We start from the raw sequence: 143,258 nt of genomic DNA, 5'->3' as shown, positions 1-143,258 counted from the left end.
TCACTTAATCCATAGCCCTTGTTTCGAGTTGCAAATATTAGCAACAGAACCAGTATCAAATACCCAGGCACCACTGCGAGTATTAGTAAGGTACACATCAATAACATGTATATCAAATATACCTTTCATTTTGCCATCCTTCTTATCCGCCAAATACTTGTGGCAGTTCCGCTTCCAGTGACCAGTCCCTTTGCAGTAGAAGCACTCAGTCTCAGGCTTAGGTCCAGACTTGGGTTTCTTCACTTGAGCAGTAACTTGCTTGCTGTTCTTCTTGAAGTTCCCCTTCTTCCCTTTGCCCTTCTTCTTGAAATTGGTAGTCTTGTTGACCATCAACACTTCATGCTCCTTCCTGATTTCTACCTCCGCAGCCTTTAGCATTGCAAAGAGCTTGGGGATTGTCTTATCCATCCCTTGCATATTATAGTTCATCATGAAGCTCTTGTAGCTTGGTGGTAGTGATCGAAGAACTCTGTCAATGACACTATCATCAGGAAGATTAGCTCCCAGCTGAGTCAAGTGGTTGTGGTACCCAGACATTCTGAGTATATGTTCACTGACAGAACTATTCTCCTCCATTTTGCAGTTGTGTAGAACTTATTGGAGACTTCATATCTCTCAATCCGGACATTTGCTTGAAATGTTAACTTCAATTCCTGGAACATCTCATATGCTCCATGACGTTCAAAACGTCGTTGATGTCCCAGTTCTAAGCCGTAAAGCATGGCGCACTGAACTATCAAGTAGTCATCAGCTTTGCTCGGCCAGACGTTCTTAACGTTGTCAGCAGCATCAGCAGCAGGTTTATCACCCAGCGGTGCTTCCAGGACATAATTCTTCTGTGCAGCAATGAGGATAATGCTCAAGTTACAGACCCAATCCTTGTAATTGCTACCATCATCTTTCAACTTAGCTTTCTCTAGGAACGCATTAAAATTCAACGGAACAACAGCACGGGCCATATATCTACAACAACATAGACATGCAAAATACTATCAGGTACTAAGTTCATGATAAATTAAAGTTCAATTAATCATATAACTTAAGAACTCCCACTTAGATAAACATCCCTCTAATCATCTAAGTGATCACGTGATCCATATCAACTAAACCACGTCCGATCATCACGTGAGATGGAGTAGTATTCAATGGTGAACATCACTATGTTGATCATATCTACTGTATGATTCACACTCGACCTTTCAGTCTCAGTGTTCCGAAGCCATATCTGCATATGCTAGGCTCGTCAAGTTTAACCCAAGTATTCTGCTCATGCAAAACTGGCTTGCACCCATTGTATGTGAACGTAGAGCTTATCACACCCGATCATCACGTGGTGTCTCGGCACAACGAACTGTAGCAACGGTGCATACTCAGGGAGAACACTTATACCTTGAAATTTAGTGAGAGGTCATCTTATAGTGCTACGCCGTACTAAGCAAAATAAGATGTATAAAGGATAAACATCACATGCAATCAACATAAGTGATATGATAAGGCCATCATCATCATGTGCCTTTGATCTCCATCTCCAAAGCACCGTCATGATCACCATCGTCACCGGCTTGACACCTTGATCTCCATCGTAGCATCGTTGTCGCGTCGCCAACTATTGCTTCTACGACTATCACTACCGCTTAGTGATAAAGTAAAGCAATTACATGGCGATTGCATTTCATACAATAAAGCGACAACCATATGGCTCCTGCTAGTTGTCGATAACTGTGTTACAAAACATGATCATCTCATACAACAATTTATATAATCACATCTTGACCATATCACGTCACAACATGCCCTACAAAAACAAGTCAGACGTCCTCTACTTTGTTGTTGCAAGTTTTACGTGGCTGCTACATGCTTAGCAAGAACCGTTCTTACCTACGCATCAAAAACCACAACGTGGTATAGTGATTGCTTTTTGATCTTCAGAAAGAACCATGTTCATTGAATCTGATTCAACTAAAGTTGGAGAAACAGACACCCACTAGCCACCTATGTGCGAAGCACGTCCATAGAACCAGTCTTGCGTAAGTGTACGCATAATGTCGGTCTGAGCCGCTTCATCCAACAATACCACTGAATCAAGAATCAACTAGTGACGGCAAGCAATATGTATAATACCCATGCCCACAACTCCTTTGTGTTCTACTCGTGCATATAACATCTACGCATAGACCTGGCTCTGATGCCACTGTTGGGGAACGCAGTATTTCAAAAAAATTCCTACGATCACGCAAGATCTATCTAGGAGATGCATATCAATGAGAAGGGAAGAGTATGTCTACGTACCCTCGTAGACCGAAACCGCAAGCGTTATGAAACGCGTTTGATGCAGTCGAACGTCTTCGCGATCCAACCGATCAAGTACCGAACGCACGGCACCTCCGCGATCTGCACACGTTCAGCTCGATGACGTCCCTCGTACTCTTGATCCAGTTGAGGCCGAGGGAGAGTTTCCTCAGCACGATGGCGTGATGACGGTGATGATGAAGTTACCGACGCAGGGCTTCGCCTAACCACTACAACGATATGACCGAGGTGGAATTCTATGGAGGGGGCCACCGCACACAGCTAAACAATCAACTTGTGTGTCTATGGGGTGCCCCCTCCCCCGTATATAAAAGGGGGAGCAGGAGAGGGTCGTACCTCATGGGGCGCGCCCAAGGGGGGGAGTCCTACTCCCAGTAGGAGTAGGTTTCCCCCCTTCCTAGTTGGAGTAGGAGAAGAAGGAAGAGGGAGAGGGAGAGAAGGAAAGGGGGGCCGGCCCCCCACCCCAATTAGGATTGGGCTTGGGGGGCGCGCCCCCACCTTGGCCGCCTCCTCCTCTCTCCCACTAAGGCCCAATAAGGCCCATTGACTCCCCCGGGGGTTCCGGTAGCCTCCCGGTACTCCGAAAAATGCCCGAACTCATCCGGAACCATTCTGGTGTCCAAACATAGCCTTCCAATATATCGATCTTTATATCTCGACCATTTTGAGACTCCTCGTCATGTCCGTGATCACATTCGGGACTCCAAACTACCTTCGATACATCAAAACACATAAACTCGTAATACCGATCGTCCTCGAACGTTAAGCGTGCGGACCCTACGGGTTCGAGAACTATGTAGACATGACCGAGACTCACTTCCGGTCAATAACCAATAGTGGAACCTGGATGCTCATATTGGTTCCTACGTATTCTACGAATATCTTTATCGGTCAAACCGCATAACAACATATGTTGTTCCCTTTGTCATCGGTATGTTACTTGCCCGATATTCGATCGTGGTATCTCAATACCTAGTTCAATCTCGTTACGAGAAAGTTTCTTTACTTGCTGCATAATGCATCATCCCGCAACTAACTTATTAGTCACATTGCTTGCAAGGCTTATAGTGATGTGCATTATCGAGAGGGCCCAGAGATATCTCTGTGATACACGGAGTGACAAATCATAATCTCGATCTATGCCAACTCAACAAACACCATCGGCGACACCTTTAGAGCATCTTGATAGTCACCCAGTTACGTTGTAACATTTGATAGCACACTAAGTGTTCCTACGGTATTCGGGAGTTGCATAATCTCATAGTCATAGGAACATGTATAAGTTATGGAGAAAGCAATAGCAATAAACTAAACGATCATAGTGCTAAGCTAACGGATGGGTCAAGTCAATCACATCATTCTCTAATGATGTGATACCGTTCATCAAATGACAACTCTTGTCCATGACTAGGAAACTTAACCATCTTTGATTAACGAGCTAGTCAAGTAGAGGCATACTAGTGACACTCATTTTGTCTATGTATTAACACATGTACTAAGTTTCCGGTTAATACAATTCTAGCATGAATAATAAACATTTATCATGATATAGGAAATATAAATAACAACTTTATTATTGCCTCTAGGGCATATTTCCTTCAATCTCCCACTTGCACTAGAGTCAATAATCTAGATTACATAGTAATGATTCTAACACCCATGGAGTCTTGGTGCTGATCATGTTCTGCTCGTGAGAGAGGCTTAGTCAACATGTCTGCAACATTCAGATTTGTAAGTATCTTGCAAATCTCTATGTGTCCCTCCTTGACTTGTTCGCGGATGGAATTGAAGCGTCTCTTGATGTGCTTGGTTCTCTTAGGAAATCTGGATTCCTTTGCCAAGGCAATTGCACCAATGTTGTCACAAAAGATTTTCATTGGACCCGATGCACTAGGTATGACACCTACATCGGATATGAACTCCTTCATCCAGACTCCTTCATTTGTTGCTTCCGAAGCAGCTTGTACTCCGCTTCGCACGTAGATCCCGCCACGATGCTTTGCTTAGAACTACACCAACTGACAGCTCCACCATTCAATAAAAATACGTATCTGGTTTGTGACTTAGAGTCATCCGGATCAGTGTCAAAGCTTGCATTGATGTCTACTACACAACCTTCTTCTTGTAGACGTTGTTGGGCCTCCAAGTGCAGAGGTCTGTAGGACAGTAGCAAATTTCCCTCAAGTGGATGACCTAAGGTTTATCAATCCGTGGGAGGCATAGGATGAAGATGGTCTCTCTCAAGCAACCCTGCAACCAAATAACAAAGAGTCTCTTGTGTCCCCAATACACCCAATACAATGGTAAATTGTATAGGTGCACTAGTTCGGCGAAGAGATGGTGATACAAGTGGTATATGGATAGTAGATAAAGGTTTTTGTAATCTGAAATTATAAAAACAGCAAGGTAACTAATGATAAAAGTGGGCACAAACGGCGTTGCAATGTGTGGAAACAAGGCCTAGGGTTCATACTTTCACTATTGCAAGTCCTCTCAACAATAATAACATAATTGGATCACATAACTATCCCTCAACATGCAACAAAGAGTCACTCCAAAGTCACTAATAGCGGAGAACAAACAAAGAGATTATGGTAGGGTACGAAACCACCTCAAAGTTATTCTTTCCAATCAATCCTTTGGGCTATTCCTATAAGTGTCACAAACAGCCCTAGAGTTCGTACTAGAATAACACCTTAAGACACAAATCAACCAAAACCCTAATGTCACCTAGATACTCCAATGTCACCTCAAGTATCCGTGGGTATGATTATACGATATGCATCACACAATCTCAGATTCATCTATTCAACCAACACATAGAACCTCAAAGAGTGCCCCAAAGTTTCTACCAGAGAATCACGACGAAAACGTGTGCCAACCCCTATGCATAGGTTCATGGGCAGAACCCGCAAGTTAATCACCAAAACATACATCAAGTGAATCACGTGATATCCCATTGTCACCACAGATATGCACGGCAAGACATACATCAAGTGTTCTCAAATCCTTAAAGACTCAATCCGATAAGAGATAACTTCAAAGGGGAAACTCAATCCATTACAAGAGAGTAGAGGGGGAGAAGAAACATAGGATCCAACTATAATAGCAAAGCTCGCGATACATCAAGATCGTGCCAAATCAAGAACACGAGAGAGAGAGAGAGAGAGAGAGAGATCAAACACATAGCTACTGGTACATACCCTCAGCCCCGAGGGAGAACTACTCCCTCCTCGTCATGGAGAGCACCGAGATGATGAAGATGGCCACCGAAGAGGGATTCCCCGCTCCGGCAGGGTGCCGGAATGGGTCTAGATTGGTTTTCGGTAGCTACGGAGGCTTCTGGCGGCGGAACTCCCGATCTATTGTGTTCTCGGATGTTTTTAGGGTATATGGAGATATATATAGGCGGAAGAAGTACGTCAGGGGAGCCACGAGGGGGCCACGAGGGTGGAGGGTGCGCCCTAGGGGTGTGGGCGTGCCCCTACCTTGTGGCTCCCTCGTTTCTTTCCTGACGTGCACTCCAAGTCTATCAGGTTGCTTCTGTTCCAAAAATAAGTTCCGTGAAGTTTCAGGTCAATTGGACTCCGTTTGATTTTCCTTTTCTGCGATACTCTAAAACAAGGAAAAAACAGAAACTGGCGCTAGGCTCTATGTTAATTGGTTAGTCCCAAAAATCATATAAAATAGCATATAAATGCATATAAAAAATCCAAGGTTGATAATACAATAGCATGGAACAATCGAAAATTATAGATATCTTGGAGACGTATCAGCATCCCCAAGCTTAATTCCTGCTCGTCCTCGAGTAGGTAAATGATAAAAACAGAATTTTATATGTGGAATGCTACCTAACATATTTATCCATGTAATTCTCTTTATTATGGCAAGAATATTCAGATCCATAAGATTCAAGACAAAAGTTTAATATTGACATAAAAATAATAATACTTCAAGCATACTAACCAAGCAATCATGTCTTCTCAAAATAACATGGCCAAAGAAAGCTATCCCTACAAAATCATATAGTCTGGCTATACTCCATCTTCAACACACAAAGTATTTAAATCATGCACAACCCCGATGACAAGCCAAGCAATTGTTTCATACTTTTGATGTTCTCAAACTTCTTCAATCTTCACGCAATACATGAGCGTGAGCCATGGATATAGCACTATAGGTGGAATAGAAGGGTGGTTGTGGAGAAGACAAAAAGGAGAAGATAGTCTCACATCAACTAGGCGTATCAACGGGCTATGGAGATGCCCATTAATAGATATCAATGTGAGTGAGTAGGGATTACCATGCAACGGATGCACTAGAGCTATAAATGTATGAAAGCTCAACAAAAGAAACTAGTGGGTGTGCATCCAACTCGCTTGCTCATGAAGACCTAGGGCATTTTGAGGAAGCCCATCATTGGAATATACAAGCCAAGTTCTATAATGAAAGATTCCCACTAGTATATGAAAGTGACAACATAGGAGACTCTCTATCATGAAGATCATGGTGCTACTTTGAAGCACAAGTGTGGTAAAAGGATAGTAGCATTGCCCCTTCTCTCTTTTTCTCTCATTTATTTTTTTATTATATTTTTTATTTGGGCCTTTTCTCTTTTTTATGGCCTCTTTTCTCTCTTTTTTTGGGCTTCTTTGGCCTCTTTTATTTTTTTATTTTCGTCCGGAGTCTCATCCCGACTTGGGGGGAAATCATAGTCTCCATCATCCTTTCCTCACTGGGACAATGCTCTAATAATGATGATCATCACACTTTTATTTACTTACAACTCAAGAATTACAACTCGATACTTAGAACAAGATATGACTATATGAATGCCTCCGGCGGTGTACCGGGATGTGCAATGATGCATGAGTGACATGTATGAAAGAATTATGAACGGTGGCTTTGCCACAAATACAATGTCAACTGCATGATCATGCAAAGCAATATGACAATGATGGAGAGTGTCATAATAAACGGAATGGTGGAAGGTTGCATGGCAATATATCTCGGAATGGCTATGGAAATGCCATGATAGGTAGGTATGGTGGCTGTTTTGAGGAAGGTATATGGTGGGTTTACGGTACCGGCGAAATTTGTGCGGTACTAGAGAGGCTAGCAATGGTGGAAGGGTGAGAGTGCGTATAATCCATGGACTCAACATTAGTCATAAAGAAATCACATACTTATTGCAAAAATCTATTAGTTATCGAAACAAAGTACTACGCGCATGCTCCTAGGGGGATAGATTGGTAGGAAAGACCATCGCTCGTCCCCGGCCGCCACTCATAAGGAAGACAATCAATAAATAAATCATGCTCCGACTTCATCACATAACGGTTCACCATACGTGCATGCTACGGGAATCACAAACTTCAACACAAGTATTTCTCAAATTCACATCTACTCAACTAGCATGATTCTAATATCACCATCTTCATATCTCAAAACAATCATCAAGTATCAAACTTCTCATAGTATTCAATGCACTTTATATGAAAGTTTTTATCATATCCCTCTTGGATGCCCATCATATTAGGACTAAATTCATAACTAAAGAAAATTACCATGCTGTTCTAAATACTCTCAAAATGATATAAGTGACGCATGAGAGTTCATCTATTTCCATAAAATAAAACCACCGCCGTGCTCTAAAAAGATATAAGTGAAGCACTAGAGCAACAACAAACTACTCCAAAAGATATAAGTGAAGATTAATGAGTAGTCAAATAATTATGCAACTATATGAAGACTCTCTAACATTTAAGAATTTCAGATCTTGGTATTTTATTCAAGAAGCAAGAAAAACTACATAAAATAAAATGACGCTCCAAGCAAAACACATATCATGTGGTAAATAAAAATATAGCTTCAAGTAAAGTTACCGATGAACGAAGACGAAAGAGGGGATGCCTTCCGGGGCATCCCCAAGCTTAGCCTCTTGGTTGTCCTTGAATATTACCTTGGGGTGCCTTGGGCATCCCCAAGCTTAGGCTATTGCCACTCCTTATTCCATAGTCCATCGAATCTTTACCCAAAACTTGAAAACTTCACAACACAAAACTTAACAGAAAAACTCGTAAGCTCCATTAGTATAAGAAAGCAAATCGCCATCATAAGGTACTGTAATGAAATCATTATAAATTCATATTGGTGTAATATCTACTGTATTCCAAATTATCTATGGTTCATAACCTCCGATACTATTCATAGATTCATCAAAATAAGCAAACAACACGATGAAAACAGAATCTGTCAAAAACAGAACAGTCTGTAGTAATCTGAATCAAACGTATACTTCTGGAACTCATAAAATTCTCAAATAAATTGCTTGACCTGAGTAATTTATCTATTAATCATCTTCAAAAATAATTAACTAAATAGAACTCTCCAATAAAAATGTCAGCAATTCTCGTGAGGGCTAAAGTTTCTGTTTTTTACAGCATGATCGCAAAGACTTCACTCAAGTCTTCCCAAAGGTTCTACTTGGCACAAACACTAATTAAAACATAAAACCTCAATAATAACAGAGGATAGATAAATTATTTATTACTAAACAGGAACAAAAATCAAGGAACAAAAATAAAATTGGGTTGCCTCCCAACAAGCGCTATCGTTTAACGTCCCTAGCTAGGCATGATGATTTCAACGATGCTCACATAAAAGATAAGTGTTGTAACATAAAGAGAGCATCATAAAGAATATGACTAGCACATTTAAGTCTAACCCACTTCCTATGCATAGGGATTTTGTGAGCAAACAACTTATGGGAACAAGAATCAACTTGCATAGGAAGGTAAAACAAGCATAACTTCAAAACTTTAAGCGCATAGAGAGGAAACTTGATATTATTGCAATTCCTACAAGCATATATTCCTCCCTCATAATAATTTTCAGTAGTATCATGAATGAATTCAACAATATAACCAGCACCTAAAGCATTCTTTTGATTATCTACAAGCATAGAAAATTTACTACTCTCCACATAAGCAAATTTCTTCTCATGAATAATAGTGGGAGCAAACTCAACAAAATAACTATCATGTGATTGAAAATTAAGATCAAGATGACAAGTTTCATGGTTATCATTATTCTTCAAAGCATACGTGTCATCACAATAATCATCATAGATAGGAGGCATGCTTTCATCATAGTAAATTTGCTCATCAAAGCTTGGGGAACAAAAAATATCATCTTCATCAAACATAGCTTCCCCAAGCTTGTGGCTTTGCATATCATTAGAATAATAGATATTCAAGGAATTCATACTAACAACATTGCAATCATGCTCATCATTCAAATATTTAGTGCCAAACATTCTAATGCATTCTTCTTCTAGCACTTGAGCACAATTATCGGAATCCTTATTTTCATGATAGATATTAAAAAGATGAAGCATATGAGGTACCCTTAATTCCATTTTTTGGTAGTTTTATTTTATAAACTAAACTAGTGCTAAAACAAGAAACAAAAAGATTCGACTGCAAGATCTAAAGATATACCATCAAGCGCTAACCTCCCCGGCAACGGCGCCAGAAAAGAGCTTGATGTCTACTACACAACCTTCTTCTTGTAGACGTTGTTGGGCCTCCAAGTGCAGAGGTTTGTAGGACAGTAGCAAACTTCCCTCAAGTGGATGACCTAAGGTTTATCAATCCGTGGGAGGCATAGGATGAATATGGTCTCTCTCAAGCAACTCTGCAACCAAATAACAAAGAGTCTCTTGTGTCCCCAACACACCCAATACAATGGTAAATTGTATAGGTGCACTAGTTCGACGAAGAGATGTTGATACAAGTGGTATATGGATAGTAGATAAAGGTTTTTGTAATCTGAAATTATAAAAACAGCAAGGTAACTAATGATAGAAGTGGGCACAAACGGTATTGTAATGTGTGGAAACAAGACCTAGGGTTCATACTTTCACTAGTGAAAGTCCTATCAACAATAATAACATAATTGGATCACATAACTATCCCTCAACATGCAACAAAGAGTCACTCCAAAGTCACTAATAGCGGAGAACGAACAAAGAGATTATGGTAGGGTACGAAACCACCTCAAAGTTATTCTTTCCAATCAATCCGTTGGGCTATTCCTATAAGTGCCACAAACAGCCCTAGAGTTCGTACTAGAATAACACCTTAAGACACAAATCAACCAAAACCCTAATGTCACCTAGATACTCCAATGTCACCTCAAGTATCCGTGGGTATGATTATATGATATGCATCACACAATCTCATATTCATCTATTCAACCAACACATAGAACCTCAAAGAGTGCCCCAAAGTTTCTACCAGAGAATCACGACGAAAACGTGTGCCAACCCCTATGCATAGATTCATGGGTGGAACCCGCAAGTTGATCACCAAAACATACATCAAGTGAATCACGTGATATCCCATTGTCACCACAGATATGCACGGGAAGACATACATCAAGTGTTCTCAAATCTTTAAAGACTCAATCCGATAAGATAACTTCAAAGGGGAAACTCAATCCATTACAAGAGAGTAGAGGGGGAGAAGAAACATAAGATCCAACTATAATAGCAAAGCTCGCGATACATCAAGATCGTGCCAAATCAAGAACACGAGAGAGAGAGAGAGAGATCAAACACATAGCTACTGGTACATACCCTCAGCCCCGAGGGAGAACTACTCCCTCCTCGTCATGGAGAGCACCGGGATGATGAAGATGGCCACCGGAGAGGGATTCCCCCCCTCCGTTAGGGGGCCGGAACGGGTCTAGATTGGTTTTCGGTAGCTACGGAGGCTTCTGGCAGCGGAACTCCCGATCTATTGTGTTCCCGGATGTTTTTAGGGTATATGGAGATATATAGGCGGAAGAAGTACATCAAGGGAGCCACGAGGGGCCCACGAGGGTGGAGGGCGCGCCCTCTACCTCGTGGCTCCCTCGTTTATTTCCTGACATGCACCCCAAGTCTATCAGGTTGCTTCCATTCCAAAAATAAGTTCCATGAAGTTTCATGTCAATTGGACTCCATTTGATTTTCCTTTTCTGCGATACTCTAAAACAAGGAAAAAACAGAAACTGGCACTGGGCTCTAGGTTAATAGGTTTGTCCCAAAAATCATATAAAATAGCATATAAAACATCCAAGGTTGATAATATAATAGCATGGAACAATCAAAAATTATAGATACGTTGGACACGTATCATGCATTGACGTAACCGTTTATGACAAGCTCTTTGTCACCTCCATAAATGAGAAACATATCCTTAGTCCTTTTCAGGTATTTCAGGATATTCTTGACCGTTGTCCAGTGATCCACTCCTGGATTACTTTGGTACCTCCCTGCTAAACTAATAGCAAGGCACACATCAGGTCTGGTACACGGCATTTCATACATGGTAGAACCTATGGCTGAAGCATAGGGAATGACCTTCATTTTCTCTCTATCTTCTCCAGTGGTCGGGCATTGAGTCTGACTCAACTTTACACCTTGTAACACAGGCAAGAACCCTTTCTTTGCTTGATCCATTTTGAACTTCTTCAAAACTTTATCAAGGTATGTGCTTTGTGAAAGTCCAATTAAGCGTCTTGATGTATCTCTATAGATCTTGATGCTTAATATATAAGCAGCTTCACCGAGGTCTTTCATTGAAAAATTCTTATTCAAGTATCCTTTTATGCTATTCAGAAATTTAGTATCATTTCCGATCAACAATATGTCATCCACATATAATATCAGAAATGATACAGAGCTCCCACTCACTTTCTTGTAAATACAGGCTTCTCCAAAAGTCTGTATAAAACCATATGCCTTGATCACACTATAAAAGCGTATATTCCAACTCCGAGAGGCTTGCACCAGTCCATAAAATGGATCACTGGAGCTTGCACACTTTGTTAGCACCTTTTGGATCGACAAAACCTTCTGGTTGCATCATATACAACTCTTCTTTAATATATCCATTAAGGAATGCAGTTTTGACGTCCATTTGCCAAATTTCATAATCATTAAATGCGGCAATTGCTAACATGATTCTGACGGACTTAAGCATCGTTACGGGTGAGGTCTCATCGTAGTCAACTCCTTGAACTTGTCGAAAACCTTTCGTAACAAGTCGAGCTTTGTAGACGGTAATTTACCGTCAGCGTCAGTCTTCTTCTTGAAGATCCATTTATTCTCTATGGCTTGCCAATCATCGGAAAGGCAACCAAAGTCCACACTTTGTTCTCATACATGGATCCCATCTCAGATTTCATGGCCTCAAGCCATTTTGCGGAATCTGGGCTCATCATCGCGTCCTCATAGTCCGTAGGTTCGTCATGGTCAAGTAACATGACCTCCAGAATAGGATTACCGTACCACTCTGGTGCAGATCTTACTCTGGTTGACCTACGAGGTTCGGTAGTAACTTTATCAGAAGTTTCATGATCATCATCATTAGCTTCCTCACTAATTGGTGTAGGAATCACTGGAACTGATTTCTGTGATGAACTACTTTCCAATAGGGGAGTAGGTACAATTACCTCATCAAGTTCTACTTTCCTCCCACTCACTTCTTTCAAGAGAAACTCCTTCTCTAGAAAGGATCCATTCTTAACAACGGATATCTTGCCTTCGGATCTGTGATAGAAGGTGTAACCAACAGTCTCCTTTGGGTATCCTATGAAGACACATTTCTCCGATTTGGGTTCGAGCTTATCAGGTTGAACCTTTTTCACATAAGCATCATAGCCCCAAACTTTAAGAAACTACAACTTGGGTTTCTTACCAAACCACAGTTCATAAGGTGTCATCTCAATGGATTTCGATGGTGCCCTATTTAACATGAATGCAGCTGTCTCTAAAGCATAACTCCAAAACGATAGTGGTAAATCAGTAAGAGACATCATAGATCGCACCATATCTAATAAGGTGTGATTACGACGTTCGGACACACCATTACGTTGTGGTGTTCCAGGTGGCATGAGTTGCGAAACTATTCCGCATTGTTTCAAATGAAGAACAAACTCGTAACTCAAATATTCACCTCCATGATCAGATCATAGAAACTTAATTTTCTTGTTATGATGATTTTCCACTTCACTATGAAATTCTTTGAACTTTTCAAATGTTTCAGACTTATGTTTCATCAAGTAGATATACCCATATCTGCTCAAATCATCTGTGAAGGTCAGAAAATAACGATACCCGCCACGAGCATCAACACTCATCGGTCTGCATACATCAGTATGTATTATTTCTAATAAGTCTGTTGCTCGTTCCATTGTTCTGGAGAACGGAGTCTTAGTCATCTTGCCCATGAGGCATGGTTCGCAAGCATCAAGTGATTCATAATCAAGTGATTCCAAAAGCCCATCAGCATGGAGTTTCTTCATGCGCTTTACACCAATATGACCTAAACGGCAGTGCCACAAATAAGTTGCACTATCATTATTAAACTTATATATTTTGGCTTCAATACTATGAATATGTGTATCACTACTATCAAGATTTAGTAAAAATAGACCACTCATCAAGGGTGCATGGCCATAAAATATATTACTCATATAAATTGAACAACCATTATTCTCTGATTTAATGAATAAACGTCTCGCATCAAACAAGATCCAGATATAATGTTCATGCTTAATGTTGGCACCAAATAACAATTATTCAGGTCTAAAACTAATCCCGAAGGTAGATGTAGAGGTAGCGTGCCAACGGCGATCACATCGACTTTGGAACCATTTCCCACGTGCATCGTCACCTCGTCCTTAGTCAATCTTCACTTAATCCATAGCCCTTGTTTTGAGTTGCAAATATTAGCAACAGAACCAGTATCAAATACCCAGGCGCTACTGCAAGTATTAGTAAGGTACACATCAATAACATGTATATCAAATATACCTTTCACTTTGCCATCCTTCTTATCCGCCAAATACTTGGGGCAGTTCCGCTTCCAGTGACCAATCCCTTTGCATTAGAAGCACTCAGTCTCAGGCTTAGGTCCAGACTTGGGTTTCTTCACTTGAGCAGTAACTTGCTCGCTGTTCTTCTTGAAGTTCCCCTTCTTCCCTTTGCCCTTCTTCTTGAAACTAGTGGTCTTGTTGACCATCAACACTTCATGCTCCTTCTTGATTTCTACCTCCATAGCCTTTAGCATTGCGAAGAGCTCGGGGATTGTCTTATCCATCCCTTGCATATTATAGTTCATTACGAAGCTCTTGTAGCTTGGTGGCAGTGATCGAAGAACTCTGTCAATGACACTATAATCAGGAAGATTATCTCCCAGCTGAGTCAAGTGGTTGTGGTACCCAGACATTCTGAGTATATGCTCACTGATAGAACTATTCTCCTCCATTTTGCAGCTGTGTAGAACTTATTGGAGACTTCATATCTCTCAATCCGGACATTTGCTTGAAATGTTAACTTCAATTCCTGGAACATCTCATATGCTCCATGACGTTCAAAACGTCGTTGATGTCCCAGTTCTAAGTCGTAAAGCATGGCACACTGAACTATCAAGTAGTCATCAGCTTTGCTCGGCCAGACGTTCTTAACGTTGTCAGCAGCATCTGCAATAGGTTTGTCACCCAGCGGTGCTTCCAGGACGTAATTCTTCTGTGCAGCAATGAGGATAATGCTCAAGTTACGGACCCAACCCGTGTAATTGCTACCATCATCTTTCAACTTAGCTTTCTCTAGGAACGCATTAAAATTCAACGGAACAACAGCACGGGCCATATATCTACAACAACATAGACATGCAAAATACTATCATGTACTAAGTTCATGATAAATTAAAGTTCAATTAATCATATTACTTAAGAACTCCCACTTAGATAAACATCCCTCTAATCATCTAAGTGATCACGTGATCCATATCAACTAAACCATGTCCGATCATCACGTGAAATGGAGTAGTTTTCAATGGTGAACAATACTATGTTGATCATATCTACTATATGATTCACGCTCGACCTTTCAGTCTCAGTGTTCCGAAGCCATATCTGCATATGCTAGACTCGTCAAGTTTAACCCAAGTATTCTGCTTGTGCAAAACTGGCTTGCACCCGTTGTATGTGAACGTAGAGCTTATCACACCCGATCATCACGTGGTGTCTCGGCACAACGAACTGTAGCAACGGTGCATACTCAGGAAGAACACTTATACCTTGAAATTTAGTGAGAGATCATCTTATAGTGCTACCGCCGTACTAAGCAAAATAAGATGTATAAAGGATAAACATCACATGCAATCAATATAAGTGATATGATAAGGCCATCATCATCTTGTGCCTTTGACCTCCATCTCCAAATCACCGTCATGATCACCATCGTCACCGGCTTGACACCTTGATCTCCATCGTAGCATCGTTGTCACCTCACCAATTATTGCTTCTACGACTGTCGCTACCGCTTAGTGATAAAGTAAAGCAATTACATGGCGATTGAATTTCATACAATAAAGCGACAACCATATGGCTCCTGCCAGTTGCCGATAACTATGTTACAAAACATGATCTTCTCATACAACAATTTATATAATCACGTCTTGACCATATCACATCACAACATGCCCTGCAAAAACAAGTTAGACGTCCTCTACTTTGTTGTTGCAAGTTTTACGTGGCTGCTACAGGCTTAGCAAGAACCGTTCTTACCCACGCATCAAAAACCACAACGTGGTAGTGATTGCTTTTTGATCTTCAGAAAGAACCCTGTTCATTGAATCTGATTCAACTAAAGTTGGAGAAACAGACACCCACTAGCCACCTGTTTCGGTAGAACTAGTCTTGCGTAAGTGTACGCATAATGTCGGTCTGAGCCGCTTCATCCAACAATACTGTTGAATCAAGAATCAACTAGTGACTACAAGCAATATGTATAATACCCACGCCCACAACTCCTTTGTGTTCTACTGGTGCATATAACATCTACGCATAGACCTGGCCCTGATGCCACTGTTGGGGAACGCAATATTTCAAAAAAATTCCTACGATCACGCAAGATCTATCTAGGAGATGCATATAAACGAGAAGGGAAGAGTATGTCTACGTACCCTCGTAGACCGAAACCGGAAGCATTATGAAACGCGTTTGATGTAGTCGAACGTCTTCGCGATCCAACCGATCAAGTACCGAACGCACGGCACCTCCGCGATCTACACACGTTCAGCTCGGTGACGTCCCTCGTACTCTTGATCCAGTTGAGGCCGAGGGAGAGTTTCCTCAGCATGACGGCGTGATGACGGTGATGATGAAGTTACCGACGCAGGGCTTCACCTAACCACTACAACGATATGACCGAGGTGGAATTCTGTGGAGGGGGGCACCGCACACGGCTAAACAATCAACTTGTGTGTCTATGGGGTGCCCCCTTCCCCCGTACATAAAATGGGGGAGGAGGAGAGGGTCGTCCCTCATGGGGCGCGCCTAAGGGGGGGAGTCCTACTCCCAGTAGGAGTAGGTTTCCCCCCTTCCTAGTTGGAGTAGGAGAAGAAGGAAGAGGGAGAGGGAGAGAAGGAAAGGGGGCGGCCCCCCACCCCAATTAGGATTGGGCTTGGGGGGCGCACCCCCACCTTGGCCGCCTCCTCCTCTCTCCCACTAAGGCCCAATAAGGCCCATTGACTCCCCGAGGGGTTCCGGTAGCCTTCCGGTACTCCGAAAAATGCCCGAACTCATCCGGAACCATTCTGGTGTCCAAACATAGCCTTCCAATATATCGATCTTTATATCTCGACCATTTCGAGACTCCTCGTCATGTCCGTCATCACATCCGGGACTCCGAACTACCTTCGGTACATCAAAACACATAAAATCATAATACCGATCGTCATCGAACGTTAAGCGTGCGGACCCTACGTGTTCGAGAACTATGTAGACATGACCGAGACTCACTTCCAGTCAATAACCAATAGTGGAACCTGGATGCTCATATTGGTTCCTACGTATTCTACAAATATCTTTATCGGTCAAACTGCATAACAACATACATTGGTCCCTTTGTCATCGGTATGTTACTTGCCCGAGATTCGATCGTCGGTATCTCAATACCTAGTTCAATCTCATTACTGGCAAGTTTCTTTACTTGTTCCATAATGCATCATCCCGCAACTAACTTATTAGTCACATTGCTTGCAAGGCTTATAGTGATGTGCATTATCGAGAGGGCCTAGAGATATCTCTCTGATACACGGAGTGACAAATCATAATCTCAATCTATGCCAACTCAACAAACACTATCGGAGACACCTGTAGAGCATCTTTATAGTCACCCAGTTACGTTGTAACATTTGATAGCATACTAAGTGTTCCTACGATATTCAGGAGTTGCATAATCTCATAGTCATAGGAACATGTATAAGTTATGGAGAAAGCAATAGCAATAAACTAAACGATCATAGTGCTAAGCTAACGGATGGGTCAAGTCAATCACATCATTCTCTAGTGATGTAATCCCGTTCATCAAATGAAAACTCTTGTCCATGGCTAGGAAACTTAATCATCTTTGATTAACGAGCTAGTCAAGTAGAGGCATACTAGTGACACTCATTTTGTCTATGTATTCACACATGTACTAAGTTTACGGGTTAATACAATTCTAGCATGAATAATAAACATTTATCATGATATAAGGAAATATAAATAACAAATTTATTATTGCCCCTAGGGCATATTTCCTTCAGATGAACGATCCCGTGAACCGCCCACGAACCATCCCTCAAATGGAAGACCTAAAGCATGGCCTCTCTACTTGGTTGCATGCATACAGTCTTCATGATCTGGCAGCACTTCTCCGTCCAGAGCTAATCATCATTGTAGAATTAGAGGGGGGAGATTAGAACCACACTGGGTTTCTAATTATGAGGATTAGAGGATCTAGGTCAAGCTCTAATTGATCAACTAGGACCAACTAGAACTAGAGAACTAGAGGAGGCTCCAAAACTTGTGTGTCCAAAAGGTGAAAAAAGCCTCTAGTATATATAGTTTGAAAGGGGAGGAAGGGCGCCACACAATGGGAAGGAATCCCCTCACCTTGTGCCATCCCTAGGGGAGAAGGGGCGCCACACAAGGTTGGGTCGATAGGTTTTTTGACTGAGTGAGTGACGGTGTCCTGGACTAGGGGGTACTCACCACGTCGTCTCCCGATCTATTAGATTGGGCCGAGGACCCCCGTGGCCGTATACTCATGGGCCAGTTCGGACGGCTGCCGCATACAAGGAAGATTCCACAAGACTTGGCGATCAAGACAAGGACTTCTCCCCACCGGCGTATTCGGCTAGGACTCTTGTTATCCTAGGCCTCCGGTGCATTATATAAACCGAGGCCAGGCTAGTCGATAGAACATACAACATACACATCAACAATCATACCATGGGCTAGCTTCTAGGGTTTAGCCTCCTTGATCTCGTGGTAGATCTACTCTTGTACTACCCATATCATCAATATTAATCAAGCAGGACGTAGGGTTTTACCTCCATCAAGAGGGCCCGAACCTGGATAAAACATCGTGTTCCTTGCCTCCTGTTACCATCCGGCCTAGACGCACAGTTCGGGACCCTCTACCTGAGATCCACCGGTTTTGACACCGACATTGGTGCTTTCATTGAGAGTTCCGTTGTGTGATCGACAAAAGGATCGATGGCTCGCCTGCAGATCAACTGCGACTTCGGCATCTTCGTCACCAGCTCGACTGGTCACCTTGGTTCGACCAAGAATTGCACCCCGTGTTCGGATCACCATGTCCGGATGAGGGCCTTCATCAAACATCAACTCCGATCTCTATCAAGATCACGGAGGAATCATCTATGGAGCTCGGGGGCTCAACGTCAACATTGCCCTCAAGCGACCATGCTGTTTTTCTGGACAGCGAACTCGTATCTACCACCACCACCTCCTCGAGTATCGCTTTGACGATCGCTTCGGTGGAATTGTGCGGAATTGAGTCTACAACAACCCTGGAAAATTTCATCGAGTTCCGATGGAGGAATCTCTGGAATTCCACGATATACCGGAGCCCTGTCAAATTTGGACGAGAATTTGGATGAGTTTAGGGCGTGGTGTCCAGCTTCTAGCTCGGACGTCCTTTGGAAGATCCAACCGTTGATCGGCTGCGGAATTCCTATATCTACCACCTCTCAAAATTTCGGCTCGATCCGACCGTCCAAACTCCGGGAACCTTCCAATTAGTGCATCACTTTTCGGATATGTTTTCTGCGCGAAAACGAATCTGACCCGAGTTCATCTTTTTTATGAACAGGATTTCGGACATCCCTTTTGAAGGAAGTTTTGTATGGGGTATTGTGTTTTGTTCCCGAACACATCCCACTAACTGTAAGATCTTTTGAACATGATCTTCAACATCATGCTGGTGTCAAACCAGTCCGGCAATATTACTCCACGGCTGCCGACCTGCGCTAGACACGGCGTCACTTTGTTGAGCCGAGCTCAACTTCTTCGGATCATCATCTCGGCAAGCCGAACAAGAGCTCGGCATCGCGAAGGATAAATCATCACCAACATCGCCGCCCCACGGATTACACGGAGTGGGCATACCGGCATCGCCGCACGGTCGCTTCATCAAGCCGGCATCGACCACGTCACGACCTGCATCGACAGGGCCGCACTATTGCTTCTTCAAGCTGGTGTCCATCACGCCGACCTACTTCGACTCATCGGCTGACATCGAGACTTCGACATCTCGACTGGACCGGGGGCTTCGCCATCTCTTCATCAACCTACTCCAGACACTTCGGCGTCACTAGCCGACCAGCTCCGTCACGTTAGCTGGGCCGAGGGCTTTGCCTCGGCGAGTCAACCTTTACCAGCATTGCCATGTCGTCGTTTTATCGCCCATCAGGCAATGGGTGTGCGGAGCGGGTCCCAATTTTAGGAATCACCTTCCTTCGGATTGCTACAACAAATAAACCAGGTGCTATTAAATCCCAATATTTTTTGCTTGTTTGGGTTCATTTTTCTCAAGGAATTATTACTCTGGTTTGTCCATCATATGTACACAGGTCTATCAAATGGTGGCCGCATTAACGACAGTCGCATGGTGGTTCGGTCAGTTTCCGTACATAGTCCGGCGAACACCGCATCCGGAGCTCGGACCGACCCGTGAATTCAGGCTTTGCCACGCCTTTACCGCGTCACGCCGACGCCCTGCATCGACATTGACTTCGGCGCCAGGCCATATTTCTTTTATTACTCACTTTGCATAAATTATTTATTATGCAACAATTTTTTTTAATTATCATTATTACTATTATCTCCGGTTTGCACTATTTTTTGTGCACAGGAAGATGATCCGGGGACTTCGGCGTCACTCTGCCGGTCTGCATTGATCGTGCTATGTCACCACTTCGGCGTGTCAAGCTCTCCGCTCCGCCACCTCGGGACCAGCTTGAGGGATGGAACCTTGCCCCGCATCAAGCTCGGACCACGTCATCAATACCGAACACATTAACCAGCTAAGTCGCTTTCATGCTCAAAGCTTTAATTTCTAACTTGCGTTCGGTTCGACCAAGCATTATACTTCTTTGGAAAAAAGTTGCTTGTAAAAAATTTCCTTGTCCAAACTTTGTTTGTGACACACAAATTCAAGGACCCAATTCACTTGGGGGCTTCATTTATGAAGCTTTTCCTCTTGCATATGATTATACTTGTACAGCTTCGTTCCTTGTTCGTGTATTATGCCACAATATACACCATATTGACTTAAGCGATTTGCAAGCTGGGTTGCCTCGCTCTTGTGTTTACCCCTACGTTCCCAATTGTTCGGCTAGGGAGTAAAGGGAGCACCTCTGCGATTGTCACAATCGGGTCAACCGAGCCGGACCTCAGACTGGGTGAAGCCGAAAGCTAGCGCTCTTATAGTTTTCAATGATGGTCGGCACACAATGGAACTCATGAGTATAAAAAATCTATTGCACAAGTCTCATAATAACAATGAGCACCGAAGAAAGGTATCGGTGGGGGTACTATTTTCTTCGAAGATGCTTCTTACACTTCACGGTAATATAACATAAGTTCCCTGAGCGCGCTTTGTCTATTACAGCCTTATGGCCTGATTGCCTGGTTATTGGAAACACCGTCGATATTCTCGACCGATGGAGTACATAACACTTTTCGGTCCTTGACCGAAGAGGGAGAAGCTGACGGTCGGTTAAGACGCGTTTAAAGTTCGGTTGAACATAGATATGATATAAGTACTTCGGTACATGCAATCATTCTTCTACCCAAGTCACTTGGGGGCTCTTAAGTTTTTTTGGGCCGTTTTATAATAAGTGTTCTTCTTCTTAGTCGTTGCAAAGTTCTATTATTATTATTTATCACTCCTTTTTTTCGACGCGAGTGTGCGGTCACTAGCCGGGGAGCCTAATTTCTTTCTCAAAGCCACTAGAGTTTAGTTTGCTAAACTGGCCTAATGAGAAGTACTCCGCCCTCGGATAGGAGGTTAAAGCCGTAGGCTGACCCGCTCGAAGTCTTGAGATAGGATGTGTCATGTTAAAGGACGACAGAAGCACTTATTTTTTCTAAGACCAATTTTTGGATTGGCACCGAACACTTGATCTTGTTCGGACGTCATGTTTTTACTGACGTTTCTTGGTTTTCCAAGCTTTTTGGCACTTTTAAACTATTTGTGCTTTTCCATCATTAGTCTCACAGTGCAACGCCGGACACCTTTAGGGATTCGACAAAAACATTCTCAGATATTGCTATATATGCATCGGTTTCGAATTGTGTCTTCGGTCAATAGTTGGGTTGACCGGCTCCTGCACTTGCTTCCTACGTTCCGTTTTGTTCGGCTAGGCGTGCAAAGGGAGAACCACTGCGATTGTGCTTCCAGCTCACATGGTTAAGCACCTTAGTGGAGAAAGCCGAAAACTGACTGTCACAATAAGCGTAAACTGGTCAGCGATCCGATGACTATGACGGGCCATTCATAACATTGGCCGAAGTGTTTACGGCTTGACCTCGACTGTCGCCGAACACTACCGGGGGCTATTAACTGGCCTCCCAAACTAAATCCTCGATATTTTGCTCTTACATTCGAGCTGAGGTTTCATGATCATGCTTAGCATGACAACCCAAAGAAAGGAACCGATAGCGGGACTATTTTCTTTGGAATACATTTTTTCTGTTAAACAGTAATATAACATATCTCTCTGCGTACCTTTGTTTATAAAACCGTGTGGCCAGATTGCCTTGTTTGTCGTAAATCTTTGCCCTCATAAAGGCTTTATAAAGTAGGACAAACACTCCTCGGCTACTGGCCAAGGAGGTGGAAGCCGATGGTCGGTCAACAAAGTTTTGTACAATGCGGATCCGAGCATTAATGACGTAAAGTACTTGGATACATAGAGTCATTACACATAATTTGTGATTTTACTATGGATATTGATCCTTAATTCGGCCACCTGTGCCCGCATTAAGGCTCGGGGGCTACTGGGCTTCGGGCTTATTATTTACAAATATTAAAGGGGCACATCGATCCCCTGATCTGGTGTTGCCACCCGACCAGTGTCTCGGGGGCTACTGCATTGCTTGTCCAATGCAGAAAATTTTATGTGCAATATAGTTTCCGAGGAGATTTTGATCCTCAGGTTGGTCGGCCGCACCCAACCTGAGTCTTGAGGACTGAGCACGCCGCTTTTGTGTCCCGAAGTATTCTGCCGAGCTAGGACTTGATCCTCAGGCCGATTTTGCAAATCAACCTGAGTCTCAGCGGCTACTGGGATCAGCGGTCTTATGTCATCCTTCATGTGCATCTTGGGTTTTAGACCGATACACACCTTGAGGGCTACTGGCTATATATCTCGGCAGAGAATAAATTGCACCAATAAAAAATATTGACAAAAAATCGGCCCATAGTCGGGGTGGTGCACCACCTCGGAAGCAGTCCGGCATAAAGCTCGGGCGCTAGTGGCTGGCTCCATAGAGGGCATTTCCGGCATTAAGCTCAGCTAAACTCCTTCAACTTTTTTGAACCAAGGTGATATGACACCTCAGATATAGTCCGGCATTGGAGCCTGGACACAGTCCGGCGTTGGAGCTCGGATACATTCCGGCGCTAGAGCTGGGAAGCGGTCCGGCGTTGGTGCTCGGCTGCAAAAGATACCTCGAATGCAGTCCGGCGTTGGAGCTCGGACGCAAGAGGACCCTGCCTCCCGGGAACAGCTTCAAACCCGAGGTGTGGCATAAAAATAAACAAGGCATTGATAAAGGCCGGAAACTTAAAGGGGCTCCTCGGATACCCGACATGTAAACTCGTCGAATGCATTTCGGCGATCCTCAAGATCGAAGATAAAGAAGATTTGTTGAACCAGTTTTCAAGACCGGCAACCGAAGATGAAGAATAGTTCGGAAGAATCGAGGAGCGTCCCTAACTTGAAGACCGGTTCAGGGGGCTACTGACGGTGTCCTGGACTAGGGGGTACTCACTACGTCGTCTCCCGATCTATTAGATTGGGCCGAGGACCCCCGTGGCCGTATACTCATGGGCCAGTTCGGACGGCTGCCGCATACAAGGAAGATTCCACAAGACTTGGCGATCAAGACAAGGACTTCTCCCCACCGGCGTATTCGGCTAGGACTCTTGTTATCCTAGGCCTCCGGTGCATTATATAAACCGAGGCCAGGCTAGTCGATAGAACATACAACATACACATCAACAATCATACCATAGGCTAGCTTCTAGGGTTTAGCCTCCTTGATCTCGTGGTAGATCTACTCTCGTACTACCCATATCATCAATATTAATAAAGCAGGACGTAGGGTTTTACCTCCATCAAGAGGGTCCGAACCTGGGTAAAACATCGTGTTCCTTACCTCATGTTACCATCTGGCCTAGACGCACAGTTCGGGACCCCCTACCCGAGATCCGCCGGTTTTGACACCAACAGGGAGGTAAAAGGAGATGGCCCAGTGCTAGTGTGGGCCTAACAGGCCACGCCATAACTAAGTTCAGCCCAAAAAAGCATAGATACACAAATAGCATGGCAGCAATTTCCAACACCACCACTAATGACATAAACCTGGTGTACTAAATATGCCAATGCCACCACTATTTGAAAAAAGTAATGGTGGCACGATACGTCTACAATGTATCTATAATTTATGAAGTATTCATGCCATGTTTACAACAATTTTATATGGTTTTAGTATAACTTGATTATAACTAACCCGGACTGACGTTGTCTTCAGCAGAACTATCGTGGTGTCGTTTTTATGCATAAATAGAAGTTCTCGGAATGGGCTAAAAATTTATGGTGATTTTTTATGGACCAAAAGAGACCCCCAAAGCACCGGAGCTGGACCAGGAGGTGACTAAGGAGGTCACAAGCCTGGGGGGGCGCCCCCACCCCCCTAGGGCATGCCTCCCGAGCTTGTGGGCCCCTCATGCACCCCTTGACATGAGACTGACGCCAAAAATTCCTATAAATACCCAAACCTCCAGAAAGAACCCTAGATGAGAAGTTCCGCCGCCGCAAGCCTCTGTTTCACACGTGTTTATCTATCCACTGCTTCTTTTGGATTGTCCTCACTTGATGATCGTTAAATGGCCTTCGGGCTCCGCTTGATGTTATGGTTCTTCGACATTGTGCATCGAGGAGGACGTCGCAAATTTGTAGCAATTGTTTGGTGAGTCAAAATTTGGCATCATTTCTACATTCTGTCCTACACCTTAGTTGTAGGATTTGTCGGATTTTACCGCGTCTACGCAGCTTTTTTGTCTATTTTCGTCAAGATTTCACCTGTGGATGTAATTTGAGGTATAAGGAGGACATACCAAGATTATGGTGTAAAAATCATGTTAAATGTCATGAATAAGGCGACCATAAAATGCAAAATAAATTAGTCATCACAAGGGATCCAGAGTGAAGGATGGGCGTTCAATACAACCACATGTGCTTGTTACGTCGACCATACTAGCCGCTGCCGCAATCCCTTGGTTCAGTATTTCTAACATGTGCGATTGGATCGAGGATCAGATGCACATAATCACCAAAAACCTCTCTAGAACAAAGAACCCTGGCCTATGGACGGGATCTGGAGGGAAAATCGACAAGGAGGAAATCGTCAACACCTTGTACAAGGAGATGCCGACATCGACCATTGATAACCCACAAGTATAGGGGATCGCAACAGTTTTGGAGGATAGAGTATTCAATCAAAATTTATTGATTCGACACAAGGGGAGCCAAAGAATATCTGCAAGTATTAGCAATTGAGTTGTCAATTCAACTACACATGGAGAACTAAATATCTACAGCAGAGTGATTAGTAGCACAGTAGTATGATAGTTTGATAGCAGTGGCAAAGTAGCAATAGTAACGATAACAGTAACAGCAACAGTAGTAACTTAGCAAAGACCAATATGCGAGAATCGTAGGCATTGAATTAGTGATAGATAATTATGTTGGATGACATTCATCGTGTAACAGTCACAACCTAGAGCGACACAGAACTAGCTCCAATTCATCAATGTAATGTAGGCATGTATGTTGTATATAGTCATACGCGCTTATAATAAAAACTTGCATGACATCTTTTGTCCTACCCTCCCGTGGAAGCGGGGTCCATAAGGAAACTAAGGGATATTAAGGCCTCCTTTTAATAGAGAACCAAAACAAACCATTAGCACATAGTAAATACATGAACTCCTCAAACTACGGTAATCACCGGAAAGAATCCCAATTTCTGTCCCTTTGGGGTATGCGGATCATAACACGTAATAGGTGCGTATAACTTGCAAGATAGGATCAAGAACTCAAATATATTCATGAAAACATAAAGGGTTCAGATCTGAAATCATGGCACGCGGGCCCTAGTGACAAGCATTAAGCATAGCAAAGTCATTGCAACATCAATCTCAGAACATAGTAGATACTAGGGATCAATCCCTACAAATTGACTCAACTACATGATAAATCTCATCCAATCCCATCACCGTCCAGCGAGCCTATGGAGAAATTACTCACTCCCGGTGGTGTGCATCATGGAATTGGCGATGAAGAAGGGTTGGTGATGATGATGGCGGCGAATCCCCCTCTCCAGAGCCCCAAACGGACTCAGATCTGCCCTCACGATGAAGAACAGGAGGTGGCAGAGGCTCCATATCGTAAAATGCGACGAAACTTCTTCTCTTATTTTTTTTCTCGGGAAATCTGAATGTATAGCGTTGGAATTAGGGTCAGCGGAGCCACGTGGCACCCGCAAGCTACATGGGCGCGCCAAAGGGGTGGCCGCGCCCATGTGGCTTGTGGGCCACTGGTGGGTCCCCTCCTATGGATCTTTGCTCCAGTATTTTTTATTTGCTTCATAAAAAATCTTCAAAAAGTTTCGTCCAATTCTGAGAACTTTTATTTCTGCACAAAAACAACACCATGGTAGTTCTTCTGAAAACAACGTTAGTCTGGGTTAGTTTCATTCAAATCATGCAAATTAGAGTCCAAAGCAAGAGTAAAAGTGTTTGGAAAAGTAGATACGACGGAGATGTATCAACCATCTTCCTCATCATCTTCACGGCCGCCCCATCTCCATCCCATTGTAATACCGAACCACAGAGGATTCCATGTGTGTTACGACAAGCTAAACGAAGAACCCTTAGTGCCGCGTGTCCATGGGAAAACCCTTAATCACCGTAGTGAGAAGCGGAATGGAGAAACTACGGTGGTGGCGTGCGTGGCACGAAGACTACACAAGTAGCTTGTATGTTGTACCCGGTTTCGCCCAATTACAAACATGAAGAGTGGCTTAATTATCCAACCTAGAACTATGCAATCCATATGTTACGTTAAACACATATACTAGCGGGGAATCTGGACTCCTTGAGAACGCCTTAATCATATTGTCGGTTTCATTGCTTTTATTTACTCTGTGTTGTTCTTTTACTTCTTTTTGCGTAGTTACTTTTGATCAAACTTCACTCAAAACATTAAGAAATTTCCGCCTCCATTTTCCTTTTCATCTACAACTAACTTGCAGGCACAATTCCGTTAATCTGCAATTAAACCCCGTGTGATCGATACTTTTACTTCGGAAAGGCTACAACTAAACCTTGTTCACCTACAAACCATCATTGTCTCACTTATAAGATACAATGTTATTCTCCAACATATAAAATATGATCTTCAAAGAGGATTATAACAAGATGTATCCCCCCCCCGGGCCCCCATCCTCCCCAACCTAAGCCCTAAAAACACAAACCCTACTTATGCAAGTTGCTACCAAAATTGAGTATAGATTTCTAGCCCGACTCCAAGGTGGAACACATTGTACCCTTGCTAGGGGTAGTTGCATCGTCATAAATGTAGGGCATGTGCAAGCAAGGCCTTCTTGATTCGATAAAGATCTCCCATTTCGTTTAAAACACATAATGCTTGTTTTGAGGCGAACGGCAAAAATTCAATGTATCCTAGGTACACCTAGCTACTGTCATAAATGCAGCGGTTCTGCTACATTGGTCGTAACTTAAGACATCCTTGGTTCAATGATGATTTCACGTTGTCGAAAGAATATAACATATTTTATATGTCTACTTCCTTCCAATTGTTCACACCTAACTGTTGTTAAAAAACGTTTAGGCTACCTTGACACTATGGGTTCTTCAGCAAGGTGGGTCAAAGAGAATATTGCAAATTGGAACAGTGTCGCTTCTAAGAATCGACAACATCATCCAAATTTATATCTAGATGTATCTTCGAATGGGATTCTATCAAGATGTGTGACCCACAAAAACTCAAAGGCTCGTTTCCATTGATAAGCCCATTTTAATTAATTTTGTGATTATTTATTTATATAATTTGGAACAAAGAGAGTAATTAATTGCATGCTAGCATTTCGATTGTCTTTGGGGGCTAGGTATGACTTTTTGGTTGTGTGTAGAGTCCGATTCGATTTGGGTAAAGTTCTACCTTATGAGGGACTCGGTTTAGAAAGACCCTTCAAGGTAATTTAAGTTTGTAATCCAAGGCGAATCGTAAGGAGTCAGTTTATCCTTTCTGGACCCGAACCCTTTTTGTGTGTAGAAATTGAACTATTTCATATGATTTTACTATCCTATGAAAAAAATCGAATCTGCAAACTTTTTGTTAGGGACTCGGCCTAGAAGGACGAGCTTGTCATTCAAGGTGAACCTTAAGAAACCACTGTATCATTGGTAGTGCTAGTTGTATCGCCATGTTGTGCTATGTGGTAGGTAAGTCCTACTTGATTTTGATAAAGGTCTCACACTTCATCGAAAAGATATAATGTGAATTAGTAAATAAGAGGAACATTATTTTCATCCTTTGTGTAAATGCATGCTTCTTCTTTTTTATTCCCCTTTCATGGTTGTTACACAGATTTCGGTCTATGCTTGCAGCTATGGGTTGTTCAGCAACGTGGGACAAAGAGAGCTTTGCAAATTACAACAATTTCACTTCTAAGAAAATTTGTTGTCCTCCAATATTATATCCACGTCTATCTTTCAAAGAGCATTGTATCATTATGCACGTCCCAAAAAATAATTTAGTTACATGTTTCCGTTGCAAAAGGTGATTCTGATTATTATTTTTTGTTATTTATTTTAGCATTATATAACAAAGAGAGTAGGTAATTAGCTATTTTTGCTAGGTGCAATGTTTTTATCACTGTGTCTGTAATGCGTAAATTTCATACGAAATGGTTCAACTTTTCTAAAAAGTTCGAAGGGTTTGGAATAGTTCAAACTAAAACCACGACACTTATTTTAGAACAGATGGAGTGCATGTCTGCAAGGAGCGGGAGGATCCGAAAAAGGTGTTTTAAGCTTGTAATCCAAGTCTAACCGAAAGAAACCACCATATCCTTGAAAGAGATATCACCATGAATGTAGGGACGGTGCAATGCTACTCGATTCAGTGAAGATTCTTCTCTTCTCCAATGTATAAACACAATAAGGATCTCACATTAATGGCAATTATTAAAATAATTGCAGGACCTCTGCATCTCCATGCCATCGTTTTCTCTTGCTACCACATTGTTGCGTCATGTGTCCCTTGATTGTTCAACGGCATTTCGCTGCGCCCGACGGCGTGAGTTGTTTAACGACCTAGACCAAAGGGAGCAGCAAAAGTTGTCAACAGCTAATCTCGTATAAGATACAATCATAACCTTACAAAAGTAGTACATCTTACATGTAGCTTCCACCAGGACGATGAGATTAAGATATGTCCGTATGATAATTTTGACAACTTGTTTCCACCGCGTAAATTTAACGAGTTTTTGCAGGAATTTCATAGGATACAAATATGTTTCGGATAATCCAGCAGGTTCTTGGGCGTTCCAAATGGGGTAGTATCTTAATTCTGAAGGAATGGTGCACTACCGTGGTGGTTGCACAACCGCTCCTGTCCTTGCTTTTTCCTGATAAGAAATTTTCTAATAATTTTCTCAAGTTTGTATTATTATTACACTACTGTATCTATTTATTTATGGCCGCCATCTGCCCACACCACCATACCAACTGTATTCAGTGTCACTTCCTTTCTAGGGTGACATGTAGGCACTAGCCACTCTTGCCAGAAAGGGAAAAGTGGGATATGTTGGTTGAAAGGCAAGACACCAAGATTCAGAAGTGCACAGGCATCTCATATAATTGGACCATATCCTTTCAGTTGTGCATGTATATACTCCCTCCGTCCCGTAATATAAGAGCGTTTTTTACACTATACAAGTGTCAAAAACACTCTTATATTATGGGACAGAGGGAGTACATGTTATTATTTCAGAAACCTTTTGCACATCTCTGATTCAGTTCCAGGTCATGGTTATAGATTATTATCATTTGCAGCAACATTTCATTAAGAAAACACTCCAATTCCTGCAGAAATGAGGGGAAATTCCAGCACGTCGACGCGGCCCTCTGATTATATAGGATACCAAGCATCCCCTCCCTGCACTTAGAAGCAAAGCAATATGATACATATATGTATGTGGTCTAGAAACTGCACTGATTACTTGCCTGAACAGAAATGGTTCATCAGCTAACTTCCCATCCAGCTGTGAGTGGGAGCAGTTAGGAACAACCATCATATATATCCCTGTGAGTGCAGTGTGTGTACCATACATAAAACTAGTTGGGACAGCTAATAAAATCCAGGATCCAACTGGATAGATTAGATTGGACATTGGAGCGCTTGTTTCCTTCCCTCTCCTGTCCTGCCACATCAGCAGGGGAGGCCACCACCACTCATGTATGCCCAATCAGTTTGTGGAAACAAGCATAACATACGGTTCATCCAAGCTTAACTGAGATCTCAATTGACCTAAGTTGTGCCACAGATTGAACTGGGATTTCATGGAACATTAGCGAATACGGTACAGTTTGAAGCCGGGATAAATTTCTCACCCCTGTCAAAATTTATTTCACGGCTCTTGTTGACCTTTTTCTGGTCCAACAAAAGGCGCATAGAACAGTTGGCAATACCTTGCCTGGTAGACTAAACCAAACGTTAAGCACTCTCCGAAGTTCTGACTACAGGGTTGTCCGGTTACTTGAATTTGTGGATTCTTTTTGCTGAATCCAGTGTGTTTGACAGAAGCATCGCAATTGTCATTGGCCCGACACCGCCGGGAACTGGTGTGATGGCTCCAGCAACCTTGGAGGCCTCCTCAAAGCAGACATCTCCAACTAGCCGGTAACCTCGAGGACTTGCTGGATCCTGATGCATTCCAAATCAGCAGTGAGTATACCACGCAGGAAAAGTAATACACATGCTGCAAGGGGCACGCCGGCAGCAAAAGAGAAAATATACACTGGAAGACATCAGCCAAGTAGAACCTTCCAGGTACTAGTAGAGTTCTAAATTAACTGATCACTGTGCTGCCCAAACTTAAAATAATAAGTCTACAAATTCACCACAATGTTCCAAGCATGGGGCTTCATAGAGTTTGATCCCGGGGAGGAACCCAAAGACAAACACATACTCCCCAAAAAAAAACCATGCAGAACTCCCCATATTCTGGGATTGTCAAAATTTTGCATTCTGAACCAAAACATTATACAAACATTACCAAGCTTTTCCATTGAGAAACAGGCGTATGTTAAAAGTAAACAGATCACCTTAGCACTAAAAAGAAAAGAACGGGAAAAGATGGAAAGGTTCTAGCTAAAAGAGAGTAGGTGCCTTACATCAACCGGATTGATGCCAACATCAATAATAGCAGCTCCAGGCTTTATCCAACTCCCTCTGACCAGGTTAGCAACTCCAACAGCCGCGATTATAATGTCTGCTTGTCTTGTTATTTCCTCGGGGTTCTTGGTTTTTGAATGTACAATACTCACAGTTGCATTTGCTTTCTAATAATCATTTGCAAACATATTAAATACTGAAATAAAGTTGATCAAACTATGTTAAATGAAAAACTAGTTCATACTTGTAAGAGTAAAGCAGCAGGTGTCCCCACAATATTGCTCCTTCCAATTACAACAGCTCTCTTCCCTTTTATTTCAACTCCAGATCTGTGTAGCAGCTCCATGCATCCTTTAGGGGTGCATGGAACAAAAAATGGATCCCGACCTTGCATCGCAAGCCGTCCAATGTTCACTGGATGAAAGCCATCAACGTCCTTCTCAATACTAACAGCATTCAATATGTTCTCGTCGTTCATATGCTGCAAATTAATTAGAACACATAGGTGAAAAAAGAAGCTCAAGAATCAGTATAGATAGTCATTTTTAATAGAACGCTGACAAGAAACACAAAACCACAATTGGCATATGACCATTAGCCAAAATAAAATAAAATGTGTTCATCTGTATTATCCATGAGTTCTAAGGAATGTAACCAGATGGCTTCTGTAACAATTATACAGCATCTATGCAGTTACTTGAATCAATAAATGGGAATGTTTGGTGTAGGGTTGAGGGAATCTGCCATTATCAATGCCTGATACATATTTCAGTGGCACGCTACATAATATCTAGGTCAGTAATCACTAGACAACAAAAAACTAAATAAGATCAAATATGACAGTCCCTTCAGGCAATGGGTTCAACAATTATATGACAGTCTCTATTGAGAACTCACGCGAGGTAAGGGCAGCTGAACCAAGATGCCATGCACCGACGGATCATCGTTGAAGGTTGCTATGTGCTTGATGACCTCGTACTCGGAAGCGTCCTCTGGCAGATTGACCTCATACGACTTGATACCGACCGCATCACAGGCCTTCTTCTTGTTCCGCACGTAGGTCTGGGAATCCTTCCTCGAGCCGACTAGGATGACCGCCAGCCCAGGCACCACCCCGATCGCGTCCTTCATCCGGGCGATCTCAACGCCGACCTCCTCTCTTATTTGCTTCGCCACCAACTTCCCGTCGATGATCTTTGCAGACGCATCGGCCAAAACTGTTGCTGCACAAGCAAACCCATTCATCGACACAATTATAACACCGGAACAACATGATGCAGCACAGGATTACAGCTATGCGGATGTAACAACTAACAAGCCTCTCCAGGTAATTCATCCGTTGCTACACTATAACACTAGGATTAACTCGACAAAAAAAAAGGGGACTATCTAAGGTTGTGCTTTTGCTCAGGGAGCTCACTGCAGGGGACAGCAGTACACAATAGAATACTTAAAACTACTATACTAGTGAGGCGAGGAGAAGACGAAATGGGTGCGCACACCTGGGTCGGCGGAAGAGGCGGCGGCGGCGAGCGCGGCCATGCGGCGCGCGCGGGGGAGGAGCGGGAGCGGGGTGGCGGCGGCGAGGAGAGGCCTCCTCGGCAACGGGGCCGGGCCGGGGGAGGGGCGGAAGCGGGGCGTCGGCGGGTGGAGGGCGCGGCGGAGGGGGAGGAGGCGGGAGGTCGCGCAGGAGGAGCAGTCGGAGAGTATGGAGGACGCCATCGCCGCTGGGACTCTAGGACCCCGGAGCTGCGGCGGAGGCGGCGGCGGGAGTGGGGGCGAGGTTTTCGCGGATGCGGCGGTGGCGGCGCAAAAGGAGCGGTCGGGCGAGAAAGTCGTGGGCACGGGTCTTTGGAGCAGCGACCTAAACCCCAACTTGGCCCAGGTTTTGCAAGTGAAACTTTTGGGGTAATTAATTGTAGTTATTTTTGCGAATGGTAATTAATTGTAGATTATTTTTTGGCGAATGTATTTTAATAAGAACTAAAAGTGTATGTTTAAAATGCTAAAATTTATATATTATTCTTGGGTATGAAATAAAATTTGGACTGATGGAAATTCACAAACCGCACGAAAGAGTAGGGCAGCGTGTGATAGTACTTGTCTACTTTTTGAAAGAATGCAAAAAGCATTAATTCCCGGAATCTTGTTCCTTTGTAGAATCTAAATGACCTTTTAGGGTTCCTTCCAAATGTGAGTCCTATCGGGGTTTTTTCATATGAATTTAGTTTTTTTTCTAAAAGAATACATACGCAAACACTCGTATAAATGCACACCCTGCTCCTATCGGTCTAGGACTTGAACCTGGTGGGCAGGTTCCACCAACAAGAAACCTAACCGGCCGAGACGCGCTCGGTTCGCGATTGAATCTAGCTCTGGTTTATATGAATCCTCCCAACCATGCTCCCCACGTTGCCAAAAACAGTTCATCGCAAAAAGGAAAAATGCTGCCTAAAACAAACGGCGTTTTTCGTGCAATAACAGTAATTCTCTTGTTATGGCTAAAGCTACAATAATAGGATCTTGATTGGCCAAGCGAAAGTAGTATCAATAAATTAGTTATAAAAAAATATAATTTTATTTTCAAATGCTTACAGTAACGTATTCATACATGAAGCAAAAATAAAAGTTGCATCTTGAAGATTACATTCATGTCTAAATGTTATTATGGTACTCCCTTCATTTTAAAATAAGTGTGTGGCCTTAGTTCAAATGAACTAATAAATTTGTAACGGAGGGAGTATTTCAGTTCGGAAGATGAACAGTTTTTAGGTATATCGAGAACTCAAGAGGCTTTTTATTTTATTTTTCAAAGATGAAAGAATTATTTTTCTTTTGGTAGACAATAAAATAGAATCATTGGTTTGAGTAGGGTGTTTTGGTGCTCAGGCTCATCTACACCCTTTTAGAAAACAAATCATAAAAATTTCAAAAATATCAAAAAAATCCAAAACAAAATTTGTGTGGTAGACAATTTGATGCGTGAGGCCCGCTCCAAATTTCAAGTCACTTGGACATCTGAGCAGCTCTCAGCAAAAATGATAAATCAGGCCAAAACAGTACATGAACAATAAACATTTTTACATACCCCTAATTTATCTTTTTTGCTGAGAGCTTGTCACATGTCCAAATGATTTGAAAATTTGAGCGAACCTCACGCATCAAATTTTCTATCGCACAATTTTTTTTTGATTTTTTGAATTATTTTAGTATTTGTTTTGATTTTCTTCGTCAACGGGGGTGCAGATGAGCTAGGTGCAGAGATGGATTTTCCCATTGGTTTTAGGAATAAAAACACATGGCGTAGAAAACATCTCTGTAGTACATCATCAAATATTGGCAGTTGAAGCATCAAAGTGTACTATGATACAGAAAAAACACTTTATTAAGCGCCAAACTATTCGTACATCTTACTAGACGTGTCCTATGTGTTCCCAGCAACGGAAGAAATAGGCAACACAACCTACAAAAAGTACAGCAAGATGGAGCACATATCCTCAAAATTCATTACACGCGTAAATAAAGAAAAGAGTAAAAAACCATCGCTCACTCACATTATATTTGTTTTGGATTCCCTACAAAATTTACGAAGCTGCGGGAACCGCAGATTCAACCGGGGACTCTTGCTGCTTCTGCAGTGACTCCCAGTCCACCTCTTTCAGGATCTTGAACCTTTCGTCGAGACTCACGAAACCAGACTGAGGGGCCACCGCACCAGAGGTGCTTGCTTTGTGCACGAGGATTACGGTACTGTCCATGGCAGGTCCGTGAAGCTTCCCGGTCAACAGCACCCGGAGTGGCATAAATAGCGACTTTCCCTGCTCACAGGTTAATACAGCAATACAATGCGTATTAGTTGTTTCTTTCAGTTGTATATGGCCAGGAAAAGCATTAGTATTCACGGAGCTGAATGAGGAACTTGATATCAGCCAGGATTGTCAAGGTTTGTATTGAACTAATTATTTGTTAGCTGTGTTTTCAACATCTCTAGTTATCATGGTTCAGTGAGAGATAGATTACTTCCAGAAGTTATAGCTGGAAAACACGGTAATAAATCTTGCATGTATGTCTTGAGGCAGTTCAAAATTAAAATTAATTAGATGCTCTAACGGTTTGGCCAAACAGTTGAAACAGCCCAGGAACAACCCTTGATTCCGTTGGCAACAAAATCAAAACACAATCGCCCTCATCAATACTGACCTTCCTTTTGTGAGTCTTGCCAAAAGATTTCACCCACTTCTTCCAACCATCATGCCCTTCAGCTAGTGCTTGACCAAGTTCACCACTATCATAAGCAGAAATGAGACCAGATGCAACCTCAGAAAGTTTGTCTTCCACCACAGATTTAGCTTCATCACTGGAGATTAAAAACACACAAATATAAAAACAGTAATTGATAGGAACAAGCCTACCACACTCAGTCAAAGCAATTTACAAGATTACACATTTGGCAACAATTTCGGAGGTAGTTCAGGAAAAGGGTAAATAAATAATTAATGAGACATTAAAGTGTTTTGCAGACCTGCTTAAAGTGTCATGAAGGGGATACGACAATAATTTGCAAAGGGCAGCATCCGCATCGGTTATCAAATCAATGCCCTCCTTCAAAAGCTCAGCAGCTTCCTGCGCAAAATAGTGCATATTATTATTAAAGCTTCCCAGGATAGCAACTAGTCCTAAACCTCCTGATGTTGCAACATTTGAAAGAAAAATGATTTGTTGATGATTAAGAAGCGTTTTGTACATCGCTTTCTTTTGGTGGTTGTGAGAAAGAAACAGAAACTCTTAGCACCAAATACTGTGTCAAATAAGTCCACGTATCCCTTTAGCATGTACTAGTTCCAAAGTAAAGAACCCCTAGTGTGTACAGAAAATTGAATTCCAGTCTTACTTTAGCAAAATCACTTTCAGACTCCAGAAGAATGCCTGTGCTCCTCCATCGATCTTCGAAGTCCTTGATGAGTAAATCAGAAGGAAGTGACCGTAGATGCTGTCCATTCATCCATCTATAAACAAACCAGATTATTGTGAAAATAGATCAGAAAAGCATGTATGCAACTTCCCATGTTCAAGTGAGTGAGAAAGGTCCTGGCAATATGAAAATTGTTAGAATTTTGATGTACTTCAATTTTGTTGCGTCAAAGACTGCTCCACTTTTATTGACGCGATTGATAGTGAACTTCTCAACTGCAAGTGATGGAACGCCAAAGTGAGAATTGATGAAACAAGAGGTCCTTATGTTTTTCAAAACCGCCCAGTGAAGTAAGAGTTCACAAACTAACCTAAATCATCAATGGTGAAGAACTCATTTTCAGTACCATCACCCCAGCCCAAGAGTGCTAAATAATTGACCATTGCCTGAGGCAGATAGCCCATCTCTTTATACTGTTCAGAGAAAGAAAAACAAATGAGTGTTTCACTTTCACGCCTTTCATTCAAAAGTAAAATATGTCCAGAGAAGATGTGAAATTATCAGTAATTAAGTCGGAACAAATACAGACAATTAGAGAGAAGCATATCAAGAATACAGTTTGACAGTCACATATTTTGATGCAGGTAAACACCATGTATTTCCAACAATCAGCTAGTTACCTGCCCCACAGAAGTAGCCCCATGACGTTTAGACAGTTTACTTTTATCAGGAGCCAGAATGAGTGAGACATGAGCAAATAAAGGCATTGCAAATCCAAGAGCCTGCAGAGGGTCATAACATTGCATTTGATGAGACAGACATTTTGAAGGTCAGAACTATAATCACACATTCCGAAGGTCAAGACTATATTATAATCACGACACAATAAAAGCAGGTGCAGGAAATTACTTTATAAATGAGAGCTTGCCGTAATGTGTTTGGTAGGTGCTCCTCAGCTCTGAAAAAAAACAAGAAAATGCATGAATTCTGCGCCAGACGATCAGAAGTAAGGACCAAGAGTAATAAATTTCCGTTACCTGATAACATGAGAAATGCGCATGGTAGCATCATCAACAGTGACACAAAAGTTATACACTGGCTGGCCGTTGCTTCTCATGATCACGAAATCACCAAGTGTGTTTAGATTCCAACTGACCTTTATAAAACTATCCGATGGTCAGTATATGTATATCACTGTGCTACTCGCACAATTCAGAAATTTTGGATCACTAACGTAGAAAGCATAAGAGCAGTTCACGTTGTGGACCTACAGTAATGTGAAAACATAGGCTCAAACACTTTATGTCATTACCTCACCACGAATAAGGTCGTTGATTTTCAGTGAACCATCCTTTGGCACTCGGAAGCGGTAAGTATAAGGTGTGCCTTTCTCTAACTCTTGTTGCACTTCTGCATCTGAAGCAGTAGCCCACTTCCCCATGTATACAGGAGGAATCTTCATCCGATTAGCAGTTTCCTTCATTTTCTCGAGTTCCTGAAGCATCAATCACACTTGTTAGATGAGCTACTATTTGATTAGTGAATATTACAGCCAGGCCAGGCCCCATGAGTTTACTCGAAATAACGCCCTCAAATTGTTCACCAGGTTTTAAATGACTCATACGTAGCTGTCATGGTAGGATATGTCACATTTAATTTTTCATGAGAAGCACAAAATCCCAAGTATATTTTACTCAAAGCAACCAAAATAATTCATTTGGAGAACTTTACTCAACTCCCATATTGATAAGAGCCAACAATATGTTACATATATGTGGAACTTGGAACCACAAAACTCATGTTTCACTAAGCAGGCAAACATGCAGGTCAGGAGAGGGGGAGAAAGATACCTCATTAGAGCAAAAGCATCGATAAACAGCACCAGACTCCATTAGCTTCTGGGCATGCTCTTTGTACAGAGCATTGCGCTCCGACTGGCGGTAAGGGCCGAAATCGCCACCAATGTCCGGGCCTAAACACACACAGATGAGCACAGCAATTTGCAGGTAACAGATTCTACTCTAGTGATTAACTACCACAATACAGCTTAATAAGCAACTACACCATTGCACATTTCTTATACAAAAACAGCCATCGCAAAGACAATCCAGAGTAGGAATTCGTTCTTGAACTCTAGTCATCAGATATCTCTCGGTCAGCTCAGAAGAACCCTGACAGGCTGACATGTGGGTGACGGCAAATACCTTCGTCCCAGTCGAGGCCGAGCCAGGACAGGTCGCTGAGGACGGCCTCCTCGGACTTCTTGGTGGAGCGCTCGAGGTCGGTGTCCTCGACGCGGAGGACGAACTTGCCGCCCCTGGAGCGCGCGAAGAGGTAGTTGAAGAGCGCGGTGCGGGCGCCCCCGACGTGGAGGTTGCCGGTGGGCGACGGCGCGAAGCGGACGCGGACCGGGCCGCCGCCGCTGTCCGCGGAGGCGCGCGCGGCGAGCGCGCGGCGGCCGAGGCGCGGGGTCACGGACGGGAGGAGCCCGATGCGGAGCCGCGACGACGACCCCATGAAGTTGCTCGCCGCCATCTCGTCGCCTTTCTTCGCCGGGCGGTGGATTGGATTGCGACGAGGAGAGGAAGATTTGACGAGGATAGATTGGGTTTGGGGGCCCAAGCCCTAGCCACCGTGCTGCTATAGCCCATGAAGCCCTGATCACCACCTGAGGCGAGGCCTGGTTGGTGTCTGCTGACGTGTGGGACCTACTCCCTCCATTCCACAATGTAATGCGTCCACGCTTTTGAAAATTTATTTTTTACCATAAATTTAACCAACATAGGCGACTGCGGCGGAAGCATGACAGATACCTTTGAATTCGTCAAAAGAAGTTTTTAAAAGTATATTTTTTTAATAAAATGATTTATGTATTATTGGTCTAATTTATAATCAAAGTTAAATCTCGAAAAATATGGGCGCACTACATTATGGAATAAGGGAGTGGTAGTTCTTCTAAAAAAAACTTACTATGGTTTAGGCTGGGTTTGGGGGCCCAAGCCCTAGCCACCGTATTTGCTATAGCCCACGAAGACATGAAGCACCGCTCAAAAAAAGAAACGAAGACCTAAAGCGAGGCATGGTTGGTGTCCGGTTGACGTGTGGGCCCTACTTAGGGCATCTCCTTTATCCAAAAACAAAAACTTAGGACATCTCCAACGCACTAGTCACCAAATGAAATATTTTAACGTGTCCGCGAACAGGGATAGGGAAGCTTGCAATCCAACGTCACCAAAATTTTGTTGTTTGTTCGGTTTCATGAATCACTTCCTCCTGTGTATCGGAGCTCGAACACATGTGCACAACCTGATGGCGGATAGAGAGGTAGGGCAATCGATTCGGGTGCCAAGTGCAGCGCTCGCACATTCCTCCACTTCCTGGGCACGCACACGACGGCTGCCTTGACCATGTTCTCCACCACCTCGTGCCATCGTCGTGTGCCCTACCTACACCACACCAGACGTGTCGACCACCACACAGTCTTATAGCTGATGGGGATCTTGAGACGATTGTCGATCGGGACGATGCCGTGTCGTGCAACAACGGAGAGGGAGCGTGGTGGTTGAGCTACATTCCACATGGAGCTAGGTGTGGACGCATCCAGGACGCCAATGAGGTACAAGATGGTGAGCTTCCTCGCGATGCTACGAGGCTCTTTAGGGTTGTCGCACGCGGTGATAGAGCCAACAACAACGAGTGGAACATTCAATGTTAGTCGCGACTCCTCATCATCTCTTGCGCGATACATTATACAACCCGATGCAAGACTTTGACGATATCCTTGTGATCAACTCCTTGATCACTATACCTATTTATCCTCGCTACCGATTTGCACTCTTTTCTCTTTTTCGTATCCCCGTGACTCCTTAGTCACAATCCTGGCCAGGCAATGTTGGACGCCTTAATACCGAATGGACCCGTAGTGTATCCAATCTTGACACCTAGCGTCACTGCCTACTTTTTTGTGTACCCAAGAGTCGTTTTTATAACCACCCAGTTGTGGAGTAACATTTGATAACCTGAAAGTAACCATCTGATATCTGGGTTTACGATATTCTCGTGGTCTAAGAACATAAGTAAACGTTAACAAATTATATGAACATCATTATTACCCTAAAAATGTCCTCTTCTTATTGTCAGCGTCATTATCAACAATACACGAGCTAGTCCAGCGGTCTGACTAGGGATCCGTTTTGGTGTTTATCATTCTACACATGCAATTATGTTTTCATCCAAATCTCTCGTTCAAAAACCAATGCAATTTTAGCATAGAAATATAAACTTAATTATGAATATAAAAATAGAATAATATCAATTTTATTATTGTCTGTAGGGCATATTTACAGTAGGCACACAAACACAATAAAGACTCATCATATTCTCCTTAAGATATCACCACCAAGGCGATTCTCAACAACTAGTGGTAGACCTTAAGGCAGTCTCCAAACCTTCGCCAAAACACTAGGAAACTCACAAATCAATTTTCTCAACGGGGACTTCTACCACATAGGAGTCTCCAATCTCCAAGAGTACCAAGATCCACCAAAGAAACAATGGGAATCATCTTTTCCTTTAGTGGAAACATAGATTGGGCACTTCTCTTTAACTCCACAAAAGATCAACAAGTTTGACTGGAAGCGGAGGGAGTTCTCCAAGAAATTAGAGCTAGAACAATGGAGAGTGAGAATGGAGGCGTCGCCTCCTTCGTGGGGAAGAAGGAGCCTATTAATAGACCCCCTCCCCCTAAATCCAACAATTACAACGCGTTTTTTGCATGGCCCGAAAGTTTCAAGAAACCCTAGAAGTTCCAGGCCAAGTTCTGAACAAGTCTTGGGCTTGCAAGTGGTTTGCAACAGGGTTGCACACCTTGTGGATGCTCCGGAAGTTGTCTGGACCTAACTAAATGTACCGAGCCACGAAATTTTTGGGCCATGTTTTTGGGAATGCTATGTGATTTATAGAAGGTTTGCGAAAGATCACAAACTCTTTGAACTCCTCGGAAAGTGGCCAAACCATGCCCTAGAATAGCCCGGCTCCGGAAGTCCAGGCTAAGTAGAACAATGGAACTTCAGACTAGGGCATTCTCTCTCAGATGATTCCCACAATATCTCTGAGGTGTACGCCATCTTAATAGTGCAGTTTCCCTACTGACTGAAATGAAACATAAAATTCATCGACAAAAGCATATTTTCCCTTTTCAAAATGGGGTGGGGGAACCAACCATCCATGCTTCTCTTTATGATGCGACGACATTATTTACACACTTCAAGCATGAGGTTTGACCACAAATTATGTTGCCCTTAAACCAAAAACAATTAAGGGCATAAATTCCCTTTGAGCTGTCCAGATGGTCCAGCTAGCGTCCGTCTACGTTTTATGGTTCTTGAGTATGTTTTCCATTCTAGCGGACAGTCGGGTCATGTGATAACTTGTCACTTTTACCTATTCTATGTAGGATTTGTCTATGCTTTGACATTAGACTTTTAGTAGGATTAGCATCTGGTGATGATTTTGACTTGAGCAAATCTTTCGCAAACCCTATTGATCTAGTTTTAACAGTGTGGGATTTTTATAACTCTAAGAACGAAAGGAACAATCTATGCTTGTTTCCGTTGTCACACATGTCTTGAGTCATTAGCTGGGGGGAGGGGGTGTCCATGTTCCATACCTGAAGTATCCATGGGAATAACATTTGTAGATCATCTTAGAAATATATCAGTCCTCTATAAGTATATTATCATCGATATCAAAAAATAATTAAGGGCATGATTGAACTTCAGTGCCACCCCTCGCCCTTCTCCCAAGGGCGGGGGGGGGGGGGGGGGTGTCCATGTTCCATACATGAAGTATCCATGGGAATAACATTTGTAGATCATCCTAGAAATATATTAGTACTCTATAAGTACATTGTCATCGATATAAAAAAATAACTAAGGGCATGACTGAACTTCAGTGCCGCCCCTCGCCCTTCTCCCACGGCGACGCTCCCGTTCCTCCCACGTTGCTGGTTTCCCAATGTTAGTTTGCTCCATCATGCCGAGCGCAACATTCTCAACTTCTTGTCAATGCCATACATGAATCATGCCATGGAGCATTCGCCGATGAGCTCAAAGTGAATGACAACGGAGGAGGTCGGGAGTGGAGGCTTGGGAGAATGGAGAACCACCGAAACCTGGCATGGAGAGCGTCAATGGATCAAGGTGGGTGCCCTGGAAAACATGTGGTTGCATAGGAGGTTGCTCTACACGGTGGTGGAGGAGGTTAGGAGAGGCTGCTCTAAACAGTGGTGGAGGAGGTCAAGAAGAGGAGTACGTCGACAGTGGAGCACGTCGAGAGGCGGTCCAGACAAAGAAGGATGACCAGGGAGGAGCTCAAGAATGGCGTCAAGGCCTGGAAACGACAATGAAGCTTGGGAATGACAACGCAGGAGTTCAGACTGGAGCGGCAAACCTACAAGGAGCGATGGGAGGAAGACAAAGGTGGATGCATGTGTCATCGCCGTCGCGTGAGAGGACGGAGATGGTGTAACCACCTACGGTGAAGTTTTCTCAAGCGTTTCAAAAATGGTGGTAAGTGGCCCTTTTTTCACCCGTAGAACAAAATGAGTCATGTATGATCTTTTTGGTGCTTCCTACTGTAGGGGCCGGTATGAGATTCCTGCAGGAGATGATATAGTTTGCCTTGACATCAATAAATTACAGGTGTTGTTGGATATGCTCCAAGTCAGTTGGGAAGGAGATCATACATGCAGGATCAGCTTGTGGAGAAGGAGATCACATATTCTAACGAGGCGTTTGGTTTGGCGCAGGTAATGTATTTGTTGCATCATATTAAGAAGCGTTTCCTTCGAATACTTCTTACGTAGTATGCGAATTGTTTGGTTTGTCCGTCGAAGTCTTGATTTCTAACCCCGACCGATTCGAGCAGTTTCGATTTTGTGAAACGGAATATTGAAAAGCGCGTTTATGAAAACCATCGCGGCTGAAACAAACGCTTGCTATGGTTTTAGAAACGGCTGGAATCGAAAGCTGCCCTCTTCTCTACAAACCAAACACGTTGTAAATACATTATGGGACGGAGGGAGTACTTCACATATGATACATGGTTGAACGGCACTGGCACGATGGCTAATAGTCATTTTTTTTGCGGGGTGGCTAATCCAGCCGTTAGCTGTTGTTTCAGACTTGCCCATGAATGATGCGATACACATATCGTGCATGTAGCAATACTTAATGTTTTTCTCCCTATAATTTGGGATTTCATTAAAAAAAGGTAAATGGGCCATGGACTCATGGGTCGACCGGTCTCTGACCCTGACGAGTGGCGAGCGGGGTGATCCCCTCCTTTATGCGAGACGACCCTTTTGACCGTCAACAAGTTTCATTTCAAAGGCGAAAACGTAGTCCATCCTCCCCTGTTTTTCCGCTACCACCGGCGGCGGCTCCTCGTCAGGAGCGGACTGCCGGCGGCGAGGTGAGGTGAGCCGACGACCTCCAAATGCATCCATCGGCCCTATCCCATCCCATCCCACTCTTTCTACTCCTTGCGCCTTTTGATGATTTCCTTTGCCTCGCACCTCGCAGCACAGTAAGCCAGCCACCTGTTCGACGGAATGCCTCCCGGTGAGAAGGTCGACAATGCGCCGCCGGCGAGCGGCTCCGACATCATAGGAACCCTCCCTGACCATATTCTCCACCATCTGCTCTCCTTCCTCCCAGTGCAGGCAGCCGTGCAGACGTGCGTGCTCGCCCGGCGCTGGCGCCACCTCTGGCGGTCCACCACGGGCCTACGAATCGTCGGCCTTGATGGTGCGAGTCTGTCGAAGACCTCCGGGTGTTTGTGGACCATGTGCTGATCCTGCGTGAGCGCACCGACCTAGACACTGTTGAGATGATATTCGATGAATGCTCGGACGATGACGAGGTCTATGTGAAACTATGGACCCGTTTTGCTGTCATGTCCAAAGTCCATGCGCTCACCCTTCATATCCAAGCCCCTCCATATCTGTGGTTCGACGTCCTGCCTCTTGTGTCTCGGCATCTGAGAACATTAGATCTGGAAGGTCTATGCGTACAACTGAGCTTTCTTGATTTTGCTGGCTGCCCAGCACTGGAGGATCTGAAGATGAACCTTCGTGACATTTCTGTTGAGAAGATATTGTCTCGTTCCCTGAAGCATTTGAGCATTACTAAGTGCTGCTTCGATTGCCAGCTCCATGTTTCTACTCCAGGCCTTGTCTCTCTGAAATTAGATGACCTTACCGGCACAACTCCTTTTCTTGAAAACATGGCGTTGTTAGAGACAGCATATGTTTATCTTGGCGATTCCTGTGAAGATTTCTGTTTGAATTATGACTCTGGTGTTTACTGTGGACCTAGTAATATTACATGTGAGAAGTGTGATCTTTTTAATGAAAATTGTGGAAGCGTTCTTGTGCTTCTAGGTGGTATCTCTAGTGCTAAACATCTGAAGTTGATATCTGAATTTGGAAAGGTATGGCACTTGTCTTTAACACCTTTAGGTCATCCCTTTTCGGATGTTGCACTATCTATACAGTTGTCAAACATAGGCAATAAATGGATTACATATGCATCACCACCGATTTGGGTTCTTAAATCATGATCTCGCTTCTCAGTCATGGTTACTTGATTTGCTTACTTATTGTATTTTCTTTCCAGTTCATTTTCTCAAGAGATTTGAAATACTGCCCTACGTTTAGTAAGTTAAAGACATTATTACTCAATGAGTATTGGTGCGAGGCTCCTGGCTTGGATCCACTAGCTTGCATTCTGAAAAACTCACCAGTTCTAGAGAAGCTCACTCTTCAACTTTTTTCCAAGGTATAAATCATTTTAATGGACAATTGCCGCACTGCTAAAGTTATTATCGACTATTAATCTTGCTTAATTTTCTACTTACCATAGGGACCAAATCATAAAGTGGAAATGAAAGGAAGCTTCAGTTCAATGGAAAGATCGTCTGCAATACCAGAGCACCTTAACATAGTTGAAGTCAAGTGTACTGTGGTGGACGAGAGGATTCTCAAAGTTTTGAAGTTCCTGTGTGCATTTGACATACGTAAGCTAACTAATGACACTTTGCATGCTCCCTGTATTCTCAAATTAGCTTTCATGTGCGGGAAAGAAACTAATAGAGCAAGCAGTGAAGTAAATCCTGAATTATGTAGGAACTGTTTGTAGGGATACAAAATTGTTCGAGGCATGAAAAAACTTGACCATGTCTAGTGAGGCTAAAAGTAAATCCAGCATAATTCATTTTGTTGTTAAAGGATGTTTAATTTAACTGTGTGCAGAAACACGTACCACACCATGTGGACTTGTTGTTGGTTCTGATCTTGTGGGTACTGGCACAAATGTTAGAATTGATTGGTTAGGAGTAGTGATACAACATTTGCACATCTTGCTTAGCTCTGGACAGCAACTCAAATGTGTGCAGTAATACAATATTTTGACTCAATTGTGTTTTTGAATAGTTGGTGCTGATGAGTAGTAACTTTTATTGACACCATGGGCTAAATTATTCAACGGTCGATTTGCTTGTGGTTCCTCACTTTGTTTTGCGATGTCTCTACAGTTTACATAACATTTTCCTTATTGTAAAAGCCTGTTCATAACATGCCTAGTAGTGTATCTTTCATGATTCCTTATTTCTGCAAAATTTCTTGGGGCTTCTTCTGCATTCTAATCTGGGAGCAGTTTAGCTTAGATGTTTTCGTGTTAGATTATCGCCTAGAAATGGCCGTACCAAATATAAACAAAGTTTGTCCCCATATTAATGTTAAGCTAAGTTGCATTCTCCTTTATACTTAAAGAACATCATTTCAGTTTTCTTTATTTTAGCTGGCAAGTAACTAAACATTTTTTTGCGAGTAACTAAGCATTTTTTACTTCTGCGGATGCAGCGGACTCTTACACTACTGTTTCCATTTCTGTACAGGATTCAGCTTCTAGTAAGGGCGAGAAGATCTGGGTCGTTGGTCATCTATGGACTATTCAGAAATGCAAGGCTTAAGCATATACGTCTACAGTATTTCCATCTCCTTTTGTGACTTCGTCATATGCCAACGCTACTCAGAGGAACGGTGTAGAATCTGCAGTTTATAACCTATGAACTCTATACCGTCTAGCTGGACTTGGTTTATCGTATCCTGTAGTTTCTATATGCACTTGTGGACTTGTGGTTCATGCTGAATCTTTCCAGCTCTCAGACTGGTCATTTTCTTTGGGTTTCGCTCATAACTTGTTCTGCTATGACGTGATCAGTTTATTCCGTCTCCTTTGTCATGATCTGGATATTTGGAAAAGTGAAGCAAGAGGTGTTAAGTTGCATATGTTGGACTCGTCGACTCGCCGCCGTCAATCTGTTTGTCGGATGTTTTGCATACATAGGGCAGGGGAAACTGAAAATGAGCTGCAGTTCTGAACATTATGGAATGTTAGCAGCGGTGGAAGGGCTACTCCGAGAGGTGATCTCAGCCGCCTATTCTTCTCAAGTCTATGGAGCAATTGTTGTCCTCGACGCGGCCTGGACAGTATGCTGTTCTGTGCGTCGTTGCTCCTCCTTGTCAAACATGTGCGTGGCTGACTCTACAAGCTTTTCTGCTTCGAAGGGGAGATGGCACCCTTTCGTCCCGGGGAGCGGTAGACCCGCGGCGTTCTCCCCCGCAAGCACATCCTCGGCGTCGGCACGTCAGGGTCCGGTTCCCCCTCTGCTCTGCCAGACTTGAAAGCCGCGGACCATCTCATGTTTGGGCGCCTTTCCGTGCGTTTCTAGGCCTCAGTTGGCGGCCCTTCGCTCATTCACGTTCAGGCTCGATTGGAGCAGTTATTCAGATGTAGTTTTCTTTTTGCGAATCACAACTTCATCAATCAATTAGAGGGATTACAAGGTATCTCCTTGTCTTCAATCGTCATGACAACAACTATAATTTTGTTGGCTTTTTAGAGCATTTCCAATAGTTTGTATGTAAATATGTTGATAAATAGTGGTGTTAGTGCAGACATGCAATTGCCCCTCCCTCAACAAATAACACCAAGTTGCAGTCGCGTTCAAGACATGCAATTGCAGTCGGACTACACTTGCAGTTGCGTGTTGGTTGCAGATATGCAACCCTCCCCCGACAAAACATCACTGAGTTACAACTGTGTTGAAGATATGTAGTTATAGTCAAGGGAAATTGTGCAATCAAATGACAAATATTTTCAAATGTCAAAAATAAAAGTTGTTATTTAATAAATATTTAAAACAAAATGGATAGCAAGAATCTTACTGTTAGCAAGGAAAAGGTCTAAAAATATCAATAAAAAAAGAAAAGGTGATAAGACAAATGAAACAAAAACATCGCAAGTAACACAGACGAAAAAAGTTTAAAATCTAAAAAACTTATATTTTGAGAAATACGATGTCAAACGATACGAACCAAACAAACTAAAAAAGTGTATAAAGGAAACATATAAAAAATGGAAAATATATATTTCATATATACACATATATGTGTGAAATAAACATGGTCATCATGAGTTTAAAATAATTTATGCACAAAAAATGTCCATTTAAAAAGTCTATATATGTTAAAGACATTGGAGATTTTTTGTAAATCCATACTTTCTACCCCCAGCCCCCTAACGCCTTGCGGTCAAACATCCCCATTTTAATATAAAAGGCAGTAAACAACAAAATGAAACAAAAGGTGAACAACAAAAGAAACAAAAAGAAAAGAAGAAAAACCTCAGGCCCGTCCAACATGCTCCAACCAACAACAGGCCCGACAGCAAAAAAAAACCCTAACAGAATAAAAGGAAAGAGCCCAACCTGAAAGAAACAAAAGAAAAAAACGAACGAGCTGGTCACGTGCCTTAACAGGCCAAAACAAGAAAACCCACTCTCTAGCGTGAATCTTAAAGCAAGTAACGCAGACAGTAGACGCGTATCTCAGGACTGAGATTTAACAGTACCGATTTTTTTTTTGCAAATTGCGTGTCAAAATGTCTATTCTTACAAAAAAATAGATCTTCCTATTTTCTTATAAGAAAGTAAAAATGTAAAAATAAAAATACAAGTGACAGCAACTTAATAACGATAAAATGATAAAAGAATAATCTAAAATAAAAACCCGGCAAAAAAATTTTACCCTGCAAAAAAGAATCTAAAATAAAAAATGAAAATGTACGCGTATACACAGAGTGAGGTGCACGAGTGAGCTTCCTATTGTACACACAAGCCCAACAAAAAACTAAGAAAATACAAAATGTCTACATGAAAGACCTACGAAATCGCTATTGAGGAGTACTCTTTCCAAAAATCACTCCCGTCTTCTCAGATTGTGAGAAGTGGAGTTTATCTTTTTTCGTAGATCCATTTTATTCAAAAACATTTTATCTCTTACACTGTGCATTCAAATCTCGAACCATTTCACCGTTCAATTCCTCGCGTCGAGATCTTCAAAACCAGATTCCATGCTGATAGATTTTGATTAACCTTTTTTTTATGAAATAATCAAACCAGGAGCATGCTTTTTTCCCATATAAGAAATGAGGCATGACCGTCCGTCTCGCGGAAGAGAAAAGACATGTTTGTTTCTGTTTTCGAGAGTCATGCCCGTGCCTCTCGCAGAAGCAAAACCGTGCCTCTGACAGAAGGAAAAAAGGAAACACGTTGTTTTTCGTTTTCGTGCCTCTCGCGAAAATAAATCCGTGCCTCTCGCGGAAGTGAAACCGCGCCTCTCATGGAAGCAAAACTATGAAGGAGCGCTCCTTCGTGAGCCTCCCCAACGGTCACTTGTGGTAGGCTGAGAGAGCGCCATTTGGCGCGCTCTGGGCGTTTCCTCCGGATTTTTTTTAATTTCTTCGCACGCGTTTTCGCTGTTTTAGATTATTTTTTCCGTGTGCTTTTTGGGTTTTCGGCTTTTCGCCAAAAAAAATGTGCGAAAGAACGTGTTTTTTTTTCTTTCGCAAGAGGCACGATTTTGCTTTCATGAGAGTCACAAAAAAACATGTTTTCTTTTTCTCCTTCCGCGAGAGGCATGGGTTTACTTCTCATGGAGACATGGATTTGCTTCCGTGAGAGGCACATTCATGCCTCTTTTGAAAAGGAAAGAAAAAACTTGCTCACAGTTTGTTTTTTTCATCCTGTTTTTTCGTTAAAAAAAGTTCGTCAACACCTATCAACATGAGATCTATTTTGAAGATCTTGATGTGAGAAATCCAACGATGAAAACGGTTTAAGATTTGAACTCATGGTTTAAGAAATAAAACGTTTTAAATAAACAAATCTACAGAAAAAGAAAAAACTCTCAGGTTAGGACAAGTGACGCACATAGAAGTGGTATTTAGAAAGAGTAATTCTTAATTAGTGATTTTCAACAAAACATAGATAAATCAAATTGTACAATAAATCTGGTCGACTGAGACATAGCTAATTCCCATTCGATCGAGAATTAGCACAACCAAAAAACTAACGCATCTTATATTTTAGAACTGAGGATACATGGCGAAGCATCGGAACTGCCTTAACATCTTTAGAGAGATCCAAAATGAGGGAAAGAAAGGAATTCTAGGCATATATCAGATCCTCCTCGCGAGTGATTCCACCTCGCCATCGATCGAATCTCCTCCCATGTTGGAATCATCTTAGATAGAGATTCTTGGCAAAATAAGACTATCAGTCAAGAGCTATAAAAAGACCAAAGTATTATGTCAATCAAGAGCTATAAAAAGACCAAAGTATTTTATTCAACATAACATGTACGTACTATTTTCAGGACCACTAAAAAGCTATTAAAACTTCTGGAGGATGCTGGCGCGGGCTGCTTCCTCGTCCAAGGCAGTGCACAACGCCTCATCCTCCATGTCGGCAGCGAGGCGGGCCTCGGCCTCCCGCGCACTCTGCTTTGCACGGCGAACACACCGGTCCATGTAACACACATACTCCTCCCACACCGATGACGGGGCAGCAGTTTAACCTCAAGCCTCCAACTCCGACGGATCCAAGCATTCATTGGCTGACATAATGGATTCTCATCAGACCGAATCCGAGAGCCCATTGGCTGACACAATGGATTCCGCTAGATCGAATCTAACCTTAGTCGGGCGCACTTCTCACACGAGCAGCGAGAGCCTTGCGGTCGACCAAATCCTCCTCGCCCCCGCATGGGACGATGTCTCAGTCGACGGATCGGGAGTGTCTGGATCGGGTCCACTGTCCGCCATGCCGGAGATGGCCGGAAGAGAGTTTGGGGGCCGGAGTGGAGTTGGACGGTTAGAGTTTGGTTTGGGATGCGGATGAGGACAAATATATGTGGGGTTTGGGTAGGCTACCGTGGGTCGGACCTGACTTGCCGGACACACCCATGCGCGTTCGAACCTCTTCATGTCGCCTCAGATTTTGGGCTGGATACGAAGGGTGTCGGTCAATCCAGACATATGGGACCGATATGAGATTTTTTTTTATCGATCAGTGACCAATCCATCCGTCGGGCGTAGGGAGGGGGTAGTGTTGTGTTGGGCAAAGCTCAGTCCGACACATGCTAATTGTGGCAGGCAAGACACGATCCACGGGGGCATGTTTAGTAAGCGGGTCATGCGATGCCGGCCCACGTGTTGCACCTCCAGGCCCAGGCACAGCCTAGTTTAAACGGGCCGGCACGTTGGCCCGTTTAGCCGGTGATGTGCTTGGCCCATGGCGGGCCGTGCCGGCGTGCTCGCGGGATGGCCCGGCCCATTTGAGGCTAGATGATCTTACTAGTACTACGGCTTTGACAGCCACTCACCTCCAACGATTGTCTCAAAAAAAAAACCTCCGACGAATTTGAAAAGGAAAAGCCGGAGTCCGACCTCCGATTCTTGTGGCGGCGAGTGGAAATCTGGATTTGCCGGCGGGCAGGCAAGGTACGTGAGGCGGCGGCGGCGCCGCAAAACTTTATTCCGTCTCATGCATGCCCACTCTCTCCACCCTCTCGTCGTTTGATCGTTTCTCTGCTACGCAGCGCCGACGACGCCCACCGTCTGTTCGACGGAATGCCTCCTGGTAGCGAGGACGAGAGTGCGCCCCTGAGCGCCACCGACCGCATCGGTGCACTCCCCGACCATATTCTCCACCACCTGCTCTCTTACCTCCCAGCGCAGGCAGCCGCGCGGACGTGCGTGCTTGCCTGGCGCTGGCGCCACCTTTGGAAGTCCACTACAAGCCTGCGCATCGTCGGCCTTGACGATGAGGAGACTGTCCAAGTTCAAGACCTCCGGAAGTTCATGGATCATTGTCACGCCTTCCTCCAATTCGGCGGACAGCGAGTCGCCGGCTCCAGACTCCCTGACAAGTGGACCGGCGAACGACGATGACGTGGACGATGAATAGTTACTGTGAGCTGTCGCGTGGGTGTGTCCCACCTATAAGTGTAGAGTGGTATAACTGGGAGATAAGCAGTGGTGCTCGAGGTGTGTTGTAATTGAATCCTGTGAACCTTCTCATCTTTTCAACTGATAATCTCATCCCCTTTCGTCTGATATCTCATCCCCTTCTCCAAGCTATCCTCTGATCCCTAGATCTCCAGATCGGGACACCACAATTGGTAATCAGAGCCTGTGATTGCTCCCCTCGCGCTCACAATCCGAGATCAATCCGTAAAATTCCACTGCGAAAGGTGCCTTGATTTGCTTCGGCTCATCGGCTCGAAATCCTTAGCGGGGTTGGATTCGATTCAGGAGAGCCGCGACGGCGCTGTCCAAGATCACGAAGCCCTCGGCGCAGACGGAAATTTTGTTGGGCACAATGGAGAAGATGCAGGCGACGTTGGATGAGATCCTGACCCGCTTCACCGCCACGGATACCAGCGTCAAGACCGTCTCCGAGGAGGTCACCAGCCTGCGCAAACAGGTAGAGGAGTTTGGCGACGAGATGGACCACATCAAGCGCCGCGTCCACGACACCGGCAAGTCAACCCCATCGTCCTCGTCCGCGCTGCATCAGGAGACCGCTCCGCCACCTGCCGACAAGGGCCATGGAGTGCCGCTGCTCATCAATAATCATCCGCTGCTGCTTGGAACTCCTCAACAGCAGCCGTCCGGATTTCACACCACGCCGTCATCACCACATGAGCAGGATGTGCGGCCCATCCTCCACGCCCAACCAGATCAGGAGGAGTACCGGCCGCGTCAACCACGCTATGATTTTCCACGTTTCCATGGTGAGATGCCCCTGCTTTGGATAGACCAGTGCTTGACTTATTTCGAGATGTACCGAGTGCCTGTTCATCACTGGGTCAGTACTGCTACTCTGTACTTGGATGGATTGGCTGCGATGTGGTTTCAGGCATATAAGCGTTTGCATAGACGTCTCACTTGGGATGAATTCACGGGTGCTGTGGTGACTGAATTTGGGCATGACGAGTATGATGTTCAGATGACTAAGTTGCAGCAGTTACGGCAAACCACTTCTGTGAATGAATATAAGGCCCAATTTGAAGAGTGTATGTATCATTTGCTTTCTCTGGATCCAACCATGAGCACTCGCTGGTTTGTCTCTCAGTTTGTCTTTGGATTACGAGATGAGCTTCGTGGACCTGTGAGATTGCAGGCTCCTACTAGTGTTACTCGTGCTGCAGCTTTGGCAAAAATTCAGGAAGAAGAAGTGGAACACATACGACCCAGAAATCGTCCCGCAGCTCCAACAAAACATCCACCACAACCTGTAGCAGGTGTGGTGCATACACCAGCTCTGGGACGAACAGAATTGCCTCGCCGTCAGGGCAATGATGACTTTAACAGGGAACGGCAGATCCGTGATTTTCGGCGCGCCAATGGTCTTTGTTTTAAATGTGGGGATAAGTATTCCAAAGAGCATCAGTGTAAAAGATCAGGTCAGCTACTCACTATTGAAGTTGGAGAATTTGGTGAAGTATTATCAGATGATGCAGTGGTTGCCCTGGATCTCTTGGAAGAAACAACAATACCCGCTACTTGCTATCATCTTTCTGTGCATGCTCTCGCAGGAACAGAAGCTTTGGAAACAGTTCGCATTCGTGCTTTGGTGGGAAATCAGGTGATGCTCTTGCTTATTGACTCTGGCAGCACACACACGTTTGAAAATAAGAGCTTTGCAGAGCGTGCTGGTTGCACTATTCAGTCAGTCCCAATAGTTTCAGTTAAGGTAGCAAATGGACAAATTTTGTCATCTGATGCTCAAGTACAAGGGTTAAGGATCTACATTTGTAACTGATATGAGGGTCATGGAGCTTGGGGCCTATGATGCCATATTAGGCATGGACTGGCTAGAGCAGATCAGTCCTATGATCTGCCATTGGCGTCAGAAAACATTAACATTCGATTATTTGGAAAAATCTATTACACTGCAGGGTGTCCTTTCTAAACCACAAGAGTCACTCCGGGAAATGTCTGTGGAACAGTTAAATAAGTGGATTTCGGGGAATGAGGTCTGGGCCATGGCTATGATTGATCCTATACAGCAAACAACAGAATCTGTACCCAACATAGTGCAATCAGATATGCAGTCTTTACTCGAGGAATACCATGATGTTTTTGATCAGCCCACTACTTTGCCACCGCATCGTGCCTTGGATCATTCGATCTCGTTAGAACCAGGAGCTCATCCAACAAACAGTCGCCCCTACCGGTACTCTCCATTGCAAAAGGACGAGATCGAACGTCAGGTCTCGGAAATGCTTGACAGAGGGGTGATTCAGACAAGCATGAGTCCGTTCGCGTCTCCGGTGCTGTTAGTTAAAAAGAAGGACGACACTTGGCGATTTTGTGTTGATTATCGTCGCTTGAATTCCATAACTTTGAAGAACAAGTTTCCCCTACCGGTCGTTGATGAGTTGCTGGACGAATTGGCTGGCACTAAATTTTTCTCCAAGTTAGATTTATGCGCAGGATACCATCAAATTCGCATGAGGCCAGAGGATGAAGAAAAGACAACCTTTAAAACACATCACGGCCACTTTCAATTCCGAGTGATGCCATTTGGATTAACGAATGCGCCAGCCACATTTCAGTGCATTATGAATCTCATTTTTGCTAAATACCTCCGCAAGTTTGTGATAGTCTTCCTGGACGATATCTTGGTCTACAGTTCATCTTGGGCAGAGCATTTAGAGCATCTGCGTCTGGTGTTCGAAACACTTCGTCAGGCTCAATTCTTTGCTAAGTTATCCAAGTGTTCTTTTGGGCAGAACAGTATTCAGTATCTTGGCCATATTATCTCTGATTCCGGTGTTGCAACCGATCCCGAGAAAATAGTGGTGATGGAACAGTGGCCAATTCCTAAGACAGCAACTGAACTACGAGGATTCCTTGGCCTAACAGGTTATTACCGTAAATTTTTTAAACATTATAGTCTGATTGCTAAACCATTGTCTCAACTTCTGACCAAAAAGGGTTTCTACTGGAATGAACAAGCAACACACGCATTTCTTGCTCTGAAACAAGCTATGGCACAGGCACCTGTCCTGGCATTGCCCAACTTTTCCGAGCCCTTCACCGTGGAAACTGACGCTTGTGACACTGGAGTGGGGGCAGTGTTAATGCAGAAAGGGCATCCAATTGCATACATGAGCAAGGCTCTTGGGATACTTAACTGTAAAATGTCCATCTATGAAAAAGAATTCCTTGCTGTGATTATGGCTGTGGATAAGTGGCGTCCTTATTTACAGCGCGGCCCATTTCAGATAGTCACCTATCATAAGAGCCTCTGCAACCTAGAGGATCAAATTTTGACTACTGATTTGCAACGCAAGGCAATGGCCAAGCTCGTGGGTTTACAGTTTCAGATTAAGTACAGAAAGGGCAGTTATAACGGTGCTGCCGATTCCTTGTCTCGAGTGGGCCATTTATTGGAAGCACATGCCATTTCCACCTTGCAACCTGATTGGGTCCAGGAGGTTTCCAATTCCTATGTCACTGACACAGTGGCCACTCAGTTATTACAAGAATTGGCAATTCAATCTCCTAATGCAAAAGGTTATGCATTGAAGAAAGGCCTAATTACTTACAAAGGCAGAATGTATATTGGTGCAAATCTTGCCCTACAAACTAAGCTGATAGCAGCTCACCATGATACTGCAGTGGGAGGCCATTCAGGTATTCAAGCCACATACCACAGATTGAAGCAGCTGTATTATTGGCCAGGTCTTAAGGTTGCCGTGGAAAATTATATCCATCAATGTATAGTGTGTCAACAAGCAAAACACACTAATACAAAACCAGCTGGCCTTCTGCAACCCTTGCCACCCCCCGACAGTCCTTGGACTGAATTGACAATGGATTTCATCGAGGGTCTTCCTAATTCAGAGGGTGCAAATTCAATATTGGTGGTCGTTGACCGCTTAACAAAGTATGCTCACTTTCTGCCCTTGCATCATCCTTTCACAGCAACTTCAGTGGCCAAAGTTTTCCTGGATAATGTGGTGAAACTACATGGTATTCCCAAAACCATTATCTCTGATCGTGATAAGATCTTCACTAGTAAGTTTTGGAGAAACCTGCTGCAATCCATGGGTATTGAGCTCCACTACAGCACCGCTTACCATCCGCAAACCGATGGTCAGAGCGAACGAGTAAATCAATGTTTGGAGCAGTATCTTCGTTGTGCTGTACAAGACAATCCTCGTCATTGGCGTCGTTGGCTATCCATGGCAGAGTTCTGGTACAATTCCAGTTTTCATACTGCTCTTCAATGCTCACCATTCCAAGCTTTGTATCACATTGCCCCAAATTTTGGAGGAATGCCTAACCTTACCGTGTCCAATGACTCGCCAGCTGCTAGTGTTGTTATCGACTATAAGGCACAGACTGAACTTTTGCGTGCTCAGCTGATACGAGCCCAACAACGCATGAAGAGCTATGCTGACAAGAACAGGACTGAACGTCAGTTTCAACCGGGTGATCAAGTTTTGCTGAAACTCCAACCTTATGCCCAACAAACAGTTGTCAATCGTCCATATCCCAAATTATCCTACAAGTATTTCGGTCCCTATACTGTTCTGGAGCGCATTGGTGCTGTCGCATACAGACTACAATTACCAGTTTCAGCTCAGGTACACCCAGTCTTCCATGTGTCCCAATTGAAGCCATTTACTCCAAACTACACTCCTGTGTATACGGATATTCCTGCCGTGCCGGATTTGACAACAGTAGCACCGTACCTGTTGCAATCCTTGATCGTCGGATGGTACGCAAGGGCAATGCAGCAGCACCTCAAGTTCTCATTCAATGGGCACATGTTCCTCCAGAGTGTGCTACCAGGTAGGATTACTATGTCGTCAAAAGCAGATTTCCTGAAGCTCTTCTGTGGGACGATGAGCAAGCTCAAGCGGGGGGCAATGTCACGCCTTCCTCCAATTCGGCGGACAGCGAGTCGCCGGCTCCAGACTCCCTGACAAGTGGACCGGCGAACGACGATGACGTGGACGATGAATAGTTACTGTGAGCTGTCGCGTGGGTGTGTCCCACCTGTAAGTGTAGAGTGGTATAACTAGGAGATGAGCAGTGGTGCTCGGGGTGTGTTGTAATTGAATCCTGTGAACCTTCTCATCTTTTCAGCTGATAATCTCATCCCCTTTCGTCTGATATCTCATCCCCTTCTCCAAGCTATCCTCTGCCCCTAGATCTCCAGATCGGGACACCACAATCATCTCCTGGTCCTGCGTGAGCGCACCGACCTGGATACCGTTGAGATCAAATTCGATCTGTTCAATCATGACGACGAGCCCTATGTGAACCTATGGACCCATTTTGCTGTGATTTGCAAAGTTCAGGTGCTCACCCTTCATATCCATGACGAGCTTGAGTACCTCGACCTAGAGGACCTGCCTCTTGTCTCTCGGCATCTGAGAACACTGAACCTTCATGGTGTAGCCCTACGAAAGACGTTTGTTGATTTTGCTAGTTGTACAGCATTGGCAAATCTGAAAATAGATGATTGCTTCATCAATTTCAATGAGATATCGTCCTGTTCCCTGAAGCATTTGAGCATCACTAGCTGTCAATCTGATTTGGATTGCCGGGTCCGTGTTTCTGCTCCCGGCCTTGTCTCTCTGGAACTAGAAGACTTTATTGGTATAACCCCTTTGCTTGAAAACATGGCATTACTAGAAGCTGCATGTGTGAATCTTAGCGTTGAATGCAAAGATGTCTGTTTGAATTATGACTCTGGTGTTTTCTGCGGAGCTAATGATAATACATGTAAGAATTGTGTTCCTGTTAGCGACGATTGCAGCAGCGATTGTGTGCTTCTGGGTGGTATCTCAAGTGCTAAACACCTCAAGTTGATATCTGATACTGGAAAGGTATGCCACTTGTCTTTAACTTCTTTATGCAATCCCTTTCTGTGTTGCACTATCTACATCATTGCTGGATATAGGCAATAAACTGATCACATATGCATCTTGATTGTTTACTTTTGTATTTTCTTTCCAGTTCATTTTCACAAGAGATTTGAAACATTGCCCTACATTTAGCAAGTTAAAGACTTTATTACTCAACAAGTACTGGTGCGAGGCTCCTGATTTGGATCCACTATCTTGCATTCTGACAAACTCACCAGTTCTCGAGAAGCTCACTCTTGAACTTTCTCCCGAGGTATAAATCTTCTAAAATGGGCAATTGCTGCACTATTAAAGTTATTATCGATTATCCATCTTTGTTAAATGTTTGTGTGTACCATAGGCGCAAAATCCTAAACTGGAGATAAAAGGAAGCTACTGTTGCATGGAGAGACCGTCTGCAATATCAGAGCACCTCGACATAGTTGAAGTCAAGTGTGATGTGATCGATGAGATAATTCTTAAAGTTTTGAAGTTCTTGTGTGCATTTAACATACGTAAGTTAACTAATGACACCTGGCATGCTCTCTATATCCTGAAATTAGCTTTAATATAAGCGAAAAATGTAGAAAGCATGCAGTCAATACGAAACTTCTGAATTATGAATGAAGAACAATTTGTAGGGATTCCTTATTGTTTGAGGCATGAAAAATCTGGACCACGTCTGGTGATGGGCAGAAATGAAAACTAATATAATCCATTTTGTTGTAAATAATGTTTAATCTATTTGTGTTGTAAAAACTGTTAGTTGTGGACTTGTTGATTAGTTGTGGTTTTGTGGGTACTAGCACAAATGTCTGATTCTATTAGTTCAGGGTGGTTGTACAATATCTTCACTTGTTTCACTTGTTGATTTGCAGTGAACAGTAACTCAAATGCATAGTGATACAATATTTTGACTCATTGTGTTGTTGGATGATTGGTTCTAATCAATGGCAAACTTTATGGTCTAAAGTTGGCACTTGGATTGCTTGTGATTCTGGCACTTATATTATTCCCTGTTTTATTAGACTTTCCTGGGGAGTCTTTACAGTTTGAAAATATTTTCTTCAAAAATAAGTCTATACATAACATGTCTAGCAGTGTATGCCATGATTTGCTTATTCACATTTCCTTTTCGATGAAATTGATTTTAACATTTTCTACATTCTCATTTGGGAGCAGTTTAACTAGATGTTCTCATGTTAGATTATCAGCTAAAGAGTTTGTGCCCAAATTAATGTTAAAATAAGCTACACCTGCTAAGTGAATCTCCATCATACATTCATATTTCTGTTGTCGAGTAACTGAGCTTTTTTAACACTAATGCAGAACACCAGACTCTTACATTGTTTTTTCATTTCTGTGCAGGATTCAGTTTCGAGTAAGGGTAAGATCTTGGTTGTTGTCGGTCTTCCATGTCTCGGCCATTATGAAATTCAAGGCTTAAGCATATATAAGCATCTTATGCCAACTCTACTTAGACGAACGATGTAGAATCCCCACTATATAACTTATGACCTGTAGACCATCTTGCTGGACTTGGTTTTATGGTATCCTGTTGCACCTAAGCGTTTCTTTGTTGGCTTGTGCCCATGCATGTTCTGTTATGATGGATCTGTATATTTTGTCTCCTGAGCTAAGACATGGATGTTTGGAAAAGTGAAACAGGAGGTGTAGAGTGTAGAGTTGCGCACATATGTTGCACTTTGACTAGCTGCTGTTGATTCATTTTTCTGATGTTGCTATATCTAGGCAGAGAAAACTAAAAATGAGCTACAGCTCTGAACTTATGTTACCAGCAATGGGAGGGATACACAGCAGTTGCTACTCTGATTGATCTCTGCCACCCGTTTTCTCATTCATCTCTGCTGCTGGCACCTATGGGAGCACGGGAAAGGCGTCATCTTAGACGACAAAACGCTGACCTATGGTAGTGACATCTGCTGCTCAAGTCGCAGGGTGCCCATGCTTGGGTCTCTTTCCCTGACATGAGGTGTAGTTAGGGTCGCCTCTCCTTCCCACGTGTCTGTTCTTTCGCAAGGTCTGTCACGTTTGTAGAAACATCTTGCTCAAAGTTGCCGTTTTCAATACAAATTCACATGCTCTCTCTCTTCCTCTCTTATATGCTTCAGTATAATGGTCACATGAGCCGCCCTACGTGATTGTGATCCATATGGTGAATCATATTGCTATGTGATGAACAATTACTTTATGATCAGATCATGATGTTTGATTAGAATGTCTATAGATGTATATTCCTGTTCAATTCATCAGTCCATCCATTTGCTAGTTTAGATGTCTCACCAAGGTTAATTTTTTTGCATAACTCCGAAGTAGCTATGTCTGCCATCCTGTAAAAGTTTGAATCTAAATTTGATCTACAAAAAAGACAAAAGTAAAAACAAATCAAAAGGCGAATAGTGTCACAAAAAGATAAAAATACAAAGACAAAATTTCAAACACTATTCATAATTGGATTGGCTTTATGTTCTATGTGTAGTTTGAATTTGGATCTAAAAATTCGTGCCTAGCTAGGTTTGCATGGTAGTAGATGGTAGATCAAGAACAACCCCTGTACCGAAATCACCAAACCACAGGATATAAAGGCAACAAGCACAGGATATAACAACCACACTATGCCATGCCACAACCAGAAACCAAGGAGATCATAGAAGGGTCGAAAGTTGAAATAGGGACGGCATGCGCGAGAATAATTTTTCCTCCACTAACGGTTATTGAGGATCGGCTAGGTTCCAGGTTTTACTTCTCTACCCGTTATAGTTATAGGGGATCAGTTAGAGTTGCCCTTAGCAGGCAGAGGATAAAAAAGGGTTGATCAAGCAATCGGTGAATAAAAGAGAAAAATTACAGCCACATGAGCGACCTCCTTACGTTATGTCCCCAAATGGGTGCTCAATGCATTTTGCGCCTGCGATATGTCACTTTTAAACAAGTTAGAGACCTCGGTGACACATATAAACAAGTTTTAATGGCCCTCCGTGCATTTTACTTTTTCTTAATTTCAGTTTGTTTGGTTTTTAATTTAACCCGTTTCTTCGGTTGGTTTTGCGCATGACGGCGTTGCGCTGCGCGCAAGAGGCGGGAGGGAGATGACTAGTCCTATAGTAGTTTGAAATTTGCAAATTGTCTTAAGGCAACATTATGGAAAAGACAACTCTTACAAAATCATTTATTTTTTAGTGTCAGTCAAATTACTTTTTTTTGCGTGTGTCAGTCAAATTACAATAGTGCCTCCTTTCAGCATATACAGGTATAGCTTAATTGAACCAAAATAATAATTTTAATGGATGATATAGTAGTCCTGTGCAAATATATCCATATCATTCACACACACACAACAAACTCGGGTCGTGTGGTTTTCACAGCCATTTCCTTACCGCTGCAACTGCAAACATTGCACAAAATATATTACCAACAAGTAGTTCAATAAATCATCCGATTTGCTCATACATGGAACTAACTAACAATGCTTGACGATCTGGAGTTCTGGACTAGACATGGAAGGCATATAGCACATGCAAATTTGTGACGGGATCATCAGGCCTGCCATTTAGCTCGACACGATTAAACGTGACATCCCCAAGATCATGCTGCGCCATGAGCAGCCAGACCAAGGTGAGTAGCTCCCCTCCTCTGGCCAGCTGCGCTGCGTGAAGCTCCGTCCTCGACTTGCCGGCGGCGTAGATGAGAAGCCTCACCCAAATCCCGGCAAGCTCCTTGATCACCTCCTCTCGCTGCGCCATTGACCATGGAAAACAATCATAATTGCCATAATTAGCCTTGAGATCATCTCCAGTAGCACGCAGAATTTCATCCTTGCTCTTCTTCCTAGTCGATGTAGTAGCAGTGGCTGTTAAATGCATGTCTAGAGCAAGCTCGAGACTGATGATAGAGGTGACCTGCAGCAAAGAAGCAGCATCTGGGTGGGCAGTAATAAGGTACATCATGTAGTTGGACAGCTTCTTGCACATTTGGGCGGCCGCAATTGCGTCGGCGCTGTATGATTTCATGTCATCTGCACTAGTCGACGCCAAGATAACCTCAGTGACAATGTGCAGCTGACATACGGCAGAGAGAAACGCCGTGACAAATGTCGATCCTAGCTTCTGCAGAAACGGCATCATATGTGGCCACTGCCGAGGCTGTTGGTCATCATCATCCTCATCATACTCAGATATGATGGTTCGTATCTCCCTCAGGACACACTCCATGAGCTTGTTGTCCACAGTCTCGTACCTGCAATCTAGCCGCTTGCTCACCCAAAACAGCTTCTTCCTTACATCTTTAACGCCGATTGCTGTCGCCGCCTTCCTCATCAGACTCATCACCTTTTGGGACAATGTAGCTGACTCATCTTTGATGCCCATGTAGTTTACACAGCTATACTGCCCAATTTTTCCTGACCATTTCGGCCTTGTCACTGATAATCTAGTAAGAGACCATGAAATCCTAGCCAGCCTACCGTACCTTCGATCCTCCAGCCACAACCATGTCCAAGGTGAAGCCATCAACACAGTAAACACAGCACAAATTTCTAAAAGAATTCCTCCGATAAATAGGATGTAGGTGATGACAATGTCAGCCTTACCATACAACCTGCTTGCTGCTTGTTTCTTGCCCATGACACCAAAGATCACAAGGGCAACAACAGTGGACAACTGAGAGATTAAACGTACTAAAATACCACTCCTTGTTCGAAGTAAAGTAGCCTTGGTGTATATATCATTGTACAAGAGGCTGAGCTGTACATCCAACAGCTTGGCCACAAGGCCACTGTCATTAAGTCCAGCTGGGTCGAGATTACTGGGTTTTTCTCCTATTTTGTAACTCGCCGTACGCCTTTGGAAGTACTCATACTGGACGCTCTGGTCTGAAACTAAAGCATAATAAACAAGCTCATGATCTTTATCACTCTTGACCCGTTGTAAAATCCTCTCTTGATCATTAAGTTTAAAACCAGGTTTCCTATTGTCATTCTGACTCGCGTACATGAGAGCCATTGTTCGCTCTCCATACTTGATTATTCCGGCAATGAACAAGAGAAGAGCAGGAACAAGAAGCTGCACATTATTGCGCAAGCTAGTCGATTTCCAGAATACATACAAGGCCAGGCTAACCTCTAGGACCAAGTTCAGCAAATGCCTCAACCACAATTTGTTGTCCTCCATGGAGAAAGCAGTGATGGTATCCTGCCCACCGAGATGAATGAGGAGGAAAGGAGTCCAAAAGAAAACCAATGGGTGGGTTTCCATTGTGCCATTATCCTGATGTCTTGAGAGGTACCCTAGGGCATAAATTGCTACCATGTCTGCTCCCAGATATGCTAGCCAAATGGTGCCCCTAAGCAACCCATTGGTGCTACCCTGTCGAAGGCTACCAGTGAAGAAGAGGAACACTTGTAGAACGAAGCTAAGAAGCACAATCAACTGGATTTGCCACAGATTATACAGTTCCGACAAGCTATCCATTGCTAATCTCAATATTTGCTATGTCACTGAACCTGGAGATACCAAAGAAGAACATATAATTAATTTTAATATGTATGACTTACCAATCAAACACATGTTTTCCCAAACATGTTAGTATGGAATTATATCCATGTGGAATATCTTCTGCACTAGATGAAAAGCGTTCTGAGGTACCATTGAGGTTGAAAGCATAGCTTTAGAGGCAATATTTTGCAACACAGGTGCTTACAACTACTCATGGTTCTATGAGTGTGGCACATGCATGGCTATGTATGGTTTTGTAAATGGTCATTACCATTTAAGATAGAGGCACAACTATAGTGTAAATTAGGTTGTGCTAAATACTCACCCCTCTCATCCAGATTCGTAGCTAAATGTAACTATATTTTGGGACAGAGAGTAATTGATAAAAATGTTGATTTGTTATGGTATGTCGTTCGCACCAGCAGTTGGACAACCATTGAAGGCTAGTCTGACCGACAGCTTCGCCAGTCTGAATAACAAGGGGCATGGTTAGACCAAGAGTAGACTCGAGTGGTTTGTTGAAGGTACTAGTCAGAGTAGGTTCTAGTTAAACCGCTTAGAACGATGGTAAGGCCGGCAGGGTCCTAGGCGATCTCGGTTTCTGTTGGCTTTTTGGTAAATCCGACGTGGTTTTCATGTTTACGATTTCTTATTGATTTATATGTGTGTATAACAGTATAACAAAATAGTTGTACTCACAAGTGTAGAAACAATATAATATGGTAGGTGGTGACTTGCCTTGCTCAAGGTCTTCACGAATATTCAAGATATCTGCTTCCAGAGAATATTTCGATGACGGAAACTACACACAACAATCAAAAACCTACACAAAAAACAAGAAAAAGATTCCATTTAGAACAATTAATATTGCCATTAGGTAGATCTAAACTGTTTTTAGAAGAAAAAAATGCAAGTGGATGATGGATGAGGTCAATGGGAGCTACAGATAACTACATATGAATTTTGCAAGACTAAATGATTTTTAGGACAAAGAAGGATTTACTTTAACTATGGAAAAGAATATTCCCAGGGTACAAGGGCCGGACCCACATGTCTGTGACCGGTTCCAGTTGGGGCCTTGGGGGAAGCGCCTGGGACACCGCCGTTGACGGCAACAACGGCGGAACAATGGCCCTGTTTGGATAAGCTTTTCTGGACCTCGCTTATCTGGCAAGCAGGCTTTTCTGATAAGCCGCTATCTAAAGAATCTGTTGTCTGAATAAGCTGCTATCTATAGAATCCATTGTCTGAATAAGCTGGGTGTTTGGCAATCCTGATTATTTTCATTCGATTGTCTGTCTCAAGTGTTAAAATGACCTAAATGCCCCTGAGTCTGATAATAGCTCCATTTTGTTCTGAAAACGAGGGTAAGTTAATAATTATAATATCTTCTGAGTTTCTTTTTGGAACATATAATATCTTCTGAGTTTGTTAAGTAGAAATATTACAATAATGTTAGTACATACTTATAAAAGTCCAAATTTACCAAAAGATCACTAAATTGGACTAAAACATCTACAAGTACCATCCATCTACCAAAATTGAGAACCAATAGCAAGAAAATTTACATCTACCAGTACCATCAATCTACAAACAATATATGAATCTTGGCACTAACAGCAAATCCCTAACCAGGCAGGACCTCATCTACAAGGTCAGGACAGATTTACCTCTTCTTGGAGGCCGCTGGGAGAGGGAGGCCGCTGCCGCCGGGCCCAAATGGCAGCGCTGCGCCGCGGACAGCAGGGAGACCACGGGACGGCGACCGACGGCGCTAGGACTGGAAACGGCTGGAAGGTGGGCGCCGGCGCAGAAAAATTAGAGGAAGCAAGGGCGCCGGCTTGGATCTACAGGAGGCCGATGGAGGGGCGCCGCAAGAGGACAGGGCGACGCGGCTCTTCGCGATGGGAGCAGCGGGGCCGCCGCGAGGAAAGGAGGGGGCGCCGCTCCTCGTTGCTTCTGCCCTCGCTCTCTCGCTCCACCAGGCACCGGCAGCCCCCGGTCGCGCCCCTCCGCCGGCAGCTCCTCACCACGCTCCTCCACCGGCGCTCCCCAATGTAAACTCCAAGATCATTAAGTACTCCCTCACTAAAGAAATTAGTGATGTAAACCCTCTTATATTTCTTTACAGAGGGAGTACTACAGTAAGCACATTGTTTATGTTTAGATCTACACTGCAGATTGTAGGTTGCTCAAAGACTTATGAAAGGAGAAGCTTGTTTAGCTCAAAGACTCACCGAAGGAGAAGCTTGTTTAGCTTGGGCTTGTTTAGCCTAAAGACTCACTAAAGGAGAAGCTTGTTGAGCTTGGAGTGGAGCACATCCTAACTCATGGAACTATTTCAAATGTGTCAAATAGGTCCTTGAACTATGAAAATCATCAGATAAGTCCTCAAAATGCAATATGTGTGCCATTAATATTTTCAACTATTTCAAAAATATCCTTGAACTATTTCAGAGGTGTCACGTAAGTACATACTTATTGCACTTCGAAAGGCCTTCGAGGATCTGGATGACACTTTTAATAGTTCAAAGAACTACGTGACACCGCTGAAATACTTTTGGATCTGTGATGCACTTCATTCTTTAGTTTGATTATACAATAATGGCAAATGGATCGGTTTGATTAGATGGATCTTCAGTATTTTGTTTTAAATGTGTTGTTTAGTAATTTCCTAGACGGGTTCTATAGTGCAATCGCAATCTGCTGGCAATTTAAAATACATTGGGTTCAGTATCTCCTTAGATGTGAAATATCCTTGAAGTGCTTCATTCTTCTCCAGAGGCAGATCAGGTAGATGAATAGCCATTTATTTTCTTCATGCAAAAGGAAACGGGGTTGCTTGTATCAAGAGTCCAGACTACACAGTATCTTGTTGCTTGTTGGTTGGCTAATTTATGATGTTTACACTTGATGGGCAAACTGTGGTGAGGAGACATGTCCAAGAGCGGTATTCAGTTACAAGCTTAGTTGTCTAGTGTTCAGAATTAGTTGTAGTTCAGTTTTGAGATACATGCAGTCATTGTATTAGAACCTCTGGTATAATCTCTTTGAGATACATTCAGTAGCAGGCTCGCAAGTGGCCCGCCACTGACTTGCGCTCCCCTCCGGTATAAATATGTCGTGGTGGGGGGCCAAAATTTCACAAGTCTGTTTTCTCGCAAAGTCTTAAACGACAAGACACAGGGTGATGCCAATGTTGTGATCTCTTTCCTCGACATGAGGGGTAGTTAGGGTTGCCTCTCCTTTCCATGCGTCTCTGTTTCTCGCAAGGTCTCACATTTGTCGAAACATGTTCCTCAAGTTCCCGTTTTCAATTCAAATTCACATGCTCTCTCTCTTCCTCTCTTATATGCTTCAATGTAATGGTCACATGAGCCGCCCCACGTGATTGTGATTGGTATGATGTAATTACCACGGTGAATCCTATTGCTATGTGATGAACAATTAGCTTATTATCAGATCATGATGTTGGATTAGAATTTATAGACGTATATTCTTGTCCGATTCATTAGTCCACTCATTTGCTAGTTTAGATGTCTCAGCAAGGTTTTTTTTGTGCATAACCCCGAAAGTGGCTATGTCTGCAATCCTGTAAAAGTTTGAATCTAAGTCCGGCCTAGAAAAAGACAAAGTAAAAACAAATCAAAAGGCGAACAGTGTCACAAAAGATAAAAACACAAAGACAAAATTTCAAACACTATTATTAATAGTTAGATTGGCTTTATTCTCTATGTGTAGTTTGAATTTGGATCTAAAATTCATGTCTAACTAGGTTTGCATTGTATAGTAGATGGTAGATCCTGAACGAAATCACCAAACCTGAGATAGTCAGCACCAAATAGAGCTCCAGGGCTTTTAAATTCGTTCACACATCAGTTCAACCAATATAGAGCAACAACCACAGGAAATAACAACCTCCCACGACATGACACAACCATAAACCAAGGAGATCAAACGGGGGCCGAATGTCGAAACTATAGCGATTACGGTAAGGAGGCAGCATACGGTCGATCTCCCAGAATTTACAGGGTGACGGATATCTACCACAGGAAACGCAGCCCATCAGGCACGAGATGCTACGAGCATGTATGTGTAGCACTTCAGTTCATTTCCACACACACCCTAAAGCAACCATCATTTGATTAGACCCACTTGTCATCGACAACTCTTGCTGGGTGGTTCAGTCCCCTGCTAGTTCAGTGTGTCTTCTGGAGTCGTCGCCGGAGAAGCTAGAGTCACCTCCTGCTTGGTGGTCACTGTCAGAGAAGCTCCAGTTCCTGCCGGTGGGTCTGGCAGAGTGTCATCGCCTGGATTCATCGATTGAGATGCTTTAGAAATGCAGAAAAATACATAAACTTGTTATCTTGCATGTTATGATACACTAGTAGAAAACAGAGTTTTGGTCACAGCTCAATGTACACAATAGTCCCGGTTGCATTACGAACCGGGACTAATGTGAGCATTAGTCCCGATTCGTGCGGCTAGGGCGTCGGGAAGACATTAGTCCCGGATCAAATCGGACCTTTAGTCCCGGTTTGAGACACGAACCGGGACTAGAAGGGAAAACAGAGTTTTGGTCACAGCTCAATATACACAATAGTCTCGGTTGCATTACGAACCGGGACTAATGTGAGCATTAGTCCCGATTCGTGCGGCTAGGGCGTCGGGAAGACATTAGTCCCGGATCAAATCGGACCTTTAGTCCCGGTTTGAGACACGAACCGGGACTAGAAGGGCATCGCACCCTTTAGTCCCAGTTCGTGTCTCAATCCGGGACTAAAGATTAGACCTTTAGTCCCGGTTTGAGACATGAACCGGGACTAAAGGGTACGATGCCCTTTAGTCCTGGTTCGTGTCTCAAACCGGGACTAAAGGGGTTCGTGTCTCGAACTCTACCCCCCTCCCGTGTATCACCATTTTAGTTTAAAAAAACAAAAGAAAATGATAAAAACTTCAAAAAATAAAATCCTTCGAGATGTAGTTATATTACTACATCTACTAGTTAAGAAAATTAAAAAACTTAAATTTGGACATGTTTTGCAAAAAAGTGTTATGAAAAAGTAAAACGGCTATAACTTTTGCATACGATGTCGAAAAAACGTATAATATATCAAAATGTTCAGCACAAAAATCCGCATCCGATTTTGACTGCCGTAGGCCGTTTTGAAATTTTTTAGAGTCCTCAAATTCTAAAAGGAAAGAAAGTTATGCTCAAATTTCAGTTTTTTTTGAATTTTGGTTAAATCTGGTCAAACTACTTATTCAAGAAGTATTAGTGTTACTAAATAATTATTCAAGAATATTAGTGTTACTAAATAATGTTGGAAATATGCCCTAGAGGCAATAATAAATTGATTATTATTATATTTCCTTGTTCATGATAATCGTTTATTATCCATCCTATAATTGTATTGATAGGAAACTCAGATACATGTGTGGATACATAGACAACACCATGTCCCTAGTGAGCCTCTAGTTGACTAGCTCGTTGATCAATAGATGGTTATGGTTTCCTAACCATGGACATTGGATGTCATTGATAACGGGATCACATCATTAGGAGAATGATGTGATGGACAAGACCCAATCCTAAGCATAGCACCAGATCGTGTAGTTCGTATGCTAAAGCTTTTCTAATGTCAAGTATCATTTCCTTAGACCATGAGATTGTGCAACTCCCGAATACCGTAGGAGTGCTTTGGGTGTATCAAACGTCACAACGTAACTGGGTGACTATAAAGGTGCACTACAGGTATCTCCGAAAGTGTCTGTTGGGTTGGCACGAATCGAGACTGGGATTTGTCACTCCGTGTAAACGGAGAGGTATCTCTGGGCCCACTCGGTAGGACATCATCATAATGTGCACAATGTGATCAAGGAGTTGATCACGGGATGATGTGTTACGGAACGAGTAAAGAGACTTGCCGGTAACGAGATTGAACAAGGTATCGGGATACCGACGATCGAATCTCGGGCAAGTGTCGTACCGATAGACAAAGGGAATTGTATACGGGATTGATTAAGTCCTTGACATCGTGGTTCATCCGATGAGATCATTGTGGAACATGTGGGAGCCAACATGGGTATCCAGATCCCGCTGTTGGTTATTGACCGGAGAACGTCTCGGTCATGTCTGCATGTCTCCCGAACCCGTAGGGTCTACACACTTAAGGTTCGATGACGCTATGGTTGTAAAGGAAGTTTGTATGTGGTTACCGTATGTTGTTCGGAGTCCCGGATGAGATCCCGGACGTCACGAGGAGTTCCGGAATGGTCCGGAGGTAAAGATTTATATATGGGAAGTCCTGTTTTGGTCACCGGAAGAGTTTCGGGGTTTATCGGTAACGTACCGGGACCACCGGGAGGGTCCCGGGGGTCCACCAAGTGGGGCCACCAACCCCAGAAGGTTGCGTGGGCCAAGAGTGGTGAGGGACCAGCCCCTTAGTGGGCTGGTGTGCCTCCCACCAAGGCCCAAGGCGCAGGGAGAGTGGGAGGGGGCAAACCCTAGGTCCAGATGGGCCTTAAGGCCCACCCTAGGGGCGCCTCCCCCTCTCCCCTCTCTTGGCCGCCACCCAAGACCCATTTAGGGCTGCCGCCCCTCTAGGGGTGGGAACCCTAGAGGGGGCGCAGCCTCCTCCCCTTCCCCTATATATATGAGGCCTAGGGGCTGCCCATAAGACACGCGATTCGATCTCTCGTTGGTGCAGCCCTGCATCTCTCTCTCCCTCCTCTTCTGTGGTGCTTGACGAAGCCCTGCAGGATTGCCACGCTCCTCCATCACCACCACGCCGTTGTGCTGCTGCTGGATGGAGTCTTCCTCAACCTCTCCCTCTCTCCTTGCTGGATCAAGGCATGGGAGACGTCACCGGGCTGCACGTGTGTTGAACGCGGAGGTGCCATGCGTTCGGCACTTGGTCATCGGTGATTTGAATCACGACGAGTACGATTCCATCAACCCCGTTCTCTTGAACGCTTCCGCGCGCAATCTACAAGGGTATGTAGATCCACTCCTCCCTCGTTGCTAGATGACTCCATAGATAGATCTTGGTGACACGTAGGAAAATTTTGAATTTATGCTACGTTCCCCAACAGTGGCATCATGAGCTAGGTCTATGCGTAGTTTCTATGCACGAGTAGAACACAAAGTAGTTGTGGGCGTTGATTTTGTTCAATATGCTTGCCGTTACTAGTCTTATCTTGATTCGGCGGCATCGTGGGATGAAGCGGCCCGGACCGACCTTACACGTACTCTTACGTGAGACAGGTTCCACCGACTGACATGCACTAGTTGCATAAGGTGGCTAGCGGGTGTCTGTCTCTCCTACTTTAGTCGGATCGGATTCGATGAAAAGGGTCCTTATGAAGGGTAAATAGCAATTGGCATATCACGTTGTGGTTTTGCGTAGGTAAGAAACGTTCTTGCTAGAAACCCATAGCAGCCACGTAAAACATGCAAACAACAATTAGAGGACGTCTAACTTGTTTTTGCAGGGTATGCTATGTGATGTGATATGGCCAAAAGGATGTGATGAATGATATATGTGATGTATGAGATTGATCATGTTCTTGTAATAGGAATCACGACTTGCATGTCGATGAGTATGACAACCGGCAGGAGCCATAGGAGTTGTCTTAATTTATTTATGACCTGCGTGTCAACATAAACGTCATGTAATTACTTTACTTTATTGCTAACCGTTAGCTATAGTAGTAGAAGTAATAGTTGGCGAGACAACTTCATGAAGACACAATGATGGAGATCATGATGATGGAGATCATGGTGTCATGCCGGTGACAAGATGATCATGGAGCCCCAAGATGGAGATCAAAGGAGCTATATGATATTGGCCATATCATGTCACTATTATTTGATTGCATGTGATGTTTATCATGTTTATACATCTTATTTGCTTAGAACGACGGTAGTAAATAAGATGATCCCTCATTAAAATTTCAAGGAAGTGTTCCCCCTAACTGTGCACCGTTGCGACAGTTCGTAGTTTCGAAGCACCACGTGATGATCGGGTGTTAGATTCATACGTTCATATACAACGGGTGTTGACGAGCCTAGCATGTACAGACATGGCCTCGGAACACATGCAAAACACTTAGGTTAACTTGACGAGCCTAGCATGTACAGACATGGCCTCGGAACACAGAAGACCGAAAGGTCGAGCATGAGTCGTATGGCAGATACGATCAACATGAAGATGTTCACCGATGTTGACTAGTCCGTCTCACGTGATGATCGGACACGGCCTAGTTGACTCGGATCATGTAATCACTTAGATGACTAGAGGGATGTCTATCTAAGTGGGAGTTCATAAGATGAACTTAATTATCCTGAACATGGTCAAAAAGGATTTTGCAAATTATGTCGTAGCTCGCGTTTTCAGTTCTACTGTTTACATATGTTCCTAGAGAAAAATTAGTTGAAAGTTGATAGTAGCAATTGTGCGGACTAGGTTCGTAAACTGAGGATTGTCCTCATTGCTTCTTAGAAGGCTTATGTCCTTAATGCACCGCTCAGTGTGCTGAACCTCGAACGTTGTCTGTGGATGTTGCGAACATCTGACATACACGTTTTGATGACTACATGATAGTTCAGTTAAACGGTTTAGAGTTGAGGCACCAAAGACGTTTTGAAACGTCGCAAAACATATGAGATGTTTTGAGGGCTGAAATTGGGATTTCAAGCTCGTGCCCACGTCAAGAGGTATAAGACCTCCGACGATTTTCTTAGCCCGCAAACTAAGGGAGAAAAGCTCAATTGTTGAGCTTGTGCTCAGATTGTCTGAGTACAACAATCATTTGAATCGAGTGGGAGTTAATCTTCCAGATAAGATAGTGATGTTTCTCCGAAGTCATTACCACCAAGCTGCTAGAGCTTCGTGATGAACTATAATATATCAGGGACATATATGATGATCCTTGAGATATTCGCGATGTTTGACACCACGAAAGTAGAAATCAAGAAGGAGCATCAATTGTTGATGGTCAGTGAAACCACTAGTTTCAAGAAGGGCAAGGGCAAGAAGGGATACTTCATGAAACGGCAATTCAGCTGCTGCTCTAGTGAAGAAACCCAAGGTTGAACCCAAACCCGAGACTAAGTGCTTCTGTAATAAGGGGAACAGCCACTGGAGCAGAATTACCCTAGATACTTGGTAGATGAGAAGGCTGGCAAAGTCAATAGAAGTATATTGGATATACATTGTGTTAATGTGTACTTTACTAGTACTCCTAGTAGCACCAGGGTATTAGATACCGGTTCGGTTGCTAAGTGTTAGTAACTCAAAATAAAAGCTACGAAATAAATGGAGACTAGCTAAAGGTGAGCTGATGATATGTGTTGGAAGTGTTTCCAATGTTGATATAATCAAATATCGTACGCTCCTTCTACCATCGAGATTGGTGTTTGTGTTGAGCATAGACATGATTGGATTATGTCTATCGCAATACGGTTATTCATTTAAGGAGAATAATGGTTACTCTGTTTATTTGAATAATACCTTCAATGGTCTTACACCTAAAATGAATGGTTTATTGAATCTCGATCGTAGTGATGCACATGTTCATGCCAAAAGATAGTAATGATAGTACCACCTACTTGTGGCACAGCCACGTAAGTCATATCGGTATAAAACGCATGAAGAAGCTCCATGTTGATGGATCTTTGGACTCACTCATTTTTGAAAAGTTTGAGACATGCGAACCATGTCTATTGGTGTGTATGCATGAAGAAACTTCATGCAAATGGACCGTTTGGACTCACTTGATTTTGAATCACTTGAGGCATGCAAATCATACCACATGGGCAAGATGACTGAAAGCCTCGGTTTCAGTAAAATGGAACTAGAAAGCAAATTGTTGGAAGTAATACATTTTGATGTGTGCAGTCCAATGAGTGCTGAGGCATGTAGTGGATATCGTTATGTTCTTTCTTCACAGATGATTTGAGTAGATGTTGAGTACATTTACTTGATGAATCACGAGTCTGAATTATTGAAAGGTTCAAGTAATTTCAGTGTGAAGTTGAAAGATCGTCGTGACAAGAGGATAAAAGATCTATGATATGATCATAGAGATGAATATCTGAATTACGAGTTTGGCACAAAATTAAGACATTGTGGAAATCGTTTCACAACTAATACAGCCTGGAACACCATAGTGTGATGGTGTGTCCGAACATCATAACTGCACCCTATTGGATATGATGCATACCATGATGTCTCTTATCGAATTACCACAATAGTTTATGGGTTAAGCATTAGAGACAACCACATTCACTTTAAATAGGGCACCACGTAATTCCGATGAGATGACACCGTATGAACTATGGTTTAGAGAAACCTAAGCTGTCATTTCTTAAAAGTTTGGGGCTGCGACGCTTATGTGGAAAAGTTTCAGGCCGATAAGCTCGAACCCAAAGCGGATAAATGCATCTTCATAGGACAACCCAAAAACAGTTGGGTATACCTCCTGTCTCAGATCCGAAAGCAATAAAGGATTGTTTCTAGAATCGGGTCCTTTCTCGAGGAAAAGTTTCTCTCGAAAGAATTGAGTGGGAGGATGGTGGAGACTTGATGAGGTTATTGAACCGTCACTTCAACTAGTGTATAGCAGGGCACAAAGAGTTGTTCCTGTGGCACCAACACCAATTGAAGTGGAAGCTTATGATATTGATCATGAGACTTCGGATCAAGTCACTCCCAAACCTCGTGGGATGACAAGGATGCGTACTACTTCAGAGTGGTACGTAATCTTGTCTTGGAAGTCATGTTGCTAGACAACAATGAACCTACGAGCTATGGAGAAGCGATGGTGGGCCTGGATTCCGATAAATGGCTTGAGGCCATATAATCCGAGAGAGGATCCATGTATGAAAACAAAGTGTAGACTTTGGAAGAACTACTTGATGGTCGTAAGGCTGTTGAGTGTAGATGGATTTTAAAAGGAAGACGGACAATGATGATAAATGTCACCATTAAGAAAGCTCGACTTGTCGTTAAGATGTTTTCTGACAAGTTCAAGGAGTTGACTACGGTGAGATTTTCTCACTCGTAGCGATGCTAAGAGTCTGTTGGAATTATATTAGCAGTCACTGCATTATTTATGAAATCTTGCAGATAGGATGTCAAAACATTGTTTCCTCGACGATTTTCTTGAGAAAAGGTTGTATGTGATACAACCGGAAGGTTTTGTCAATCCTGAAAAGATGCTAATAAGGATGCAAAGCTCCAGCAATCCTTCTGAGGACTGGAGTGAGCATCTCGGAGTTGGAATGTACACTTTGATGAGATGATCAAAGATTTTGGGTTTATACAAAGTTTATGAGAAACTTGTATTTCCAAAGAAGTGAGTGGGAGCACTATAGAATTTCTGATGAGTATATGTTTTAACATATTGTTGATCGGAAATGACGTAGAATTTCTGGAAAGCATATAGGGTTATTTGGAAAGTGTTTTCAATGGAAAACCTGGATTAAGCTACTTGAGCATTGAGCATCAAGATCTATAAGGATAGATCAAAACGCTTAATGGTACTTTCAAATGAGCACATACCTTGACATGATCTTGAAGTTGTTCAAGATGGATCAGTCAAAGAAGGAGTTCTTGCCTGAGTTGTAAGGTATGAAGTTAAGACTTAAAGCTCGACCACGGCAGAATAGAGAGAAAGGACGAAGGTCGTCCCCTATGCTTAAGACATAGGCTCTACAGTATGCTATGCTGTGTGCCGCACCTGAAGTGTGCCTTGCCATGAGTCAGTCAAGGGGTACAAGAGTGATCCAAGAACGGATCACAGGACAGTGGTCAAAGTTATCCTTAGTAACTAGTGGACTAAGGAATTTTCTCGATTATGGAGGTGGTAAAAGAGTTCGTCGTAAAGGGTTACGCCGATGCAAACTTTGACACTAATCCAGATTATTCTGAGTAGTAAACTGGATTCGTATAGTAGAACAGTTATTTGGAATAGCTCCAAATAGAACGTGGTAGCTGCATCTAGGAGATGACATAGAGATTTGTGAAGCACACACGGATCTGAAAGGTTCAGACCCGTTGACTAAAACCTCTCTCACAAGCAACATGATCAAACCCAGAACTCTTTGAGTGTTAGTCACATGGCGATGTGACCTGTGAGTGTTAATCACATGGCGATGTGAACTAGATTATTGACTCTAGTGCAAGTGGGAGACTGTTGGAAATATGCCCTAGAGGCAATAATAAATTGATTATTATTATATTTCCTTGTTCATGATAATCGTTTATTATCCATGCTATAATTGTATTGATAGGAAACTCAGATACATGTGTGGATACATAGACAACACCATGTCCCTAGTGAGCCTCTAGTTGACTAGCTCGTTGATCAATAGATGGTTATGGTTTCCTAACCATGGACATTGGATGTCATTGATAACGGGATCACATCATTAGGAGAATGATGTGATGGACAAGACCCAATCCTAAGCATAGCACCAGATCGTGTAGTTCGTATGCTAAAGCTTTTCTAATGTCAAGTATCATTTCCTTAGACCATGAGATTGTGCAACTCCCGGATACCGTAGGAGTGCTTTGGGTGTATCAAACGTCACAACGTAACTGGGTGACTATAAAGGTGCACTACAGGTATCTCCGAAAGTGTCTATTGGGTTGGCACGAATCGAGACTGGGATTTTTCACTCCGTGTAAACGGAGAGGTATCTCTGGGCCCACTCGGTAGGACATCATCATAATGTGCACAATGTGATCAAGGAGTTGATCACGGGATGATGTGTTACGGAACGAGTAAAGAGACTTGCCGGTAACGAGATTGAACAAGGTATCGGGATACCGACGATCGAATCTCGGGCAAGTGTCGTACCGATAGACAAAGGGAATTGTATACGGGATTGATTAAGTCCTTGACATCGTGGTTCATCCGATGAGATCATCGTGGAACATGTGGGAGCCAACATGGGTATCCAGATCCCGCTGTTGGTTATTGACCGGAGAACGTCTCGGTCATGTCTGCATGTCTCCCGAACCCGTATGGTCTACACACTTAAGGTTCGATGACGCTAGGGTTGTAAAGGAAGTTTGTATGTGGTTACCTAATGTTGTTAGGAGTCCCGGATGAGATCCCGGACGTCACGAGGAGTTCCGGAATGGTCCGGAGGTAAAGATTTATATATGGGAAGTCCTGTTTTGGTCACCGGAAGAGTTTCGGGGTTTATCGGTAACGTACCGGGACCACCGGGAGGGTCCCGGGGGTCCACCAAGTGGGGCCACCAACCCCAGAAGGTTGCGTGGGTCAAGAGTGGTGAGGGACCAGCCCCTTAGTGGGCTGGTGCGCCTCCCACCAAGGCCCAAGGCGCAGGGAGAGTGGGAGGGGGCAAACCCTAGGTCCAGATGGGCCTTAAGGCCCACCCTAGGGGCGCCTCCCCTCTCCCCTCTCTTGGCCGCCACCCAAGACCCATCTAGGGCTGCCGCCCCTCTAGGGGTGGGAACCCTAGAGGGGGCGCAGCCTCCTCCCCTTCCCCTATATATATGAGGCCTAGGGGCTGCCCATAAGACACGCGATTCGATCTCTCGTTGGTGCAGCCCTGCATCTCTCTCTCCCTCCTCTTCTGTGGTGCTTGGCGAAGCCCTGCAGAATTGCCACGCTCCTCCATCACCACCACGCCGTTGTGCTGCTGCTGGATGGAGTCTTCCTCAACCTCTCCCTCTCTCCTTGCTGGATCAAGGCATGGGAGACGTCACCGGGCTGCACGTGTGTTGAACGCGGAGGTGCCGTGCGTTCGGCACTTGGTCATCGGTGATTTGAATCACGACGAGTACGATTCCATCAACCCCGTTCTCTTGAACGCTTCCGCGCGCAATCTACAAGGGTATGTAGATCCACTCCTCCCTCGTTGCTAGATGACTCCATAGATAGATCTTGGTGACACGTAGGAAAATTTTGAATTTATGCTACGTTCCCCAACAAATAATTATTTCAGTTTTTTTGAATTTTGGTCAAATGTGGTTAAACTATGATCAAACTACTTATTCATGAAATATTAGTGTTACTAAATAATTATTATTATTTAGAATAATAGTTTCAAACTAAAACAGTGAAACGTGTGACTTCATGCTCAAGCTAAACTCCTGAGGTTTAATAGGATTAACATCTTACTATTGTCAGGAAAATAACAAGTGCAGACTTGGAAACTAGGGGGAATAAAACTCGGAAGTTAAGCATGCTCAGGCTGGAGTAGTGACAGGATGGGTGACCGGCCGGAAAGTTAGACGATTTAAAATGATGAGGGGTGATTAGAGATTAAATTATGAAATAATTCAGAAAATTGAAAATTGAGAAAAAAATTCATTTTTTTTCAAAAATTCCCTACGAACCGGGACCAAAGGTGAAGCTCCAGACAGCGGTCACGTGGAGGGCCTTTAGTCCCGGTTCCAGAACCGGGACTAAAGGCCCTGTGGAACCGGAACTAAAGGCCCGTTTTCTACTAATAATGGGATGCCAAATCTCTTTGATATATAGGTGAAACTCATGATAATTAAGTACATGATCCGTGTAGTTATGCAAATGATGATTATATGCATCAACGTAGGGTAAAAAATTGCTAGATATATGGTTTGTGTGACAGGGATTATGGAAATTTCAAAAGCACCTTATCTGTAGAATCTATTTTCTTATGTCAAAATAGTTTGACAAAACAACCTATCCGAAATAATTACAAGTGATGGGAAGGGAGAATGAGTAACAAACTAGTTTTTGCAGCTTACGAATTATGGATTATGGATTATGGTAATACCAATTGAAAAACTCATTATGTATGCTCACTTTTAGATTTGAGGTGTTTAGTAAAGATTAGGTATAATCACTTTTAGATTTGAGGTGTTTAGTAAAGATTAGATGAAGAGAGACTCCAGTCGGCGGATCCAAGTACATCACGCCTGATGATGATGCAAATGTACGTATATAAAATTATTCAAAGGTAGTATTACCGTTGGACGCATTTTGAGATCCACACGTCGTAGAACACCAACTAAAGACGCATCGGCACACAAAAAACTAAGGCAGGCGCACCCAACTCCTGCATGCATGTGTCGGCATTCTCTGCACCATGCTCTTGAGCTGATACAGTAATAGTACTAGCTTTCGGTCGTCGATCGGGTCGATTCCTTGCGTGTTGCTTCAGTATTATTTAGTAGCAAGTGGGTGGCCAGCGGGTCCTCCTTTACTTTGTCTCTCTTTTGATCTTTTCCAAAGCACCAGATAACCCCAGCAGCCTTTGCCTGCCTCCCAGGTCACACAGAATCTTTTTTTTTTTACACCTGTGTTTGGTGGTCTGTGAAGTTACAAAGAGCCCATGTTTTCTTTTTTTGAGAATCACAAATGGTGTTTGTTGGCAGGTGCACACAACTTGATAACCTTGCATTAGTAGTGTACACATGCGGGCGGACGCGCCTATATCTCGCCTTCAGCGAGTCTGGCTTCGGACTCGCTGAAGGGGCGAGCGAGCTGGGCCGGCCCACGAGCGCGGGAGGCCACAGCCTCTTTTTCCTGTTTCTTTTTTTTATGATTTATGCTTTCTTTATTAATTTATTTTTGTACTATTGTTTATATTTTAAAATATTCTAAATATATATTACAAAAACACTGTTCAAAAGACATTTGAAAAATGTTGAAAAAGTATTTCAAAAAAAATGTTGATCGTGTATATAGAACTGTTGAATAAGTATTTTAAAAATGTTGAACAATTATTTACAAAATATTGAACAAGTATATAAAATGTTCAACAAGTATTTGAATTTTTTTGAACAAGTATTTAAAAGAATGTTGATCATGTATATAAAATGTAGAATGAAAAACAAAAAGAAACAAAGAAAAATAAAAAATGAAAACTGAAAAAGAAAAAAAAATGGAGAAGAAAAAAGAAAACAAACAAAAAATGAAGAAGAAAAAGGAAAAGAAACAAATAAAAACCAAAGAAAACTAACTTGAAAAGCTCAAGTAGGATTCACCCCTTGTTCTAATAGCGAAGAATACTTGGGCGGAGTGGTTATCTGAGCGCGGGATCTCCCGGGAGACCATGGATCAATCCTAGCTTCTCGAACACATTTCGTCGACAAACCCCTCCCGTAGGCCAAGACGACGCCCGATGAGCGTCGAGACATCAATTCCACATTTGGAAATTGCGTTGACTTCTTTCAAAAATGAAGTTGTTCCTTTGCTTCCACATTTGCCATGCCCCTATGATGAACACTAGATAAAGTTGTTTGGGAAAGATTGTCTGAGTGAGTGTGAGAGACGCAACACTCAATGGATATAAGCTTTTCAACATTTTAGTTATTTTATATGCCATGTTCTATCAATCTAGTGGCTCCATCATAAACGGAAAATAGGTTCCACACTGACAAGGGATTTGTTTTCCACCGTGCTCATAAGCATAGAACAACATTGGGGGACGACTTGTGTAGAATCTGAGCTTGCTGTACAAAAATAGAAAAAGACATCCTGGACCACTAGATTGGAGATCAATGGTGCAGATTTAGGTGGAGGGATCTCAGCCCACTTACTGTAGGTTTTGCAGAAAACCCCCTACTGGCAGTTAGACATGACATAGGACATTTGCATTATGCACCTCAAGTCTTTGTGAAATACAACTATTTTCAGATATGAAATGTGCTAATGCCCATATCGTCTTAGTCTGAAACAACTGGTCTCATATAAAATCTGAGCAAATATTTACTGCGTGGAATCCAGACACAGACACCACTAATTTTTCAAGAGAGTTGAACATCTTGGTCACTGAGAAACGACAATATATATCACAAATATTTTAGCACATGAGATAATAAGTGATCCCGGGTCAAGTAGAACCACACATACATGTCAAACTGGAAATATAGCAATTTAAGGATTGATAGCTGCTCGGCAAGCATTTCAGTACTCGAGTACATGAGAACACATCACAAAAGGCTAGTAGAACTGGAAGTAGAGCAAATTAAGGACTGGAATTATCAGTGCTTAGCAAGCATTTGAGTACTTGAGTACATGTGGCATACAGATCATTTTTAGTATATGGCCGGCAAGACCAAGTGGTAAAGACTGAAATTATCATCGCCCAACAAGCATCTTGCTGGTACAAGAACGAAAATATCTATCATTTTGCCTCGTGTTAGTGCTTCCTGGCAATCAAGCTTCCTGCTGGGAGAGAGATGACAACCTCCATGGACACTTGATCAGTTCGATCTACCTAGGTAAACACACCAAGTAAATAGGGGTCAGTCAGAAACATATACCAAGTAAATAGGGGTCAGTCAAAAACATATACCAAATAGCATATCTTGAGAAGAGAAATAATCATTATATATGTCCAGCTTCTTTCAGCACTCCAACCTAGGAAACATAACTTATACTATGTCAAAACTTAGGTTGAACCTCAAACATATTAATACATATGTAACCAATCAGGATAACTTTGTAGGTCAAGCTGGCTTTCCAGCTTCTACAGGGGATTTTCCAAATAAAATAAAATGGCATGTGATAGTTGGATATGTCTAACAGAGAGAGTACAAATATTTTGTTGCAGCATAGTTCATTATTTCATTATAGACCTACAATAAATGGATTATAATTCCAAGGTTAGTTAAAAGCACAAATGAGAACGACAAATAAGTGGCATTGAACAATTTAAAGGGAGTTTTATGAATGCCCTGCAGATGCAAATTATTATTCAAATTTGATAGCTATAAACAAAACTTGATGGCATGCATTATATTATACCTTGTAATAATAAGAAAACCACAGCAGCACGGGAAAATATAAATGAACAAGATGCCATATAGGCTCATGCCATGGATGAAGGATTAGTACTAAATCACATACACACATCCTTGATTTTGAACACTGTTGACCGATTCCATGGCTGCAAACAATTTTTTTATGAACCAACATCACACAAGGGATTAACATAATGTTAGATACATCAGGATATCTTGACTTCCTCGTACCGCTATTCTCACACCTGATAGTGCTGGTGCACATGCTGCGATCATTGGAATTGAGGGCTCTCCTAGCGGAGACATCGCACTGCTACCCTCCATTACTGGATCCTGAGATGAGAATTGCAAATTTAGACCGGGGATCATCTTTTCCATGTCAAACTTCTGCCACATGGGCCATATCAAAGGCATGGCTTATGGGAAGCATTCTATTATAGGGAAATGTAATTAATTACTCTGGTACAAAAAGCTAAACAGAAGGACAAGAAAATATTCATGTGCATAGAAATACTGGAGTGAGCACCTAGCCAATAACAAATGTCAGAATTTTGGGGATGAAAGATCAGCAGTAAGCATTAAAAAGGAATTGCCAACCCAAGGAATCCCCTAGCAGAACATGCAATGGCATATTTGTGTCTATTCATCGCAATAGGAGGAAAAAGGATTGCATGCAATTGACAAAAGAAAAACAACAATAATTAGCTCTATAGTGGGAACAATAACTGTCACAAGTGTGAGTGATTGGACATGGTGATGCCTTGTGCCACTGTCGAAATAAGGAACAGATCAAAGAAGAAAAACATCAACTGTATATATGCATCTGAATATGTATCTTTGCATGGAGAGAAAAAAATAGCCATTGTGTCTCACGTGTGTGCGTGTCGGCTTGCCGCTGAAGAATCGACGAAGCCAGAGCAGCCTACTTCCTGTACTAGTGCATCTCGCCGGAATAGCAAGATTTGCTAGTGTATTGCTTCATGCTAGAAATCGGTTAGCGTTTATGTACAGTCGGTACACGTGCTGCTTCTGGTAGCAATACACAATACCATAACTAAGTCATAGCACTAATCAACATGCTGCTTCTGGATAAAATAAGAATCCAACCAACATAAGCATCACCAGAACGGATCTGCTTCTATTCTACTCAAGCTGCTGTTCATTCTTCTGCTGTTACTACTCCGGCAACTGAAATGAAAAGGATTTGACATTAACAAGTAGAAAGAATATAAAACTATGGAGATGTAGTATCAATCTACTAGCTAATAAAAAATTAACATTTATATTTACCTGCAGAACGAAGAACCGTGGCGGCCTGTTCGCAGAACCAGAGAGCGGCCGGCTGGGAAGGAGGCGAGGATCCACGAGCGTTGAGCTAGTGCTGAATCGCGAGAGGGGGTGGGGGGTGGAGGAGGACGGCCGCGAGCTGATCTGGGAGCCTGAGAGTGGGGAGGAGGTGAGAAATCCGATCTAATCTGCCTCAAACTGCGCCACCTGCGACGAAACGGCTAGGACCTAGGAGCCATCGGAGAGGAGATGGATCAGCATCTTTGCTGCGCGAGCCCGCCCAGCTTGGCTCAGGATCTTGGTCGTCGCCGTCGCCGCCGCCGCCGAGAAATTTTCGATCCTGTGTCGTCGGTGTGTAAGGATTTGGTACAGACTAGGGAGGGCACCGAGTGCAAATTTGCTTGTATGTTGGACCTCTTTGCAAATTTTGTGCGAAGATCCCTCCATCCAGACCCGTGCCATTGATCTCTCATCCAATGGCCCAACATCGTTTTTTCTATTTTTTCACTACAAGCTCAGATTCTACACAAGTCTTTCCCCCAACATTGTCCCTCTCCACTGAAACAAATTTCAGGTTCTGCATCTCCTCGGAAAAAAAAGGAAAATCAGAATTTGTACGGGCCAGGACAAGGATAACTGTATGGTAATCACAAACTTCTGTACTTCAGTGGCATGAGACCAACGGAAAAGATACAAGAATGCTAAAGCGTCTTTTAAAACATCCTGGTACTACGACAAAAACGATTTGTAATGGCAAATACACAAAAGTGCTTCAGTAGCGCGCATCTCACAGCCTGTTATTGAAAATGGTCCAACCCGATGAACCACAATTAAAAATAGAGGGCATCATGTGGTGGCACATTCAGTAGCAGTCGCCCAAGTGGCCCGCCACTGACTCCCCCTCCCCCCCCCCCCTGTTCTAATAGCGAAGAATACTTGGGCGGAGTGGTTATGCGAGTGCGGGATCTCCCTGGAGACCATGGATCGATCCCAGCTTCTCGAACACATTTACGAACCCCTCCCGTGGGCTAAGACGACGGCCGATGAGCGTCGAGACATTAGTTCCACATTTGGAAACTAGGTTGACTTCTTTCAAAAATGAAGTTGTTCCTTTGCTTCCAGATTTGCCATGCCCCTATGATGAACACTAGATGAAGGAGTTTGGGAAAGATTGTCTGAGTGAGTGTGAGAGATGCAACACTCAATGGGTATATGTTTTTAAACATTTTAATTATCTTATATGCCATGTTCTATCAATCTAGTGGCTCCATCATAAACGAAAAATAGGTTCCGCGCTGACAATGGATTTGTATCCCACCATGCTAATAAGCATAGAACAACACCGTCCCTCTCTACTAAAACAATTTTCAGATTCTGCATCTCCTCGGGAAAAAAAAGGAAATTCAGAATTTGTACGGGTCAGGACTCAGGACAAGGATAACTGTATGGTAATCACAAACTTCTGTACTTTAGTGGCATGCGGCCAATGGAAAAGATAAAAGAATGCTAAAGCGTCTTTTAAAACATCCTGGTACTATGACAAAAACGATTTATAATGGCAATACACAAAAGTGCTTCAGTAGCGGGAATCTCACAACCCGTTACTGAAAATGGTCCAATCCGATGGACCGTAATTGAAAATAGAGGGCACCACGTTGTGGCACATTCAGTAGCAGGCTCGCAAGTGGCCCGCCACTGACTTGCGCCCCCCCCCCCTATAAATATGGCATGGTGGGGGGCCAAAATTTCACAAGTCTGTTTTCTCGCAGTCTTAAACGACAAGACGCAGGGTGATGCCAATGCTGTGATCTCTTTCCTCGACATGAGGGGTAGTTAGGGTTGCCTCTCCTTTCCACGTGTCTCTGTTTTCTCGCAAGGTCTCACATTTGTCGAAACATGTTCCTCAAGTTCCCGTTTTCAATTCAAATTCACATGCTCTCTCTCTTCCTCTCTTATATGCTTCAATGTAATGGTCACATGAGCCGCCCCACGTGATTGTGATTGGTATGATGTAATTACCACGGTGAATCCTATTGCTATGTGATGAACAATTAGCTTATGATCAGATCATGATGTTGGATTAGAATTTATAGACGTATATTCTTGTCCGATTCATTAGTCCACTCATTTGCTAGTTTAGATGTCTCAGCAAGGTTTTTTTGTGCATAACCCCGAAAGTGGCTATGTCTGCAATCCTGTAAAAGTTTGAATCTAAGTCCGGCCTAGAAAAAGACAAAGTAAAAACAAATCAAAAGGCGAATAGTGTCACAAAAGATAAAAACACAAAGACAAAATTTCAAACACTATTATTAATAGTTAGATTGGCTTTATTCTCTATGTGTAGTTTGAATTTGGATCTAAAATTCATGTCTAACTAGGTTTGCATTGTAGTAGATGGTAGATCCTAAACAAAATCACCAAACCTGAGATAGTCAGCACCAAATAGAGCTCTAGGGCTTTTAAATTCGTTCACACATCAGTTCAACCAATATAGAGCAACAACCACAGGATATAACAACCTCCGACGGCATGACACAACCATAAACCAAGGAGATCAAAGGGGGGCCGAATGTCGAAACTATAGCGATTACGGTACGTAGGCAGCATACGGTCGATCTCCCAGAATTTACAGGGTGACGGATATCTACCACAGGAAACGCAGCCCATCAGGCACGAGAAAGATCTTGGTGGCCTCTCAACAGGTCTCATTGGGAGCCTGCCTGGATTGCCTCTTTGGTCCCTCCGATTTTCTTTGGCGTCCGATCCATCCGATTTCCAGCCGTTGTAGTCGCCTGAAGCACTGGTCTTCCATTTATCAGCACTCGAGCCGTCGTCTTGAGCAGAAGTCCAACCATCCCAAGAATCTGGCTGCTTTGCATCAGAAATTTTCTCGTGTCCCTGGGAAATCGGAGCAGCACTCCATTCCGCATCACGGTTGGCGTCGGCATCGGCCTGGAAACCACTTTCCTCTGCTGCATGACCTTCTTCGGAATCGGAGTGTTCGGCGTCGGCGTCCTGGACAGGCTTACGTTTCTTAGATCCGAGCTCCATTGGGCTGCAAGGCAAAGGAAAGAAATGGATTCGGATTTTGTGAGCTCAGCGATGATGCGGATTAAGAGTTTCTCAAAATCGCAAGAGAAGATCCAAACCTGGCTCCAAGTGGAAGCTGAAACGAAGGGGCAGTTTGGAAGCGGAAAAGACTCGAAAGGCTGGGTTCTTTCTTATAGAGAATTGATGAGGCACTTAAAGAGTCACCGAGCCGCCCATGGCAATGTGAACGCAAAGCAGTTTTGCATTAAACTATATTTTCAGAAATTTTCAAGGTTAATTGGCAATGCTTCAACTAATATATATGACCGCATAGCCTACAATTTTCAACAGGGAGGTGGCCACGGGCGGCCATGCCCATTGATGCTCCTGTTTCGCGCGTCGCGTGTCGGAGGCCTTGGATACCGCCACGCGCCGCACGAAGGAGGGGCAGTACAGGGCCGAGGGCCACCAGGTTGTGTGTCGTACGTCACGCTAGGAGAGCATCGATGGCTGTCGGCTCACCTTTGCTGTTGGTGTAAAACGATCGATTCAATTCGGCTTTCTAAACAGAGAGCACCAACGCTTGGAGGCGAGGCGAGGCCACACCGCCGTGTAATGCGCTGAGGGCATCGGCGCGGACTTGAGTGCGCCATCGGTCCCGTTTTCCGTGCTGTCGCCTCGCCTTTCATCTTTGAGTCTTCACGGTGTGCCGTAAGAGGTCGGCCGGGAGGAGCGGCGCCGTGAATGGATTTGAGAGAGTGGTAAACTGGGGTAGGAAAAAAAAACAGACACAACAAAGTACCATGACAGTGAGCGGATAAGGGTAAGCGAGCATGCGCTCGATCGCCCGATTGTGATGTCCAACACGAACGATTGAAATAGTGACATGGCAATAACTTGTTCCGTGATTCGTGCTACGAAATCGTACAGTATAAATAATGTTGGATTTTTAGCTTTTCCGAAATAAAATCGTCAACCAAGAGATAAGATTTTTTTTTCATACAGCATACTTTGACATGTATCTAACTTTTTTTTTTGAAGTGGATGTATCTATTTTTTTTGGGATAATTCAAAACCAAAATTTTAAAGAGAAACGGGGGAGTGAGCCAGTGAGGCAGTGAGTCGAATGGGCTCATGGGCCTACCGCTTTGGTGAGTGAGTACTTCTCTGCCTAAAAAAAAGAATACTTCACTTTGACGGTCGCCTTTAAGGATTTCATAAGGAAAGGCGGGGAGTCCAACCTAGGATTCTCGCGGCGGCGGCGGCGATCCGGCGAGTGGACTTGACGGGGGCGATCCGGCGAGGTAAGGTGAGCCGACGAAGCCGGAGGCATCCATCCGTTCCATCTCTCCACCCTCGCGGTCGTTTGATCCGTCCTTTGCTTCGCAGCGCCGACGACGCGCGCCACCTACTCGACAGAATGCCTCCTAGCGGGAAGGAGCGCAAGAGTGCGCCGGCGGTGACCGCCACCGGCCACATCAGCGACCTCCCCGACCAGATGCTCCACCATGTGCTCTCCTTCCTCCCGGTGCAGGTGGCCGCGCAGACGTGCGTGCTCGCCCGGCGCTGGCGACACCTTTGGAAGTCCACTACGGGCCTGCGCATCGTCGGCCTCCAAGTTCAAGACCTCCGGAAGTTCATGAACCATCTGCTGGTCCTGCGTGGGCGCACCCACCTAGACACTGTTGAGATCAAATTCGATCGTTATGATGATGATGATGATGATGATGATGTGCGCTATGTGAACCTATGGACCCGTTTTGCCCTGATGTGGAAAGTTCGGGTGCTCACCCTTCATATCCTCATTGGTAACATTGTCTCTCAGCATCTGGTAACATTGGACCTTCATTCTGTAGCCCTACCAAAGGCCTTTCTTGATTTTGCTAGATGCCCACAATTGGTGAATCTGAAGATAGATGATTGCTTCATCAATGTCAATAAGATATCTTCCTGTTCCCTGAAGCATTTGAGCATCACTGGTTGTCGATCTGATTTGGATTTCCGAGTCCTTGTTTCTGCTCCAGGCCTTGTCTCTCTGGAACTAGAAGACTTTATTGGTATAACCCCTTTGCTTGAAGACATGGCATTACTGGAAGCCGCATGTGTGAATCTTAGCGATAGATGCAAAGATGTCTGCTTGAATTATGACTCTGGTGTTTTCTGTGGAGCTAAGGATAATACATGTAAGAACTGTGTTCCTATCAGTGATAATTGCAGCAGTGATTGTGTGCTTCTGGGTGGTATCTCACGTGCTAAACACCTCAAGTTGATATCTGAAATTGGAAAGGTATGCCACTCGTCTATTTTGTGTTGCACTATCTACATACTTGACTATACTGTTTTTTTTTTCAGCCCATTTTCACAAGAGATCTGAAACACTGCCCTAAATTTAGCAAGTTAAAGACTTTATTACTTAACGAGTACTGGTGTGAGGCTCCTGACTTGGATCCACTAGCTTGCATTATGAAAAACTCACCAGTTCTAGAGAAGCTCACTCTTCAACTCTTTTCCAAGGTATAAATCTTCTAAATGGACAATTGCTTCAGTGTTAAGAGTTATAATCAGTTGTCCATCTTGGTTATTTTTTTTTCTTACCACAGGGACCAAATCATGAAGTGGAAATGAAAGGCCATAGGGACCAAATCATGAAATGGAAATGAAAGGAAGCTACAGGTCAATGGAGGGACCCTCTGCAATATCAGAGCACCTTAAAATAGTTGAAGTCAAGTGTAATGTGGTTGACAAGAGAATTCTCAAAGTTTTGAGGTTCCTGTCTGCACTTAACATGCGTAAGCTAACTAGTTTACATACTCTCTGTATACTGAAATTACCTTTCATATGTGCGAAAGAAACGTAAGAAAGCAGGCAGCAGATAAGAAACTCGTGAATTATATAGGAAGAACAGTTTTGTAGGGGTTCCAAATTGTTTGAGGCATGAATAATCTGGACCATGTCTGGTCAGGCGTAGAAAAAGGAACCAGTATAATTCATTATGTCAGCACGAAGGATGTGTAGTTTAACCGTTTTGCAGAAACAGCAAGTGTAACCAATATGTGGACTTGTTGATTGGCACTATCTTCGGAAGTTGACTCAAATTATTTGCTACTTCCATAGATCTTCGGAAGTTGACTCAAATTATTTGCTACTTCCATAGACTTGCGTGGGAGCCATTACAGTTTGCATTACATTTTCTTCAAAAATATGTATATAGTGTATGCCATGATTGCTTATTTCAAATTTCATTTGCCATGAAATTGCTTTTGACATTTCCTGCATTCTCGTTTGGAAGCAGTTTAGCTAGATATTTCGTATTAGATTATTAATCAGAAACGGCTGTATAAAATATAATGTAACTGAGACAGTGAATCTCCATTATACATTCATACTTACTGAACTATGTTCCAGTAGCTTCGTATTCTTTGTTGAGTAACTGAGACTATTTTTTTAATTAATTAATGCAATACATCAGACTCTTACATATTTGTTTTTCATTTCTGTACAGGATTCAGTTTCCAGTAAGGGTGAGAAGATCCGGGTTGTTGTCGATCTGCCATGCCTCGACCATTAGTACACACATATAAGCATCTTATGTCAATTCTACTCAGAGGAAATGTGTACAATCTGCAGTATATCACTTATGAACTCTTGTTGGACATGGTTTTATGGTATCTTGTAGTTTCTGTTACACCCTAAGCTTTTCCTTTTTGGCGACCCATGACTGTTGTGTTATGACGCGATCCTTGTATTTTGTCTCCTGAACTATGACATGGATGTTTGGGAAAGTGGCGCAAGAGGTGTAGAGTTGCGCATATTGCACTTTTCGTTTCACTGCTGTTGATCTATTTTTCTGAAGTTGATATAGGCAGAGAAAACCGAAAATGAGCTGCAGCTTTGAACTTATGTTACGAGCAATGGGAGGGATACCCAGCAGTTGCTACTCTGAGTGATCTCCGCCACCCATTTTCTCATCCATATCTGCTGCTGGCACCTATGGGAGCACGGGAATGGCATGGTCTTCAACGGCAAGACGCTAACCTATGGCAGCAACATCTCCTGCACAAGTTGCAGGGCGATGCCAATGCTTGTATCTCTTGCCACGACATGGGTTTCTTGCGTGGTCTTGAGATTTGTAGAAACATCTTGATCAAGTTGCCTTCTGAGTACAAGTTCAGATGGAGAATTATTCCTTGATGAACATTCTGAACAAAAGTCGCATGCTCTCTGTTTATCTCCCCCCTCTCTCATACTTCAATATAATGGTCACATGAGCCGATTCACATGATGCAATTCCTGTAAATAAACGTAAAGAAAAAATTTCAAACACTATCATAGTTTGATTGGCTTTGTTTTCTAGTATGTGTGGTTTGAAATAGGATCTAAAAATTCGTGCCTAGCTAGGTTTGCATTGTAGACTGGTAGCAGATGGTAGATTCAGAACAACCCCTGTACCAAAATCACCAAAACCTGAGACAGCAGCAAGTAGAGCTCCCACACATCAGTTCAGCCAATATAAAGCAGCATTAACCACAGGATATGACAACCAGAAACCAAGGAGATCGAAGGACGGTTGATCTAGCAGAACTTATAAGGTTCCCCTGGAAGACGGATAGCATACGATAGGAAACACGATCCATCAAGTCTAAAGATGGCTACTGCCAACCCCTCTTCATAACATGAAGCAAGTCAGGGCAAGCAGAAAGGTTTTACCACGAGATGCTACAAGCATGTATGTGCAGCACTTCAGTTCAGTTCATCCTAAGCAATCATCATTAGATCCACTTGTCATCAACAGCTCCTGCTGGACGCTTCAGCCTCCTGCTGGGTAAGTGTGTCTTCTCATCTTCTCGAGTCGCCACCGGAGAAGCTGGAGTTCCTGCCGGTGGGCCTGGCAGAGTGGCCTTGCCTGGAGTCGACTGAAATGCCTTGGCTTCAGTGACTGGTGCCGCGCCTCCATCAACTGCTGCTGGTCGATCACGATTGCACTTCTTGAAGTGCATCCTGCAGATCAGTTCAGCGTGCTCCGCGTACTTCTTCCTCACATAGTTATCCATGCACTTGTTGTAGGAGAAGTCTGTGTGGGTCCCATCTGATGACACCACGTAGAAGCACCGACTTTTCTGGAAAATGTGGTGCTTGTTAACCTGCCAGATATCACACCATGAGCCAAATTAATATCTTGCATATATTATTTATGTTGTCTAACAGATTAGATATAAAAGGAAAAACGGATTTCCACATCTGCTCTTCGCAGGTTGTATGGTGTTTATGAAGGCAGATGCGTGGAGTGCCACTCGTTTAAATACAATCTTCACTTTGTACTCCCTCCGTTTGGAATTACTTGTCTTGGATATGGATGTATCTAGAACTAAAATACATCTAGATACATCCATTTCTGCGACAAATAATTCCGAACGAAGGGAGTAGTTCGTACAGTGCTGGATCGGGTCAACGTGCCAATAAGAAGAAAATTTCAATTTATTTTTGTTAAGTATATATGTTGTGTTTGTCTTGTACAGGCCCAGGCCCATAGTCTAGAGTGAGGCCCAGGCCCATGTAACCTTGTATATATCTCTCTCCTCCTCAATACAGAAAACTGTTCGGTCATTCTCTCTTCCTCACATTTTCTAACATGGTATCAGAGCAGGACCAAACCCTAGTCCCTCTTCCAGCCACCACCCATGAAATCGCCGCCGGTGAGGTGATTCAGACGGATCTGTCTGGTGAGGAGACATCCACATCGCTGCCCCATCCCATCTTCGTCATCAACCTGTAGGAGCTGCTCTCCAGCAGCTCCTCTGTGTGTCCTCATAGCTACTCTATGAGAATACTTCCCCTGCTCTCCAGCAGCCATCTCCAGCAAGCTCTTGGTGCCTTCCCTGCTCTACAGCAAGCTCCAGGCGTTCCCCTTCTATCCAGCAAGATCCAACAAGCTCCACCTTCTATCCAGTGAGATCCAGATCCAGCTTCTGTTTGTGGCTGTCTGCTGCTCTTCTCTTGTTGCTGCCTGCAGCTGCTATCAGATTGGGTGTTTCCAGCTGCTGACCGCTCACCACTATGGCAAGAAATGATTTCGGATTTGGTTCTTTGATCATAGATATCAAGCTTGATGGTTCAAACTATAGGGAATGGGCATTTTCTGCCCGGACTGTCTTGAGGACAGCTGGTTTTGTTTCTCATCTGACAGATGATCCACCTAGTCCAAATGATGATGCAACAAGGCAGTCTTGGCAAAAGATCGATGATCGTGTGATGGGAGTTTTAATTCTGGGTGTTGAACCCTCACTCTGAATGAGTCTTGAGCATCACACTTCAGCTAAAGAGATATGGAAGTACTTTGAGCAGCGCTACCTTCAGCCCAGCAGTGCACTTCATTTCTCCTTGTTGCAGAATTTACACAACACTCGGCAGCCAGAAGACATGTCCATAGAAGAGTACTATGGAGCTTTCACTCGCATCACTGGGCAGCTAGGTTCCATGGTTCCAAAGGGTAATTCTGGTTGTGAGTCATGTGCAGCAAAGGAAAAGTATGACCATCAGACTCTCATGTTTCAGTTTGTGATGGGTCTCAAGCCAGACTTTGAGAACATTCGCACTCAATTGCTTGGTCGTACGACTCCTCCCACCTTGACAGAGGCACTTGCTAGCTTGATCGCTGAGGAGACTCATCTCCGTTCTCTTGGGGCTACTTCTGCGCAGACTCTACACACTAGTGTTCTGGCTTTTCCTCAGCGGCCAGGTGCCTCCAAGGCCACACCTTCAACTGTCGTCTGCTCGTTCTGCAAGAAGGCAGGACACCACAGAGATGGTTGTTTCAAGCTTCATCCAGAGCTGTTAGCTGAGTTTCAGGCTAGACGGGCCCTCAATCAGCAGCGTCGTGCACCCCAGGCTCCTTATCAGCAGCAAGCTCCTTATCAGCAGCAAGCGAGGGGTGCTTCTACATCTGTTCTCTCTCAGCCCGCTGTTGCTGCAACCCAGCCTTGGGTTCTGGACTCTGGAGCTTCTTTCCATGTGACCTCTAATCACTCTCAGCTTGTGTCTTGCCAGCCAGTGCGGGATGGTGCCTCTGTTCAGACTGCTGATGGTACACCTTGTTCTATTACTCACCAGGGTTCTCTTTGCACATCCAAGTTTTCTGTTCCTGCCATCTCCTTTGCTCCAGAGCTGTCCATGAATCTTATGTCTGTTGGCCAGCTTGCTGATATGAACTACTTTGTTGGTTTTGATGACTCATTTTGTTATGTGCAGGACCGTCAGAGCAAGAGGGTCATTGGAACTGGCCGCCGCCGTAGAGGATCCACATCCCTCTACATCCTTGACACCTTACACCTTCCTTCAGCTTCCACCACATCCACGTTCCAGATGGCTGCATCAACATCAAGATCCACTTCATCGTTTTCTTTTGCCCAGTGGCACAATCGCTTAGGTCACTTGTGTGGTTCTCGTTTATCTACCCTTGTTCGACAAGGTGTTTTGGGTCATGTTTCCATAGATGCTGGTTTTCCCTGTAAGGGTTGTAAGCTAGGGAAACAAATATAGCTTCCATACTCTTCCAGCACTACTCATTCTAGTCATCCTTTTGATTTAGTGCACTCTGATGTATGGGGTCCTTCCCCCTTTGTTTCGAAAGGTAGCCACAAACATTATGTCATATTTGTTGATGATCACTCTCGACATACTTGGGTCTATTTTATGAAGCATCGTTCTGAGTTGTTTTCTATATATAAGGCTTTTGTACATATGGTCCATACTCAGTTTTCCAGTGTTGTTCGTGTTTTTCGTTCTGACTCCGGGGGGGGGGGGAGTATCTATCTACTGCTTTTCGCGAGTTTCTCTCATCCGAGGATACTCTCCCTCAGCTTTCATGCCCTGGTGCCCATGCTCAGAATGGCGTTGCTGAGCGTAAGCATCACCATATTGTTGAGACAGCTCGCACCCTTCTGATTTCTTCCTTTGTCCCCACTCATTTTTGGGGTGAAGCTATCTCAACTGCTGTTTATCTTATCAATCTCCAACCTTCTACTCGCCTTGAAGGCAAGTGTCCTGGTGAGGTTTTGTTTGGTTCTCCTCCCACGTATGACCACCTCCGTGTCTTTGGTTGTACTTGTTATGTTCTTTTAGCACCTCGTGAGCGTACCAAGTTGACTGCTCAGTCTGCTCAGTGTGTCTTCCTTGGATATAGTCTTGAACATAAGGGCTACTGTTGCTATGATTCTTCTGCTCGCCGCATTCGCTTTTCTCGTGATGTCACTTTTGTTGAGGATCAACCCTTCTTCTATTCCCCTTCCACTAAACCATCATCCTCAACTTCTTTAGAGTCTACCTCGTTTCTTTCACTTCCACCTATCTTTTTAGATGAGTCCATAGCTGAACAACCTTCCTCTGTCCTAACATCAAAACCATCTCCACCACATGTTTCATCTCCTTCCTCACCAGCTCCTTTCTCTCTTCCACTAGCTCCACCTCTAGATAGTCTTCCTTTCCATTACACTTGTCGTTATTCTACTCCTCCAGTCAATACTTTCCATTACACTCGTCGTTCTAAAGTTCCACATGACACACAGTCATCTATGCCTTTGTCTTCTACTCCTCCAGCCAGTACTACTGATCCTTGCACTGACGGCTCTTCTCTAGCAACGCGATACAAAAAGGACTTATATGCAGGGGCTGTTTCTGAGCCTAGTACCTATCAGGAGGCAGTTGTATCACCTGAGTGGCAACTGGCTATGTCTGAGGAGCTTGTAGCCTTAGAGCGTACTGGTACATGGGATTTGGTACCATTACCTCCTCGTTCAGTCCCTATCACTTGCAAATGAGTGTATAAGGTTAAAAGCAAGTCAAATGGTTTTGTGGAACGCTACAAGGCTCGCCTTGTTGCAAGAGGTTTTCAGCAGTCTCATGGGAAAGATTATGATGAGACATTTGCTCTTGTTGCTCACATGACTTCAGATCGAACTCTAATTGCTGCGGCTGCTACTCGGTCATGGAAGATTATGATAGCCTTCCTTCATGGTGATTTACATGAGGAAGTATATATGCAGCCACCTCCAGGTATCAAGGTTCCATCAGGTCATGTTTGTCGTCTTCGAAAGGCTCTTTATGGGCTTAAGCAAGCTCCTCGTGCCTGGTTTGAGCAGTTTAGTTCTGTGATTCAAGCTGCCGGTTTTTCTCCTTGTGAACATGACCCTGCACTCTTCATTCATACATCTGAGCATGGCCGTACATTGCTTCTACTTTATGTAGATGACATGTTGATCACTGGAGATGATGTTGGGTATATTGATTTTGTTAAGAAAAAATTGAGTGAACAATTCCAGATGTCAGATTTGGGGTCTCTCAGCTATTTTCTCGGGATTGAGGTCGAGCATACTGATGATGGTTACTATATCTCCCAGCAAAAGTACACTCAGGATTTGATTCTTCGCTCAGGTCTCACTGACACGCGCATTGCTGCTACACCTATGGAGCTTCATCTGCAGTTGCGTCCTACTGATGGCACTCCTCTTGAGGATCCCTCTTGCTATCGTCACATTGTCGGCAGTCTAGTGTACCTCACAGTGACCAGACCTGACATCGCACATGCAGTCCATATTCTCAGTCAATTTGTCTATGCTCCCACCTCAATTCATCATGGTCACCTATTCCAAGTCCTTAGGTATTTAAGGGGAACTACATCTCGCCGCTTGTTCTATCCTAATTCCAGTCAGCTCCAGCTTCATGCTTAGTCTGATTCCACTTGGGCGAGTGATCCTATTGATCGTCGCTCGGTCACTGGCTATTGCATATTTCTTGGTACATCTCTCATTGCATGGAAATCAAAGAAGCAAACTGCTGTGTCTCGCTCCAGCGCCGAGGCAGAGCTTAGGGCTCTCTCTACTACTACATCAGAGATTGTATGGCTTCGCTGGCTATTGGATGATCTTGGTGTCTTATGTCATACACCAACACCTCTTCTTTGTGACAACACTGCTGCTATTCAGATTGCTAATGATCCAGTCAAGCATGAGTTGACCAAACACATTGGTGTGGATGCCTTTTTCACTCGATCTCATTGTCAACAATCCACTGTCAAGCTACAATATGTCCCATCAGAGCTTCAAGTCGCAGATTTCTTCACCAAGGCACAAACTAGAGATCAGCATAGGTTTCACACTCTCAAACTTGGTGTATCAGATGCTCCTGACCCACCTTAAGTTTGAAGGGGGGTGTTAAGTATATATGTTGTGTATATATCTCTCTCCTCCTCAATACAGAAAACTGTTCGGTCATTCTCTCTTCCTCACGTTTTCTAACAATTTTATCCACAACTGTCCAGATGCTTTGAAGGTTCATGTTCAGAGTGCTGTGCTGTGCCCTCCTCCCCCACGGAGAAACACTTGGGTCTGCCTACTGTGTCGCATTTTGAACACATTTGTGGAACGGGCCAGACCAAGGGTGCAGGGATGGTGTGAGAAGAAACTATCTTGATATTAGCATGCCACATCCAAGCTCGGAGCTGTAGGTTTTTTTGGCATGGCTGGGCAAAAAGTCCGGTTTATTCTCGGTACTGTCAGCCTACAGTGAACTAGCTGTAGGAGGTTCAGATGTTTTAAAAGAGGTGTGGAAGTGGAACTAGCTGTAGGTAGTTTAGATGTTTTGGAAGGCCTTGTGTTTTAAAAGAGATGTTTTAAAAGAGGTGTATAAGTGGAAGGCCTTGTGGCATATACTCCCCTGTTTTGGCAAGTTGAATACAGAAGACATTCAGGAGGAGTTAAGCTTCTGCCCTTTATGTGGCCGTATGGAGGAGTCACTAGATCATGGCTTATTGAAGTGTGAGCATGTCCCTTTTCTGGTGTGCTGCACAGGAGTTCTTCGGAATCGATATGCCAGTTTTACACCCGGAACTTGGACGCAGGGTTTTACAGTCTTTAGAATAAAGGTAAAGGTGCTTAACCTAAATAGAAAAGATATAGAAGGCAAAAGGTAGCACAAAAATTCATACCATTATATGATCAATTCCACCAGACACCTTCTTTTCCTTTTCTGGGTGGTGCTCCAGAACTTTCTCTATGATAAACTTTTCATCCTCCAGGGGAAGTCTTATGCCATCACTGCAAAATTTAAGATACGGAATATATTTAAGATGGTATGAACAAAATAACTGTTTTGTATACCATGAAACACACAAAGCAAATCGTGAAATAATTTACCAAGATTCACGAAAGATCTTTCTGACCATTGTTACAATGGGTTCAATTTCTCGTAGAACCTTTTTTGCCTCAGCTGGTAGCTTATACTGTGGCCTTTGAGGCCTCTCAAAAGGTCTTGTTGGGAGCCTGCCTGGATTATCTCTTTGGTCCCTCCGGTTTTCTTTGCCATCCCATCCATCCGATGGAGCAGCACCCCGCACATTATCTGACGGTGAAGCAGCCACGTTGCCCCAGAACTCCTGCTGTGCAGTACAAGTCTGAACCTTCGCTGCCCCAGTCGAAGCATTCCCTGCATCCACAGGCTCCACAGTACAGATTTTAGCTGCCCCACTTTCCCTGGAATCATTCTTTCCATCCATATGATCTGCATTATAAGTTTGAGCTTTCGCGCACACACTCCCCCAGGTGTCATTCTGTGCATTCATATGCTCTGCAGTAGAATTCTGAGCCTTAGTTGTCACAGTACCCCATGTATCATCTTGTGCATCAACGTTCTCCACTGTTGGGCCTCCCCAGTTACGAGAATCATTCCCACCACGTGCATTTTGTTCCCAGCTTGCATTCATCATTGTGCCATTTTCCCATGAGCTGCCCCTATCAGTAATTTTCTGTTCAGGATTATCTTCAAAAGTGGGCACACCATGGGTCCCATCCCGTTCCAGTGACAAGCAAATATCATCCATCGTGTTGTCTTCAACAAGGTAGTCCACATCGTCCAAGAATGTGTATGCAGCCTTTTCTTGGTCGGTCCTCGCGATGGCCAGGAAATCATACAGACCGTCACCATATTCCTTGTTGCTTTTCAGCTGCAATGGTCAAATCTATTAGATATAATAAAACCACAATACGGGCCAAAGATAGAGAAATAGGCTAGAAACTCCCACAAAAAGAACGAAACATCCAGCCATTGATTTCTTAGTACATCACAACAGTTAGATTTACATAACCACGCCAAAACAAATTGTAACCATTAGATCTACATAATCGTACCTAAACAGAACGCATCCATTAGATCTTCATAATCTATCTTCTATTATATATTAATGAAACGAAAGAAAACGAACAGACAAGATTTAAAAGCATGGAAGGAAGGCTGAGATTTATAAAAATCTTGGAACCTTTACGCTGGAAGGTTTGTCACAAGTCAAGTTGAAAGTTGTGGTTGGATTGCAATAGGAAAGATCCTCAAGAACTATCTGAGTTACAAACTTACAATTACATCAATACATAAATAAAACTATGTGCTGCAAAATATTTGCAGATTAAAATATCGGTTTAGCAAATGCTTTGCTTTGACGTTAGGTACACACAAATTCAGAACAACATAGCTCATCGCCGTGGACATGATCATGCCATGGGGATAGAAGCGACAATGCATGTGTACTCGACATTCTCTAGCATTCATCAGTGGCCCATCAATTATTGAAGAGTGCTGCCTCAGCAACAAGCCCTCAGGTTATTAGTATGCATCAACCATGAGTCAGATAAGAGAAGAATACAAACACTCAGTGACACAAGGACTCACTACGGAATTAGTAATGTAGTACTCCCTCCGTTCCAAAATAAGTGTCGTTGGCAAAGCTGAAAGCAACAAAATTCTTATACGTAGAAGAATTCTGTTGCTTTCAGCTTTTGCCTCATATATGAGCACAACCCAATCTTATTGAAAGAAGTGTCAGTTAAACGAAGCACCTACTGACATGCATGCCGCAAAAGTGAAAACAGAGCATTTGCTAGCCTATCGAATTCTCTCCAATTATTTTCACTCTGACCTCACAGTGCCAAATATAATGATCCAAACATTTGAATTTATGAACTTGTTTTTATTTAAGTGGTCAGTTTTTGGCGTTGCATATTGAGGAAGTTCTAGCACCCTTTTCTAGTTCTGTTAATATACACCAATACTTACGTTGCTTCAGATGGAGAAACAACAATTCAACTAATAGGAATAAGTTATGCATGCATATAAGCATATGGAGGCATGCCATTGCAGTAAACAAAAAACACAAGTGCAATAGGAGAAGTGCCAAAATGCTGGTGGAGAAAGGGTCACAAAGTCATCTATGAGCAATCAATCGTTTAGATTTAGTTTTACAATTTCACAAGAAAATGTTGTGGGAAAGGAAAACACCGAAAGATGAGGGTGGAAGAGGAAAAACTAGGTATTTAGCTACACCATTTATAAACATTTATATATGGGACTGACATACCAATGTCAATGTAGTTGTGAACCTAAATCCAATAACAATTAGTTGCAGCTATGAACAACTGACAGAATAAATAATACAAATATTGCACTATGTAGTCAATCTAGCCGCGCAAATTCTCTGGTCACCCCCCGCTAGTTAAAATATAAAAGTGTAATTTCACATGGTTAGATAATGCAGTGGAAAATCTTTGTAGCAACATTCAATTCTTTTTGTAGTAAGACAGTAAATTGTTTGATTGGCCGTACCATCTAAAGAACTTTACCCCCAACAAATACTGACTCAAGCTCCATTACTGGTATGAATAATAAGCTCCGGCGGGTTGGAAAACCAGCTTACCTGATTTTCGTTCCAAAGAATCTGAAAACATGACCCAGTGCCAAGTGTTGAATGCTTGCCCCATGAACATGATGAGACCACACAACCCAATGAATCAGTATGGCATTTCTCTGCAGCCTTCTCGAAGCATTTTATAGGGGTCTACAAAAGACAACCAGGACATCAGCATAGCGAGGTGATAAAACAAATAAAAAAACAATCTCAGAAATAAACTTACAAGCAAGGTGGACTCTGCAAAAGGTGCTTGAACTTTTAACGAACTTAAGGTCGCCTTGTAACCATCACTGTGGAACCCATTCAAGTTCCCAGTGCATGTCATGCTGTTTGCCACAAGTATCAAATGGCCCTTCAGAATTCCTTTAGCAACCGTCTTCATACTTCTCGAAAGACGCTGCACAAAGCATCAAACAAAAAAATATCTAATGAAACAGGGTATAAAGATAAAAGTTGCCAACAGGCGCTGCACAAATCAACAACCACAAAACAGTTGGAGCAAAATTGATTTTCATAATAAGAGTTACAACACTTGGGTCAAACAGGATGAAAGGTAAATCACTAAACAGCAATACATGTCAGATTTAAATGAATGATAAAATTTAGGATCTTTGTAAGGATACTGAACCAAAAAACGGAACCAAACTGTACACTTAGTATGGTTTTGGTTTACGGTATGTGTGGAAATCAAAAAATCATATGGCCTCGGTTAGTTTGGTATAAAAACAGAAAATTCTAACTAACTGCCAAACTCCTCTTATAGCCAGATTCTCCAACCGTTGGAATTTGGGCGCCTGGCTTCAGGATGGTCAAGCCCAACAGGCAGAGACACTCGTGCCACGTAGCCATCTTCCAAAAGAGTTGTGAGAGCAATGCGGGAACCCTAGTAGCCGCTGCCACAGGAGGAATATTTGGTCCCCTCGGCTCCAGATGCCATCTTGGCACTAAGAGGTGGGGGCATCTCGAATCTTCAAGAAATTTATAGTCCTCGTTAGCATTCAGTAGTCATCGTGATATTTTTGGGAATAAAATTATCTTGGTTTTTTGTGGCGGTGCCATGGGGCCAGAGAGGTTGGCGTCCTCGCAGAACCATTTTTCATGAAATACTAGTATGTCGTACCATACTCTCAGCTAAATTGTATGCATCTGCAGTTACATACAAGGATATATGTTCATCATCAGAATGCACAGGTATAAATAGTGCATGGGAGGACCCACAGGAGGAGTACACACTAGAAAACAAGAGCTGCAAATTTACTGTTTAGATTCTTCAGTGTTCAGTACCTGTCCCTAATACCTTAAGCACAGGAACTCAGAATACAAAACCAAAGGCCACACATGTTACGGCATATCTCTCTCAAGGTAGTTTTGGTGATTGATGACAACATGTTTGCGGACTAATCTTGTGCTTTGAATAATTCACAGATTCTCCCCTGGCACGAGACGCTTTCTTCCCTCGGAGTGTATTTCAAGACGGTGTAGCTCTTTCGTTTCTTTCTCGGTGGACTAGTTGCGTAGAGGGCACCGTACTATCAAGAGGGGGTCCGCTGGGGTTTTGCATGGGTGGAATCATCACGTACACATCAGCTTCTCACCCTCCGAGCTTTTCCTGTCGATTGAAGAGATCTCTCCTCTCTTCCTTGTTCTGTCTGGGTCTAAGCGGCAGCACCGCGCACCCAGCAGTAGTACCGCTAAGAAGCCACAAGCGGCAGTACCGCTTCGCAGCGGTAGTACCGCTGTGGCTCCACAGTAGTAGTACCGCTGGGGGCCTGGCACATCCGCCGTGTCCTCAGCTTTTTTGAGAGATCCCTTCTCTCTCTCTCGCGCGCCCCAGCGGTAGTACCGCACTGCCTGCGGTACTACGGCCGAAGGGTCACAAGCGGCAGTACCGCTCCACAGCGGTACTACCGCCCTTGACCCCACTGCCGTAGTACCGCTGGGTAGTCTGGCTCCTACCGCCTCGATTCGAGAGGTCTTTTTCTCGTGTCGGGTTTTGCGGCACTAGTCACGGTTGTAGTGGCGGTAGTACCGTTCCAGGAGCGGTAGTACCGCCCTACCACCGCGGTAGTACCGCTATTGGGGTCCGTTCCCTACTAAGTCTCCTCAGCACGGCAGTACCGCAGGGTGGCGCGGCAGTACCGTCGCCTGACGGTAGTACCGCCCCCTCTCAGCGGTAGTACCGCCCTGTGCGGGGCTGGTTGGTGGGGGGGGGGCAACGGGATTGTTGCCCCCACTATAAAAGGGAGTCCCCTTCCTCCTTCTCACTTACCTCTTCCTCCCCCAAAGCTCCATTTATTGCTCAAGCTCCATTAAATACTCCAAGCTTCATTTTGCCCGATCTATCTCCCTAGCCAATCAAACTTGTTGATTTGCTCGGGAGTGGTTGAGAACGCTCCGATCTACACTTCCACCAAGGGATTTTCGATTCCCCCACTCATCCCTAGCGGATCTTGTTACTCTTGGGTGTTTGAGCACCCTAGACGGTTGAGGTCACCTCGGAGCCATATTCCATTGTGGTGAAGCTTCGTGGTCTTGTTGGGAGCCTCCGATTAAGTTGTGGAGATTGCCCCAACCTTGTTTGTAAAGGTTCGGTCGCCGCCTTCAAGGGCACCAATAGTGGAATCACGGCATCTCGCATTGTGTGAGGGCGTGAGGAGAATACGGTGGCCCTAGTGGCTTCTTGGGGAGCATTGTGCCTCCACACCGCTCCAACGGAGACGTACTTCCCCTCAAAAGGAAGGAACTTCGGTAACACATCCTCGTCTCCACCGGATCCACTCTTGGTTATCTCTTACCTTTACTTGTGCAAGCTCTTTAGTGTTTCTACCCTTGCTTGCTTGTATGCTTGTTGATATTGCATCATATAGGTTGCTCACCTAGTTGCACATCTAGTCAACCTACTTTGATGCAAAGTTTAATTTGGTAAAGAAAAGCTAAAAATTGGTAGTTGCCTATTCACCCCCCTCTAGTCAACCATATCGATTCTTTCAATTGGTATCAGAGCTTCGTCTCTTTATTAAGGACTTTACCGTCCAAAGAGTATGGTTGATACCATAGACGGTGTGGAGGAACACTCCGGTGTGAATCCAATCTCGTCTACGGGAGATGGGGGAACTTCGGTCTCTCGTGAGGAGTTCAATGTGGCCTTGGAGACATTGAAAACCTCCATGATGACCGAAGTTGAAAGCATGTTTACTAAATTTCTTAAGGGGCTTAAACTTTCCACTGCACCGTTGAAAGTGGGTGATCCCGCCAACAAGGTGTCGGATGCTATCCCCGACAAGGGGGAAGCTAGTAGTGAAAAGGCTCCTTCTTCTAGTGGCAAGAATAGCACCGACATCTTTGCCCATGTGGAACCACCACTTGTTTATGGTGGACCGGTTCCCTCCACTCATTTGAATCATGCCGGTCCTCCCCCTAAGATTGTGAAAAATGAGGATTTTGATTCTTGGGTTTACCGCTTTAAACTTCATTTAAATCATGTGAACACTAACCTTTGGAGAATCATTGAAGAAGGTTTCTATCCACATGATCCAAGCAACTTCACTCCTCAAGAAGCCACGGACAATCAATTCAATGAGAATGCTCTCTTCATCATTCAAGATGCAATTCCACCCTAAGACCTACCTCATCTTCGTCCCTTCGCCTTGGCCAAAGATGCATGGCATTGTGTCGTGTCTCTCTACCGGGGAAGTGCAAGCATTCAACGGTCCAACTATGAAGTGGTACAAGATGAGGCCGATGAGTTTGCAATGAAGGAAGATGAAGAACCTCGTGAGCTTTATCGGAGAGTAACCAAACTCGCGGTCTCACTACGAGATCACGGGAGCAAGGACACGGATGACAATTGGATCAAGCGCAAATTCCTCAAGGCAATGATGCCCTACCACAAGGCCATGTCCTCCGTCATTCGTCAAAGACCGGACTTCCACACTTTGACCTCAAGCGAAGTGTTGGATGAGTTTGTGGCCATGAACATTTTGGACAAGACCGCCGACAATGCGGTGCCCCGTTCTCAACGGGCAAAGAAGCCTAACCTTGCATTGAAGGCCAAGCTCACCGTGGAAGAAGAAGAAGAGGAGGAAGAGGAGAGCAACCCCGAAGATATGAAGTATGCATATCATGAACACATGGCACTTGCTTCAAGGCAATTTTGGAGCAAGAAAAACTCGAGGCCCAACTTTAGCAAAAACAACTCGAGTGGCACAAGGGGCAAGCAACGTGTAAGAACTTGCTACAATTGCGGCAACGTGAGTCATTTCGTTGCGGAATGCCCGTATGAGAAGAGGGAAGACAATGGTGGCAAACTCATCCGAAAGGACAAGGCTAAGCCGTTCCCCAACAAGAACAACTTCACCAAGAAGACTCCTCCCAAGGCTTTGGTTGTGCAAGAAGAGTACAATGAGGATGATGAAGATGATGAGTCAGTTGCCATGGCCTCGGTTGCCATTGCAACAACGTCACGGGTGTCTCTCTTTGACTCACACAACGAGAGCATCACCGCCAAATGCCTCATGGCTAAAGCCACCAACAAGGTAACCTCCAACATCAAAACTACCATCATTAATCATCCTTCCCAACGGATAGCATTAATGAACTTGAGGGAGCTAATGTGGAGGCTAACGAGTTTGAGGCTTTTATGGGCAAACTCAAGGGAAAATCCAAGAAGCACTTTGTTGCTCTCTTGGAACAACTTGGTGAGGCCAATGACATGATCGAGGCTCACGAAGATACCATCTCTAAGATGGAAGGGCATAGTCGTGACTATGCCGATGAGATTTTGGATCTTTCCAATGCTCTTGAGGAAGAGCGTGGTCTTCGTTTGGCTCTTGAGGAGTCACACAACGTTGATCATGCTAAGTTAAAGAAAGATTATGATCATGCCCTCATTGTTTCTCGTGTGCTAAATTCCGAGAAGGCCAAACTCGGGGTTGATATTGCTAGACTCAAAGAGGAGTTTGATATACTTGACAAGGCCCACAAGGCCTTGAAGGGTATTCACGCTAGTCTCAAGGAGACTCATGATCAACTCCAAGTGAAGCTAACTAAGGAGAAAGCAACTTTTCCTCATATGGTTTTAATTGATAATGCAAATGCTACTAACCCGTGTTGTGAGCATATACATCTTGTTGAGGAAAATGCTAAGTTGAAGGAGCAACTTGAGAGAGGTCTTGCGACTTGCATACAAGGCAAGAAGAACATCAACGATCTCTTGATCAACCAAAAGGGAGGTGTGGCCAAGGAAGGGGTTGGGTATGTGCCCGACTCCAAGAACAAGAAGAAGAATGACAAGACCAAACGACCTCCTCCCCTCATGCAAACCTTTGTGAGGGAGGGAGAGAGTGCCCCCGAGGAGAAGAAGAAGAACAATGTCAAGAAGGGCAATGTCATCCCTCCCAACAAAGCCGGCGATTTTAATCCTTCTTATGTGTTATGCCGTGCTAGTGATGGGCATGTTTATGCCAAATTTGTTGGTTCTCTTCATGAGTACATTGAATGGTCTATTTGGGTTCCTAAGACCCTTGTTACTAACATCAGAGGACCCATTACAAAATGGGTACCTAAAACCAAGCATTGATCTCTTGTAGGTGTTTGCTTCCGGAGGTGGATCATGGTTGCTCGATAGCGGAGCTACAAATCATATGACCGGAAGCAAGGACTTGGTGGTGGACGTGCACAAAGTTCCATCTATGCCCACCAATGTCGAGTGGGGTGACGCCTCATCCTCTAAGGTATTGGGACTTGGCAAGGTGGTCATCTCTCATGATCTCACGATCGAGAAGGTCATGCTTGTTGAGTCCCTTGCATACAATTTACTTTCCGTTCGTCAACTTGCAATCATGGGCTTTGCCACTTTCTTTGATATCGATACCGTGGCCCTCTTGTGGAGCAAGACTCTTAAAGTAGCTTTTGTTGGGCATGTCGAGAACGGTCTATATGTGATTAACTTTTCGGAGCGACCCACTAAGACCGCGACATGCCTAATGGCTAAAGTTGATGTGGGATGGCTTTGGCGTCGCCGTTTAGCCCATGTCAATATGAGATCTTTGCAAAGTCTTCTCAAGGGGGACCATGTCCGTGGACTAACGAATGTTAGTTTTGTTAAAGATCGTGCTTGCAGTGCCTGTATCGAAGGAAAGCTACATGAGAAGGCTCACCCTCCCACGACTATCATTTATTCAAAGAGGCCCTTGGAGCTCCTTCACATGGATCTTTTTGGGCCCCCATCCTTTGATAGTCTTGGAGGTAGAAAGTATTGCTTGGTGATTGTGGATGACTACTCAAGGTACACGTGGCTGTATTTCTTCAAGAGGAAGAGCGAGACCCAACAAACCGTCATTGACTTTGCAAATGAAGCACAACGTCAACATAATGCAAAGATCTTGACAATAAGAAGTGACAACGGCACCGAGTTCAAGAACTACACCTTGGATGAATTTCTTAGTGATGAGGGAATCAAGCATCAATATTCCGCACCATACACCCCTCAACAAAACGGTGTTGCGGAGAGGAAGAACCGGACGTTGATGGATGTGGCAAGGACCATGATGGCGGAGTTCAAGTCTCCGTACAACTTTTGGGCCGAAGCCATCAACACCGCGTGTCATGCATCCAATCGGCTCTACCTCCGCAAGGGCTTGAACAAGACTCCATATGAGATACTCACCGGTAACAAGCCCAATCTCAAGTACTTCCGGGTATTCGGGTGTAAGTGTTTCATTCTCAAGAAAGGTGTTCGGTTGTCTAAATTTGAGGCTAGAGCTTATGAGGGCATATTCGTTGGTTATGCTACAAACTCTCATGCTTACCGTGTCCTCAATAAATCCACGGGACTTATTGAGGAGACGTGTAACGTGGAGTTTGATGAGAATAACGGCTCCCAAGTGGAGCAAAGTGGCACTTGTGATGTAGGTGATGAAATTCCTCCTCAAGCCATAAGAAGAATGGGTGTAGGTTTCATCCTACCCATTGAGGAACCCCTTGTGGCCAAAGGAGAAGGACAATGCTCCACTCAAGTGGAGCCATCACCAACCCAAGGCCCACACGCTTCCGAAGAACAAAGTGAAGGCCCTCAACCTCTTGAACAAGACCAAGGGCAAGATCATACTCAAGACAGTGTTGACACACCAAGTGATGCCCAAGGTCAAGTTCTCTCCCCCGAGCAAGTTCAAGACCAAGAACAAGTTCATGACGACGCTCAAGATGATCAAACCGCTCCTCAACTCACCACCGAGGAGGAATTAGAGCGTCGTGCCGCCAAGGTTGCTTCCAAGCTCTCCACCAAGGATCATCTCATGACGAATGTGCTTGGAAGCTTTAGAAAGGGGTTCGAGATGTCCTCCATGGGAGAGTTGAAGTTCTTTCTAGGGTTCGAAGTGAAGCAAAGAAGAGAAGGAACCTTCATTAATCAATCCAAATACACCCAAGACATGCTCAAGAGATTCAAGCTAAGTGACGTCAAGCCGGCCTCCACTCCAATGCCCACCAAGTGCCAACTTGACTTAGATCCCAATGGTAACGTGGTGGATCAAAAGGTATATCGTTCCATGATTGGTTCCTTGCTTTACCTTTGTGCATCTAGACCAGACATCATGTTGAGTGTGGGAATTTGTGCATGGTTTCAAGCCGCACCTAAGGAAAGTCACTATGTGGCGGTCAAACGAATCTTTCGATATTTGGCTCATACCCCAAACTTTGGCTTATGGTACCCAAGAGGATCAAACTTCAAGCTTGTAGGGTACACGGATTCCGATTGGGCGGGAGACAAAGTGGATAGGAAGTCCACTTCCGGAGGGTGCCAATTCCTTGGTTGCTCTTCGGTAAGTTGGTCTTCCAAAAAGCAAAGTTGTGTGTCTCTCTCGTCCACTAAGGCGGAGTATGTTGCCGCCGGTAGTTGTTGTGCACAACTTCTATGGATGAGGCAAACTTTAAAGGATTACGGTGTCACTTGTGACAAAGTGCCTCTTTGGTGTGACAATGAAAGTGCCATCAAGATTTCTCTCAACCCGGTGCAACACTTCAAGACGAAGCATATTGAGATTCGGTATCACTTCATCCGGGATCACATTAGGCGAGGAGAGATTGAGCTCAACTATGTCAACACTCATGACAACCTTGCAGATATTTTCATGAAGCCCTTGGATGAAGCAAGATTTCGCGAGTTAAGGCATGAGCTAAATATCATTGATTCAAGCAATGTGGCTTGAACCCTTGCACACCCTACCACGCTCAATTTGTTGTCTAGTTTAGGTGTAGGCATGGACATAGGGGGAGTGTTGTTCTCTCAATGAACTCTCCCTCCCCCCATTATGCATAAATTGATCAAGTCTTTCACTTTAGCCATTGTTGATGGCACTTGTGCTTAAAAGACGAGTTTTGGTCATGGGCCCAAGGTTAAAATCTTCGCGGTGCCATACCTTTTGACTCAAACATAGGTGGCCTCGGCCACCGCCCTCTTGTGAAGAGGCGTGTCTTGGTCGTTTGCTGGTGTGTTTGCCGTTCTTTTTTCTGTTTCGTCGAGCTAAGCCGTGTCTGTTTAGTTGCCGTGGCGCGCTGGGCGGTACTACCGCTGGTGGTGCGCGGTACTACCGCTCGTGAGTGGTACTACCGCCCCCCAGCACGGTACTACCGCTGGGGGACGAGAACAGGGGGTTAAGTCGGGGGCAGGGGGAGGTTTCTTCTCCCCCATACCCATTCACTTCTCCCCTCTTTTCTCTTCCTCTCTCCAGCCTCCTCTCGCCGCGGGAGTGCTCCGGTAGATCTCCGTCTTCGGGGCGTCCCTCTCCATTTCCTTTGGTGGAGTCGATCCCCACCACGTCCTCTTGCCATGAATGCCGGTATTGCCCCCGTTCTTTCTTTCGTTTTGTCTCCTTTTAGTTCTTGTTTCTTAGGGGCAATGGTGGTTGCATCTCTAGATTTTTGGTGAAATCTAGGCTTGAGTTGATTGGAGAAGGCAACTAGACTATCTAGATTAGAGTTTGGTAGGATTATTTTTGAATTTGGTAGGCCGGTAGTGCCGAATCTGACCACGGTAGTAGGAAACCACTGTTTCACCGCCTCGTGCTTTGAAACTGCTGTTTATCCGCCTCAAGCCGTACTACCGCTCCCTTTGGACCGGTACTACCGCTTGACCTAGAGCGGTACTACCGCTCCCTTTGGGGCGGTACTACCGCTTGGGGCGGTACTACCGCGGGCAGGTCACGGTACTACCGCTGCATGCCAATTTCCATCATTCTCCCGCCTTACCTTGATCTTTTGTTGTGTTGTTGGCTTATGCTCGTTCTTTCTGGTTGTTTCGCGTTGTTCTTGTGTTTGGCTCCAGGTGATGACCATTCCGAGCAGCAAGGGTCACCGTATCAACCCCGGGCGTGCCACATCAAAACGCTACCGCACCTCAGAGCCTGCCGATGGTTCCTCGAGCACCCAACCGCCTCCAGCAAGTGCTTCTGCATGTGCTCCTCCACCTCCTCAGCAATCGAAGCGAGCCGCCAACAAGCCAAAAGGGAAGACTGTGACTGAGATGACCAACAAGGAGTTTTGGGAGAAGCGTCGCCGCAACCCCTATGTAGTGGACCAAGAACCCACTTTGGTCAACCGCCCGTTCTGGAACCGTTTTCAGTTTGCCATCTACTTTGATGTGATCAAGGCCAAGAAGAATCTTTTTGTTGATGTTCGCTCCATTGACACTGATGCTATGGAGAAGGATCCAGAGTACTTTGGCGAAGCTCTTCAGATGTGCACTCAGCTGAACATTCTCAGGATCATGCAATTCAACAAGGACTTTGATGCGGATTTGGTAGCTCAATTCTATGCCACCGTCCATCTTGGGACGGATGTCGACAGGACTCTGACATGGATGACCAATGGCAAGCTGCTTTCTGTCAAGTGGAAGGCTTTCATGGAGTTACTTGATGTGGGTTGATACCGGGCTTGAGACTCCTGTCGGTTTCCGTCCTCACCGCAATGCTACATCCACCCACAAGCAAGCCCTTTGGCCCTACTGCACTGTGAAGGTTCACCCAGTAACTGAGAAGAAGACCTATGAGCTGTCTCCGTATCTGGACATTCTTCATCGCATATTCCGTGAGACTCTCTTCCCTCGGATTGGGAATCTGGATATGGTCCACTCTTACCTCGTGGACATGCTCCTTTTCTGTCAGCATGAGAAGGAAGCAAGCACTGGAGAGAGCCTGGATATCTCTCATGTCATGTGGTGTGAACTTCTATCTGCCGTGTCTGAGCGCAAGTGTCCTACCTATGGTCCATTCATCATGAGGCTCATTGAGAGGGCCTGGGCACAGACTTATCCCAGAGTGCTGCTAGAGACTGGAGACTTGGTTTCTCATGAGATCAAGCGTCTGAGGAAGAAGGACAACTGGACAACGCCTCACACAGGGGGTCCATCTGCTACTGCTGCCCCAGGGGGTCCGTCTGCTGCTGCTGCTGCTGCCATGGGGACCGAGGGTGAGGCTGCTACTGATGCTCATGAGGAGGATTTTGGTTCCACTAGTGCTGAACCTTCGTGGGCACAGAATCTTAAGCGCAAGATGAAGAAGCTTTTCTGCATGGAGTCTCATGGTCAGTACATGACTCATGTGGCGGAGAAGCATGGAAGGACGCGCCACAAGGAGCTCATGCGTCAGATGGGAGCAACAGTTGCCAGTGGGTCTGAGGGTCAGATCACTGAAGAGGAGGACTGGATTCATCAGAATTGCCACTGGACCGACTCCGATGCCGAGCAGTTCCCGACCCATGATGAAGATGCAGAGATGTGATGTTCGAGCTCTTCCACCTCCCATCACCTGGAGTCGTAGTGTCACTCTATGCCCTTTTTGGTGTCTCGCTGCCAAGAGTGTAGGGATTTGCCTCTTATGTCGTGTTTTGTGTCGTCTTGTGGTTTCTTGCGTGTTCTCTTGGTGTCCTTCTTTGGTTTGGTTTGGTGTGAGCCCTAAGCTCTAGACATATGGTGTGAGACATATGCTCCCTATCGCTACCTTATTACTTACGTCATGTCTGAGTACTGTAGTTTATTGTGAGATGCATACTTGTCCTGTTTATTCAATTCTCTCATATATCTTGTGCTTAGTATTGTTGGACTATAAAATATAGGGGGAGTTTTGATCCGAATGTGTGGGTCGTGCCATCTCTTGGTGCACACATTCTGGGGGAGCCCGTCTATATTTTGTAGTTCTTAGCTTTCTTCGTTTTATTTCTTTTCCTTGCGCAAATCCCTAGTTGTTATCAATCCACCAAAAAGGGGGAGATTGTTACGGCATATCTCTCTTAAGGTAGTTTTGATGATTGATGACAACATGTTTGCGGACTAATCTTGTGCTTTGAATAATTCACAGATTCTCCCCTGGCACGAGACGCTTTCTTCCCTCGGAGTGTATTTCAAGACGGTGTAGCTCTTTCGTTTCTTTCTCGGTGGACTAGTTGCGTAGAGGGCACCGTACTATCAAGAGGGGGTCCGCTGGGGTTTTGCATGGGTGGAATCATCACGTACACATCAGCTTCTCACCCTCCGAGCTTTTCCTGTCCATTGAAGAGATCTCTCCTCTCTTCCTTGTTCTGTCTGGGTCTAAGCGGCAGCACCGCGCACCCAGCAGTAGTACCGCTGAGAAGCCACAAGCGGCAGTACCGCTTCGCAGCGGTAGTACCGCTGTGGCTCCACAGTAGTAGTACCGCTGGGGGCCTGGCACATCCGCCGTGTCCTCAGCTTTTTTGAGAGATCCCTTCTCTCTCTCTCGCGCGCCCCAGCGGTAGTACCGCACTGCCTGCAATACTACGGCCGAAGGGTCACAAGCGGCAGTACCGCTCCACAGCGGTACTACCGCCCTTGACCCCACTGCCGTAGTACCGCTGGGTAGTCTGGCTCCTACCGCCTCGATTCGAGAGGTCTTTTTCTCGTGTCGGGTTTTGCGGCACTAGTCACGGTTGTAGTGGCGGTAGTACCGTTCCAGGAGCGGTAGTACCGCCCTACCACCGCGGTAGTACCGCTATTGGGGTCCGTTCCCTACTAAGTCTCCTCAGCACGGCAGTACCGCAGGGTGGCGCGGCAGTACCGTCGCCTGACGGTAGTACCGCCCCCTCTCAGCGGTAGTACCGCCCTGTGCGGGGCTGGTTGGTGGGGGGGGCAACGGGATTGTTGCCCCCACTATAAAAGGGAGTCCCCTTCCTCCTTCTCACTTACCTCTTCCTCCCCCAAAGCTCCATTTATTGCTCAAGCTCCATTAAATACTCCAAGCTTCATTTTGCCCGATCTATCTCCCTAGCCAATCAAACTTGTTGATTTGCTCGGGAGTGGTTGAGAACGCTCCGATCTACACTTCCACCAAGGGATTTTCGATTCCCCCACTCATCCCTAGCGGATCTTGTTACTCTTGGGTGTTTGAGCACCCTAGACGGTTGAGGTCACCTCGGAGCCATATTCCATTGTGGTGAAGCTTCGTGGTCTTGTTGGGAGCCTCCGATTAAGTTGTGGAGATTGCCCCAACCTTGTTTGTAAAGGTTCGGTCGCCGCCTTCAAGGGCACCAATAGTGGAATCACGGCATCTCGCATTGTGTGAGGGCGTGAGGAGAATACGGTGGCCCTAGTGGCTTCTTGGGGAGCATTGTGCCTCCACACCGCTCCAACGGAGACGTACTTCCCCTCAAAAGGAAGGAACTTCGGTAACACATCCTCGTCTCCACCGGATCCACTCTTGGTTATCTCTTACCTTTACTTGTGCAAGCTCTTTAGTGTTTCTACCCTTGCTTGCTTGTATGCTTGTTGATATTGCATCATATAGGTTGCTCACCTAGTTGCACATCTAGACAACCTACTTTGATGCAAAGTTTAATTTGGTAAAGAAAAGCTAAAAATTGGTAGTTGCCTATTCACCCCCCTCTAGTCAACCATATCGATCCTTTCAACACACTACAATGGCATCATAAGAACAAACGTTCAGAACCACCAGTCCACTGAAAACAATAGCCTCATCCAAGAAAACAGTTATAGGCGACTATACACATGAAATTCTCTAATTTATACACGACAGGTGTTCACAAATCAAAGTGCAGTACATCAGATCTTTCATAGAATAAGATAGGAGAAACCAATTTATTTTTAATAAAAGAACAACTGTAATTTATGCAGTGAATGAAATTTCTAAGGAAGCTAACTAGTTTCTGCATCTTACAGTACCTTTTACAACCATCTCCAGAAGCACACCACAGATAGAATCAGCCAACACATTCACTGCATTCTCAACGGAATCAGATAACATAGGGATGTCCTCAGAAAAATAGAACTGCAAACATGGAACCTTCCCACCACTCGGCTTCTGTGTGAATGAACAATTACTGCCATGATTAAGGAGGAAAAAAAATCCATCAGATTAACTTTAATAATATCAGTAACCAGAGATTATGTCACATCAAACAGACAAAAGTGTGGCAACACTGAATAGTACATAACAACGAGATGATTCTCAAATGATAATGTATTGAAACTCCTTGTCTCGAGACAAATCCCATGGGTGCACAGTGCCAATTCATTGCTATGAATAACTTTCAACAAATTTGGGCATTGCCTAAGAAGCATACAGAGAATGGATATAGTGCAACAGAGAAAATACAAAATGTCTAAGAACATACAGAAAATACAAAGTTCTCCCTCTGATCTCAAATAAGTCCATGCAGCCATTTAGACTTCTCCATATAAAGTCGTTCTATAACTGGCAATGTTTACTCCTTTATTATACCCTTGGTGTCATGTTTACGGGTTGCAATTAACCTTTAAACAGAGATAGTGAATTGATTATAGAACAGGAAGGGCCAGTGTATAGAAATTACTAAAGGGCACTAAACTAATTTCATACGATTGTATGTCATTTCGTGTGCAACTTTATTCTTGTGAATATAGCTAAAAAGGTTCATTATTTTCAGTTGGAGGGGATATTAAGTATGAAGTATCATCATGCAGTAGGAAAATATTTTTATCATTACAGTATGACATTCTCCTATTTTGTTATAACTATAGCACTTCAATGGAGTTAAGATATTTTGGTAGCAAAGAGCGCATATGGGCATATGGCTAAAATCGAGGTTAACCATCTTCTGACTTGCCGCCTCAGTTTTCCATTTCTCAGTTGGTATAAATCAGATAGGTCAATTTCGGGAGTCCACACAAAGGTAGCAATTTTAATTCTGGGATACCGTGTCGCTGGTTAGATTTTTTTATTTCCCCTTTCATCCACATAACGCCCTCTCCCGAAAGGCTTTACTTCCTAACATAATCTTCCATCTCTGTCGTCATCTAAAGTTTTCTCAGCATATGTTTACAAATGCACATGCATGTGAGCGAGCATGCCAGAGAATCTATGTATAAAAACATAAAATAAACATTTACAAACAACATCGAGTATTCAGTTCTCATGTTGAAATATTAGATATTACCCATGTTGATCAAGAACAAAACATGTACTACAAAAATAGTATGTCACCAGCATCCAGTAACCACTACCCGCTAAAAATGAGGCCAGCCTCTGTCCTGAGCAATAACCATGGTATCTAAGATGTAACAGAAAAACCATTGCAGAGTAGAGAATAAAAAATTTACCAAGTAGAGAAACTAATCTTTTTAAACAGGTAACCAAGAGTTCCTTTCTTATTCGCATGTTTCTCAGCAATTTCTTGGCATTTCTCAAGAATATCTTCAGTGCTAATGTTTATTTGTTCTAAATGTTCCTGCAAAAAATACATGCATACGTTTGTTGTATTTTAGAAAAGGAGGACGATCCCCGGCCTCTGCATCTGGATGATGCATACGGCCATTTTATTAATTATTGACACAAGACCATACAGAGTCATACAACAATAAGCCTAAAGCAACCAACTAAGCAACATCTGTCGCTATCTCTATCCAGTTGATGTAGGGGCGCTCAAAGTCTGGGCCTAATACCAAACAGACCTCGCAGCCAAACCTAACATCTAAGGCTTGAGGTCCCAACCAGGACGCCTGCCGGGTATGGGCACCCACCAGTCCGGCGTACTTCTCAACCAGGACCCCTGCCGGTATGAGGCCGCCGCAGCCACCTGCCACCAATCCATCTTCAGAGTTGTACTGCTGCATCAACCTTGCCCGGTCTAGCTGCCGCCGACGCCACCACGACGCCAGGCAGCGTCACCCTCCTGCGCGAGTCCATCTCCACACCAGGGACCAGATGAAACACCGCTCCTCCTCTTGTCCCCTCCAACCAGCACTTGCTCCAAAACGATGCCCCCATGAAGGAGAACGATACCGAAGGCACCGTCATCTAGGGTTTCCCCCGGAACTTCCCGATCAGGTTGATGTGATCTGCAACGACGATGCCTCCAGAAGGGAACGACGTCTGAGATGCCGCCATCGTCCGCCAAGACTGCAGTCAGGCGCGATTTTCACTGGAAGCCACGTCTTCCCGACCTCGCGGCTGGCTGGAACCGAACGGAACCTCGCCACGAAGACGTATGTCGCCGTTGGTACTCCGGTGAAGATCCGACATCTCCTCACCGGTCCCTCCACGCGCCGCCGGTCGGCGGAAGGCCTCCCCGCAACAAATCCAAACGGGGCGTTGGATTCGCAGTGACCGCCGTCACCATCACGACCAGGACAGCCCACCACGCCATCCATGCAGGGCCGCCGCTCAACCGGCGATGGTGCTCCGGCCCCCGCCGCACAGCCCGGATTCGCCGTCCCAGCCCCTGTCGTTGGATCGCACAAGAGGAGCCGCCCCCGCCGCCTCAGATGGGATCTGCCGCATCCACCCGCCCAGAAACCTTCGGCACCGGGCCCGCCGCCACCGCGGCCCACGCCGGCGGCAGCGGCGGCAGGAGGAGGCGGTAAGGGGGAGCTGGCGGCGCTAGGGTTTCGGGGCCCCTGGCGCCGCCTGGGGGGAGGAGACGCGAGGGGGAGGGGGATTAGGCCCTCGTCCATACGTTTGTTGTATGTATCATATATAATTATAAAACAACGCAGCCTGTATGTGAATAACTAAAAAAAACATCACAATACCTTTTCAAGATGAATATGGCCAACAAATGCTGGGGTGGCTTCTGAAATTCCATACGAACTATCTTGATTCTGATACCTGGAAATGCAAATGTCATGTTCGTGCTATTCAGCACAAATGACAGCAGATACTAAAAACAATGTATCAAATTAACTCTAGAACTGATGGCATGGATATACATACTCGATGCAGATATCAGTGGTACAATCCTCTAATGTGACTCTCTTTAGGCAACCCTGCACTGCAATAGCTGCCTTCTCTTTGCAAAAACTCTTATGACAAGAGCAGTCATTCAGAAACAGGATAACTTTTCGATCTTTCACATCATTTTTATAGCTAACTTTTGTCTGTAGTATTTCCTGTTTGGTTAAGAACATGTTAGCAGTAGGTACAACATAGCTTGAGATACAGATGCACATAATAGTGACTAGAGCAATTTACAGTGTAATTACTACCTTCATCAACTCCCATGAAGTATTATTACTCTGAGAAGCATCCAAGACAGACTTATAAGCAGGGTTGGAGATAGCAGTGGCAGCTAAGGCACCAACCGGTTCTCCAGGAGTTATAGCACTTGGATCTTCTTTGTATTTAAGTTGCATGATTGAATTGCTGCAGATGTTTCTCACAGTTCCATCATAGCATACAACTACATCCCGCAAGATGGCCATTAGACCCTTGAACAGAGTTCCTGCTTCTGGCAAACCTCTTGAGGAGCGGACAATAGTTTCTCTTGTAGATATACTAGCTCCTCGTAAGGATTAAGACCATGGAAATATGAACTTTGCACAAGACCATAAGCCTCTGGAGCATGTTGAATTCCATCTCCAATTGGTGGGTGTCTATTAACAAGTTTTGAGAAACAAGACTCCACCAGACGACTTGAGTACAACTTCCCCTCACGGTACAGCTGCAGACCAACAAAACCAAGCTGCTGAACTACTTTCGACATTAAAAGGTCACTCTTTGGGTCAAACAGAAGACCAAGACGAGATGATTTCACGACAAAATATGAAATTTTCTCTTTGATGTTCTTGAGATTATAGTCAACAGAGTGGCTTTTGAAGCACCTTCTTGACTGCTCAAATACAGAAGACTGTTCTTTAATACACTCCTGTGCTCCTTCCAACAGAAGCTTGGGTACACTAAAATCTTGCAGAGTTAGACTAAAACCATCAAGTAGTAGGAACTCCATGAAAAGGGGCTGCAGCGCATTCAAAAACTTGAGCGCATCTCCCGGGCCCTTAATACAAATAATGGAGGACACCAAATCGGAAAATGAGGCCTGAAGGGATTCTTTCTCAAGATCAAGTTTCATGACAGTGCTGTCACCTTCACAAGTCAATTCTGCCGGCAACGCACTTTATATTATTTTTTTAATTGTGAAGGCAACAGAAGCTTGGATCACAGCAGGTGCATTAAGAGAGAGCGACAGGAGCATTGCCAGCTGGTTTGCTGATTCTTTGCTTAACATGGTTCTTGAAGACATGAGTTTCAGAGCTAGCAAGCTGTCGTTAGTTAGCTAGACAGTTGCTTCTCCACGCTGAAAAGCTCCAATGCTTCAATTTTTGCAGACTGTGACCGAGGATAAAAGATCTGTACACAATCACCATCAAAATCTGCTCCATACGGATAGCATAGTAGGGGATTTATCTTGACTGTATGACCATGGTGGATGTATACATTCAATGCCTGCAGAGAATGCTTGTGAGTACTAGGTGACCTGTTGAGGAAAACAACATCACCATCAACTATTCTTCTACTGATCGTTTGACCCACTTTCAGAGTGGGTGATCCTTTCGATCCTACATTGATTGCATATGTTGCTTGGCCATCTCTATAGGACAAACACAATCCCTTGTCAACAACCTCTTGCAATCTGTGTATGTTGATGTCTGTAACCGGTTCTTCAAAAGTTATCCTTTTTGCCACTTCAAAAGGCAGTCCAACTACATCTGCTCCAATATAGGGATCTCCAGTAAGCACACTATGTGATGAAAATCCTGACACTTTGCTGATGAACAATGTCTTCATCTTCTCAAGCCATTCTTTTGTTGACGAATGAGATGAATCAGTGCTAGCTGCAAATCCCTTTGCACCTTGAGGACCCTTCAAAACAGAAGTCATTGAACGATTAAATAGACATACATGAATCTGATCAGAACATAAATGCAAATGGCGCTGGTAAACTATCGCTAGCAGGTGCTTCTTTCATCAGCACACCAAGAACACTGAGAAGGTGCTGGAGTTCCCTCATGCTGATGGTTAAAAAATATGTGGTCAAGAACCGAGAAAGCTCTTCCATATGATTCTATGGAAAATCCAAATTTTCTTGACACTCAGAAGAGGACAGACACAATCATATTGTGAACATTCCTAACTTTTTGTCATATACACACAAGCATCACCATGTTCAATGGAACCGATTGTAATCCTATAATTAATAACTAGGTGATAATTTAGAAGCGAACTTGAACAGTCTGACTCAAACTTGGTCCATTTGATGAGCTAGAGTTTGCTTGCACCTATTTAATTCGTGCACCATGTAAATATGAATAATTAGGTAATTTGCTTCCATTCATGCCAAAAAAGGTAGTTTGCTTCCAAATCATGACACATACCTTTGTAGTACCCCTGGCCTGTATATATTGGCCGATTGAAAATTGTAGCTCAGTTGATTCAGTGTCATATGATTCAAAGTTTGGGGAACCAGATGCTGATTCTTTTATCTTCTCTATCTTTTCAACTATCTTCCGCAACAAAGATATAGAGATGGCCTGAAACAAGAAGAAAAACAATATGGGAAGGTATAAACCAGTGAGTAAATTTACAAAGATCAAGGAAATGCACAGAATAAAACTCACATTGGACTTGATGCTTTGCCCATCTGTGAATTCTGGATTATAGAGGCAGTTAGGCGGTACTGGGAGATATTTCATCACATATCCAGATTGAGCAATATATCCCCGTGCAGCTAGCTTTCTTCTTGTGTCATACGGAATCTTCTTTAATATATTAAAAGCCTGGAAAATAATAGAGGAATGGGATAGTAGGTTGCTGGATACAAAAATAAATAAATGGTGACTTGGTAAGAAAAATAAAGGGGCAAGTAACTGTGAGCCCTTGGGCTTCGGGTTCTGTGATCCTACCTTTAGACATTACCATGTTTTCAGGGGGTAAAGAATGGGTATCACTCATGAGATTAACATTCCATAATGTACCACCCCAAATATCATTTCAAGGTAATTGACCTTACCAAGGGTTGTAAAACTGAACAGTCTTATCCGGCAAGTGTGATGTTCATGTGATGTGTGCTTATTATGTGATGGTAAGGTCACCGTGTTTGAAAGAGGTGGCCAGAACAACACATTGCACAAAACCAAACAGTTATGATTTGAATCTGCTCACCCCTAAACTACATATGTAGGCGCTCAATCAATATGCAGAAAACTGCTCAGCGGTGCTATGCTGACAACCAAACTAGTTGCACAACATGGGCCAAAGGTTGTTTCTACTCAGCCAGGGCAAATCAAACAAGCCCTATAAGGGCATCACCAACGCTAACCCGCTAATTTGCTTCGCCATCTGTCCGCGGACAGAGGGTGAGGCAGTCCGTGGACATTGATGCCGAAGGCTGCCATCCAATGCTGCCAGCATACATTTCAACCACGGTTCACACTAATCAGACATAATTCAGGCAAACACGGCAAATTTTCATATAAACCGAAAGGCATTCATGCAAACACGATGGAATTTCATTACATTTCAGACATTTAGAACAAAAAACGCTGTGAAAACCTATCCTTCGGTTGTGGTTGTCATCCACTTGCTTTGTATTCTGCATCGGCGACCACGTCCTCCATCTGCCGTCTCCATGAACGGCGGCGGGGTTCAAGACCCGAGAACTGGAGGTGCGGTCTCCGGCGGGGAAGAGTAGAACATGGGAGACGGGCCGACCCACTTGGGACACAATGCCCTGCCGCCTCCCATTCCCTACTCATCCTCGTAGGAGTCCATGACCTATCCGTCGCCGGCACCGGTGGACGTGAGGTCGATGATGGGCGTGGATGGTTCGTCATTGTCCACCTGCCATGGCCGCCTCGCTTGCGTGCTCGCCGTTGATTTGGCCCTCCGCCAGTTCGAGGAACAGGCTGTACCTTTGCTCCTCCTGTGCCTGCATGCCGGAACACCAACATAGGAGCCGGTGCAGGCTGATCCTTCATCGCCATGGTGGCAACGTAGTGCGCCTGCGCCTGCTCCATGGTGAGTCCGGCATGCACTGGCGCGTGGTCCAGCGCCGTATAGCCGTCAAAGACCTCAGGCGAGCTGGCCGGCATGCCCAGCTCGATCCGCCTCACATGGCGGGACTGACCAGGCGGCTGCAAGGGCGGCCACCTCGTGCTTCGTCTCCGTCGATAGGCTCTCCCACAGAGCATTCCCGCTCGCTATCATGATGGATGTGGTGCAAGGGAGGAGGAGTTGTGGCGTGGAGTCTAGCCGGGTGTGGCCGCCTTTAAATAGCGGATATCGGTGAGGCCAAGCGCCCGAGTGCGGTAATGTGTGGCACCGGAGTTGGTTCCTCGGTCAGGGAGCCTGCTTAATGGTGGCATACGGATGGACGCATTGAGCAGGCGTGGTAGATATTCATCCCGTACAACATACGTGATGCATGAATGCGGGCAGCTAGCGCCGAGCAGGGACGCACGCGGGCGCGTGAGGTTTGCGGGAAAAAGTGCACCCGGACCGCTCGACGGAGCAATACAGGTCCATGTTGGATGGCTTCCACGGTGTGGACATATGCGGGCGGCTTGAGGGTCGGCGTTAGAGATGCCCTAAGTAGGGTATGTATGTGAAAGGATGACATTGTCGTCCTAAGGAATTGCATTGCATCGGTCCAACGCAAAGATGATGAGATTTCAGTGAATGTGTAGTTCCCAAAAAAACACAACAAACGAATAGTATTTCTATGAAATTCATGTACTCGTTCCGCACAAACCAAATAGATCTATAGGAAACTGTGAACCGGAATCCCCATTCATATGTTTTTCCTATGATAATCCTTCAAACCATATGATTGAGGCCTCAAAATGCGATGGACAGATATCCAAACGGCATGGTCATACAGGGTATTGCTTCACACCGGAAAAACGTACCAGCAAATATATATATTTCACATGTATTAGGTACCGTTTGTACACACATCACCTATTGATGTGCAAGATTGTACCAGGATATATTGCATCCTAATTTTCTTGAGATTTTTCAAAACGTTTCAAACAGCATAAAGTTGCAACCAAACTTATATAGGGTGTACATAAACACATGGTTATCTGGATCTTTGTTGTCCAAGAAGATGCTATACAACAACATCTTGAAAACAGAACAAGATGAAATTATTACCTCTTCGGGAAGCAATACCCTACAGTGGGAGGCTCCACCATAGTGAAACCCATATTTGTCAAGGAAGTTCCAAGAGCTTTCTGTCATATGTTCCTCTGGGGGTGCTCTCAACTCTAAACGAAATACAACCTCTGCTTTCTTTTTCCTTTTTTGCGGGGAACCATCTTCTATCTTGATTTCCTTCAAATATAAAGCCGGGAGATCCTATAAAAGAAATAACGATGGGAAACATCAGTTGGAACTTGTCCAGAACGCACTTGTGTAGTAAGCATGCTGGCACAAAACTAGCAGCAACTAAGGCTGTAAAGTAGGAAGCCATTCACTGAGTGAAAACAAAAATAATGGCCCTGATGCCATGGTTGTTGACTATATATTTCTTCCAAGTTTCAGTAGTATTCTCAACCGATGGCATTAGTGGATTATGTGAACAGTAAATTCCGCTGACAACATATCACATACCAAAATAAAACTGAATCAAGTACACTATTATGATATTCTATTTCTCTAGAGAAAAGAACCTCCCAATCAATTAGCACCTATGTGCATTCACTATAAACTGAAAAGACAAAAGAACAAGGAACCTGAAATCATACTTGAGATTACCAAGCCAACACTATAAAACAAGCGGTGTGCGATATGCTCGCCTACCGGACTTTTGTTTAAGTAAAAGACCAGTGATTAATCTATATAAATTGGACGATTACTTGGCTTCTGCTTGAGTATATACGCAGTGCTATAGTCCAACAGTAAAGTACTGCATCTATCAAATTCAGGGAATAAGAAGAATTTATTAGAGTTCACAAGTACCTGACAGTCACATGCCGACACATTTTCCTTTCCATTGCTCTTCTTAACCTGAGACATGAAATATCTAGATTTAGATTGAAACAGGGAAATCTGTATAGAAGAATAAAATATATAGTAATATTATAAGCTGTTTTGACCTATACATACCTTTCCTTTCTTGATACAAAGGCACTTCAAACATAGCAAGCTCAGTAGTTGCCTAAGTTCACTAACATGACAAGGATGATATACAGGTACAGGCAGCTCAATGTACCCAAAATGCCCTAGAAGGTCATATTGACTTTATTAGTAACAAGAGAAAAGGGGATCCTGGAGTGCTAGAGGACAATGTTTTGGGGCATGAAAGAAAACTAATAAGATTTTGTTTTAGAACCTTCGCATTTGCCATTTTCAGAGGCACCACATGAGTTGCATTCTCCTGTTTCGAGTGGTAAGCCAAGGAAAGAATCCCTAAGCTGTTTTGGTTGAGTAACAGGACAGTCATTTGTAGAATACGTACGCTGCAGAACATAAAATTTTGCATATCAGTAATGTTCAAAAATGCAAATACTCCTTGCAAAAGTATAACAAATACGGTTATAAAAATCTTCACTGTGCAGAATATACCCATTAATTAAATGATTATACATGAAAAAAAATAAAAGATCAATCCATATGGATGGAGGAGCATGCAACATCAAGTACTAATTCAGTCCATGAAATCCACATTTATAGCTTAGCTAACTGAACAAGTGACAATATCCCTGTATCAATGGTCCACGAAAGGAAATTAAAATGTCAGAACTCAATACTAATATATTATCTATAGCACATAGGCCCATAGGGTGCTCCCAGGGCCATTTATCTTGCAAATTTAAAGTTATTGCAACTGTTGAAAGCATATACCAATCACATTGAATGATTTCAGATAATAATGAAACAGAAATAAGAATTTTCATCTAGACAGCATGCAGAAGCAGTTCTCTCAACTGTGCTCCCTTATTATGAGTAATGTGAGAGATCATATTGCCAATGTTTTTAATTCAGCATGCATATATCTCTACATGCCAGCATGAATAGTAAAATCAACAAGAAGAAGAACGTACTATCTCATGCTCGCTGGATAGGCTAAGCTTAATGCTCTGGATGGCACCTTCAGGGACCGATGGGTCCTCCTCCATCACTCTGCAACAGAAGGGACAAACTAGCGTCACAGATTGATTTCTAAGAAATTAAAGTAGGACAACTGATTGATTTCTAAGGTCCTCCTCCAACCTTTTCGCTAATTCTTATCAGTGAAGAAATTAAAGTAGCTGGACAACTGATAGATTTGTAAGTACCCAAGATAAAGAAGCCCACTATGGTGGCCTCAAGCATGCATGTGGTGCGTACATGAGCGCTAGTTGGGACACATGCATCGCTCTGTACCTCACATGCATTTCCGCGTCCCAGGAACGCCGCAGAAGAAACAACAAATTTCCCTAGAAAAACCGCAATTTCCTACAGAAGCAGAGACGCGAACCGCGCGCATGAAGCCATGAACAGACCAAAGCCCGCCCCCCAAAACCAGAAACCCCATTCCGAGCGACCCACCGGCTCGTCCCCCGCTCGCCGGAATCCGCACGAACAGACCGAAGCCCCGGGCACAGATTAATATTAATAAGAAAAACCCGCGCTTACTAGCTAGATGCTCCACCTCGCCGGCGCCGCCCGGTGGTCGTCTTCGCCGTGGCGCCTGACTTCCCTCCCAACCGGGCCTGAAGCCTAGCAGCAGCAGAGGAGTCGGAGAGAGAGGAGAAGGAGGGTTTTTAGCCAGTGCGCCTCGGAGAAGCCAAGGAGAAGGTACCAAGAGGATGCTCGCTCCGCTTTTATGGCGGTGGAGGTGAGGCGTTTGGTGTGCACACATTTCGAGTGCCGTTCTCAAAGCTAGCCAGTGGCATTTCACATGCTCCTTGTATTCCGAAATTACCTGGGAAGAAAGCATGCAGCGAATAAGAAACTCCTGATTAGTGGACTTGCCTGGGAAGTCTAAAAGTTTACCTCACATTTTCTTCAAAAATAAGTCTATGCATAATAATGGTATATATGTGTCCACTGGTGTAGGCTGTTAGATGTGTATAATCTTTTTTCTGTGTATCCCATTGTATAAGGGGTTTCTTTCACTTTACCACACATGTATATGTATAGGACTTTGGCCCTCAGTGAAAGTTAGTTGCTCATTATCCAACATGGTATCAGATGCTAGGTTAGCCTCTCTCCCACATGATGCAACTCTGTGCGTGCTCCATCCTCGCTGCCGCCGCTGCTAGGCTCCGTCCCTAGTCTCCGGCCGTCTGGTCCGCAGCCTCCGCTGCACGACTCCTCTTGAGCCGGCCACTCGCTTATCGTCCCCGTTGCAGCCCGCCGCCGGCCGTGCTCGGCCTCGTCGGGTCTGCAGCCCCCGGCCGCTTCCTCCCCGTTTGGCCGCCACTCCGTTCCCGCCCCGTTCGGTCGCCGCCGCCCCTCCGACTCCGACAGGCCGCCCCCGCCTCCTGCCTCCCCGACCGGCTGTGATCGACCTGCCTGGTCGTCGCTTGCTTCCCAGCCTCAAGTGATTCCCTTCTCGATCTAGATCGAGTTCGGTGTCCGTTGACCAAAAAAACGAAGCAGAAGAATAAGAGAGACTTCCTCATGTCTTCTTCGGGCTATGTCGATGTCCCTCGATGCTTGGTGATCTTTGATGGCACCAACTATGCTGAGTTTGCGGGTTTCATGCGTATTCATATGTGCGGTCTTCTGCTGTGGGGCGTTCTCTCTCGCATAGGTCCCCTGTCCGCCATGCCCGGTTGCTCCTGATAACCCACAAGTATAGGGGATCACAACAGCTTTCGAGGGTAGAGTATTCAATTCAAATTTATTGATTCGACACAAGGGGAGTCAAAAAATATTCTCAAGTATTAGCAGCTGAGTTGTCAATTCAACCACACCTGGAAACTTAATATCTGCAGCAAAGTGTTTAGTACCAAGTAATATGATAGTGGTGGTAGCGGCAACAAAAGTAAAGACAACAAAAGTAATTTTTTTTGTTATTTTGTAGTGATTGTAACAGTAGCAACTGAAAAGTAAATAAGCGTAAACCAGTATATGGAAAACTCGTAGGCATCGGATCGGTCATGGATAATTATGTCGGATGTGGTTCATCATGTAACAGTCATAACATAGGGTGACACAGAACTAGCTCCAATTCATCAATGTAATGTAGGCATGTATTCCGTATATAGTCATACATGCTTATGGAAAAGAACTTGCATGACATCTTTTGTCCTACCCTCCCGTGGCAGCGGGGTCCTATTGGAAACTAAGGGATATTAAGGCCTCCTTTTAATAGAAAACCGGAACAAAGCATTAGCACATATTGAATACATGAACTCCTCAAACTATGGTCATCACCGGGAGTGGTCCCGATTATTGTCACTTCGGGGTTGCCGGATCATAACACATAGTAGGTGACTATAGACTTGCAAGATAGGATCAAGAACTCACATGTATTCATGAAAACATAATAGGTTCAGATCTGAAATCATGGCACTCGGGCCCTAGTGACAAGCATTAAGCATAGCAAAGTCATAGCAATATCAATCTCAGAACATAGTGGATACTAGGGATCAAACCCTTACAAAACTAACTCGATTACATGATAAATCTCATCCAACCCATCACCGTCCAGCAAGCCTATGATGAAATTACTCACGCTCGGCGGTGAGCATCATGAAATTGGTGATGGAGGATGGTTGATGATGACGACGGCGATGAATCCCCCTCTCCGGAGCCCCGAACGGACTCCAGATTAGCCCTCCCGAGAGGTTTTAGGGCTTGGCGGCGGCTCCGTATCGTAAAACGCGATGATTTCTTCTCTCTTCTTTTTTTCTCTCCGAAAGCAAATATATAGAGTTGGAGTTGGCGTCGGAGGGTTTCCAGGGGGCCCACGAGGTAGGGGACGCGCCCTAGGGGGGCGCCCCCCACCCTCGTGAGAAGGGTGTGGGCCCCCTGGTCTTCATCTTTGGCGAGGATTTTTTATTGTTTTTATAAGATGTTCCGTGGAGTTTAGGTCATTCCAAGAATATTTGTTTTCTGCACATAAAACAACACCATGGCAATTCTGCTGAAAACAACGTTAGTCTGGGTTAGTTCCATTCAAATCATACAAGTTAGAGTCCAAAACAAGGGCAAAAGTTTTTGGAAAAGTAGATACGACGGAGACGTATCAACTCCCCCAAGCTTAAACCCTTGCTTGTCCTCAAGCAATTCAGTTGACAAACTGAAAGAAAGAAAGAAAAACTTTTACAAACTCTGTTTGCTCTTGTTGTTGTTGTAACTATGTCAAGCCAGCATTCAAGTTTTCAGCATAGATTCTCAGGTCTCATAATTACTCATATCAATAAGATAATCAACTAGCAAGCCATAATTATAAATCTCGGATGACAATACTTTCTCAAAACAATCATAATATGATATAACAAGATGGTATCTCGCTAGCCCTTTCTGAGACCGCAAAACATAAATGCAGAGCACCTTTAAAGATCAAGGACTGACTAGACATTGTAATTCATGGTAAAAGAGATCCAATCATAGTCATACCCAATATAAATTAACAGTGATGAATGCAAATGCCGGCTGTGCTCTCCAGCTAGTGCTTTTTAATAAGAGGGTGATGACTCAACATAAAAGTAAATGGATAGGCCCTTCGCAGAGGGAAGCAGGGATTTGTAGAGGTGCCAGAGCTCGGTTTTGCAATAGAGATAAATTGTATTTTGAGCGGTATACTTTCATTGTCAACGTAACAACTAAGAGATGGCGATATCTTCCATGCTAAACACATTATAGGCGGTTCCCAAACAGAATGGTAAAGTTTATACTCCCCCTCCACCAACAAGCATCAATCCATCGCTTGCTCGAAACAACGAGTGCCTCCAACATACATCAGGTCCCAGGGGGAGTTTTGTTTGCAATTAATTTTGATTTAGTTTGCATAAAGTATGGGACTGGGCATCCCGATGACCAGCCACTTTCTCGTGAGTGAGGAGCGGAGTCCACTCCTCTTGAGAATAACCCGCCTAACACGGAAGCTAAGGACAACCTTGGTTGATACATGAGCTATTCGAGCATACAAAACAGAATGTTTATTTGAAGGTTTAGAGTTTGGCACATACAAATTTACTTGGAACGGCAGGTAGATACCGCATATAGAAAGGTATAGTGGACTCATCTGGAATAACTTTGGGGTTTAAGGGATTGGATGCACAAGCAGTATTCCCGCTTAGTACAAGTGAAGGCTAGCAAAAGACTGGGAAGCGACCAACTAGAGAGCGACAACAGCCATGTACATGCATTAAAATTAATAAACATTGGATGCAAGCATGAGTAGGATATAATCTACCATGAACATAAATATCGCGAAAGCTATGTTGATTTTGTTTCAACTACATGCGTGAACATGTGCCAAGTCAAGTCACTTAAATCATTCAAAGGAGGATACCACCCCATCATACCACATCATAATCATCTCAATAGCATGTTGGCACACAAGGTAAACCATTATAACTCATAGCTAATCAAGCATGGCACAAGCAACTATGATCTCTAATTGTCGTTTCAAACATGTTTATTCATAATAAGCTAAATCAAGAACGAGGGACTCATCATATTTACAAAAACAAAAGAGGTCGAGTTCACACCAACTTTTCTCATCTCAGTCAGCCCATCATATATCATCATAATTGCCTTTCACTTGCACGACCGAACGGTGCGAATAATAATAAGAGTGTACGTGCATTGGACTAAGCTAGAATCTGCGAGCATTCAATAAACATGAGAAGACAAGGTAATATGGGCTCTTGGTTAAATCAACAATAATGCATATAAGAGCCACTTCAACAATTTAATTATGGTCTTCTCCTACTGACCCCCAAAGAAAAGAAAAGAAATAAAACTATTTACACGGGAAATCTCCCAACAAGCAAAAGAAGAACGGGATATTTTTGGATTTTCTTTTTAATTATTACTACTACAACAGAAAAATAAACTACTACTAATTTTTTGGTTTTTTTAAGGTTTAGCAAACACACAAGAAGAAAGCAGGAAAAAGAAAATAAACTAGCATGGATATTACAGTGAAAAAGTATGAGCACCGACATCTAGCAATGAGTGTGTGTGAACATAAATGTAATGTCGGTGAGAAATACGTACTTCCCCAAGCTTAGGCTTTTGGCCTAAGTTGGTTTATGGCCACGGCTGGCCTGGCGGATATCCATAATAATAATTGTTGGGGTCGTACTGTGATGAGGAAGAATAGTTGGGATCATACTGATGTGCAGCGGTTATCGCCTGCTGAGCTGCAGCGTGGAGTCGAGCTGCCTCCGCTCTCCTCTCGTACTCTTCTGCCTCCTCTCTGGTAATAACATATCTTCCTTTTGTCTGTGAATCAAAGAAGGCAGGAGCAGGGAGAGTAATACGGAAAACACGTCGTTTATCAAAAATTAAACGATATAAGAGAGGTGATTCAGGCCTCTCGACAAACTGGTGCGAAGCCATAGAGTCATGATCTAAATATGCAGGAGGCAACTCCATATCACCCTCACGAATGTCTATCTCAAGAAAATGAGCTAAGCGGGTTGCGTAAATTCCTCCAAAGAAATCTCCATTATGTCTATTATGATGCAACCTACGAGCTACAATGGCTCCCATATGATAAGATGGTCTCCTAACACAGCACTCCTAAGAATGCTAAGATCAGGGACACACATGTGACATGCTTCATCCTTAGCATTTATGCATCTACGGATGAAGAGAGCAAAATAATGTATAGCAGGAAAGTGAATGCTCCCTATGGTAGTCTGCGTTATATCTCTAGATTCCCCCACAGTTATACTAGCAAGAAAGTTTTTAAATTCAGATTTAGGGGGATCCCTAACACTACCTCAGGATGGAAGTTTGCAAGCAGAAGTAAAATCCTCTAAGTCCATGGTATAAGATTTGTCATAAAGATCAAACATGACTGAAGGAGAATTACGCGAAGATGAATACTCAAACCTCCTCACAAATGAACTTGTGAGATCATGATACTGGGGGCATTTGTTAGCCTCAAAATCCTCAAGACCGGCATTGCGCAAATATGCTTTGAATTCTTCTTTAATTCCCGCACGGTCCATAAAATTTTCCGACGGCCATTCGCAAGGCTGTACTGGAGCGTCTCTTGGTGGATCCTTGTCAGCATCGCGCATAGCAATCCTGGGTCCTTGCTTCTTAGAGGAACCACCTTGGAACATCTTCCTAAGCATATTGTTTTTCTCTGAAAAATTCTGAAATTTTTAGTAACTTCAAAATAAAAGTAAACCAAACTCAATAATATTGATAGCAACTACTCCTACAAGTGCCTAGAGCCTATATCAAGCATTAGAACTACTTGGAACCATATAAATTTGACATGCAAGCTCAAGAACATGGTCACCTATGCAGCACAAATTTGCAAAGAATAAAACACTAGAACAAAAACTAATTGGACCAATGGAGGAGTCACATACCAAGGAACAATCTCCCCAAGCAGTTTTGCGAGAGGTGCTTTGAGCAAGGAGATCGAAAATCACAACAAAAGTGGCTGGAACTCGTGCTTGAGTTGATTTTTCGGGTTTGTGTGAGACAGAGGAAGAAGATGGGTGCTGGGATAAGTGGAGGAGGGCCACCGTGGGCCCACGAGGCAGGGGGCGCGCCCTAGAGGGGGGGGGGGCGCCCACCACCCTCGTGGCCAGGTGGCAACTCCTCCCGCGGTAATTTTTGCACAGTAAATCCTCAAATATTCCTGAAAAAATCATATTAAATTGGCATGGCATTCTGAGGACTTTTATTTTCGGGATATTTTTATATTGCACGGATAAGTCAGGAAATAGACAGAAAAAATATACTATTTTTACTTTATTTATACTAATTAACAGAAAATAAAAGTGGGATACAGAAGTTTGTGCTTCTAGTTTCATCCATCTCATGCTCATCAAAAAGAATCCACTAACATGGTTGATCAAGTCTTGTTAACAAACTCATTCCGATATGGTTAGCCCCTGGCCTCAGCCTCCTATGCCTCAAATGCCTGTTGATCTGGTGAATTTTCAGGCGTGGTTAGCTGCTCAAGGCCTGCAAGTTCAAGATGGAATCGTCCCTGATGATAATCTATCTGACAGTCTGAATTCTGCCTGGCTGGAATCAAGCTCCAATGCTAGCTCTCAGGGCTCCTCATCTCTGTCAGTTATGCAGACTAGTACTTTGATGGTAGCTCCTCCTACTCCTCAAAACATAATCAATGTGGATGTTGCCATCTCTACTGAAACTCTCCAGGTCAGCATCTCTGTTGAAGGGAATGAACTCACTACTTTGTTAGCTTCTGATCAGATCCCTAGGGATATCTTCACTGCCTACTTGTCAAGATCAATCTTGTCTGTTGTTGCTGCATATGGGCCTTGGAGTTCTGGGTATGGTCTACCCCCCTTGGATTTACAGGTGCCAGCTCCCAGGTCCTTTCTCAATGTGGCTGCTAATGATGTTAATCACCTGGTATGCTTTACTGCCGGTATTCGCTACCCTGCAGCTACTTCTTCGGTTCAGATCATGGAAATCACAGCTGATCCAGTAGACTCCACTGTGGCCAATGTACTCCCTGCTAATTCCTCTGAAGCTGAGCCTGTGCTTCCTGACAAGGATTTTGACTTGATTTCCAACAATGCTTCTGTTGCTGTTTCTGAACCTGCTGCTGATGAGGTTGGGACTCTTTTGGCGCTAACTGTTGGTTTGAACGGTGGGCCTGAGCTTGCTTTGCCACAACCATGGAATCTGACCCTAATCTTGTTGCCCCAAGCGCTTCGATCAGTTTGCTTATATTCCCTCTCATGGTGCTTCAGGTGGTATTCTTATGATTTGGAATAGCTCCTTGTTTACTGGATCTGTTATTGTCCAGGAGGACTTTGCTCTAGGAATTAAATTCACTAGCACACTCTCAGCTCAGGCCTAGACACTCTTTAATATTTATGGCCCTTGCTCTGGCCCTACTCGGGACACATTCACACAATGGCTATATGACAGAGACATCCACACTGATGAGGACTGTCTTTTCCTGGGAGATTTTAATTACATTCGTAGCCCTGAAAATCGCAATAAACCAGGGGGTGATGCAAATGATATGTCAACCTTCAATGATATCATCCGAAAGCATAATCTTGTTGAGCTACCAATTAAGGGCAGGCTTTTCACGTGGAGTAACATGCATCAAGACCCCCTTCTCGAACAACTGGACTGGTTTTTCACGTCACTCCATTGGATGCATGTGTACCCCAACACGATGGTTAAACCTCTCTGCAAACCCACGTCCGATCACACACCCTGTGTTGTCTCGATTGAAACTAAAATTCCACGTGCCAAAGTTTTTCGTTTTGAATCTTATTGGCTCATGCATCCTGGTTTCATGGAAGTTGTTAAGAAGGTTTGGGATCGCCCTGTCCATTCTGCTAATGCTGCCACAATTTTATGCCGCAAGTTCAAGCACCTAAGATAGGAGTTAAAAGCTTGGAGCAAAAACATATGCCGTCTTTCAATTGCTATTGAAAATACCAATAAAGCTCTTTCTGATTTGGATGCGCTTGAGAACATTCGCCCTCTCACACTGCCTGAAGGAAACTTCCGCAAAATCATCAAGAACCACCTCCTACACCTACTGGATTATCAGAAGCAATACTGGAAGGAAAGATGCACCATTCGCTGGGTCAAATTTGGTGACGAGAACTCCAAGTTTTTTCAGGCAGTAGCCACGGAGAGATACCGTAAGAACAACATTTCCAATTTGCAAACTGACGACGGTCTCATGGTGGAAGACCACACCGGAAAGGAGGCACTTCTTTTTCATGCTTATACCGAAAGATTAGGTACCTCCAATCCAACGCAAATGAAATTCGATCTTCCATATTTGATAAGGCCAACCAAAAATCTAGACCATCTCACACTGCCCTTCACACATGATGAAATTGACTCGGTCATTAAAGAGATGCCGGGGGATAGGGCACCTGGCCCGGATGGTTTTAGTGGGCTGTTCCTCAAAGCCTGCTAGCCTATTATTAAAAACGACTTCTATAACTTGTGCAATCAATTCCATGCTGGCCAGCTAGATCTTCAAAGCATTAATGATGGACTAATCACACTTATCCCCAAAAATGGGTCCCCCTCAACTATCAATGATTATCGTCCGATCACACTTCTAAACTGTTGTCTTAAGCTCATCACCAAGTTGTTGGCCAACTGTTTGCAAAAAGTCATCTTGAGGATTATTCATCGCAATCAATATGGGTTTATCCGAGGACGATCTATACAGGACTGCCTAGCGTGGACTTTTCAATACATTCACCAATGTCAAGCCTCCAAACGTCCAATCGTGTTACTCAAGTTGGACTTCGCCAAAGCCTTCGATACAATTGAGCATGATCCAATGATCAACATCATGAAGCATATGGGGTTTAATGATCAATGGTTGTCTTGGATCAAATCCATTTTCTCCTCAGGAAGATCCTCCATTTTTCTTAATGGAGTGCCGGGCAGGCAGTTTCATTGGAGAAGAGGTGTTCGCCAGGGGGACCCCTTATCACCCCTCATCTTTGTCCTTGCAGCCGATTTGCTCCAATCTGCCATTAATGCTGCATTTAGAAATGGATTGATTCAGCTCCCTTTCCCTAGTAACGGACAAATGGATTACCCGATCGTTCAGTACGCAGATGACACAATCTTGCTCATGCCGGCCTGTCCCCGACAAGCCCTGACCATCAAGAATATCCTCACCAATTATGCCCAATCGATTGGTCTCAAGATCAACTTTCATAAATCAATGCTTATCCCCATCAACTTGGATCAGGAGCTGGCAATGCAAATCGCCTCGAATTTTGAATGCCCGGTGGGCACCATGCCATTCACTTACCTTGGCCTTCCCTTGGGCACGTCTCGACCCACCATTCAAGACTTCATGCCTTTGGTCTGCTCCATTGAGAGAAGCCTGTCCTCCACTCTCTCTCTCTTATGTCACATGTTGGGAAGTTGACCTTGCTTAATTCGACAGTCACATCACTCCTCATCTATGCAATGTGCACTCTCCACTTTCCACCTAAGCTTATCGAAATGCTTGATAAAATCAGAAGAAGATGCTTGTGGATCAAGAAAACAGAGCAAGGTGACAAGTGTAACTCTCTTGCTGCCTGGGATATGGTGTGTAAACCTAAAAGCAAAGGAGGCCTTGGAGTCCTTAACTTACGTATCCAGAACGAAGCTTTACTCCTCAAATTTCTACACAAATTCTACAATAATATGGACATCCCCTGGGTTCACTTGACTTGGAATTCTTACTACTCGGAGAAGATACCTCACGCTACTGACCCAGTTGGATCCTTTTGGTGGCGGGATATCCTCAAACTCTCCCCAAAGTTTAGGGGAGTCTCAAGCATTAACATTGTTTGTGGCACCATCGCTTTATTTTGGAAAGATCTCTGGGCTGGTCAGATCCTGCATGACTCACACCCACGTGCTTTCTCTTATTCACGTATCGGTCAAGGACTTCCCGGGGATCACATCTCTGCATGAGGCGTTCCACCTCCCATTGTCACCTTAAGCGCATGATGAGATCAGACAACTACAGGCCGTTGCTGCTGAGCTTCAACCATCGACGTTGTCCTCAGATGTTTGGCACTACGTGTGGGGCAAGAGAAACTTCAAGTCAACGGATTATTACCATTTCTAATTCAAAGATCTCCATTCACACCAAGTCTTCGGCTGGATCTGGAAATCAAAATGCACGATGAAACTTAAGGTGTTTGCTTGGCTGCTGATTCATGGTCGACTTAACACACGCAACATGCTGAAAAGAAGACATTACAACATCGGAGATGACCATAACTGTTTGCTCTGTGATCAAAGCATTGAAGAAACAGTTGAGCACATGATCTTCACCCGCGTCTTCAGCAGGCATTGTTGGAATAAACTTGGCATCACCTGGGATCCATTCCCTGGCAGGCTGCAAGCGGTTCAAGACCAGAAGAATAACCACCCGTCACCCCTATTCATGGAAAAACTCATTGTGGCGGCTTGGAGCATATGGAAGGAGAGGAATAATCACCACTTCCGAGCTATACCTCCCTCCCTCCAGTCTTGGCTTGGGAGATTCAAGAGAGACTTTGGGCTTCTACAGCACAGGGTCAAAGAGGCACATAAGCCTCTAGTTCTAAGCTTTGTAAACTCCCTTTCTTAAGTTCTTTATAGTAGTTTTCCTCTCTTGACACAAAGTGGCTGAAATCTTCCCCATGTAAATATCCACTTGTACAATACTCTATATTTTTTTAATATATTAACACAGTAGGAGTTTTTCCTACTGTTCACGGTCAAAAAAAACATACAAACTCATTCCGATAATCATGAAACCGGAGAAATTTCGAATAACACTAAGTTACGTCAACGGGGATATGCACATCCCCAATAATAAGAATATCATATTTCTTCTTGACAGTAGGAAGAGGAAATTCAAAACCTCCAAATATAATTGATGGAATTTTTCCAATAGAATTGATACTATGAACTTGAGGTTGTTTCCTCGGAAAGTGTACCGTATGCTCATTACCATTAACATGAAAAGTAACATTGCCTTTGTTGCAATCAATAACAGCCCTTGCAGTATTAAGAAAAGGTCTTCCAAGAATAATAGACATACTATCATCCTTGGGAATATCAAGTATAACAAAGTCCGTTAAAATAGTAATGTTTGCAACCACAACAGGCACATCCTCACAGATACCGACAGGTATAGCAGTTGATTTATCATCCATTTGCAAAGATATTTCAGTAGGTGTCAGCTTATTCAAGTCAAGTCTACGATATAAAGAGAGAGGCATAACACTAACGCCGGCTCCAAGATCACATAATACAGTTTTAATATAATTTCTTTTAATGGAGCAAGGTATAGTAGGTACTCCAGGGTCTCCAAGTTTCTTTGGTATTCCACCCTTAAAAGTATAATTAGCAAGCATGGTGGAAATTTCATCTTCCGGTATCTTTCTTTTATTAGTAATGATATCCTTCATATATTTAGCATAAGGATTTGTTTTGAGCACATCAGTTAATCGCATACGCAAAAAGATAGGCCTAATCATTTCAGCAAAGCACTCAAAATCCTCATCATCCTTTTTCTTGGATGGTTTCGGAGAAAAAGGCATGGGTTTCTGAACCCAAGGTTCCCTTTCTTTACCATGTTTCCTAGCAACAAAGTCTCTTTTATCATAACATTGATTCTTTGATTGTGGGTTATCAAGATCAACAGCAGGTTCAATTTCTACATCATTATCATTACTAGGTTGAGCATCATCATGAACATCATCATTAATATTTTTACTAGGTTCATGTTCATTACCAGATTGTGTTTCAGCATCAGACATAGAAATATCATTTGGATTATCAGGTGGTTCAGCAATAGGTTCACTAGAAGTTTGCACAGTTCTATCATTTTTCTTCTTCTTCTTCTTCTTCTTATTTTTAGAAGAACTAGGAACATCAATATTATTTCTTTGAGAATCTTGCTCGATTCTCTTAGGGTGGCCTTTAGGATACAAAGGTTCCCGAGTCATTCTACTAGTTCTAGTAGCCACTCTAACAGCATAATCATTTTTCTTACTATTCATTTCATCAAGCACTTCTTTTTGAGCCTTAAGTACTTGCTCTACTTGAGTGGTAACCATAGAAGCATGTTTGCTAACAAGTTTAAGTTCACCTTTAATACCAGCCATATAATCACCCAAGCGTCTAATCATATAAGCATTTTCTTTTAATTGTCTACCAAAATAGGCATTGAAGTCATCTTGCTTAAACATAAAGTTATCAAACTCATCCAAGCACTGACTAGCCATTTTAGTAGGAGGGACTTCAGCTTTATCATATCTATAGAGAGAATTTACCTTTACTACCTGTGTCGGGATATCGGGATCAAGAGGTTCTTCAGTAAATAAAGAATTAAGATCATAAGTTTCTTCAATAGGCGGTGAACTAAGATCATGTATTTCTTCAATAGGAGGTAAATTCTTAACGTCTTCAGCTTTAATACCTTTTTCTTTCATAGATTTATTTGCCTCTTGCATATCTTCGAGGCTGAGAAATAGAATACCTTTCTTCTTCGGAGTTGGTTTAGGAATAGGCTCAGTAATTGGAGCAGGATTTGGCTCAGGAGGTGGCTGAGGAGGTGCCCAATTATTTTCATTTGTCAACTTATTATTCAATAGAATTTCAGCTTCATCCGGTGTTCTTTCCCTGAAAAGAGAACCAACACAACTATCCAGGTAATCTCTGGAAGCATCGGTTAGTCCATTATAAAAGATATCAAGTATTTCAGGTTTCTTAAGAGGATGATCAGGCAAAGCATTAAGTAACTTGAGAAGCCTCCCCCAAGCTTGTGGGAGACTCTCTTCTTTAATTTGCACGAAGTTGTATATTTCCCTCAAAGCAGCTTGTTTCTTATGAGCATGGAAATATTTAGCAGAGAAGTAATAAATCATATCCTGGGGACTACGCACACAATCAGGATCAAGAGAATTAAACCATATCTTAGCATCACCCTTTAATGAGAACGGAAATATTTTGAGTATATAGAGGTAACGCGATCTCTCATCATTAGTAAACAGGGCAGCTATATCATTTAACTTAGTAAGATGTGCCACAACAGTTTCAGATTCATAGCCATATAATGGATCAGATTCAAATAAAGTAATTATATCAGGATCAACAGAGAATTCATAATCCTTATCAGGAACACATATAGGTGAAGTAGCAAAAGTAGGGTCGGGTTTCATTTTATCTCTATGTGATCCTTTGTTCCATTTAACTAATAACCTCTTAAGCTCATATCTATCTTTGCAAGCTAAAATAGCGGCAGAAGATTCCATATCAAAAAGATAACCCTCAGGAATAAAAGGCATATTTTCATCATCACTATCATCATCGTATTCAGATTCAATAATTTCTTTTTCTCTAGCCCTAGCAATTTGTTCATCAAGAAATTCACTAAGGGGCACAGTAGTATCAGGCATAGAAGCAGTTTCATCATAAGTATCATGCATAGCAGAAGTGGCATCATCAATAACATGCGACATATCAGAACGAATAGTAGAAGCAGGTGTAGGTGTCGCAAACTTACTCATAACAGAAGGTGAATCAAGTGCAGAGCTAGATGGCAGTTCCTTACCTCCCCTCGTAGTTGAGGGATAGATCTTGGTTTTTGGATCTCTCAAGGTCTTCATAGTGTCCAGCAGATATAAATCCCAAGTGACTCAAAGAATAGAGCTATGCTCCCCGGCAACGGCGCCAGAAATTAGTCTTGATAACCCACAAGTATAGGGGATCGCAACAGCTTTCGAGGGTAGAGTATTCAACCCAAATTTATTGATTTGACACAAGGGGAGCCAAAGAATATTCTCAAGTATTAGCAGTTGAGTTGTCAATTCAACCACACCTGGAAACTTAGTATCTGCAGCAAAGTGTTTAGTAGCAAAGTAATATGATAGTGGTGGTAGCGGCAACAAAAGTAAAGATAGCAAAAGTAATGTTTTTGGTATTTTGTAGTGATTGTAACAGTAGCAGCGGGAAAGTAAATAAGCATAAACCAGTATATGGAAAACTCGTAGGCACCGGATCAGTGATGGATAATTATGCCGGATGTGGTTCATCATGTAACAGTCATAACCTAGGGTGACACAGAACTAGCTCCAATTCATCAATGTAATGTAGGCATGTATTCCGTATATAGTCATACATGCTTATGGAAAAGAACTTGCATGACATCTTTTGTCCTACCCTCCTATGGCAGCGGGGTCCTATTGGAAACTAAGGGATATTAAGGCCTCCTTTTAATAGAGAACCGGAACAAAGCATTAACACATAGTGAATACATGAACTCCTCAAACTACGATCATCACCGGTAAGTATCCCGATTATTGTCACTTCGGGGTTAACGGATCATAACACATAATAGGTGACTATCGACTTGCAAGATAGGATCAAGAATTCTCATGTATTGATGAAAAGATAATAGGTTCAGACCTGCAATCATGGCACTCGGGCCCTAGTGACAGTCATTAAGCATAGCAAAGTCATAGCAACATCAATCTCAGAACATAGTGGATACTAGGGATCAAACCCTAACAAAACTAACTCAATTACATGATAAATCTCATCCAACCCATCACCGTCCAGCAAGCCTACGATGGAATTACTCACGCACGGCGGTGAGCATCATGAAATTGGTGATGAAGGATGGTTGATGATGACGATGGCGACGGATTCCCCTCTCCGGAGCCCCGAACGGACTCCTGATCAGCCCTCCCAAGAGGTTTTAGGGCTTGGCGGCGGCTTTGTATCGTAAAACGCGATGATTTATTCTCTCTTCTTTTTTTCTCTCTGAAAGCAAATATATAGAGTTGGAGTTGGCGTCGGAGGGTTTCCAGGGGGCCCACGAGGTAGGGGGGCGTGCCCTAGGGGGGGGGGCGCCCCCACCCTCGTGAGAAGGGTGTGGGCCCCCTGGTCTTCATCTTTGGCGAGGATTTTTTATTGTTTTTTCTAAGATGTTCCGTGGAGTTTCAGGTCATTCCGAGAATATTTGTTTTCTGCACATAAAACAACACCATGGCAATTCTGCTGAAAACAGCGTTAGTCTGGGTTAGTTCCATTCAAATCATACAAGTTAGAGTCCAAAACAAGGGCAAAAGTGTTTGGAAAAGTAGATACGATGAAGACGTATCAGCTCCCATGGCTCCTACCCCGCCGGCACCGCCAGTTCTTGTTGTTGATGCTTCTTGTTGATCGGAATGCAGCCAAGGCGCTCGATGATGCTGCAGTTGATGCTTATGATCAGCAGGTATTAGCTTATTCTGATACTCTTTCTGTCTACCGTGATGATCTGTCTGCTTACACTTAGTGGTGCCATGATGGTGCTTAGGCTGCTGCCGTTCTCACTGCGAGTGTCCTTCCTCAGTTTGCTTCGAAGTTCATGGGCCTCGACACCGTTGAGCAATGTGGTCTTATCTTTGTTAGCGCTATTAGCCGTCTGATGATGCTCTCTACTTATCTATGGTGCGTCAAGAGCATGCTCTTCAGTAGGGTGACTCTTCTATTGATGAGTTCTACACACAAAGTTCTACCATCTGGTGTCAGCATGACTCTCTTCGAATAGTTTGTGTGTGGAGCTTGCCGTTGCTGCCAGACTATGCGGTCCGACTTGGAGTTTCAGCGTGTCCATGAGTTCTTATCTCGCCTTCGTTCCGAGTTTTAGCCTCGTCGTGCTCACTTGCTTGCTCGTGGTCGTGTTCCAATCTCGGAGGTACTTGCTGAGCTTCGCGTTGAGGAGACCCGCCTTCGTTCCGCTGGTTTGCTAGCAGTTCCTTCTGTGTTGGCTGTTCGAACTCTTGTGTCGTCTGCTCGTCTACCCTCCTTCGTTACGATTGTATTTTTTGGGAAAGAACCATATCTAAAAATTCACCCAAAGTACAAAGTAACTCAAACATAATAAAACTTACATCGAGATTCCGAGACCACTGCTGCCACTAGAACAAACCACCGACGCGTCATTGTCGTTGCTCCCCTATCGAAGCCGGCTTGACCTTGTCGATGACAGCCGAAAGTCTTCATGTGCGTGTCCCTAAAGACCAGCGCCATGGAGCCGCATTCATCGCCGTTGAACCCTTGCATAGGCATGTAGCACCTGACACCACATCTCGCCATATGACGAGAAACCCTAAACTCACCGCCCAAGGAGACGACATGAATCTACGCTAGAGCTCCGTCGACTAGGGGGGGGGGCGAAGTCCCGAAGACAAACTCAAGAAAGAAGCACCGCCATCCACCCGATACTGTGCCTAATCCCTAAGGGCTATCCTAAGTGGACCTCCCTGCTTGCTGCCTTTATTTGTCTTGCATATGTTCCCCCGGTAGTGAATTTCTACTTTAGCCATTGTCCTTATTGCATAGACATTTTGCTTTATAACTAATAATGTGTGTGCTTCAACCACAACCATTGTTGTTTCCTTTTACAAAAATATTGTACATACATTATGCTTCTTGCAATCAATTGTTTTTGTTTCAACTGCTACTCCTTGTACTTCACCGTTTGCCACTGATGTTCCCATGAAAAATATCAAACATGATTGTCATTTTATTACCGAAAAAGGCTTTCGCCTCACTTTATATATAAAGCAAACCGCCCGAGCCAAACATCCAACAATGTTCACACACACACACACAAACACACTCAAAGTCACACACACAGATAAGGTAGTAGTAAGGTTAATGCTGAGGGCACAGCTCAACAAGCCCTAAGAACAAAAGGACACACACAAAGACCGCCAGAAACGAAGCATGCCTAATCAGGCTCCGGCGGCGGTGGCAAAAGCGGGGGCGCCATGCGGAAGGCCATCGATCGAAGGTCGGTGAGGAGGGTGTTGATAATGCTCTGGTCCTGGGGGCGGCTAAGCAGCCGCCAGAGCTGCAAATAGCCACACATTTTGAAGATCGCATCAGTTGCACGTCGCAGAGGCACTTTCTGAATAACAAGCTTGTTGCGAATATTCCAAAGCGTCCACACGAGGATCCCAATGCACAACCATCTAATATGGCGGTAACGCGGGGAGGAGGCATGGATCTCCGCGAGTAAGTCGGGGAAGTTGGTATTGCACCATTGTCCGCCGACCGTTTCATGGAAGCACGACCAGAGGAACTGGGACATGGAGCAGTTGAAGAAAATGTTGTTCGAAACCTCAACCGTGGCACACAGGGGACACATCCCGTCCCCAGGGCCATTGTGCTTGCGGACTTCAACCCCAGAGGGGAGACGTCTGATGTCTACTACACAACCTTCTTCTTGTAGACGTTGTTGTGCCTCCAAGTGCAGAGGTTTGTTGGACAGTAGCAAATTTCCCTCAAGTGGATGACCTAAGGTTTATCAATCCATGGGAGGCATAGGATGAAGATGGTCTCTCTCAAACAACCCTGCAACCAAATAACAAAGAGTCTCCTGTGTCCCCAACACACCCAATACAATGGTAAATTGTATAGGTGCACTAGTTCGGCGAAGAGATGGTGATACAAGTGCAATATGGATGGTAGATATAGGTTTTTGTAATCTGAAAATATAAAAACAGAAAAGTAACAAGTGGTAAAAGTGAGCACAAACGGTATTGCAATGCGTTGAAACAAGGCCTAGGCTTCATACTTTCACTAGTACAAGTTCTCTCAACAATAATAACATAATTGGATCGTATAACTATCCCTCAACATGCAACAAAGAGTCACTCCAAAGTCACTAATAGCGAAGAACAAACGAAGAGGTTATGGTAGGGTACGAAACCACCTCAAGGTCTTTCTGATCGATCTATTCAAGAGTCCGTAGTAAAATAACACGAAGCTATTCTTCCCGTTCAATCTATCATAGAGTTCGTACTAGAATAACACGTTAAGACACAAATCAACCAAAACCCTAATGTCACCTCGATACTCCAATGTCACCTCAAGTATTCGTGGGTATGATTATACGATATGCATCACACAATCTCAGATTCATCTATTCAACCAACACAAAGAACTTGAAAGAGTGCACCAAAGTTTCTATCGGAGAGTCAAGACAAAAACGTGTGCCAACCCCTATGCCTAAGTTCACGGAACTCACAAGTTGATCACCAAAACATACATCAAGTGGATCACGTGATATCCCATTGTCACCACAGATAAGCACATGCACGACATACATCAACTGTTCTCAAATCCTTAAAGACTCAATCCGATAAGATAACTTCAAAGGGAAACTCAATCCATTTCAATAGAGTAGAGGGGGAGAAACATCATAAGATCCAACTATAATAGCAAAGCTCGCGATACATCAAGATCGTATCACCTCAAGAACACGAGAGAGAGAGAGAGAGATCAAACACATAGCTACTGGTACATACCCTCAGCCCCGAGGGTGAACTACTCCCTCCTCGTCATGGAGAGCGCCGGGATGATGAAGATGGCCACCGGAGAGGGATTCCCCCCTCCGACAGGGTGCCGGAACGGGTCTAGATTGGTTTTCAGTGGCTACGGAGGCTTCTGGCGGCGGAACTCCCGATCTATTTTGCTCCTGAATGTTTTTAGGCTAAATGGATATATATATAGGAAGAAGAAGTACGTCGGTGGAGCAACAAGGGGCCCACGAGGGTGGAGAGCGCGCCCAGGGGGTGGGCGCGCCGCCCTACCTCGTGGCCGCCTCGTTGATTGCCTGACGTATACTCCAGGTCTCCTGGATTGCTTCCATTGCAAAAATAACTCTCCCGAAGGTTTCATTCCGTTTGGACTCCGTTTGATATTCCTTTTCTTCGAAACACTGAAATAGGCAAGAAAACAACAATTTGGGATGGGCCTCCGGTTAATAGGTTAGTCCCAAAAATAATATAAAAGTGTATAATAAAGCCCATAAACATCCAAAACAGATAATATAATAGCATGGGACAATCAAAAATTATAGATACGTTGGAGACTATCAACGTCCGCGGATCCACTGCCAGAAGAATATCCGGATCTTAAGGGGGAGGTGAATGTCCCAGATCAGGCTAAAGGGCTTAGGGGCCAGCGAGGGGGCGATGGCAGCGTACAGAGACTTCGTGGAGAAGCATCCCGAGGGCTCCAGGCACCACGTCATGGAGTCAGCGGGGCCCTCTGCATCCATCGGCAAGAGAGCGATGTCCTATAGAAGGGCGTCCCACGCATCAACCTCCTGGGGCCAAAGGGGCGCCGAAAGGCGAGACGCCCTACGTCCATAAGGGCCCTCTCGACGGAAATCCGGGGGTCAGCCGCAATGGCAAATAAGCCCGGGAAGCGGGCGGCCAGAGGGGAATCCCCAAGCCAGCGGTTGAACCAAAACAGGGTCGAGGACCTGGAACCCACAGGAATGGACGTGCCAATTCGGAGCACGGGAAGAAGCTGAATCACAGCTTGTCAGAACTGGGATCCCCCAGAGCACTGGCAGAAAGCTAGAGGTTGGCCCCGGAGATACTTATTCTGGATGATGGTAAGCTAGAGGCCGCCCTCCCGTTGGCGATACGCCATAGCCATCTGGTCAGGAGAGCAATGTTCATGCGATGGGAAGACAAGATCCCCAGACCTCCCTGGTCCTTGGGTTTGCAAATGTCAGGCCAGCTCACCATATGGTATTTTTGCTTGTCCCTCTCACCAGCCCAGAAGAACCTAGACTGATATTTGGCCACCTCCTGGTGAAGCGTCTCATGGAGGCTATAGAAGCTCATGAGGAACCAGAGGAGGCTAGCAAGCGAGGAGTTGATTAGGATTACCCTCGCCGCCTTCGAGAGCCATCGGCCCTTCCAGGGCTCGAACTGCTGTTGCATTCGGGTCACGGAAGGGCGGAGGTCCGCTACGGTGAGTGATACGTTCATTTTGCATGATGCTTTTATATCAATATTTATTGCATTATGGGCTGTTATTACACATTATGTCACAATACTTATGCCTATTCTCTCTTATTTTACAAGGTTTACATAAAGAGGGAGAATGCCGGCAGCTGGGATTCTGGGCTAGAAAAGGAGCAAATATTAGAGACCTATTCTGCACAACTCCAAAAGTTCTGAAACTTCATGGAAGATGTTTTCCAAATATATAAAAAATACTGAGAGCAAGAACTTCACCAGGGGGGCCACACCCTGCCCATGAGGGTGGGGGGCGCGCCCTACCCCCCTGGGCGCGCCCCCCTACCTCGTGGGCCCGCTGGTGGCCCTCCGGTGGCCATCTTATGCTATATGGAGTCTTTCGATGGAAAAAAAAATCATAAGCCATCTTCTCGGATGAAACTCCGCCGCCACGAGGCGGAACCTTGGCGGAACCAATCTAGGGCTCTAGCGGAGCTGTTCTGCCGGGGAAACTTCCCTCCCGGAGGGGGAAATCATCGCCATCGTCATCACCAACGCT

At 44.0% G+C, this 143,258-nt stretch overlaps 8 protein-coding genes, 1 long non-coding RNA gene and 1 pseudogene across 18 annotated transcripts; 4 read left to right on the top strand and 6 right to left on the bottom strand.

Moving 5' to 3' along the window:
• Positions 1-30,538: 30,538 nt before the first annotated feature.
• On the bottom strand, positions 30,539-33,288 carry EMB3127 (Amino acid dehydrogenase family protein). Its single transcript, XM_048679649.2, has 5 exons — positions 32,936-33,288; positions 32,331-32,656; positions 31,678-31,914; positions 31,433-31,600; positions 30,539-30,962 (listed from the first exon to the last, which is right to left on the bottom strand). Exons 1-5 carry the CDS (start codon positions 33,153-33,155, stop codon positions 30,792-30,794), a joined length of 1,122 nt encoding a protein of 373 aa, XP_048535606.1. The 5' UTR covers positions 33,156-33,288; the 3' UTR covers positions 30,539-30,791.
• Positions 33,289-34,797: 1,509 nt separating this feature from the next.
• Positions 34,798-38,964, bottom strand: ERS (glutamate tRNA synthetase). Its single transcript, XM_048678793.2, has 12 exons — positions 38,550-38,964; positions 38,196-38,317; positions 37,658-37,840; positions 37,383-37,501; positions 37,255-37,303; positions 37,026-37,127; positions 36,716-36,818; positions 36,557-36,620; positions 36,325-36,439; positions 35,956-36,056; positions 35,634-35,790; positions 34,798-35,251 (listed from the first exon to the last, which is right to left on the bottom strand). Exons 1-12 carry the CDS (start codon positions 38,878-38,880, stop codon positions 35,018-35,020), a joined length of 1,680 nt encoding a protein of 559 aa, XP_048534750.1. The 5' UTR covers positions 38,881-38,964; the 3' UTR covers positions 34,798-35,017.
• Positions 38,965-43,713: 4,749 nt separating this feature from the next.
• On the top strand, positions 43,714-46,694 carry LOC125513859 (MEIOTIC F-BOX protein MOF-like; annotated as a pseudogene). Its single transcript, XR_015609448.1, has 5 exons — positions 43,714-43,823; positions 43,929-44,838; positions 45,024-45,185; positions 45,270-45,423; positions 46,303-46,694. The product of XR_015609448.1 is annotated as an MEIOTIC F-BOX protein MOF-like (transcript).
• A 2,998-nt stretch (positions 46,695-49,692) lies between these two features.
• LOC125513858 (uncharacterized) lies at positions 49,693-65,478 on the bottom strand. 2 transcript variants are annotated; one of them, XR_015609447.1, is made up of 4 exons: positions 64,866-65,478; positions 63,934-64,018; positions 59,987-60,060; positions 49,693-50,007 (listed from the first exon to the last, which is right to left on the bottom strand). XR_015609447.1 is itself a non-coding variant. In XM_048679065.2 (3 exons), the coding sequence occupies exon 3, from the start codon at positions 63,169-63,171 to the stop codon at positions 61,195-61,197; it is 1,977 nt and encodes a 658-aa protein (XP_048535022.2). In that variant the 5' UTR covers positions 63,172-63,203; positions 63,934-64,018; positions 64,866-65,476; the 3' UTR covers positions 61,108-61,194. The 2 variants fall into 2 exon arrangements, 1 of the variants encoding a protein (XP_048535022.2); XM_048679065.2 differs by lacking the exons at positions 49,693-50,007; positions 59,987-60,060 and adding an exon at positions 61,108-63,203 and having other exon boundaries at positions 64,866-65,476.
• LOC125516501 (F-box/FBD/LRR-repeat protein At5g22660) lies at positions 51,110-59,975 on the top strand. The gene is made up of 6 exons (XM_048681926.2): positions 51,110-51,251; positions 51,350-51,611; positions 57,002-57,664; positions 57,795-57,956; positions 58,044-58,197; positions 59,051-59,975. The coding sequence occupies exons 2-6, from the start codon at positions 51,381-51,383 to the stop codon at positions 59,065-59,067; spliced, it is 1,227 nt and encodes a 408-aa protein (XP_048537883.2). The 5' UTR covers positions 51,110-51,251; positions 51,350-51,380; the 3' UTR covers positions 59,068-59,975.
• On the top strand, positions 51,747-53,582 carry LOC147963823 (uncharacterized). The gene has a single exon (XM_087531229.1). The coding sequence runs from the start codon at positions 52,132-52,134 to the stop codon at positions 53,575-53,577; it is 1,446 nt and encodes a 481-aa protein (XP_087387355.1). The 5' UTR covers positions 51,747-52,131; the 3' UTR covers positions 53,578-53,582.
• Positions 65,479-80,179: 14,701 nt separating the features above from the next.
• LOC125514427 (uncharacterized) lies at positions 80,180-82,718 on the bottom strand. Of its 7 annotated transcripts, none has more exons than XR_015609445.1 (4): positions 82,257-82,660; positions 81,840-82,154; positions 80,971-81,299; positions 80,180-80,583 (listed from the first exon to the last, which is right to left on the bottom strand). It is a non-coding gene; the product is annotated as an uncharacterized LOC125514427 (long non-coding RNA). The 7 variants fall into 7 exon arrangements; XR_007286439.2 differs by having other exon boundaries at positions 80,180-81,112; positions 81,198-81,299; positions 82,257-82,658; XR_007286441.2 differs by having other exon boundaries at positions 80,180-81,112; positions 81,212-81,299; positions 82,257-82,658.
• Positions 82,719-86,456: 3,738 nt separating this feature from the next.
• LOC125515887 (F-box/FBD/LRR-repeat protein At5g22660) lies at positions 86,457-88,072 on the top strand. Of its 2 annotated transcripts, none has more exons than XM_087531228.1 (4): positions 86,457-86,587; positions 86,673-87,570; positions 87,636-87,797; positions 87,884-88,072. In XM_087531228.1, exons 2-4 carry the CDS (start codon positions 86,704-86,706, stop codon positions 87,941-87,943), a joined length of 1,089 nt encoding a protein of 362 aa, XP_087387354.1. In that variant the 5' UTR covers positions 86,457-86,587; positions 86,673-86,703; the 3' UTR covers positions 87,944-88,072. The 2 variants fall into 2 exon arrangements, with proteins under 2 accessions (XP_087387354.1, XP_048537335.1); XM_048681378.2 differs by having other exon boundaries at positions 86,464-86,592.
• An 8,183-nt stretch (positions 88,073-96,255) lies between these two features.
• Positions 96,256-119,377, bottom strand: LOC125530885 (DNA-directed RNA polymerase V subunit 1-like). Its single transcript, XM_087529718.1, has 15 exons — positions 119,198-119,377; positions 118,606-118,687; positions 117,905-117,963; positions 117,662-117,817; positions 116,910-117,149; positions 115,747-116,283; positions 115,224-115,399; positions 115,043-115,118; positions 113,612-113,739; positions 112,196-112,353; positions 100,130-100,155; positions 99,233-99,406; positions 99,016-99,156; positions 96,470-97,275; positions 96,256-96,370 (listed from the first exon to the last, which is right to left on the bottom strand). The coding sequence occupies exons 1-15, from the start codon at positions 119,375-119,377 to the stop codon at positions 96,256-96,258; spliced, it is 3,054 nt and encodes a 1,017-aa protein (XP_087385844.1).
• Positions 119,378-121,118: 1,741 nt separating this feature from the next.
• LOC147963822 (DNA-directed RNA polymerase V subunit 1-like) lies at positions 121,119-122,407 on the bottom strand. The gene is made up of 4 exons (XM_087529172.1): positions 122,333-122,407; positions 121,621-121,747; positions 121,395-121,510; positions 121,119-121,295 (listed from the first exon to the last, which is right to left on the bottom strand). Exons 1-4 carry the CDS (start codon positions 122,405-122,407, stop codon positions 121,119-121,121), a joined length of 495 nt encoding a protein of 164 aa, XP_087385298.1.
• Between the last annotated feature and the right edge of the window lie 20,851 nt (positions 122,408-143,258).

Source organism: Triticum urartu, chromosome 6A (assembly GCF_056163025.1).
Source record: "Triticum urartu cultivar PI428250 chromosome 6A, HENAU_Tu73, whole genome shotgun sequence".
Lineage (NCBI taxonomy): Eukaryota > Viridiplantae > Streptophyta > Magnoliopsida > Poales > Poaceae > Triticum > Triticum urartu.
Note: the sequence above shows the minus strand (reverse complement) of the source record. Positions and strands in the feature narration are given on the sequence as shown.

Bases quoted from the DNA above. Each gene is read 5' to 3' on its own strand.
- EMB3127 (XM_048679649.2), bottom strand. From the start codon at position 33,155: ATGGCGTCCTCCATACTCTCCGACTGCTCCTCCTGCGCGACCTCCCGC. The intron at 32,657-32,935 runs GTGTGCGCACCC...TTGCTTGTGCAG, and splicing joins CGCCTCTTCCGCCGACCCAG to CAACAGTTTTGGCCGATGCG. The intron at 30,963-31,432 runs GTAAGGCACCTA...GGAATGCATCAG, and splicing joins TTGGCATCAATCCGGTTGAT to GATCCAGCAAGTCCTCGAGG.
- ERS (XM_048678793.2), bottom strand. From the start codon at position 38,880: ATGGCGGCGAGCAACTTCATGGGGTCGTCGTCGCGGCTCCGCATCGGG. The intron at 37,304-37,382 runs GTAACGGAAATT...GTTTTTTTTCAG, and splicing joins CGCATTTCTCATGTTATCAG to AGCTGAGGAGCACCTACCAA. The intron at 35,252-35,633 runs GTCAGTATTGAT...ACCTGTGAGCAG, and splicing joins GCAAGACTCACAAAAGGAAG to GGAAAGTCGCTATTTATGCC.
- LOC125516501 (XM_048681926.2), top strand. From the start codon at position 51,381: ATGCCTCCTGGTAGCGAGGACGAGAGTGCGCCCCTGAGCGCCACCGAC. The intron at 51,612-57,001 runs ATGGATCATTGT...AGATCGGGACAC, and splicing joins TTCAAGACCTCCGGAAGTTC to CACAATCATCTCCTGGTCCT. The intron at 57,957-58,043 runs GTATAAATCTTC...TGTGTACCATAG, and splicing joins CTCTTGAACTTTCTCCCGAG to GCGCAAAATCCTAAACTGGA.
- LOC147963823 (XM_087531229.1), top strand. From the start codon at position 52,132: ATGGAGAAGATGCAGGCGACGTTGGATGAGATCCTGACCCGCTTCACC.
- LOC125513858 (XM_048679065.2), bottom strand. From the start codon at position 63,171: ATGGATAGCTTGTCGGAACTGTATAATCTGTGGCAAATCCAGTTGATT.
- LOC125515887 (XM_087531228.1), top strand. From the start codon at position 86,704: ATGCCTCCTAGCGGGAAGGAGCGCAAGAGTGCGCCGGCGGTGACCGCC. The intron at 87,571-87,635 runs GTATGCCACTCG...TTTTTTTTTCAG, and splicing joins TGATATCTGAAATTGGAAAG to CCCATTTTCACAAGAGATCT. The intron at 87,798-87,883 runs GTATAAATCTTC...TTCTTACCACAG, and splicing joins CTCTTCAACTCTTTTCCAAG to GGACCAAATCATGAAGTGGA.
- LOC125530885 (XM_087529718.1), bottom strand. From the start codon at position 119,377: ATGCCGGCCAGCTCGCCTGAGGTCTTTGACGGCTATACGGCGCTGGAC. The intron at 117,964-118,605 runs GTTAGCGTTGGT...AATATCTCCCAG, and splicing joins ATGGCGAAGCAAATTAGCGG to TACCGCCTAACTGCCTCTAT. The intron at 115,400-115,746 runs GTTTGCCAGAAG...TTAACCAAACAG, and splicing joins TATTGTCCGCTCCTCAAGAG to GAAATACTACAGACAAAAGT.
- LOC147963822 (XM_087529172.1), bottom strand. From the start codon at position 122,407: ATGGAGGAGGACCCATCGGTCCCTGAAGGTGCCATCCAGAGCATTAAG. The intron at 121,748-122,332 runs GTACGTTCTTCT...TATGTTCTGCAG, and splicing joins TATCCAGCGAGCATGAGATA to CGTACGTATTCTACAAATGA. The intron at 121,511-121,620 runs GTTCTAAAACAA...ATGACCTTCTAG, and splicing joins TGAAAATGGCAAATGCGAAG to GGCATTTTGGGTACATTGAG.